The sequence below is a fragment of the Neovison vison genome, chromosome 3, assembly GCF_020171115.1.
Source record: "Neovison vison isolate M4711 chromosome 3, ASM_NN_V1, whole genome shotgun sequence".
NCBI lineage: Eukaryota > Metazoa > Chordata > Mammalia > Carnivora > Mustelidae > Neogale > Neogale vison.
In genome coordinates this window covers 144,024,191-144,147,520 of record NC_058093.1, presented here as the reverse complement: position 1 = coordinate 144,147,520, position 123,330 = coordinate 144,024,191, and the positions used below count along the sequence as shown (strand labels likewise).

The 123,330-nt window shown below is 39.3% G+C and overlaps 3 protein-coding genes across 9 annotated transcripts; 2 read left to right on the top strand and 1 right to left on the bottom strand.

Moving 5' to 3' along the window:
- Positions 1 to 3,669: 3,669 nt before the first annotated feature.
- Positions 3,670 to 34,096, bottom strand: STARD6 (StAR related lipid transfer domain containing 6). Of its 2 annotated transcripts, none has more exons than XM_044242942.1 (9): positions 33,285 to 34,096; positions 32,588 to 32,671; positions 30,653 to 30,746; positions 30,407 to 30,456; positions 24,093 to 24,219; positions 20,856 to 20,973; positions 17,611 to 17,704; positions 13,233 to 13,479; positions 3,670 to 3,772 (listed from the first exon to the last, which is right to left on the bottom strand). In XM_044242942.1, the coding sequence occupies exons 3-8, from the start codon at positions 30,740 to 30,742 to the stop codon at positions 13,278 to 13,280; spliced, it is 681 nt and encodes a 226-aa protein (XP_044098877.1). In that variant the 5' UTR covers positions 30,743 to 30,746; positions 32,588 to 32,671; positions 33,285 to 34,096; the 3' UTR covers positions 3,670 to 3,772; positions 13,233 to 13,277. The 2 variants fall into 2 exon arrangements, with proteins under 2 accessions (XP_044098877.1, XP_044098879.1); XM_044242944.1 differs by lacking the exon at positions 3,670 to 3,772 and having other exon boundaries at positions 13,024 to 13,479; positions 33,285 to 33,344; positions 33,441 to 34,096.
- A 73-nt stretch (positions 34,097 to 34,169) lies between these two features.
- Positions 34,170 to 76,272, top strand: C3H18orf54 (chromosome 3 C18orf54 homolog). 6 transcript variants are annotated; one of them, XM_044242938.1, is made up of 9 exons: positions 34,170 to 34,358; positions 35,025 to 35,091; positions 36,920 to 37,245; positions 38,319 to 39,110; positions 39,433 to 39,583; positions 42,891 to 42,993; positions 48,799 to 48,930; positions 54,446 to 54,516; positions 60,862 to 62,845. In XM_044242938.1, exons 3-9 carry the CDS (start codon positions 36,963 to 36,965, stop codon positions 60,932 to 60,934), a joined length of 1,605 nt encoding a protein of 534 aa, XP_044098873.1. In that variant the 5' UTR covers positions 34,170 to 34,358; positions 35,025 to 35,091; positions 36,920 to 36,962; the 3' UTR covers positions 60,935 to 62,845. The 6 variants fall into 6 exon arrangements, with proteins under 6 accessions (XP_044098873.1, XP_044098872.1, XP_044098871.1 ...); XM_044242937.1 differs by having other exon boundaries at positions 34,995 to 35,091; XM_044242936.1 differs by having other exon boundaries at positions 34,931 to 35,091.
- Positions 76,273 to 86,243: 9,971 nt separating this feature from the next.
- Positions 86,244 to 99,327, top strand: LOC122901918. Its single transcript, XM_044240985.1, has 9 exons — positions 86,244 to 86,461; positions 87,658 to 87,885; positions 88,379 to 88,585; positions 92,655 to 92,885; positions 93,777 to 93,930; positions 95,405 to 95,514; positions 96,753 to 96,866; positions 98,109 to 98,255; positions 99,128 to 99,327. The coding sequence occupies exons 1-9, from the start codon at positions 86,378 to 86,380 to the stop codon at positions 99,260 to 99,262; spliced, it is 1,410 nt and encodes a 469-aa protein (XP_044096920.1). The 5' UTR covers positions 86,244 to 86,377; the 3' UTR covers positions 99,263 to 99,327.
- The last annotated feature ends 24,003 nt before the right edge of the window (positions 99,328 to 123,330 follow it).

The window sequence follows — 123,330 nt, the reverse complement described above, 5'->3', positions numbered from 1 at the left end:
AGGCGGCTCAGTTGGTTAAGCAGCTGCCTGCGGCTCAGGTCATGGTCCCAGAGTCCTGGGCTCAAACCCTGCATCGGGCTCTTTGCTCAGCAGAGAGCCTGCTTCTCCCTGCTGCTCTGCCTACTTGTGCTCTGTCTCTATCTCTGTCAAATAAATAAATATATATATTTTAAAAAGATGCTGGATAATGGGAAAAGTCCATTTCCTTCTGGCTAGTCTGTATAGGGTTTTAAAGTAATGATTAGATGTTTTTGTATCTTCTTATTTTGGGAGATCAGATTAAGGATATCATATCCACAACAAATATACAAAATTACTACATCAATAGGTGTTCTCTTTTTCCCATTGTTAATTGCCTTCCCCTTTTGCCTGCAAGGTTAAAAATTGGGTATAAGATTGTGGACATCTTACAATTTTTTTTTTTTTTAAGATTTTTATTTATTTATTTGATAGACAGAGAGAGATCACAAGTAGGCAGAGAGGCAGGCAGAGAGAGAGGGGGAAGCAGGCTCCCTGCCAAGCAGAGAGCCCGATGTGGGGCTCGATCCCAGGACCCTGAGATCATGACCTGAGCTGAAGGCAGAGGCTTAAACCACTGAGCCACCCAGGCGCCCCCATCTTACAATTTTTAAGATGTAAATTTCTAGAACACATCAAAGTATACCACAGTACTGATTCAGAAGAGTCCTGTTCTCGAGTTTATAACCTTTGCAGATACAGTAATCTAAAGAAAAGATAATAAAAATAAAGTATACAAATGTGAATAAAGAGTAATGGAAAGGGGCTACTGGGTGGCTGTGTGGGTTAAATTAAAGCCTCTGCCTTCTGCTCAGGTTATGATCCTGGGGTCCTGGGATTGAGCCCTGCATCAGGCTCCCTGGAGCCTGCTCCTGGCCCCCCTCTCTGCTTGCCTCTCTTCCTACTTGTGATCTCTGTCAAATAAATAAATAAAATCTTCAAAAAAAAAAAAAGTAATGAAAAGATACTTTCTTTTAGGTAAGAAGTTTTAACTTAGTTTTAGATTTCTTGAAATTTTCAATTTCATAACTGAGGATTTTAACAGGGATTTTGGGGTTATCAAAAACAACTTAGAGCAAGAACATCAAAACTGATTCATATGCAAATATTTAGTACCCTGGATCAAGGAGTATGGAATTTTCTACAGGTAGTATACTGGTAAGGTTGTTAAACTGGTAAAAAGGATATATTATTTTTTTAGATAATACATTTTTAAAAATTTTCTAATAATCCTTGTATTATTTCAGCCAGAAATTATTAAACAGCTAGAAAGGTTTAAAAAAAAGGTTAAGAGTAAGGCACTGCAGTAGGCTCTGGTGTACTCAACAGTTTTGGCCAGTTTAAAAAGGGAATAAAATAGTAGTTAAAAGTACATTTTTTGAAGTGAGCATGCGGTGGGTATTATCACAGCCTTGTTACTTATTCTGTGGCTTTAACTTAGCCTTTCAACATCTTCGTGCCTCTGCACTCTGACTTTTTAGTCTATATTTCCATATCCTTTTAATCCTTGTTTTTTTTTCTATGGTGTTCTACAGATTTACTATAATGTTTGCAGATGTATATTTCTTTTTTATCCTCAGTATTTGCTGGCTCTTGTTTCTTTCAATTCACGTTAATTCTGTAAAACATTTGGCCACTAGGATTGCACAAATGATGGACTTCTTATTCTATCCTTCATGAGCCTTATTCTCCCAGTTTTTGTCATCTTGTTTATCTGCTGCATTTTGGTTAATCTCATCAGCTCTCTCATTCATTAGCTTGTTTTTCAGCATTATCTGGTCTACTGTTTAAAATACGAATGATGGTTTTAATTTTAATATATTTTTCATCTGATTCTTTTTCTAATCTTCCCATTTATTCATTATAGCCTTTTATAAGTCTTTCTAATTTTTAAAAACTCATAACTATTTTATATTCTATTTTTGATAATTTCAATATTTTAAATCTTTTTTAAGTCTTAAGTTTTTGGATATTGTTGTGTACCTGTTGATTAGCCTGTTTCCTTGAGTCTGTGGCCGAGCTTAGTCTGTGGGAAGATGAAGGACCAAAACTGTGCGTGCTTCCCTCCAGATAGGATTTGCATTTGCTTCCAGTGAGTCAGCACAACCCATTTGGTATCACTGTAGCCCCTGAAGGTCCTTGCTGAATGCAGTTGTTTTAGTTTGTCTTATTCTCAGCTCCCTGACCTTGCTACTGTCCTAAAGTTTTGTCTCCAAATGTTTATTGCGGGCATTTGCTGTCAGGGAGAACCCCATCTTTCAAGTTTGCTTTTTGCCTGATGCTTCCTGTTCCTTTCCTGCTTTTGTTTCAGCTCAATTTTTTTCCTCCGTGACTGTAGGGGATTGGGGCCTGGAGATTTCCCTTATATAGTTCAACCAACAATGAATTAAAAAGTCTTTTCTCTGGAATCTAGTATTTTGTATTGAAGGAACTCTTAAGAGTATTTGTCCCACTGTAGTGCAGAAGTGCAATATGGATTTGTTTTTTCCATATTATTTGTGCTTCCTGTTTTTCTCTTTTTTTATGCTATGATTCTTTCCCACTCTTTTTCTCATCTTGTTTTTAGATTACTTGAATTTTTTCAATATATTTTCCCTTGACTGATTTGAGATGTAGACATTCTTTTTTTTTTTTTTTAAGATTTTTTATTTATTTATTTGACAGAGAGAAATCACAAGTAGGCAGAGAGGCAGGCAGAGAGAGAGAGGAGGAAGCAGGCTCCCTGCTGAGCAGAGAGCCCGATGCGGGACTCGATCCCAGAACCCGATGCGGGACTCGATCCCAGAACCCTGAGATCATGACCTGAGCCGAAGGCAGCGTCTTAACCCACTGAGCCACCCAGGCGCCTGAGATGTAGACATTCTAAGTACTCTTGATTACCCTTAAAAATTGAACATGCCTAACATCCAAAAATGGTAAATAGATGTACCTTCTCCCAAACAAGATAAAGATGTTAAAATATGTTAATTTTAATTCCTCTAGTTCTTTATTAACCTCCAATTGGATTTATTAGTATTTTATAGAGTTAATGTTTAGGTTTCTGAACATGATTATCTTTTTTTTTCCTGCTCACCTTTTTTACTTGCATCTCCTATATTCATTCCTTCCAAGTAGAATTCACTTTCTGAAACTATATCTTTAAAACTGCGATTTTTGAGCTGACGTCTTTGGACTGTTTTAAGATATTCACTGTTATCTTTGTTGAGCTGCAGTTTTTATTACAGGTCTAGCTATGTATTTGTTCTTATGATGGTTGGGATTTAGGTGCTTCCTGAATCTGCAGGTGTATGCCTTCATCAAATCTGGGTTAATTTCAATATTTAAAAATATTTTATTGTGAAATTTTTATGCAGAAAAGTGCATAAGTAAGTTAATGGGTAATCATAAGCAAAAATTATGTAACTAGGTCAAGAAATAAAACATTCCAAGTGATCAGGAATTCCAGAGGTTTTTGTTTGTTTTTGGTTATGTAACTGAACTTAAGGGGTTCACTGTTGGGGGTTGAACATCACTTTGAACACAACCTGAGGAAATGATAAAAGCAAAGAACTTTTTATTGCTTGTTACATGTAAGAAGACAGGGAAGTAGCTCACGAAGAACCGTCTCACCATGCTGTTAGTGCAGGAAGCGTTTATTCAGTGTAAGGGCGGGAGCAGGGAGCTTGCGCAGGCACTTTTGGTTCAATTGCTCATGCTTAGCACGTCCAGGGGCTAGTGCATACATCATATGTTCCAAAAATGGCAGAAACTCCACCTATAGAAGGAGAGCTTAGTATTATAATGAACTAAAGGTAACTTTAGGACAACTCAGGGAGGCTTCTGCCCTGGTCTTCAGCTCCAGTCCAGCTCAAACTAGCTCAGATACGGAGCTCACAAGTGAGACACACCTAACAAGGGGCTGTCTGGTGAAACACCTACTCCAACTTAAACCTGGCTGGAACTGTTGGTTCTGCAAAACAAAACATACTCCTTCCCGGCTTTTGTCCCTTCCCCCTCCTCCCTTCTGCGGAGAGCTTTGAGCTCTCTGAGTAGCTTTCCAATGCATCCTAACTGTTGTTTTCTTATTAAATTTAGATCTAATTGGCATGTTGTTTCAGGGGTGCAATATAATTATTTGGTATTTGTATATATTGCAGAATGATCACCACAGTAAGTCTAGCATCTATCACATTCATAGTTACAAAATTTTTTCCTTGTAATGAGAACTTTCAAGATCTAAGGAAGTCCAGAGTTTTTCTTAGCGTTTTATCATGTTAGGAGGGTTTAGTAAATCATTGACCTTGTGGTTAAACTCAGTCTCCAATTCATCCGGACTCATACCCTCCCAGGATGTCAGGATGGCTCAAGGTCTCAACATTCTAATGATGTGGTGGTCTTTCTGGTGTGGGCTATACAATCCTAAACCTTACTGTTGGCATAAACTATCTAGCCTCCCCCCCCCCAGTTAGTCACCTCATTAGCGTATACCATGATGAATAAAAAAGATACATTGTTTGGGAAATTCTAAGGGCTTTAGGAGCTCCATGCCAGGAACCTTGGACAAGACCAGATAAATTCTACTGCAGAATATTTGGAAATAAGTCTTGAGATGTTTTATGACCCCAAATGTGCCCTACCTTAGTAAGTGTTCTGTGTACGCTTGAATGTGTGCTTTGCTGTTGGATGGAATATTGTATAAATGTCAATTAGTTTTATTTAGTTAGTGTTCAAGTCCTCTGTATCCTTACAGATATTTTTGTGCATTAATTATTGAGAAAAGAGTATTTAAATCTCCAACTATAATTATAAATGTATCTTTTTCTCCTTGCATTTTTTAATCAATTTTGCTTCTTGTTATTTGAAGACACGTTCAGGGCTATTATGTTTTGAGGAAATGCCCCTTTATCATTCTGAAATGACCTTTAAACCTGATAAATTCTTTGCTCTAAAAACCAGTTTCTTTGTAAGAGCCACTATAGCTTTTTGAAAAAGTAATGTTAGGGGCGCCTGGGTGGCTCAGTGGGTTAAGCCTCTGCCTTCAGCTCAGGTCATGATCCCAGGGTCCTGGGATCGAGCCCCGCATCCGGCTCTCTGCTCAGCCGGGAGCCTGCTTCCTTCTCTCTCTCTCTGCCTGCCTCTCTGCCTGCTTGTGATCTCTGTCTGTCAAATAAATAAATAAATAAATCTTTAAAAAAAAAAAAAAAAAAAGTAATGTTAGACTGGTGTCTTTTCCTAGGCTTTTAAGGTTATTTGTATGTTTATGTAAAAAATGAAGTTTTACATAAGAGACTCTTAATCTCACAAAACAAACAGGGTTGGGGGGGATAGGGTGCCTGGGTTATGGACATGGGGGAGGGTATGTGCTATGGTGACTGCTGTGAAATGTGAAGCCTGATGATTCACACACCTGTACCCCTGGGGCAAATAATACATTATATGTTAATAAAAAATAAAGTGTTTTAAAAAATTATATTTTAAGGGATTATACAACAGACAGTTGGGTCTTGCTTTGTCATTCAGTCTGATATCTTTGCCTTTTAATTGAAGTGTTTGACCATTTAACATGGTGACCAATATAATTTTGTTTAAATCTACCAGTCTGCTATTTATTTTCTATTTTTCTCCATGTGTTCTTTGTTCTCCTTTTTTTTTTTTTTTCTTCTTCTCTAGGGTTTTACTGGGATTTTTTTTTTTTTTTTAAATCATTCTTTTATCTCCTTAATTGGCTTGCTACCTTTGCCATCTTACTGGTTGCTTTAGGGTGGATATTATAGATCTCTAACTACTACCTTATGTTTAGGGGACTTACACCAATATACTTCCATTTCTCCCCAACTGGCCTTTATGCTATTGTTACCATACATTTTACTCCTCCACACATTGTAACCCCATAATATATATTTTTATTATTTTTATTTTTGCCTTATACTATCAAATTTTAAAGATTATATTTCTTTGTCTTAGAGAGAGAGCATGTGTGTGGGTGGAGAGAGGGAAGAGGGACAGAGAGGGAGAGAGTAGGGAAGGGAGAGAATCTTAAGCAGAATTGACACTGACCATGGTACCCACAATGGAGCTCAGTCTCACAGTCTTAAGTTCATGACCTGAGCTGAAACCAAGAGTCAGACACTTGCAGTAACCAACTGAGGCACCCCTATACAATCAAATTTTTAAAAGATTTAAAAATAGGGGGGAAATGCTGTTAAATATACCCACATTTCTGGTGCTCCTCATTTCTTTGTGTAGATCCATACTTTCATCTGCTATCTTTTTTTCCTCCCTTATTAGACTTAAACATTTTTCTAATGCAAGTTTGCTAGACATGAATTCTTTCAGCATTCCTATGACTTATGTTTTTCTTATGTCTTTATTTTACCTTTTTTATTTTTTTAAAGATTTTATTTATTTGACACAGAGAGAGATCACAAGTAGGCAGAGAGGCAGGCAGAGAGATGGGGGGGAAGCAGGCTCCCTGCTGAGCAGAGAGCCTGATGTGGGGCTCAATCCCAGGACCCTGAGATCATGACCTGAGCCAAAAGCAGAGGCTTAACCCACTGAGCCACCCAGGCGCCCCTACCTTTATTTTTTTTTGAAGATAATTTTGCTGGGTGTAGAATTCTAAATTGTATGTGTTTTTTTAATGGGAGAAGGAAGGGGTCTGGTGGCCTTTAAGATTTTCTCTTTATTACTGGTTTTAAGATATTTGATTGTGATATTCTTTGGTATAGTTTTGTTTATGTTTGTTGTGCTAAGTATTTGTCAAGTTTCTGGAATCTGTTAGTTTATAGTTTTCATCAAATTTGGATTTGTGAGGAGGTTTTTTGCTCTGACTTGTCATAACATAAAATATCTCTGATCCTGTGTTGGTTCAGGAGATAGCTTCCTCTGCTTTTTTCAGGTGGTTCCTTCCCCAGCATTGGGTAGTTTCTTCATATGCATATACTAATCAGTATAATCGAAGACTCAAGAGGTATTCTGTGCAGCTCTTGCCAGTACTCTGCTTTATTAACTCTAGTCACCTTGGTGCCTCTAGACTCCTAACTTTGTCTTCCCAGCTCACAGGAGACTGCTAGGATCTCTCTGACATCCCCCTTCCAGGACTCCACCTTGGAAACTACTTCAGAAAAGTAAGCTAAGGCAGTTGTCAGGCCTCATTTGCAGACTTTTCATTTCTGCTGTTTATATATATTTTTGAGAGTAATTTCTCATTCTCTAAATGTTCCTTTCTATAGTCTCCTGTTCTTGTTTCTTGGATACAGTATCTTCTTATCTCTCTAAAGTTGTTACTGATAGAGCTTTCCAAGATTTTGTCTTACTACCTAATCTCTCTTGAAGTGGATTTTGTTGATTAAGTGTACAGGACTAAAAGCCTAAGGGAAGCTCTGCTAGTTTTGATAGGACTTCATCGACTTTGAGTTCCATGCAGGATGATCTGTTTGGGTCATTTTCGGGGGGAACTCTTGATGTCAGTATCACTAGATCTTTCCTTTGGGGCTGGGTTATGTTTCTCAAAGATGATACTTAAGGTATCCTGCTTAGTTTAAGGCTGCCTGGCTGCCTGTGTTATAGGAACAAAGTTGGGGAGGATGAACTGAAAACTTCAGCATTCAGTCTACATAGGATTATTTAAATCCTGTTCTTTGTATACTTCCTAGGTTCTCAACTAGGCATTGTCCAGTTCAAGAGAACATCTGTTTTACAGAATAAACCTCCAGTTCTCTGTTGGAATTAAGACAATACCAGGATATAATTTTCAGTTACTTTTTACCTACTCCTCTTTACCCAATGATGTTAGCATCATATTGTTAATACAGCATGACTCCTTTGGGGAAAAATTGATTTTATCAGTTAGATGTAATCTCACAATTTTTGAAAGGTGAAAACTGCGACAAAATTTACACATGGTGAGGGTGAAATGGAGTCCTATTTTGAATATTTTCTGCTGACAAGGCTTTGCAAACATGAGTCATTTTTATAATGATACTGCTCAGTCTGTTCTCTAGTTTTCTGGAGATGGAATTTTTATGGAGATGGTGCCTGGAATCTTTGTTCCAGTGCCCAGTTACCAGTTCATAGATACCAGGAAGCATTTGTGGAAGTAAAAGTAATGATTTCTTGATGTTTGAATTACAGCTGTAATATATGTTCTTGCACATGATACTTCCAATGTAGATGTAGAGGTAGTAGCTCTTCTGGCAGGATGCCTCCTTAGTATTCTAGGAGACATCCCTTGGCCGAGAACCTGCCCATCCAACAATGTTCTCGGTACCAATTTAGCTGTTTTAAATCCATCCTTTTCTACTTAAAATACCTAGATTGTTTCTTTTCTGTACTGTTCCTAGAATGATACAAAATTCTATTTCATTTTCTTAAAAACTACTTGAACCTTTTCTTATGCTCTGTATTAAATCAGTTTATTAGTCCTGTCTTTATTTTACTTATTTTAAACATAGCCGTGTTAATTCTCTATTAGGTAGTACAAATGTTTGAATTCTTTGGTGGAAGACTATTCTTTGTCTTATTTATTATTTCTTCTGGCAACCTATTCATGCTTGTCTTTTTTCTCAGGTATTCTATGATTTTGGATTGTGGGCTCACACTTGTTGGGCTTTATTTGTGGAACTCCTATAAGGCCAGTGTATCCCTCCAAAAAATATTTGTACTTGCTTCTGCCAGCCCTTTGAGAAACCATAACCTTGGACTTTTTTTTTTTTTTTTTTTTACCTTGGACCATTTTAATTTCTCATCTGTACAGTTAAACCATAGATCTGGACAGACTGTGGGCATGGTTTTGCAGGGGATATTTTTACCTTTTCCCCTAAACCCATTCATTTGTCTTTTATTTTATGTTTGGAATATTTTTTTTCTAATTCATGGTTTTACTGAGCAGATAGTCCTGTTATGTTCCTGGCCCATCTGATCCCAGTTAACTGCCTTGGATGGGCCCAAGGTTTTGTCCTTTGTCTATAAACTTAGATTGATTTATTTTGTTTTCTTGTTTACCACAGGTCTCTCTTTTGCATACTGTTTCCACTTATAAATAAATGAATGAGTTTGTGAAATTCACTCTCATTTGTTATCTCACTGTATTACCTGTACTGTCTTTTTTTTTAAACAAAGAGATATAATTCCCATATATAATGAGATATAATCCCCCTTGTTCTCCTATAAAGTTGATTGACATTAACAAAAATGTCTTACAAAGAGCTCTGCTTTTGATATGTAAAGGTGAGCCTCTCATAATCTGGTGATATTTGGGTATCCTTTCTTTCTTAAATTGTATATTATATATTAAATTTAAGATACTGAAAAAAATATTTTTAAAATATGCTAAAATATTTTGAGGAAACTGTAAACTTCTTTCAGATGTGATTTTGGTCAGGAAGATGAAACTTCTGTAGATATTTTAGGCAAGAAGATTCAATGTAGTATATTAGATGCTTACAAAATCATTGCATTGCTGAAGGAGTGGGTTCTGGGGTTGGCCTCTAGAAACTCATTTGAGAACCAGACAGAACCAGTCCACCAGGTAAGATGTCTTATTTGAAGCCACTGGTGAAACTATGAATTCAGGGAGCTGAAATTAATAGGCTGTCACCACTGCCACTGCTTGACATCTGGAAGGCTGGAGAATGGTTACCTACAATTGTGTCCCAGTAATCGGGAACAAGAAATCAAGAAGATGCTGCTGCCTCTGTCATTGACACACCCACCTTTTGGCACAGAAGAATCTGGCAGGTGGACACTGGAACACAGAAGAAAAGCCTCACTTGTCCTTGTCCTTTTCCTTGCTGGCCAGCAGAAACAAAAAAAATAGGAAAAATGGCCTCTGCCTCACTCAGCTCTCACAAGACTTCATCCAATGCATGTAACCTAATTTGCTACTAAAGACTAGGTGCAGTCAGCTCCTGGGATGCATGCTTTTTTTAGCTTTCCATCCTCTTTGATTAGAAGGGAGGTAGAATAAAGATGAGCAAGCCAGTACACAGGATCTGTCAGTTATGTGTGTGTGTGTGTCTGTGTGTTAATGTGCATATATATATATAGTAATTTATATATAAAATTATATAATATGGAATATATAATTGTATTATATAATAAATTATATAAATTATATATACATATATGTATATTATATATATAATAATTATACACACTATTAAATTTTATTGAATTTTGAAGTGGTTACTACAATATGTTTGTGTCATAGTGGCAATTAAAAAAAAATTTTATTTATTTACTTGATAGAGATCACAAGTAGGCAGAGAGTCAGGCAGAGAGAGAGGGGGAAGCAGGCTCTCTGCTCAGCAGGGATGCTGAGGCAGATGCAGGGCTCGATCCCAGGACCCTGAGATCATGACCTGAGCTGAACGCAGCGGCTTAATCCACTGAGCCACCCAGGTGCCCCTGGCAATTTTTTTTATATCATACTACAAAACCGTACTGTGATAAAATTCAGCCTGCAGTTGACTTATCTAAACCAAACTTGTGTGGCTACAGATATATTGAAGTAGAAAAACCTGAGAAGTTGATAGAATATTTAATCTTTACACTTAGCCAGATTATATATGGTATTCTAGTTAACTGTCATCAACTTTTTTGATATAATACCCTAGCAGTAAAAAGAATGGGGAGCCAGATACTCCCAGTATCTTGTATTATTTAACTAGGGATACAAGAATTTAGCTTTAGGCTTGGTATTCGGCCAAATTCAGTTATTTGGTTTTTGGGCAGTTGAATAATCAACTGCTTTAGCATCATTTGTTGCTCTACTGCAATTGTGTATGAAGTTAACATAAGATTATATAGGTTGTCATCGTATTTAATCATTGCAAATGATTCTAGTCATAAAAATAAGGTCATCATGTTTAGATTTATTATTAGCATCTGAGTATTCAATTTCAAATATAAGTAAGCTTTCCAGATACAAGCAAATAAAATCTCATGAGTTTCCTCTTGTAATTCCATCAGAGTATAAATTTGTAATTGTTATTGCAAAGTAAAATGTTGCAGTAAATGATGTGTATGAAAACCATTTTATGTAGAAAACAATTTTCAGGTGTGCCTGGGTGGCTCAGTGGGTTAAGTCTCTGCCTTGGGCTTAGATCCTCATCTCAGGGTCCTGGGATTGAGTGCCATATTGGGCTCTCTGCTCAGTGGGGAGACTGCTTCCCCCTCTCTCTGCCTGGCTGCCTGCTTGTGATCTCTTTCTCTCTGTCAAATAAATAAAATCTTAAAAAAAAATTTTTTTTCAACTTATTGACTAGGGAAAGAGGTTAAAAATTAGAAGACGTATGTGTGTTTGTGTGTGTGTAGGTATACAGTATGCATACTGGATTATTACTCAGCCATAAAAAAGCACTAAATCTTGCCATTTGTGAAAACATGGACAGACCTAGACGGTATTATGCTCAGTGAAGTAAGTCAAGCAGAGAAAGACTAGTACCGTATGATTTCATTTATAGTGGAACCTAAAAAAGCAAAGCAAACGAAGAAAACAGACTGACAGAGAACAAACTGGTGGTTGCCAGAGGGGAGGGAGTTGGAGAATGAGTGAAATAGGTGAAGGGGGGTGTTAAGACGTACAAATTGCCAGTTATAAGTCACAGGGAGGAAATGTACAGCACAGGCAGTATAGTCAATAATATTTTAATAATGTATGGTGACAGATGGTGACTACACTTATTGTGAGCACTGAGTAATGTATAGAATTGTTGAATCACTCTATTGGATACCTGAAACATACAGCCTTGTTTGTCAACAGTACTTCAATAATAAACATTTTAAAAGATTGAGTTAATACGGATATTGAGAGAGTACATGTACTCAATAACTGTGATGAACATATATTCTTTTTGAGTCAACAAAGAAATATGTGGTTATTTGTGTTGTGGCATTATTTGGGTAATCGATTACAGCTACCCAAATTGGTACTGAAGTCGGGGAGCTGTACAACAAAAACCTGAAGTCTATGCTATTGGCTCTTGGATGGTGACAAGGTGAGAAAACTGTTTGCTGAGGCTGGAAAAATGATGAGGAAACTGCTTTCTTAAGAAGTTGTAATGATGGGGCGCCTGGGTGGCTCAGTGGGTTGAGGCCTCTGCTTTCGGCTCGGGTCATGATCCCGGGTCCTGGGATAGAGCCCTGCATCAGGTTCTCCGCTCAGAGGGGAGCCTGCTTCTCTGCCTACTTGTGATCTGTCTGTCAAATAAATAAATAAAATCTTGAAAAAAAGAAGAAGCTGTAACCATGCATATGGTAAGACAGCTGTTTGTACTATCTTAGAAAACAAAATAAACCAAATGAACTTTTTGGCTTTAGGCAAGGATGTCTCCAGGCAAGGTGAAGAAAGTGCCACCTGGTGGTATTTAGTTGCAAGGGCTAAAGTACTACTACAAGAAAGTTGAGCTAGGAAGGGAGGAAGGGAGGAAGCGGCCGGTTAGGTTGCAAGCAAAAGTACAAGTTAAAGGTTATATTACATAGAGAGCCAGAGCTACTAAACTGGAAAATGAAACTGTTGTCTTATCTCCAGCCAACTCAGCAAAGTCTCAAATTAAGAGACTTTGCTGTGTATGTTTTCTTACTGTTCTTTTTGCAGAGCATTTTCCAGGGGAAAAAAGCAATAGATAAAAGGACATTAAGAAAACTTGTTATGGGGGCGCCTGGGTGGCTCAGTGGGTTAGGCCGCTGCCTTCAGCTCAGGTCATGATCTCAGGGTCCTGGGATCGAGTCCCGCATCGGGCTCTCTGCTCAGCAGGGAGCCTGCTTCCCTTCCTCTCTCTCTCTGCCTGCCTCTCCATCTACTTGTGATTTATCTCTGTCAAATAAATAAATAAAATCTTTTAAAAAAAAAAAAAAAAAGAAAACTTGTTATGGGGGCGCCTAGGTGGCACAGTGGGTTAAGTCCCTACCTTCAGCTCAGGTCATGGTCTCAGAGTCCTGGGATAGAGCCCTGCATCAGACTCTCTGCTCAGGAGGGAGCTTGCATCCCCCTCTCCCTCTGCCTGCCTCTCTGCCTACTTGTGATCTCTCTCTCTGTGTCAAATAAATAAATAAAATCTTAAAAAAAAAAAAAAAGAACACTTGTTATGAACATCATTCTTATATGAGATTAAAAACTATATTTAATGCTGTTCTCTTGTACAACTATGAGTTCTTATTTCCACAAAGTACCTTCTGTAATTTGTACAGGGATACTGTTTAGAATAGTTTAACAGGATTTATGCATTACTGACTTGGAAGTAAACTGCAGTAACTGCCACACGTGCTTTTCTATGGCCTCACTTCTTCTTCAGGAATGATGAGTGACCGCTATGATGGTATCCACGTCCTACTGGAGATCTGAGTGCCTTTATTCCATCCTTTGCATTGAGGATGAAGCTTACTAAGTTGGAAGGCATGGTTGCTTCAATTATTGATGGGGACAATTTTCCTCTCATTTCTGTCTGGATAAACATCACTAGTTTGGAATGCGCTGGGTTCCTGTAAACAAAGGAAGAGTTAAAAATAGAGATTTTTAGATTTATCTACTGAATTTACAAGTTGATAGAAAGCAGTATTCTTGTCTCATTCACCCTGGATTCCCTCCAAAGTGCTTATGATAGGACAGTTACTGAAGGAAGGATACAAAAAAGGGCAGAGTGATTTGCACTCATAGACATTTTACATAAAACTACTTAGGTTATACGTTATAGTCTTAAGTCATCTTTTCCTTTTTGTCATTTTGTTAACTTCTTCAAATCACAAAATTAATGTATGCTTATAAAAATTTAAATACAGAACTTTCATAATTATTGCTCCCCAGAGCTAATCACTATTTATACTTTCAACTGTTTTTTAAAATTGTCTCTGTATAAACAAAGATAGCATACATATATATGTATACCTACCCCATATATTTTTGTTTTTACAAAAATGAGATAATATATTTCTGCAACTAGTTTTATTTTCCCTCTTAATAGGATATCATGCACTTCTTTCTGTTAATACATATGTATCTGTTTGTTTTTTATGAGTGCATATAGTATTTCATTCTTTATGTAATCAGTCCTTTATTGATTATCATTTGAGTTTTTTCTTCACTTTTTCCCACTATACATAAAGCTGAAATAAAACATCTTTGTAATGTATCTATTTTCACTTCTACAAATACATGGAATTTCTAGGTCAAAGGTTTCGTGCATTTAACATTTTAAAATATTCTTTCCAAATGTCATTAGGAAGACTGTAGTATTTTATATTCTAACCCAGTGATCTTTAAACTGGAGTATGTGAAGACTTTCCAAAGGGTACAAGAGGATGAATAACGTTTAAAGGAATAAATTTTCAAATCTCTAACTTCCATATGTACCTCTTCCCTAAACTGATCTGAGACCATCTCTGATGGAAATGTAGGCTTCTTCTTTCCCACTAGCCTGTTCATATCATCCTTCTGTTGCTTTACAGAACAAAGGTACTGTCATCTTCCCTGAGTAGTACCAAATGATACTACAAAAAATGAACGACAGAAAGTGAAGGACTAATGATTGGGTAACAAATCCTTACCAAGTCATGTCTTCTTTGTTTTCAATAAAATTTAAGGATCTAACTTGGTTGTCAGCTGACAGGTCATTAAAAATATTTTTTGATTATAGGCTACTATGTACTTTATGGTATATAACACAAAAGAATTCAAGGCATTTAATGAAAGTCCTGGAATTATACTCTTTTCATTTTAACCCACTTATTTTTTTTTTAACCCACTTATTTATGCAAACAAATTTTGTCACTGCTTACTCTCATAAAAATGTGACATAGGAATAGACAATAGTAAGTGCTAGCTCATATTTTGGTTTGTTTTGTTTTTATGTTTTCAATGTTCCAAGATTCGTTATTTTTGTACCACACCCAAGCTATCTTATTTTATTAGTATTACTAATACACAATTAAATGAATTGTAATTGTTAGAAGCATGGACTTTGGAACCAGTTTGCATTGGTCTGAAGCTGAGCTTTACTATTACCTACATTTAACCTCGAGAAAATTACTTAATCTCTCTGGACTTCCATTTTTTTTCCTGCAAAATGGAGATAGTAGTACTACCTACTTTATGAGGTTATTGGGAGGACCAAATGAATCAATATATGTAAATTGTTTATAAAGTTCCTGGCACAACATAAATGCTATCTAAGTTTTGCTAATAATAAAAAGTGTGTTTTCCATAACTTTGCCTTTATACTTAATAGTCACATCACATTTGGTAATATATTTTTTATTTTGATCATGTAATAATAATTTAATCTAGTACACACATATATTTTGTAACATTAAGATACTTAATGTCACAGGAAATAAAATGGATTTTTATTTTTTTATTTTTTTATTTTTTTAAAGATTTTATTTATCTATTTGACAGAGAGAGATCACAAGTAGGCAGAGAGGCAGGCAGAGAGAGAGAGGAGGAAGCAGGCTCCCTGCCAAGCAGAGAGCCCGATGTGGGACTCGATCCCAGGACCCGGAGATCATGACCCGAGCCGAAGGCAGCGGCTTAACCCACTGAGCCACCCAGGCGCCCCTAAAATGGATTTTTAAAATTAAACATTTTTTTCGGGCGCCTGGGTGGCTCAGTGGGTTAAGCCGCTGCCTTTGGCTCAGGTCATGATCTCAGGGTCCTGGGATCGAGTCCCGCATCGGGCTCTCTGCTCGGCAGGGAGCCTGCTTCCCTCTCTCTCTCTGCCTGCCTCTCTGTCTACTTGTGATCTCTGTCTGTCAAATAAACAAATAAAATCTTTTAAAAAAAATAAATAAATAAAATTAAATTAAACATTTTTTTCAAAGAAAAATGACAGGGTGATTAATAAAAGAATATGAGAACTCAAATAATAATATATATTCTATTTGGATTAAATTATATGAGGAAAAAAGAAAAAATGTGGGAATAAGGAGAAATCAATGATGTAAATTTCTGACTGAGGTTGTATGTATTTTGAAATTGATAGTTATTGTAGGTTTCTAGTTATTATGGTATTTAGAGTTTATTGGGTATGTTTACAAGAATGACAGAACACTTTTTTTTAGAGTGTCAATATTTAGAGTGCTGAAAATTGCACCCTCATAATTTAATCTTATGAAAAATTTTAATATCAACTTAAAAATGTGCAAGGCACAGTACAGTTTTACAAAATTCTTTTGCAGGGATATGAAGATCACTCCTCCAGCAAACCATGTGTCCATTTTCCTATACTCTTGTCTATGGAGAATGTAGACTATTTTTACAGCACCTCAAGTGGCTAGATTGAGAATATTCACTAGCTGTTGAAAAGGTCTTAAATCTCTATTTGAGTTTGCTAGGGCTTTACATGCTTCAAAAACCTTTCCAGTATTTACTAAACAGTACCTTTACTACTGATAATAAGTTCTGTAAGTTTACTACATAACTTGTTCACAAATGTTGGCTGCCCAAAATATTGTGCTGTAGGGAAAGAGAAGGTACAAGAGAATCATTTTTGTCAGTACCTTTCTCTGAGACCACAGATGAGACGGTGCCTTTTCCTCTAACGGCATGCTAGGCAGAGCTCCCACCCTTGATGGGATATCCACATCAGAGCTTTTGCCCCATGTTTTTAGCAGTGGAAAGGGAAAGTTGACCAGACGCAAGAAGGGGACTTAGCCTGTGAAACACACATCAGAATGTGTAGCTTTCCACCTACAGTCCCTGCCAACCACTAATTTATCCAACTGACCTGAAGCAGTAATCCTTCCCTTGTTTTGTTTTCTCCTGCTGTGAAGAATAAAGTCTTGACCACAGATTCAAAATTGACAGGTGGGTAAAAAGACCACCAATGTCACCATCTGCATCAATGATCCTATCCATTAATGTACGTAATTGTGAATTTCTTTCAGTTCTCTTATTCGTAGAGAAAACATTAAGGAATACAGTCTAAAATGTAGTTTGATTTTGACTTTCTTTACATTTTTTTTTCTCTTCCAAATGAGAGGTTCATATCTGGCCAATATAAAATTTTATATGATTTTATGTGCCAATAGCTATTATTTGCATAAAATCATTTAGCAAAAACTAAAACTTAAGGAATATATGAATTAATGTACATACATTTACAAAATATATGTACTTTATGTTACCATTTATCCCTAGGCTGGTCACCTATGGGCAGTGACTCCTCTGATTTCTCTAGCTCTTTCCAGATTTACCTGTTGTAGGTATTTGTAGGCAGACCACTGGAAAAAATTCATTTAAGGTAAAGCATTCATTGCTGATAAATGTGAGTGTATTATGATTCTAGGGATATGTATTTTTAATTTACAAAAAGTCCTTAATAATTCACAGAAGTAACTCAAACGGAGAAATAAAAGTCATCAGGTTAAGGTTCACTGGGGGTGAGGGGATAGAGAGAATGTGTATGTGTGACTAGTCCCAGAGACCTCAAATCATACTTTATAGGGAATTATCCATTCTGGTGATGAAAATACTTATAAAAATTATTTTTTAAATTGCATTTGGGGCAATTTTTTTTCCTAACAGAATATGCTGGCACACTTTTCTACCACTGAGTTAGAAATAACAAATCGAGCTAAAAAACTTGTTAAAATAAAATAAATGCAAGTAACACTTACTCTTGCAGAGGAGAACATATATAGCCGCAAGCATGGTTATAACCACGGACATAACTTGAAGATGGAGGATATGCTGGAAAATCCACACTGTTAGCTACGTGATTAAAAAAAATTAAAATGAAGCCTATTTCACAAAAATTCTATTTCAAGTAGCATATTTTAAAAGATAGATGATATAGCATTTAATTTAATTTAGTTATTATCAGTACCGATATTAGTTTTATACATATATACCTACATGTTTGTAATATGCTTGTATACAGACCAAAATTGAGAAAGGCACAGTACAGTTTTACAAAACAGCACTACTGTCCTCTCAAATTTCCTCATGCTATTATCTCTAAAGATACTGTTACCTTTTACATACAACAAAAAGTATTAAAAGTATCATGTAGTTACTGAGATTTGAAGCAAACGAAGAAATCACAAAGGAAAAGACTATTTCATTAGGATAGTGGGTTTAGAGATACTTTTTTTGGTTAATCATTATTTATTATTATTTTTTAAAGACTAGATTCTTTTTTTTTTTTTTTTAAAGATTTTATTTATTTATTTGAGAGAGAGACAGTGAGAGAGAGCATGAGCGAGGAGAAGGTCAGAGGGAGAAGCAGACTCCCCGTGGAACTGGGAGCCTGATGCAGGACTCGATCCCAGGACTCTGGGATCATGACCTGAGCCGAAGGCAGTCGTCCAACCAACTGAGCCACCCAGGCGTCCCTAAAGACTAGATTCTTTTTAATCTACTTATTTATATTTTAAGTTTTTATTTGAATTGCAGTTGGTTAACATACAGTGGAATATTAGTTTCAGGTATACAATATACGTGATTCAAGATTTATGTACAACATGTTAATCATCTTCTAAATAAAATATTTGACGGGGTTATTTTGTTTATCAATAAAGATAGTTTAAATGCTCTTTTCTGCTGGAGCACCTGATGGTTAAGCATCCAGCTCAGGTCATGATCTCAGGGTCTTGGGACCGAGCTCTGGGACAGGCTCCAAATCCAGCATGAAGTCTGCTTGGGATTTTCTCTCCCCTCCCCCTGAACTCTCTCTGTAAAATAAATAAATATATCTTAAAAACAAAAACAAAAACTTCTTTCCTGCCAATTCCCTGTAGCTAATTCAAAGTATAATTAAAAATCAGTACATCTTGTTTTAGGAATTATGCAGCATAACTATATTGTATGTGAATGTAAAAGGGAGGTGATTTGATTATGATTGTTTATGATAATTACATACACTCTAAAACTATTTTTTAAAAATATATTTGTTTTTTGGATGCCTGGGTGGCTCAGTGGGTTAATTAAGCCTCTGCCCTTTGGCTCAGGTCATGATCCCAGAGTCCTGGGATCGAGTCCCACATCAGGCTCACTGCTCAGCTGAGGGCCTGCTTCCCTCTCTCTCCGCTTGCTTCTCCGCCTATTTGTGATCTCTCTCTGTCAAATAAATAAATAAAATCTTTTAAAATATATATAAATATTTGTTTTTCCTGTGCAACTGAATCCTGCTTTTGTTGGAGATTTTTTTGTTGTTGATTTTAACATAAGAAATCAATTCTCTGGGAAATGCAATGTTAAACACTAGCTTAGGAATAGCTTAAGAGATGAATGTGGCTGAATGCATTTTCCACATTCATGACATATTTATCATCTTAACAGAGCCTACTGTGTTGGCATAGGGGTGCTGCGAGAGGTGATTTTAACATATTTTTTTCTTTGTTTAAAATATGGAGATTGTCCTTGTTTTTAAAACTTGTTGTTGTTGTTGTTACATTCCACAAACAAGTATAGGTCTTTTGTGAGGCATGTGGTATAATAGCACAGATTTTGGAAAGTCAGAAGACTTGAGATTTAATTCTGGTTCACGTGCTTATTAGCTATGTAACTTAATTTCCATGAACTTTAGTTTCATGATTGGTGAAATAATGCACACAAAATATTTAGCTCAAAGCAAGCTGCAAAGTAAGTTAAACAACAACAAATAGAAGAACATTAAGAAGAAAACTCAGTATTCATCAAAATTTCATTTAAAGAAAATTGCTCAAAGCAGATTTGGTACTGATCACTGAGTCATTGAGTACTACCACCATTTATTTATTTTAATTTCCATAATTCTTTCTTACCTTCCCTTTGACACTAAAAATGAGATTGAAATGGTCTGCTTCAAAATACGGGAAATAACAGATCTACAATTCAGACATAGTATTTTGTGCTGTAGACGGTGAATAAAATTTATGTGCTCTCAGGTAAGAAGGATACAGCTCAATGACAACTGTGAAACTACAAGACACACCTAGAGAGAAGCGCGGAATCTCGGGCCTTACTGGCGAGCTGCCACAGAACTGAGTTTGAGTGAGGGCATTAGCAGAACAATGACGCAGTCTGGACTCTGAAACTTAGAGTCTCAGAGACAGAGCAAAGCAACTGAAACCTTGCTGGAAAATAATAATTAACAGCACTTAACTGTCCTATCACCAAGAAGTTTACACTAGAGAAAGCTATGCAGATAGGAATGGTGACATTTAACTGAAATCTGAAGAAATTAGCTCTAGGCTAATTTAACTCTAGGCTAAATCTGAAGAAATTAGCTCTAAGCTAAGAAAGTAGCTCTAAGCTACTGTCCTACCAAGTCCCTTCACCAGGAGTTACTGCATTTCTCTGAGTCCAAAGAACATTGTGGTATGAACTGGTACGTTTTAAGTGAATAAAGCAAGTTAGGAAATGATTATACATTTGTATTTTACCTAGTGATACATTTTTGGGAGGGCAAAGGATATATCAAAACCTCTAATTTCTAAAAGAAACATAAGCACATTTATGTAAAGACATGGCTAATGAAAATTTCTTCAGGAATGTTATCACTTACTGGATACGCCCATTCTATACAATTCAAATATAACATAATATAGCCAAAGATTAACTTTGTGTCTTAGTAGATTTTAAACATATGCTGTGAGATTTTTGCCTGCAAGTATCTGTCTATACCCAGTGTAGCAGGATGCAAGCTACAAAAATACCAAGCAAGAGATGCCATCATTACGGACTGATGTAAACGGCACCTCCAGCATTGGGTAAAATGTCAGGATTCTTTGTCTGTATTATACATATGTTTATTGGTCTCACTAAATAAATAAAAAAGTAAAAACTGAAAACACAGTATTTTCCAAACTGTGGGTTAAAGGAAAACACATTATTAATGTCTCATACTAATTCCAAATGTGGGCAAAATGTTTCAACTTACAACTGATAATATCCATATTCCCTTCGTAGCGCTTGAAGTACACTAAGTCGATAAAGTCTCGGGGGGAAATTGAGCCCATGGCAAAACTCTGTGTAATGGTATGACATATGATTGTGTCCTGGAACAAATTAAACCATAAAGATTCCAACAGTTATTTGATATCTATTCTTTGTATCGCTTCCCAAAGAATTTCACCGCATACGGTTAGCTACTATTCAGAAAAAGCAGGCCTTTGAAGCTATAAGAACTTATCATCAAATCAGCTTGCATTTTCTGTGTTAGAGGAACATTAGATCTATAATTATAAGTGCAAGGTAAAAATGCAGAAATAAACAAGTGGGACTACATCAAACTAAAAAGCTCTGCATAGCAAAGGAAACCATAAATAAAATGAAAAGGCAATGTACAGAATGGGAGAAATATGATTTGCAAATCATATATCTAGTCAGGAATTAAGTACAGAAAATTTAGAATGGAATCTTGTCATCTACTCTAAACTTTTAGGTGAAGAAATCGAAGACTAAGAGATTAAATCATGCAAAACTAGAGGTAAGTACAGAACTAGACCTCTGTTCCTGATTCCCAGGACAGTACTATTTCTATCAGTCCACACTAGCTACATAATATATTCTGAAAAATACATTGGTTTAGCACCGTGGTGCCTCAGATCCTACCTCTCTGCCTGCACCCTGTCTTGACCTCCCCACGTGGCTCCTAGAGGTGTGCCATGGACTTGTGAGTAATAAACTTCTCATTTCGATTTCTCTTGTGGTCTTTTGTTGAAATGTGGCTCACCATCTGGGACCCTCTGCTCCATTTAACAAATGCCAATTTAAGAAAGTGGGAACAGTCCTCCTCTCCCAGGCTGTGACTAAGGATTAATGCACAGCTGTTGATCGGATTTGTCTAGCGCTGGATGACATGTGTTTGATCACCCCCATAGCCCTAGAGCAGGAATCCTTCCCTCACCAATGGGGGTGAATGAATCAGTTAAAACACATGCCTGGACACTCATACTATTACGTTCAGGAAGGTAAAGTATTTCTTACAGTGTAGTACTACTTAGAGATATGTAGTATATCGGAAACGGCACAGAATTTGGAATCTGGAGATCAAGTGTTAAGCCATGATTCTACTACGTACTGGCTGTGATGACCTTGGGCAAATCACATAATTTCTCTGAATCTGTTGCCAGGTTTTTCTGATGCCAAATCTAGTATTCTTTCCATTATTAAAGCTGACTTGCAGCAATAGCAGAAATATATGAAGTATGAATTGAACTGTACAATCAGTCATGAAAGAAACAGTCCATTTGAATTTTAATTTCTGATGGACTATGTTTCTCAAACTGAATGTTTAAATCCCAAGAGGGTAGTGGAAAGGTGTTTTTTTGTGGATAAGAACTTCAGGATCCTCCTACAAAATGAAACATTTACTTTCCTCGGCTTTTCTATAACCTCTCCCCACTCCCAAGCTTTAAAATAAATTTAATTTTTATTAAATTTATTAAAAGGTAAAGGAGGCAAAGGTAACGTACAGAATTTTTTCTTTCTTTTTTTTTTATTTGTCAGAGAGAGAGAGGGAGAGAGAGCGAGCGAGCACAGGCAGACAGAGTGGCAAGCAGAGGCAGAAGGAGAAGAAGGCTCCCCACCGAGCAAGGAGCCCAATGTGGGACTCGATCCAGGACACTGGGATCATGATCCGAGCCGAAGGCAGCCGCCCAACCAACTGAGCCACCCAGCCGTCCCCAGAATTTTTTTTAAAAAGATTTTATTTATTCATTTGAGACAGAGAGATACAGAGGAAGATAGAGTAGGAGCAGTGGGGAGAAGCAGACTTCCTGCTGAGGAGGGAACCTGACATAGGGCTCCATCCCAGGACCCGAAGATCATGACCTGAGCCGAAGACAGATGCTTAACCATCTGAGCCACCCAGACGCCCTCACCTACAGAATCCAAGTAAATGATAAGGTGATGGCAGATATGTGAGACATTTGTTTTGATGTGTGGAACATGGCTTGGAGACACAAAGGACCAAAGACCTGGAATTTTACAAATGCAATTGTTTGTGAAAATCCTAAAAGTTTGATTTATGACTCAATTTTTCAAAACAGCTTATTGTGGGGCACCTATGTGGCTCAGTTGGTTAAGCATCTGCCTTTGGCTCAGGTGATGATCTCAGGTTCCTGGGATTAAGCCCCACACCGGGCTCCTTGCTTGGTGGGGAGTCTGCTTCTCCCTCTCCCTTTACCATTTCCCACTGCTTGTGCTCCCTCCCTCTGTCTCAAATAAATAAATACAATCTTTCTAAAAAATCAGCTTATTGAGGTATAATGTAGATACCACAAAGTACAGCAGTCTTAATAAATAAGAGGTCTATAGTGTGCTGCCCTAATTCTCTTAAATTCAGTCTCTTCTCTCACCTCTATGACTTAAACTTTCTACTCTAATTACCTGTGTTTTTCTTTTCTTTGTTTTTATTCTTCCTCTTCAACTATTTAATTGAGATAAAGTATTTGAGATAAAGCATTGCTTGAAACTACAATCATATTACTTTATACCATACTGTATCCTTACTCTTTTTTTTTTTTTAAAGATTTTATTTATTTATTTGACAGAGAGAAATCAGAAGTAGATGGAGAGGCAGGCAGAGAGAGAGAGAGGGAAGCAGGCTCCCTGCTGAGCAGAGAGCCCGATGCAGGACTCGATCCCAGGACCCTGAGATCATGACCTGAGCCGAAGGCAGCGGCTTAACCCACTGAGCCACCCAGGCGCCCTGTATCCTTACTCTTGAGAAAAGGTATGTGCTGTTTGCTCTTAAGTCCCTACAGTATATATCTGCATTATTCCTGTTATCTAATATGTTATAATTAAGATAAATCTACTGACTTCCCATCAACAAGGATGGAAAATCAACAATGTTTTTCCACCTAATGGAGGAGATGAATACATACAGTTCAAACCCCTCAAGACCAAAGACACACATCTGCAAAAGCCAGCTAGATTCAGGACGTGCTAAGCCTTTACAACAGAATCAAGCTAATTAGAATTAAACTTAAAGAGGGAAGTTTTAAGACTTTTATAAAGCTTTCAATGCGAGCCTATAAAATATGAAGGGTCTACATCACACTGATATAGACATCAGTGTCTACATCATATAGGTTTGATATGCTCAAATCACCAATAAAACTAAACATATACTGATATAGTAAAAATCCAATATCGGACAACAAATTACCGAATCAATCCTGTGTACCATATTGTACACCTTCAATGATTTATCCCATGTAACTCTGTTTTCAGGTTTGTAGAGGAAATCAGACAGTTTAGCTGTTGATTCTGGAATTATTCCTTCGACACGGTATCTGCAGTTAACAAAATAGAGAAAATCAAAATTAAACAAGCTTTGCCTAAGCTCAAAATATAATGTTATCACAGTATAAAGAAGGCTAATTTCTCTGCTTTCAGCAGGGAGCCTGCTTCCTCCTCTCTCTCTGTCTGCCTCTCTGTCTGCTTGTGATCTCTGTCTGTCAAATAAATAAAATCTTCAAAAAAATAAAATAAAATTATGGGTACCTGGGTGGCTCAGTGGGTTAACCCGCTGCCTTCAGCTCAGGTCATGTTCTCAGGGTCCTGGGATCGAGCCCCGCATTGGGCTCTCTGCTCAGCAGAGAGCCTGCTTCCTCCCACCCCTTGCCTGCCTCTCTGCCTACTTGTGATCTCTTTCTGCCAAATAAATAAAATCTTTAAAAAAAAAAAAAAAGGTTAATGTAGCAAACAGGAAAGGACACTTGAAAGTAATTTCAGCAATTCAAAACACTAATATTCAATTGGAAGTAGCCAGGTTTATTTAAATAATCACTGTAATAATATAAATTATTTCAAAATGTATTTTTCTACAAATCTTGTTTATACTGTTTATAGTTGTCTTTTTAGAGGGGGCTACTTTCTTTTAGGATTTTTCTAAAATCTTCTTCATAAATATTTGCCTGCTGTATTTTATCATAAGCCAAAGTAACTGAGGAGAAGTTTGTGTGGTTACATATTATCTTTTTACCCCCAATTCTTAATTTAAGATGTAATGTATCTAAAGCAGTAGTCAGTAAATTTTTCAGGCCAGATGGTAAATAATTCAGACTTTGCAGGCCACACGATCTGTGTTGCAACTATTCAGCTTTTTTAAGGTGGCAGTGAACCAGCCAGAGACAATATAGAGTGAATGGGCATGTCTGTGTTACAAGTGAACTTTGTTCATAGACAGTGACTTTTGAATTTCATTCATTTTTAAGATGTCAGGACTTGGACAAGTCCATCACTGAAATTAGATATGGTTATCCATCAATGGAATTAAGACAATGTGAGAAAGCTGGATTAAAAGCAGAAGATTGTTGAATAAAAATGAAGTCTGAATGCTACTGGCTGTCCTTTTCTCCCTGTTAATGATTCTTTTCAAACTGAGAGGATAGGTTTAAGTAAAATCAAAATTTTTAAACCTCTAAAATGTTAAAAGTCCTGAGGGAAATGAGACAAAAACCAAATACTAGTATTAGTCTAAATAACTGTCATATTTGTAAATGAAAACTGAAACTCTGTTTTTATGATTTGGCGAACAAATAAGGAATTCATTGGACTATTTCTTGGTATGTTAATTTCTCTTTAAATCTCAGTTAGCCCTTAATTTTCTTTATGAGATAGCCTCAAGTTTCCTTTTTTTTTTTAAAAGATTTTATTTATTTATTTGACAGAGAGAGAGAAAGTCGAGCACAATAAGCAGGGGAACAGCAGGCAGAGAAAGAAGCAAGCTCCCTGCTGAGCATGGAGCCTGATGTGGGACTCGATCCCAGGACTGTGGAATCATGACCTGAGCTGAAGTCAGCTGCTTAACCACTGAGCTACCCAGGCGCCCCTCAAATTTCCTTACTTTGTAATGTTTCCTTTCTTCAGATCTTTAACGTTTTTAGTAGTTTATTATTAAACTCTGAGTAAGATGTGAGAAAACAACCTGAAAAATTATTAGGTCCTGTGAAAAAGAAGTCAAATATAATACAGATAAAATTTAAGTACAAAACTATGAAGGGATTTGTATATATTACCATGGATTTTTTTATTAATCTGTTCTCTCTTTAATTATACTATAAACTTTGAAGATAAAAAGTTCTGAACCTTTTTTTTTTTTACCTTTTTATATTTCTAACTAATATATACAGATCTTCCTTGATTTACAATGAGGTTACACTGAGATAAACCATTTTAAGTTGAAAGTTTCTTAAGTCAAACACACATTTACTACACCTAACCAACATCATAGCTTAGCCTCACTTGTGGTAATCTAACACAAAGCCTGTATTATAAGAAAGTGTTGACTATCTCATGTGATTTAGGGAAGGGTCCCTAACATATACGTAAGTTTATCAGCATTCGAGGATTTGAGATTTTTCATATCTACTGTTTAGGACAAGGTTTGGCAACCTATGGCCTATGGGTCAAGTCTGGACTACTTCCTGTTTTTGTAATTAGTTTTACTGAAACACGGCTATACTTACTCATTAATGTATTGTTTGTCTACTAATGTTAGTGCCTTTGTGCTATAAGGCACAAAAATGTATTATCCATTTATGCATTGTGCTGCTATGCTATAATGGCAGAGCTGAGTAGTTGCAACAGAGACCAGAGCAGAGGCAAAGCCTAAAATATTTACTTACTTTCTACCCCTGGTTTATGCAGTCTACTCAAGGGCTGATTTGTTTATTTTCCAGTCATTCATAAAGGTTAAAAAAGTATAAGTTACAGGTATTACATGACTACAAGGCAGAAATTATTTTGCTTTTTGGAAGATTATAAAACATAGTTAAAGTTGTGTCTTGGGCAGAGGATAGGCTTCTACTCAAAAATTACCTTTTCTTAATTCACTAATGGAGGTATATTAGAGTTTGTGGCTTTTAAAAATATGTAAATATCAAGCCTCTTTGAAAACACAAAACATTTATGTGTATTGAGTACCTGAGTCTAATCGCTTCTTGGCCTTTTGGCTAAGATCAAGTGGAATACTTGAGTCTATCAATGAACAATTCAGTATCTACTGGGCTCAAGGCTCTTCAGAAATATCAATTTTGTCATACTTGAATCTAAGAACTATATTCTTATATATATTGATCATTAAGATGAACAGCTCATTAGATATTTTATTATGATCTATAATAAAGCTCTGTTCTCATTATACCGTGAAGTGACTTCAGGTCAAATTAAAAATATTTTAACTATTTTCTCTTGTCTTTTACAGTTTCCAAAATACTTTAGCTAGTATATGGAATAACTGATAGATTGGTATACATACATTGGTATACTTTTTACAGACCATACATTTCATGAAGCTTTCAGGCTGCAGCGGAAACCTTCAAATGTGTGGATTTGTATCAACATATTAATTTTAATGTCTCCAAGGCACTTTATAGTCTTTTATGATTTTTGTGAATGAATGACAAGAAAGTAAGTAGGAGGATGAGGGAGGAGGAAAAATAATGTAAAGTGTCTATTTTGGCACACTAGAATTGTAAACTTGGGGAAGCGCCTGAAAGATGATAAAATAGTCACGGGTTTTTAGTGATCATATTTTTGTCATATCCTATGTGATTATTAGGGTTGGAGATGGGAGTTCCAGAGTAGCTGTGTAAAGATTTTAGTAAACCCTCCTCCCTAGTGAAAGAACTGATGAAAATTAAAGAAACAACTATTTAAATTCTCTAGAAAATGACCTAAGGGCATGCAGGAAATGGAGAAACAATTATTCAAGAAAATCTACTAAATCTAGGTAGGTAAAGACTGTAGCATTTGAGCCACAATCGGCTTCTAGCCAACACCTCCTCACGCCTGGAGGCCAAGGAGGATCTCCCTCCCCTACTAACTCCCAGTCTAGGGCTATGGTTTCATCCTAGGAGAGGCAGGATACGGACATCTCTCATTCTCGCACCCCTCATCTCACGCTATTATACTCTATGCCCAGAAGGCACTGAGAAGACTGGAGCTTCCTTATCCCCACCCAGAGTTTACTGATAGGGTGAGGGCTCGGTCCAAGGCAGTCAATACTGGGGCCTATTTTCCCTTCACCCCACAAGACGGGCAAGCTGAAGCCATGGTACCACTTCTCCCCAAAGCCACCCTCACATCCCCTTTCTGCTCATGGATGGAGGGGTCACTCAGCTCCAGCTGTAGTGCTTAGGTTCTGCTCAGGGTCAAAGGCAAGACAAAATGAGCCGGCAGCATCTCAGCTGTGCCTGAGAAAATGGATTTCATTTGGAATAAAATGTGGAGAAATTTTTGAAAAAAAAAAAAAAAAATTTTTTTTTTTTGTTAGTGAACAGTCTGAAGAATTACGTGGAACTAATTCAAAAGCACATGAAGACCAGAAGTAGGGAGAGATACAATTAGATGAACAACATAAGATCACACTCATCTCTGGCAGGGGGCTTGGGGTATGCAGCAGACTGCTCTCACTCAGAGCAAGAGGAGTGGATATCTTCTGCTGCACCTATTCAAGATATCAGAATGGAGGTATGAGGATGCTTTCACTCAGAGCCATCAGAGCAGACACATTAGGCTGCCCCTACTAGAGTCATTAGAATGGATGTACTAGGATGCCCTACTCAGACCAATCACAGAGCATGTACCAGGCTGTGTCTACCTAAAGAAGAGGGATTTACTTAGCAGCCCCTACTCACAGCCATCAGAATGGAGGTACTAGGATGCCCCCATTAGGAGTTATCAGATTGTATGTCCCAAGCTGTCCCATACAGAGCAATCAGGATGTACCTAATTAAAAGAATTGGAAGGGTGTTGTACTAGGTTGCCCCTCTCTGAGCAATCAGACTGGATGTACTAGGCTGCTTCTCTGCAGAATAATCAGAGTGTATACACTAGAATGTCCTTACTCAGAGCATTCTTATTGGATGTACCAGGTTGCCACAACTATGGAGTAATCAGAGTGAATGTAAAAGACTGCCCACTCAGAATAATTATACTGGATGTACCAGACTGCTCCTATTTAGGAATAATCCTACCAGATGTTCTAGGCTGCCCCTACTCAGAACAATCATACTGGATGTACTAGGCTGCCCCTGCTCAGAAACAATCAGAGTGAATGTACTAGGCTGTCTATTTTAGAAGCATTCCGTACAAGATATGGGTTGGTGACTTACAAGCATTTTCCAAGCTGAATACAGATTAATCAACAAAGAGCTGAAGTCTTACTGGCTTAAGAGACTGAAATATAATCTTTGACACATAAAAATTCTGACCACTTTAAAATAAAATCATACTCTTTGCTGCTGTTCTGGAAGACTATCTATATGCCCACGACTGTTCCTTCTGAGGAGTGACTAGCTACAGAACTTCAAGCTAGCTGTCCCTGGCTAAGTGCAGGACAAAATCATAAAACTGAATTGTGAAAGCAGGCTGTAAGCCACACACAGATCCACCTGTAAAGGGTAAAATTTTTTATCAGTTTGGGGGTCTGAAGCACAACTTGTGATCAGTAAACAGCTTATGCTGACCCTCCTATAGGGTAAAAGATAAAAACAAGGGAAAAAGTGATTCCGATAACGTATGATCTATTTGCATTAATGTGATATCATGAGCAGTGAATGAACAACTTTTTTTTTTTTTTTTAAAGATTTTATTTATTTGACAGAGAGAAATCACAAGTAGGCAGAGAGGCGGGCAGAGAGAGAGGAGAAAGCAGGTTCCCTGCGGAGCAGAGAGCCCGACGCGGGGCTCGATCCCAGGACCCTGGGATCATGACCTGAGCTGAAGGCAGAGGCTTTAACCCACTGAGCCACCCAGGCGCCCCTGAATGAACAACTCTTAAGAATAAGATTAAAGGGCACCTGGGTGGCTCAGTGGGTTAAGCCTCTGCCTTCAGTTCAGGTCATTATCTCAGGGTCTTGGGATGAGCCCCGCATCAGGCTCTCTGCTCAGCCTGCTTCCCCCTCTCTCTCTGCCTGCCTCTCTGCCCACTTGTGATCTCTCTGTCTCTGTCAAATAAATTTAAAAAATCTTTAAAAAAAAAAAAAGAGTAAGATTAAGAAAGTCAGCACAATTTCTCTTGGTGTAATTATATTTGAAATAACATTATCCTCAAAAATATCCTTAAAAGCAGCTTTCAGAAAACAATACATAGATCAGCCAGAGAAGTAAACTGGGATAAACTTTATTTTTTAGTTCATTAAATGGAAAGGTGAAATGTTAGAAGGGCCACAAAATACTCCTATGATCAAGAAAATACCAATCTGCTTTTATAGTGATTATTTCTTGAGTTAGAAATTTCCTACCTTAATGAATTATTCACTTGACTTTTTTTTCCTGATTGTCTTCAAGTTTGAAAATGATTAGTTGGTATATAATTGCTCTAATGTATTAATATCAACCCAGTGACTTCATAATTAATTTCTATTTCCTGATCACTATCAAGCAACGTTATATCTAATGGAGTAGCACTGAGTTCTAGCTATATCAATGCCACCAAATTCAAAATGGCTATAAAAGGGAAATTGTACTTACAGATTTCCATGGAATTTTTTAGAAGCCTTGCTGGAAACAGTTATCTTTTTCTCAAAGGGGAATAAAAATCCAGAAATAAATTAGCTGTCAGATATGGAAAAAAAATTAAAAAAGAAAAATAAAAACAAACAAAAAGTAAAAAAAAATTTTTTTTTGATTCATAAAAGAAAGTATTTTTAGAAGTCTTTATGAATCGCTTCTCATTAAAAAATAAACTCTTGAAATATATTTAACTTGTTTTCTTACTGAAGTCTTAACCACTTTCCAGCCTGATGTGTCTTGACTGTAGTCTAAAACTTCTTGAGCAGTTTCTTGGGCAAGTGCCTTATAGTCCATCTATCTGCAAAGTTGTAAAAACAGACAACTGGTAAGAATATAGCCATACAAAACAATTTTAAAATGTTGTATTACTTTTGGTACTATTTTTAAAATATCAGTTACATTGTAATGAACAATACTTATTTTTATTAAGTTTTTACTTAATAATTGCTAAGTGTATGAATGAATTGCTTCTTCCCTAATCATAATCTTTCAAATGAGAAAATGTGGTGTAGTACAAAGAGTAGGTTTTGGACTCAAGAAGATCAAGCTCAAGTCCTGTCTCTGTCACTAATTATAAGCCGCATTACTTAATATTTCCATTTTTCCATTTTCTGGGACAATAACTAACTGTAAAATTAATGTGAGGATTAAATGAGATAATGCATTTAAATGTCCTATCCCAATACCTAGCACATAATAGTTATTCAAGAAATCATTAATATTTCCAACAGCTTCATCATGCTTCTTTTCTCTTACAAAGCATCATAATCTGTTAATCATGTGTTCTTCGGAATCAATCTTTTAAAAGTGAGGGCAATGGCACTACATGATCTGACGTTTGGCTTCCACTCCAAAGGCAATTCTGTCTTCTCTTCCACCTCAGCTCCAATCGTATTGACCTGGCTGTTCCTCAGACACAACCAAGCATCTTCCTACCTCAGGATCTTTGTACTTGCTATACCCTCTGCCTGTGACATTCTTCCCAAATATGAATGACAGATTCCTCTTCATTGGTATCTTTCTTTAAATGTCTCCTCTTCAGACAAGATCAAGTTCAAATCAATTCAGTATGAACATATTTACAAAACTCTTTACTAATGATTAGGTAGGTGTGGCAAAACAGTTGAGTAAGATACTATTTCTGTTCTGAATGAGTTCAGAAAACTGGAGTCTCATGGTCCTTTGGTTCATTATCTAGTTTTCAGTTAGGGGAAGCTGGCTTGGACGATGGAAGGAATGTGACAACACACAGCTGGATTCAAATCCTAACTTCGCCACTCACCACCAACTATATTATTTTGAATAAACTGTTTACCCTTTGAACTTCAATTTTTTTAAATTTTTTTATTTTTTAAAGATTTTATTTATTTATCAGAGAGAGAGAGGGAGAGAGAGCGAGCACAGGCAAACAGAATGGCAGGCAGAGGCAGAAGGAGAAGCAGGCTCCCTGCTGAGCAAGAAGCCCGATGTGGGACTCGATCCCAGGATGCTGGGATCATGACCTGAGCCGAAGGAAGCTGCTCAACCAACTGAGCCACCCAGGCGTCCCTGAACTTCAATTTTTACATGTACAGATTGGGGATAGTAATACTAACTCATGGGGTCATAAGGATTAAGTGAGTTAATATATGCAAAAGTGATTGAAACAGTGTGGGACTCCTTGATGACCAGAAACATTGGTTTCTTTTCTCGAAATGACACATTTAAATCCAACTTTTAAAAAACTCTGCAGGGGCACCTGGGTGGCTCAGTGGGTTAAGCCTCTGCCTTCAGCTCAGGTCATGATCTCAGGGTCCTGAGATAGAGCCCCGCATAGGGCTCTCTGCTCAGCAGGGAGCCTGGGTCCCCCCCCCCACCTCTCTGCCCACTTGTGATCTCTGTCAAACAAATAAATAAAATCTTAAAAAAATAAATAAAATAAAAATAAAAAACTCTCCAAAGAGCTGCCTCAATAAACCTTCAAGTCTAGTTACCAAAACAGTGTCTTAATGAACTCTCTCTTAAAGCTCTAGGTTGGATCATAAATCTACTTTCTCTTGTTCTCCAGCAAGGCGTAACATCTACTTGACATCAATATTTGAAAAGCTTTAGTAAACCATTACAACTCCTTTTTCCTAGTAAGACTTTAGGTTTCTTTACCTTTCCTAATAGATCTAGTCCAGAATTTTAATAATTATTGGGACTCTTCTCCAAATCCTTGTGGAGATCTCCATATCTCTTAACCTGTGAAGGAGAAGGAACAAAGTAGAATTATTTTGATCCATGAATTAGGTCAATATATTTGATCACTTCCTTTACATTTTCTCCGTGTCCTTTATTTTTACTTTATGTCCTCATTAGGAAACATTTGCTGTATATGACCATGATGAAAGAAAAAGATAGTAAGAGAAATGTTAATAATAGTGTTTATGAAAAGAACCTTTAAGAAATTATCTTAAAGAAGGACAGGTTAAAAAGACATTCGGGGGAATGTAAATAAAGATGTCTAACTTTTTAAGCTCATGCCAGTAACAGTTGGGGCTAGTCCCTGACTTGCGCTTTTTCCCAGCACATATAACACAGTTCTTTATTTCCAATCTTGATATTGAGTGATCTAGAAAAGGCACCAATTATTGGCACACAGCACTAGACTATAAGCTCCTGCAGGGGCGTCTACTCATTTTCAAATCACTAGCACTTACTTGCACAATAAATGTGTTTAATTGAACCCCTTAACTGAATATTATAGCTTGTGGACTTTTTCAATGGTTAAGGAAAAAAAAAAAAAAGAAAGGTTAAGTTTAGTGGGCTAGAGAGGGTGAGATGAGAACAAAGAGCAAGACTACAGTTGCATTACCTGGTGATGTAACGTCGGATGAACTGGAACATATTCAGGTGGAGTAATGGTCAAGGGTATCTTCACCCACAGGGTCAGTGGAAAATAAACATAAACCAATATTGAGACGGCATCTTTTTTTGTTACACCACTTGGTTGAAACTGGATTCTTCGCACCTCATATCCTGTCCCAGCCTCGTAGACAGATTCACACATGTTGTTACTGGGTCTTTACATCTGTTTGTATAATCTCCCTTTTTCTGGGCTGCCTGACTGGGTCCCCCAATCCGTGCTGGGTCACTGCCATTCTTCCCTGGGAATCAAGGTCCCCAAGGAATTTGTTAAATCCCATCCCTGGCCAAACTCCCTCCTGCAATCCCTCATGGGCTGAGTGTGAGGGATTGGCTGCAAGCCCAGGAGCGCCGGGCTCAGGAATGGGATGTGAGAGGCAACTGAGGAAGGGGGTAAGGAAGTGGTAGGGGGAGGGGGAGCTACCCCTCCCACCCCAGCTGGAGATGGTGTCTGATCCTGGGAGGGGGTGCTCCGAAACCCGGAAGGAAGGCTGAGGTCAAAATGGCAGCCGCCAGAGCCCCTCAGTCTCCTTTCCCATCTCATCCCCTTACTCCCGGGGAGCGCGCGGAGGGAAGCTCAGCCTGTCGTCAGCACTGAGTGGCCCTGAAGAGGGGTGACGGAGGTGGGGAGAGCGTGCGGGAGAGCGACAGGGATGCAGTCCGGACATCCCCATCCCCAACCCCATCCAGAAAGACGAGGAGGGAGAAACTACACTTCCCAGCATGGAGTGCTACCAAACGCCCCGCAGCTCCCACTTTTCCTGGCGGCCTCCTCCCCTGACCCAGCTGCCCCAGGCGCCGAGCGCCACGCATGCGCACCGCAAGCCAGCGCCATGTTGGATCAGTTTGAAAGTGAGCGCGGGCGTTGTGCTCCGCTGTGACGGCGGAGGAGGCTTCCAGCTAGCGGAGCCTGAGGCGGGGCGGTGTCCGGGTTGGGGATGCTTTGTCGCGTCTTCCGTACGGTAACAGGCGCGGACTTTTGGTGGAGAGTTGTGGACGTGTGCGTTTTCCTCTCTTTTGGTCGGTGAGTGTGGCCCCCAAAGAGGGTGTATTTTCAAGAGGCGCCCCATCCCACAGCCCGTGGGAAAGGCTAGAATCAGGGTGGCGCGGAGGGGAGAGGAAGACGTCTCCTGAGGGAGAGCGCGATGGACGTTCCGGGTGGGAAGAAAACTCCTTTCTCGGGAAGCTCCCGAGCGGGGCGAGGTCCCGGAACGAGACGGAGGGGACTTGACGTGGGCCTCTTGAGGAGACATCAGGCGTCTATTGACGAGGGCGGGGCGGGAGGGGAATTGGGCTTTACGCGGGGTCACCTCGGAAAAACTCCGAGAAAAACTCGGTTGCTGCCTAATAAATGGTTCTGAGTGGAAGTGCCTAACGGAAGCCTGTGTCTGTGACTGCCGGGGGTGCTGGAATCCCGGAGGGGGTTGTCGGGAAGGGCGGAAGGGTTGAACCCCAACGCGTCGGGTGGGGAGAGATGCTCTCGTGCGGGGTCGCCGGCGATTCTCGCTTTCCGGGCTCAAGAAGGCTTGTCGTTTTGCTGTAGAATCTACAAATGTTCGGTTTCAAAACAGAAATCACGGAGCTGTTGTTTTCTAGGAAGGTGTGCGTTTCCGGCGAGCTGTAACCATTTAACACTGAACATTCTGTTTTTGAATCAAAGGTAGTTGACATTTTTTTGCCATACGTTTAGCATTTTATTCTTCGGAATGATGGATTTCCTTTTGGAGATGAGAACGGAAGTGTTTGCGGAAGTAATGGTAAGATGCACGGATTTGCTTCCAAATAAATCATCCTGTGGCGGAAGTGGGGAGAAGTGGCTGGATAAAGTTGGGGTGTGTTAGTAACTGTTTGAAGAAGAGTGATGGGTGCATGAGGTTTTACTAAACTCTTCGTTGTACTTCTGTATACTTCTGGAAGCTTTCCACAATAAAAATTGACTGTGGATTTTCTTTTTTTTTTTTTAAGATTTTATTTATGTATTTGACAGACAGATCACAAGCAGGCAGAGAGGCAGGCAGAGAGAGAGGAGGAAGCAGGCTCCCCGCGGAGCAGAGAGCCCGATGAGGGACTCGATCCCAGGACCCTGAGATCGTGACCTGAGCCGAAGGCAGAGGCTTAACCCACTGAGCCACCCAGGCGCCCCGACTGTGGATTTTCTTTCTGCCTCCTGTGCATTAAAATAAATGTGATTACCCACGTACTGAGAAGTGTAATCCAGCAGCTTAAAACAAATTTGCTTTTGTTTTCAAAATTAAATTGGTGACCTGTACTGTGTTGGAATAAGGGAGAAAATGTTTGGTAAAGCGATGTTTTTTCCTGAGAAAATTTAGACATCATTAGTGAAAGGGGTAAAGAAAGAACAAAGCTGATTTAGTCTAGCTATTCTTTAGAGACACACCAACATCTCAGCATTCCAGGAAATCAAAGAGGCTAAATAACTGCTGCTGCTGCCGCCCCTGACTGCTGTCAGCTCTCTTGCAGAGGCAGATGCACGCTCTAAAGCTGAGGCAGGATGATGTTTTACTCTGTTTTTGAATGGAAGACTATCAGTATTTTAAAGTCAAATTTGATAGTTATTAAGACTCCATTAGTAGTTTTTATAACTTAAACGTTTATTCCTAAAATTATAGCCGAAAGTTAAACATTGTAACTTTAGAGCTTTATAGGGTGTATTAAGTCCTAGACAATAATTTTTCGTTTTTAATACAGAAAATCCATTCCCACTGGTCTAATTTTTTAAAAGAATGCCACACCATGTACTGAAGCCTTGTTATCTTTTACTTTTTCAAATGTAGGTACTATTACTAAGGTAGGCAGGAATTCTCTCAATGTTAGTAATGGAAAAACAGTGAGAGGAATATGTTGTCAATTTCCAAATTATCTAAGTCTCTTTTGAAAGAAAGGGTGAATGTGTTTAACATAAGTGGAAATAGTAAGAGTATTACCATAAATGGTGAGACAATGATAATGTCTTAGGAAAAGAGCATTTCGCTAGCTCAATAAACTTGGTAGTTTATTTCTTTATACTAAATATTATAAATTATTTTGTTCTTGAGTTTTGCTGGGGGAAAGATTTGGCTAAAGTTACATATTGACATTTACAACATTGAAAGTGAATATTCTTTTCTTGTTTCTAATACCTCATCTGATGCCTTTAAAAATTTATTGAGTACCTACTATCTGTAATGCGTGATAGTAGGCTTATGAAATGAAAAATATTCTATATAAGGGAATGTTAGGTATTGTGATGTCATAGAATCTATCCCCATAAGAAAATACTGTACCTCAGAAGTTTTTAGGGCTTAAAAATTGTGAGTACTCTTCCCTTGGTACTATTCTCTGATAATTATGTATACAAAATTCCAGGAACATAGTAGGTACTCAATAAATGTTTCTAAATCAATGATGAGGGAACTCACAATAATGACAATAATAGAAAATCTATAATGTTCATTGCCCTAAAAGGGTGATAGAATGGATTTTATTCTTTAAAGATTATAAAAAGTTTACATATTTAGTAATTTTCTCTCTGTATGGCTGTTACTCCTTTTAATGGAACCTTAACCTATTGTTTTTGTATTACAGATATTGAGAGAAATGAATAGAAATAACCCATTTTGAGAAAGCCATGGCAAAGTCCATTACAAAACGCAGAGTTTGTTCTCAGCAATCTTCAGTATCTTCTCTGTTAGCAAGCTGCAGCCTGAGTGGTAGTAATTCCTCTAAATCTGATGACTCTTTTCAGTATAAGGATAAACTGTACAGTTCTGCCTCTCAGGCTCTACAGGCCTATATTGATGATTTTGATTTAAGCCAAATGTATCCTGGTGCAAGCACTGGAAAGATTAACATTGATAGATGTTCTGCTAATATGCCCGAATTCTCCAACTATATTTATAAACCAAACAATGGTATGCTTTTATTTTTTATTTTATTTTATTTTATTTTAGTCCACTGATTTGAAGTATTTGAGAGATGCATTGTAGTCTTGAAAAACTAGACACTTTTTTTCTTCCTTTGGGGTAAAAATGATTTTTATAATATTGAGGTCTGGATATTTTTCTTAAATGGTTCTGTAATTCTCTTGAGTCTCACGAATTTTCAGCTGAAATCTTGTGACCTTGGAGGGAAGGTGATGAATATAACTAATAACAGCAGGTGGTTGATCCTAAACCCTTAAGCTATTTTATTACAGCATAATGGAAATAGCATTGACATGGTGGTTCTAGGTTTTATTAACTAGTTTAACTAATTTAAACAAACCAGTTAAATTAACTAATTTAAACAAACCTGTCTTTCTGAATTCATTCTTGATTAATCCCAATTAATAAAACTCTATTAGTCTTCCTGATCTGTATTCTGTGGGATAATATATAAGATGTTAAGAGTTTTACCTTGATAAGTCTTCCACAAAGACAAGTTTGGAAAATATATCTGTTGATAACCCAGGTAACACTTAAATAAGTACTTATGGACTGGCCCTTGTATGGAAAAAATTTGCGTTCAACTCTTAGAAGTATGTGGGCACTATATTCCAAAAGAGTATTAGAACAGCTGTTCTCTTTGTGTTAATGCTGTTGCAGGTTTTGTAGGCAGAAAGCAAACTATATTTCCACCTAGTTTAGTTCATATTTTTCTTCAAGGTTGCAGCCAATTTTAAGTGACCAATATTAATGTGAGTGTATTAGTACATCAGGTATGATGAGAAAAGTTGAAGAAACAGTAAGTTAAAGAACGAGGGAAAATTTAGGAGTTGGAAAGAAAAGTGTAGAACTTAGTTAAAGTAAATTAGAGAGATATAAAGAAAAAGCACATTGTATTTCATCAACCTATATCTTTTATACTTTGAATCAAAGCTTTAGTGAAGATAAAGGGAAGCAGCAAAAATGACTCTTAAATTCTTAATTCTATTTACTCTTGAGTATTATGAAGTATTGTTATATGTAATGTAGGAAAATAAACAGAACTGCACTTTGTTTTTCAGCTTTTGAAAATCTTGATCCCAAAAAAAGCTTCTCGTCCTTATCGTGTAGAAGAATGACTGTTAATGACATAGACTGCATTAGCCTAACAACTGATGATCTATTAAAACTTCCAGCAGATGGGTCATTTTCTTTAACTTGCATTGGATCAAGTCACCGAAATAGCAAGAAAAACAAGAAATGCATTCGAAGACTGAGCTCATTGGATACTGAAAAGAATCAAAATTTTCAAGAACCTTCCACCCCCATGTGCAAAGATAACTTAGTTACTCCTGTTGTATACATAAATAAAAATGGAAAGCAACGTGGTAGGCTAAAAAACCCAAAACTTGTGAATAAGACTAATAAGTACGTTTCTGATCCATCTTTATCATTTTCCAAGAAGTTGTCTTTCAAAGACAGTTCAGAACACAAACTTGAAAAGAATTACCCAAGATGGCTCACTAGCCAGAAATCTGACCTTAATGTTTCAGGAATAACTAGTCTACCTGATTTCACATACCCAGTCTGGCTCCACCATCAAGACTTGCTACCCGACACAAATAGTCAAAAAAGGATTTCTAAAATATTTAAAGAAGATCAGTGTTCCCCTAGACATAGTTACCAGGCACAAAGAACTTCTCGACTTATGAATAAATTAGATAGTTTTGAATATTCTTTTGAACCCTCAAACATTTCAGACTCCTTGAGTGCTGATAAAGGATTAATTAATGAATATAAATGTGATTCTGAACATAGCCAGTGTCAGTGTGAGAATCCACTTCTCTCAGGACAAACCAAAAAGCCATTCAGTGGTAATTGTTTTGTTTTGTTTTGCTTTGTTTTTAAGAATCAAAGGAAGTGCTGTAAATTTGACCTAAGGTCTAGGAGCTTTTATGCTATATTCTTGATGTAATGATGAGATGATAAATCTTTTGAACACTTATGGTCTTCTTTCGTGTAGCATTTTGTGCCTAGGAAATGTCTTTTTTCCCCTTTTCTTCTTCGAAATGTCATATTAAAAAAGTTTGTTACAGTTACGTGTATATTCCAAATTAATCTGAATTCTTATTTGTTGCCTTTGAGATTTTGCTGTGCTATTTTTTTCTCTTAAATTAATTTAATCTTTTAAATTAGGTGACAAAATTGAATTGCTTATCCTGAAGGCCAAGAGAAATCTAGAGCATTGTACTAAAGAGTTACCAAAGTCTACAAAAAAGGATGATAGTCCTTGTTCATTAGATAAACTTGAAGCAGAAAGATCATGGGAAAATATTCCTGTTACTTTGTACGTAAGTTACAATGAAAAAACTTCTTAGTTTTCCAAATGAAAAATGTCATGTGAACAGCTTATTTATTTTATAAATAAATGAATGATAATTAATAATAATGAATGTTAATTTTATAGAACATTGCTTTGTGTTTTCTTTAAATTGCATTTTTCAGTTGTTACCACAAGATGGTGTAATGTTTCATAACCTTAGGCACATCATATAACTTGTCTCTGTTACATGTTTCTTGTGTTGCACTATAAAATAGTGATTTATGTTTAATATGAAGAATCATAGCCAGTAAGTTCTTTCTCCTTCTCTATTCTCTCCATATGTGAAGTTATGCAGCTATCTACTTCTTTTCATTTACCTTTTACTTTTGCTTAGTTATTTTCCTTAAACAGTAGTGCAATTTTTGTATGGTCTGTGGTATAAATTTTTATAGTTTCCAAGATTATTTTCATTTGTATGCTTAACCTTCCTGCATAGCTTCTCAGAGTAATTTAAGCAGTGTTTACCTAGATACCTATGAGTGTGAGTGTGGAGTAAGAATTGAGCTTAGGTAGGAGAGTTTTTTCCCTAGTAATATTTTTACATCTGAACTCATCAGAAATGCATTCTTGGTAACCCTCTATCCTGCCTTAGGCTCTGAAAATTTATCATCTTCTGTTGTCTAAACTTTAATTCTTTTATAGTCTGTTATAGACAGAGTCTGTTAATTCCTGTATCCATTTTTTATCACTTCTCAGGAACGTCTTATTTTTTTTTAATGTGGACACAGTATAAATCTGGTTTGGAATCCCAGCTCTGTGACTTCTTTGCTAACACCTTGTATAAGTTATACTTCTGCTTTTAACAAATTACTACTGCTTTGTACAAGTTACTTCTACCTTGTATAAGACCTTATATAAATTATTTTTCTATTTGGGGTTGCTATGAGAATTCGTTTGATTAGAAAATATATATAAGGTACTTAAGACAATTTTTTTTTTAAAGATTTTATTTATTTGACAAGAGACATAGCGAGGGAGGGAACATAAGCTGGGGGAGTGGGAGAAGGAGAAACAGGCTTCCTGCTGAGCAGGGAGCCTAATACGGGGTTCGAACCCAGGACCCTGGGATCATGACCTGAGCAGAAGGCAGATGCCTAACAACTAAGCCACCCAGGCACCCCTGCTTAAGACAATTTCTGACTTAAGATAAGCTTTCTTGTAGTTAATAGTGCTGATGATTATCCAGAATATTTTTTTCCATATTTCACTTCATTTCTCAATTGTTGGTTCAATAGTATCTTTATTTTTTAAAACTTGGGTTATTAACTAGCTCACTTAATTCTTAAACTTATTTTCTAATTTCTTACTTTCTCGTGAGATCGCCTTTGTAAAGTACTATAACTGTAATACTTAACTTTCACTTGCACTCAAAATAGGTGGGCAAACAGTATCATAGGTATTTAAGAGTAAAATTTTGGAATGTGTGTAGTGTATTATGTAATTAGATAATATAATTTATGCTTGTATGATTATTATTACAATCATTGGTTTGGTCCAGTACTTTATGTGTAGATGTTGGCTTTTGGAAGATTGAATTCGTATTGTGATGGATATGTTTGTACATAAAATGAATGATGGATTGTGAGGAGAAGGAATAGACCTGACCTCAGTCAAGTGTCATGTTGACAACTTATTGTCAATCTATCATCAAAACAAAAATTTCTAGGAAGTATTCAAGGTATTATACCAGAAGGTAGAACATAACCACAATCAGATAATTACTTTTTCTTTATTTAATATTTTTAAAATGAAAAATTTCAAAAAAATACAAAAGTAGAAGAATAGTATAGTGAATCCTTATGTACCCCACATTCATCTTCAGTAATCTGGTAAATGCTTTTTGATGGTAGTGGATGGATGTGCATCCTATAGGATGGGCAAAAAGATTACTTAGGAGCAAGAAAAGCTCATAGTAAGTTACAAATCAAATGAGCCAATAATGAAGTACTGTTAATCATTAAGAAAAAAATGGAATCGTGACATTTAAATGTTAGAGAAGGATTCTTAGGTATCTGAGCACTTGAGTTAGAAACACTTTTTTTTTTTTTTTTAAGATTATTTATTTATTTATTTGTCAGAGAGTGCAAAACAATCCCACACACATGAGCAGGGGGAGCAGGGGAGCAGTGAACAGAGAGAAGCAGGCTACCTGCTGCGCAAGGAGCCCAATGTGGGACTCCATTCCAGGACCTTGGGATCATGACCTAAGCCAAAGGCAGACATTTAACCGACTGAGCCACCCAGGCATTCCTAGAAACATAGTTTATATTGATATATGAATAAGGGAGAGAATGAGCTTATTTATTCTCTGTGACTAATAGAATTTATTTTGGGAAATTTCTGACTTTTGCTGAGGTTACCCTTTGTTCTACTGTCCCTTGAAACATAAAGAAATAAACATTTATTGAGCATTTATTACATGTTACAGGTACATAGAGTTAATTTATGCAATACTTCTGTAAGATAAGTGGGACTATAAATATAAGACTGAAATTTAGATAAATAAATTATATGTAATCACATAGTGGGATTGGGATTTGAACTCTGGAATTTTAATTTCAAAATTAATATTTTTCCCAAAGTAATTTGTCCTCTTTGTAAATGCTAGTTCTGGAGGGTAAGTCCTATTTCTTTGACATGGAAGAGGATGTACCTGCCATTCCAGTAGAAACTCATATATTTGTGGGGGGTTTTTACTATCATTGGTTAACTAACGTTTATTTAGGAAAGTGTACTGCTTATTTTGAACAAAACAGCTTTTAGAGTATAGCCTATAGTTGAAGGCTTATTTATTTAAAGACTAATGTTTTTTACTTTCTTTATAGTTTTAACTTAAAGTTTTTTTTTTTTTTAAAGATTTTTATTTTATTTATTTGACAGACAGAGATCACAAGTAGGCAGAGAGGCAGGCAGAGAGAGAGAGGAAGGGAAGCAGGCTCCCTGCTGAGCAGAGAGCCCGATACAGGGCTCAATCCCAGGACCCTGAGACCATGACCTGAGCTGAAGGCAGAGGCTTAACCCACTGAGCCACCCAGGCGCCCCTAACTTAAAGCTTTAAAGGAGAAACAAGGAGATAGGAAGGGTTAGATTCTCGTATGAGTTCAGAGAGAAGATGAGGGAATTACCAAGCAAAATCAATATGAATCATATCTGTAATGGTTGTTTCTTGGTGACTATTTCTGTTTAAATGATAACCATTCAGTTATATGTGAATTTTTATAAATTGGGTACTTAATTAAATTACTATCTTATATCCTTAAATCCTTTTTAGCAAATCTCCTGTTCCTGTTAACTCTGATGATAGTCCTCAACAAACTTCAAGGGCAAAGTGTGCTAAAGGGTTCCTTGATGATTTTTTAAATAATGATAATCAGGTGGGTTGAAGTTAAATTTTTTTAACTTATTAAAAGTTTTTTTAACTTATTAAGAGAGGATTTATGACTAATATACAAATTTTAATTTCTAAGGTGTTAAAGAACAAAAAAATGATTCAAATTTCCTTTTTCTTTTTTTTCTTTTTTTTAAGATTTATATATTTATTTGAGAGAGAGAGACAGAGAGGGTATAAGCTGGGGGAGAGGCAGAGGGAGAGGGAGAAGCAGACTCCCTGCTGAGCTGTGAGCCTGATGTAAGACTCCATCCCAGGACTTGGAGATCATGACCTGAGCCAAAGGCAGACGCTTAATCATCTGAGCCACCCAGGCACCCAAATTCCCTCTTTTTTAACACAAATGCATAAAACCATTGCTCCTAGAATTATTGATAATTTTGTTTTAATATTCTAAAGTAGAGGGACCTGGGACTGAACTCTACAGAGAACTTAAATTATCATGTTTTTGGGGGGGGCAATATATAAAGCGTATCGTTATAGAGTAAGTTATATTTTCCCATACCACTGTTAATTATTGAGAGTTCTGTTTCTAAGAAAATATGATAAATCTATCATGATAAAATTTAAAATAGGAAAATTATTTTCCAATTTTGTAAAATCAGCATATGTGCATCTTGTAAGTAACCCTAAAATAACGTATAAATGTGTATATGTGCACATAAGAAATTATATATCATTTGACATAGAAATATAGCCATGGCTGTTAAATATTGAAATCATACTTTTGAGTCTTAAAATATGGAAAATTTGAGAGGTTAAGTCCTCAAAAGTTAGCCGAAAAATGTAATAAAATGAACTCCTTCTGTGGAATTACTAGAGTAAGTAGAGGCTGTCATAATATGTTTGACCCTAGAACTTGTGTAAGATATTATAGCAGATAATGAGTAAGTTAAGCTTAATTATCAAGTATTTATTTGGCAGATATTTGAGTACTAAGCACATTTTTAGGAGCTGTATCCCTAGTAGTGAATAAGAGGAAATCCTTGTCTCTTGGATTTTTTATTCCAATTAGAAAAACTAAACAAAAATATAATATGTGATATATAAGGGAGTACTGTTAAGTGTTGTGAAGAAAAATTAGTTCGGACAGGAAAATGAGGGTATAATTTTAGCTAGGTTTGTCAGGGATGACCTCTAATGAGGTGATACTTGAGCAAAAATCTAAAATGAGTGAATAAGCCAAATACACATGGGGGAAATATCTTTACATGTAGAGGTAATAGTAAGTGCAGAAACCCCAAGGCAGAATTGCATTTGGCATGTTCAAGGAATATTAGAGTCCAATAGGGTAGCTCAATCAGCATGAACAAGGGAAGGGATGGTAAGAGGTAAGGTGGAGAGGTGATCAGGAACCAGATTATGTAGGGTCTTATAAGTGATAAAATAAAGATTTTATGTTTTATTTAGGTGAGATGAGAAGTCACTGGAGGGTTTTGAGTGGAGGAATGAAATGATCAGATCTACATTTTAAAATATAAAATGGCATCTGTATGGAGTACAGAGAAGGAGCTGGTAAAGGAGCAGGGAACCCAGTTAGGAAACTTGTAGTCTTTCTGGATAGGATTGGCTTAGGATGGGTGCATTGAAGGTAGTCAGAAATGGGCAGACTTGGAAGTATTTTGAAGGTAGACCTAGTAGGATGGGGATAGAATTCAAAGAATGAATCCAAGGTGTTTAGTCAAGCAGCTAAAATATTGGGTGGTGGCATTTACTTAAGTAAAGAGCACTGGTAGAGGAACAAATTTGCAATTCTTTTTTAAGTTTGAGATGAATGAGTATTAAATACTAACCAACTAGTCCCTTTTCCCCTGCCACTACACACATAATCTCACTGCCAGGTTGTTTTTATTTCATTTTTAGTAATTTTAGATGTACAGAAAATTCTTGTCACCCTTCTTTCAGCTTCCCTAATGTTATGTCACATGCCACACTATAATGATCACAAACAAGGAATTAAGATAGGTACAATTCTATTAACTAAACTACAGACCTTACTCTGATTTCACTAGTTTTTCTACCAATGTCCTGTTGCAAGGTCTAACATTGTGTTTAGTTGTCATGTCTCTTCAGTCTACTTCAGTCTGTGACAATTCCTCAGTCTGTCCTTGTCTGTCATGACCTTGACAGTTTTGTTTTGTTTTTTAAAGATTTTATTTATTTATTTGACAGAAAGATTACAAGTAGGCAGAGAGGCAGGCAGAGAGAGAGAGGAGGAAGCAGGCTCCCTGCCAAGCAGAGAGAGCCGATCCGGGACTCGATCCCAGGACCCGGAGATCATGACCCGAGCCGAAGGCAGCGGCTTAACCCACTGAGCCACCCAGGAGCCCCCTTGACAGTTTTTAAGAGTACTAACTGGTTGGTTATTTTGTACATAGTTTCTCAATTTGGATTTGTCTGAAGTTTTTTCGTGATTAGAATGAGGTTATTGTTTTGGCAAGAATGCAACAGAAATTATGCTATGCCCTTCTCAGTACATCATACTAGAGGGTTCACGGTACATTGATATCATTGATTTACTGATAATGTGTTTTAGTCAGGCTACTGTAATAAATATGCCATAGACCTGGTGGCTTAAACATTTATTTCTCACAGTTCTGGAGACTGAGAAGTCCAGCATCAAGGTGTCTGGTGAGGTCCTGCTTCCTAGTTTGCAGATGGCCATCTTCTCCATATGCTCTCCCACAAGCAGAGAACAGGGAGGAAGCAAGCTCTCTTGTGTTTCTTCTTATGAGGGCGCTAATCCCATTCATGAGGACTCCATCCTTGTGACCTAATTACCTCACAAAATTCCTTTTTCCAGATACCATCACATTGAGATTAGGCTTCAACATAAGAATTTTAAGGGGACACACATTCAGTCCACAGCAATGTGTTAATGTAATAATATATGAAATTATGTTAATACTAGTGATTTTAACCTTGAACACTTGGTGTTTACTGGCCCTCGTAAAATTATAGTTTCTCCTTATAATTAATAAATATGGGGAGATACTTTGACACTGTGCAAAGAGTCTCAAAACTTCACTCACTAATTTTAGCAACCATTGGTGGATCTTTTTTTTTTTTAAAGATTATATTTATTTATTTGACAGAGAGAGATCACAAGTGGGCAGAGAGGCAGGCAGAGAGAGAGGAGGAAGCAGGCTCCCCGCTGAGCAGAGAGCCCGATGCGGGACTCGATCCCAGGACCCTGAGATCATGACCCGAGCCGAAGGCAGCGGCCTAACCCACTGAGCCACCCAGGCGCCCTGGATCTTCTTTTCTTTTAATTGAAATTCTTGTAGAATGAAGACCTGTTCCTTTTTTCCCCCATATATTATAATTATTCTAAGTTTTTAATACAATATTGTTATTTTGTTGCTCAAATTGTTCCAGTTTTGTCCATAAGGAGTTTCCGAGTTTCTTAAGGTTGGCTCCTGTGTCCTTTGACATGTTCTTATCCCTTTTTTTTGAGCACATCTCTGTGGGGCCATGGTGGTTTTTTTGTTTTTTTGTTTTTTTTTAAATTGGAAAATGGTAATTAGAAACTAAGATCTGGGCACTAGTTGTGCTTATTGCTACTGGGATGTTATTCATTCTAGACTTTCTCAGCAGGCAGATCTGAAACATGTATGTTTACTAATCCAGACATGCATATCTGTATTTCTATATCTGTATATTTTATATGTATGTATAAAATCATGCGTTCGTACTGATACCTCTGACTCCAGTCCAGTTCTACAGGGGTTTTAGCCTTTCCTGTTCCTTATTTGTAATTCTTTCCACTGGTGAGAATCCCATCTATTATCCATAATCCCTTAACTCGTGGGTATAGCTCAGTGGTAGAGCATTTGACTGCATAATCCCTTAACTATTCATGTATTCTTAGCATACACCTACTTTGACAATTGTTAATCCATATACTTGTAAGAAACAATTTACTAACTAGATCACATTATTTATGTATAGTTCTTTTTATCTTAGCCTTACTATATCCAGTCAAAGTATTGCTTTCCAAAGTTACCTTGGTTAATTATTTTCTTCCCAACCCATTTCATTGTGGTCATGTTGTTCAATTGTAGTACTGTTAGGTGGTTCACTTTTATTGGATATATTGAATTTAAACCGCATTGTATTTGGTTTAAATTATTTGGTTATTAGAATATGTGAAACATTACTCTAGTTCTGAGAGAGCTATACAAAAAGCTATCTAAGACATTCACTACCAGGTTTTAATGATGATTCTCAGGACAAATTCTTTTTTTTTTTTTTTTTTAATTTATTTATTTGACAGACAGAGATCACAAGTAGGCAGAGAGGCAGGCAGAGAGCCCGATACGGGCCTCGATCCCAGGACCCTGGGATCATGACCTGAGCCGAAGGCAGAGGCTTTAACCCACTGAGCCACCCAGGTGCCCCTCAGGACAAATTCTATCAGACATAACAACGTTTATTAAATATTCATTGGGCGCCTGGGTGGCTCAGTGGGTTAGGCCGCTGCCTTCGGCTCAGGTCATGATCTCAGGGTCCTGGGATCGAGTCCCGCGTCGGGTTCTCTGCTCAGCGGGGAGCCTGCTTCCTCCTCTCTCTCTCTGCCTGCCTCTCTGCCCACTTGTGGTCTCTCTCTGTCAAATAAATAAATAAAAATCTTTAAAAAAAAATATTCATTAGTGAATAGTACAGTTCTACAATCTGTTTCATTGTATTCTTTTTTGGACTCTGATCACTAGTTTGCATGAAAAACTCACTCCAGAGGCAAGCTTTTGTAACCCTTACGGTTGGCATCAGGCAGCTAGAAATTCTTCTAAGTCAGTGCTAGATGGAGGTAATTTAGAGATGATGCTTCAGGTGGTGTCCACAAGAATCAGAATCAGGACTATAAGACTAATTGGATCCTTTTTTGTTGTTGTTTTTTAAAGATTTATTTTTATTTGAGTAGGAAGGAGATAGAGGTAGGGAAGGTTAGAGGGAGAAGGAAGGATGAGAATCCCAAGCAACATCCCATGACCCAGAGATCATGACCTGAGCCAAAACCAAGAGTGTGATGCTCAACCAACTGAGTGACCAAGGTGCCCCAAGGCTTGTTGGATCTTTAAGCCCCATTTATTTTCCTTTATTTAAAAAATTTTGGTGAAATATGTGTAGCATAATATCGAAGATATATGTAATATGTACTCTGGAAAATATTTGTTTGTTAAGAAGTCTTTAAAAAAGAAGTTTAAAAATATCCCTTATAGATTCTCTTAAAAGAATCCTGACCTGTAGTGCTGTTGCCCTCCTTGGACACAGATAAAATCAGTGATAATTGAGATATGAGTGTTTTTAGGTAGCAAGGAATGTGTGGTCAATGAATAGGTAATAAACTAGCATTCTTTGTGTGAAAACAAAATTGTTTATAGAATGCTGTATTTGAAATTCTAGTCCTCATTCCGCTGATAACCAGCTTCATTTACATACCCCAAAAGCATGTTGACCTTCCTGAGCTCTGAAGAACTTTCATTTCTAAAAATCTATGATTTTAAATGTATGAATGAATGTATTGCAAATGTGAAGGTGTACTGTTTCTTTGAAAAGAGCAGAAACTAGAAAGAATACTGCCAAACTTTAATAATGGTTGTCTGTAAGTAACTCATCTGGGGACGGGGTAAGGGGAGGTGTTGAGTTATAATTTTGATTTTTTCAAAATGCGTTATTGACTTTTATTGTTTGACTTTTTTGGCACTAATTTTATATTGGGGGAAAATAATACAAAAAAAGACTTTTTCCTCCCTGAATTACTTGGTTCATCATTCATCTGTTTTAATCTCAGAGCTGTACCCTTTCTGGAGGGAAACATCATGGTCCTGTTGAAGCCCTGAAACAAATGTTATTTAATCTTCAAGCAGTACAAGAAAGTTTTAATCAGAATAAAACAGCAGAACTGGAAGAGGACATTAAGCAAGTAAGTACAAACTTGATTTATGAATTGAGACCTGTGAATGTAATTGAGATCTATGAAGATACGATTTTGTTCTAGATCTTTTTCAGCTTGACCACTATAGTTTTTTTTTTTTAATTTTTTTTTTTTTAAAGATTTTATTTATTTATTTTACAGAGAGAAATCACAAGTAGATGGAGAGGCAGGGAGAGAGAGAGAGAGGGAAGCAGGCTCCCTGCTGAGCAGAGAGCCTGATGCGGGGCTCGATCCCAGGACCCTGAGATCATGACCTGAGCCGAAGGCAGCGGCTTAACCCACTGAGCCACCCAGGCGCCCCGACCACTATAGTTTTATGTTAATAAACATGCCACAAAACACATGTTGTAGAGTTGTGCTATTATTTTTTTCAGAAATTAACTCACTCAAATTAATACTAATAGATTTCTGTAGTTGTGTGTAACCCTAAAAGGATTGTTCTGTTTAGTTCATGATTGGTTATAAATACAGCATCTTATTTAGATCTAACAATGTTAACAACTGTAGTATGGGAGAATTATAGAAGTTGTTTTTTAACGTTCTACAAAATTATTTGTATAATCCAACTCTTTGTATTTATATTTGGGGAGGCCTAGAAAACCTTTTCAACTTCTACATATCCACATAACTTTTGTTTTCTGAAATTTTGTTTTGTTACCATGAGTTTGGCTCTTCCTATAGTTGATGTAAAATTTTATCATTTAAAACCATTTTTATGTATGGTTTTTGTGTATTTTCTAGGAACTTAGAAATTTTTGTGCTTTGGACTGCTCTTCTGTAGGGATTGAATCTTCTTCACAGTAGTACAGTGTTTACAGAGGGTTTATATTCTCCCAAATCTGATTGTGAATTCTAATTCTACCACTTAACTAGCAAGTGCAGTATTTGTACAAATCACTTAACCTTTTTAGTTTCTGCTTCCTCTTCTGTAAAATGAGGTTGAAAAGATAAATTGAGATAAACTATGTGAAGTACTTATTATATAGTACTTGGCACCTGATTAAAAAATAGCTTGTATATACTTAATAAATATTTTTATTGTCACTGTTTTGTTACTCTTATTCATTAGGGCTTTATGAAATTCAGTTTTAATTACAAATTAATGGATCAGCTCTTGGAAACTGTCACACCCTGAATTGTATGAACTTAATTTTTGTCTATACATTTTAATGATCAATAAATAGAGTGTATTCCATCCTTTTTTAGACATCATTAAGATGTAACCTTGTTCTTACAGTTTTTTTTTTTTTCCAATTTATTTATTTTCAGAAAAACAGTATTCATTATCTTTTCACCACACCCAGTGCTCCATGCAAGCCGTGCCCTCTATAATACCCACCACCTGGTACCCCAACCTCCCACCCCCCCGCCACTTCAAACCCCTCAGATTGTTTTTCAGAGTCCATAGTCTCTCATGGTTCATCTCCCCTTCCAATTTACCCAAAAGCACATACCCTCCCCAATGTCCATAACCCTATCCCCCTTCTCCCAACCCCCCTCCCCCCAGCAACCCACAGTTTGTTTCGTGAGATTAAGAGTCACTTATGGTTTGTCTCCCTCCCTATCCCATCTTGTTTCATGGATTCTTCTCCTACCCACTTAAGCCCCCATGTTGCATCACCACTTCCTCATATCAGGGAGATCATATGATAGTTGTCTTTCTCCGCTTGACTTATTTCACTAAGCATGATATGCTCTAGTTCCATCCATGTTGTCGCAAATGGCAAGATTTCGTTTCTTTTGATGGCTGCATAGTATTCCATTGTGTATATATACCACATCTTCTTAATCCATTCATCTGTTGATGGACATCTAGGTTCTTTCCATAGTTTGGCTATTGTGGACATTGCTGCTATAAACATTCGGGTGCACGTGCCCCTTTGGATCACTACGTTTGTATCTTTAGGGTAAATTCCCAGTAGTGCAATTGCTGGGTCATAGGGCAGTTCTATTTTCAACATTTTGAGGAACCTCCATGCTGTTTTCCAGAGTGGTTGCACCAGCTTGCATTCCCACTAACAGTGTAGGAGGGTTCCCCTTTCTCCGCATCCTCGCCAGCATCTGTCATTTCCTGACTTGTTGATTTTAGCCATTCTGACTGGTGTGAGGTGATAGCTCATTGTGGTTTTGATTTGTATTTCCCTGATGCCGAGTGATATGGAGCACTTTTGCATGTGTCTGTTGGCCATCTGGATGTCTTCTTGGCAGAAACGTCTGTTCATGTCCTCTGCCCATTTCTTGATTGGATTATTTGTTCTTTGGGTGTTGAGTTTGTTAAGTTCTTTATAGATTTTGGACACTAGTCCTTTATCTGATATGTCGTTTGCAAATATCTTCTCCCATTCTGTCAGTTGTCTTTTGGTTTTGTTAACTGTTTCCTTTGCTGTGCAAAAGCTTTTGATTTTGATGAAATCCCAAAAGTTCATTTTTGCCTTTGCTTCCCTTGCCTTTGGCGCTGTTCCTAGGAAGATGTTGCTGCGGCTGAGGTCGAAGAGGTTGCTGCCTGTGTTCTCCTCAAGGATTTTGATGGATTCCTTTCTCACATTGAGGTCCTTAATCCATTTTGAATCTATTTTTGTGTGTGGTGTAAGGAAATGGTCCAATTTCATTTTTCTGCACGTGGCTGTCCAATTTTCCCAACACCATTTATTGAAGAGGCTGTCTTTTTTCCATTGGACATTCTTTCCTGCTTTGTCGAAGATTAGTTGACCATAGAGTTGAGGGTCTATTTCTGGGCTCTCTATTCTGTTCCATTGGTCTATGTGTCTGTTTTTGTGCCAGTACCATGCTGTCTTGATGATGACAGCTTTGTAATAAAGCTTGAAGTCCGGAATTGTGATGCCACCAACTTTGGCTTTGTTTTTCAATATCCCTTTGGCTATTCGAGGTCTTTTCTGGTTCCATATAAATTTTAAAATTATTTGTTCCATTTCTTTGAAAAAGATGGATGGTACTTTGATAGGAATTGCATTAAATGTGTAGATTGCTTTAGGTAGCATAGACATTTTCACAATATTTATTCTTCCAATCCAGGAGCATGGAACATTTTTCCATTTCTTTGTGTCTTCCACAATTTCTTTCATGAGTACTTTATAGTTTTCTGAGTATAGATTCTTTGCCTCTTTGGTTAGGTTTATTCCTAGGTTTGGGGTACAATTGTAAATGGGATTGACTCCTTAATTTCTCTTTCTTCTGTCTTGTTGTTGGTGTAGAGAAATGCAACTGATTTCTGTGCATTGATCTTATATCCTGACACTTTACTGAATTCCTGTATAAGTTCTAGCAGTTTTGGAGTGGAGTCTTTTGGGTTTTCCACATAGAGTATCATATCATCTGCGAAGAGTGATAATTTGACTTCTTCTTTGCTGATTTGGATGCCTTTAATTTCCTTTTGTTGTCTGATTGCTGAGGCTAGGACTTCTAGTACTATGTTGAATAGCAGTGGTGATAATGGACATCCCTGCCGTGTTCCTGACCTTAGTGGAAAAGCTTTCAGTTTTTCTCCATTGAGAATGATATTTGCAGTGGGTTTTTCATAGATGGCTTTGATGATATTGAGGTATGTGCCCTCTATCCCTACACTCTGAAGGGTTTTGATCAGGAAGGGATGCTGTACTTTGTCAAATGCTTTTTCAGCATCTATTGAGAGTATCATATGGTTCTTGTTCTTTCTTTTATTGATGTGTTGTATCACATTGACTGACTTGCGGATGTTGAACCAACCTTGCAGCCCTGGGATAAATCCCACTTGGTCGTGGTGAATAATCCTTTTAATGTACTGTTGAATCCTATTGGCTAGTATTTTGGTGAGAATTTTTGCATCTGTGTTCATCAAGGATATTGGTCTATAGCTCTCTTTTTTGATGGGATCCTTGTCTGGTTTTGGGATCAAGGTGATGCTGGCCTCATAAAATGAGTTTGGGAGTTTTCCTTCCATTTCTATTTTTTGGAATAGTTTCAGGAGAATAGGAATTAGTTCTTCTTTAAATGTTTGGTAGAATTCCCCCGGGAAGCCATCTGGCCCTGGGCTTTTGTTTGTTTGGAGATTTTTAATGACTGTTTCAATCTCCTTACTGGTTATGGGTCTGTTCAGGCTTTCTATTTCTTCCTGGTTCAATTTTGGTAGTTTATATGTTTCTAGGAATGCATCCATTTCTTCCAGATTGTCAAATTTGTTGGCGTAGAGTTGCTCATAGTATGTTCTTATAATAGTTTGTATTTCTTTGGTGTTAGTTGTGATCTCTCCTCTTTCATTCATGATTTTATTTATTTGGGTCCTTTCTCTTTTCTTTTTGATAAGTCTGGCCAAGGGTTTATCAATTTTATTAATTCTTTCAAAGAACCAGCTCCTAGTTTGGTTGATTTGTTCTATTGTTTTTTTGGTTTCTATTTCATTGATTTCTGCTCTGATCTTTATGATTTCTCTTCTCCTGCTGGGCTTAGGGTTTCTTTCTTGTTCTTTCTCCAGCTCCTTTAGGTGTAGGGTTAGGTTGTGTACCTGAGACCTTTCTTGTTTCTTGAGAAAAGCTTGTACCGCTATATATTTTCCTCTCAGGACTGCCTTTGTTGTGTCCCACAGATTTTGAACCGTTGTATTTTCATTGTCATTTGTTTCCATGATTTTTTTATATTACAGTTATAATTTCAAGTCAAGGTTTTATTTTTATTGGACATATATTTAGAAGCATACTTGAAAGATGAATCTTAAATAGTAGTTACTTTTTAGACTCAAGAGCAAATATTTATTTAATTTTATTTAGGGGGGCGCCTGGGTAGCTCAGTCGTTAGGCATCTGCCTTTGGCTCTGGTCATGAGCCCAGGACCCTGGGATGGAGCCCCACATTGGGCTCCCTGCTCGGCAGAAGCCTGCTTTCCCTCTTCCACTCCCCCTGCTTCTGTTCCTCTCTATGTGTCTCTCTGTCAAATAAATAAATAAAATCTTTGAAAAATTTTTTTATTTAGGGGCACCTGGGTGGCTCAATCATTAAGCATCTGCCTTCAGCTCAGGTCATGATCCCAGGGTCCTGGGATTGAGCCCCACATTGGGCTCCCTGCTCAGCGGGAAGCCTGCCTCTCCCTCTCTCACTCCCCTTGCTTGTGTTCCCTCTCTCACTGTCCCTCTCTCTGTAAAATAATTAAAATCTTTAAAAATAAATAAAAGGTTTTATTTATTTATTAGAAAGACCACAAGCAGGGAAGGGGGAGAGTGGGGAGAGGGAGAAGCAAGCTCCCCACTGAGCAGGGAACCCAATGTGGGACTTGATCTCAGGACCCTGGCATCATGACCTGAGCCAGAGGTGAATGCTTAACCAACTGAGCCACCCAGGCACCCCTAGAAAAAAGAGGAAATAGGTAATGCTTCATTGAAAATTACTTGCTAGAATTATTTCCTTGAAATACAGACAATATTTTTTATTGTTCTTTTTATTCACATATTAAATGGTATTTAAGTTTATAGTTACATACTATTTTCAATATCTTGTTATATTTGGTGTTTTTATAGGTTTCGGAAGATAATTTCTCTAAATTACAGTTGAAAGAAAGTATGCTTCCTATTACTAGGTCACTTCAAAAGTAAGTATTCTCTACTACTTTCTGAATATATTATGGATACGTATCGGTTTTATCCATTTCTTTGCAATCAGAAGATAATAGGAGGAATTAAATACCCATAGTCCTTGGGTATAGTGTTCCTATCTAGTAAGAATCAGTGAATAATGATACTAACATTTATTGAACACTTACCAAGTGTCAGTGTCAATGCTTTTGAATGTAATTCATGTGATCTTTACAATGCTATGAGGTTAAGTACTATCATTATTTTCATAATTCAGATCAGGCAATAAAGATCAAGTAATAAAGTAACTGTCCAAGGTCACATAGCTAGTAAGAGGTAGCAGTGGGATTCAGACCAAATAGTCTGAGTCTATAGCATGTGTTCCTAACACTCCTTTTATTAATGATAGTGGTACATTATCCATTTAGGCTAGTGCAGGGTCTCAACTAATTATTTAGGATAAAGACCTCATTGTGCTTTAAAATTTAAACTTAGTGGATGACTTCAGGCTTTCCATGTCTCTTCAAAGCATTTATTTATTTATTTAAACACTTTTTAAAAGGATTTTATTTATTTATTTGAGAGAGAGCGTAGAGAAAACATAAGAGAGCACAAGCAGGGGGCAGGGACAGAGGGAGAGGGAGAGGGAGAAGCAGACTCCCCACTGAGCAGGGAGCCTCCATCCCAATTTCCTGGGGTCATAACCTGAGTCAAAGGCAGCCGCTTAACCTTAACTGCTTTACTGACTGAGCCACCCAGGCGCCCTCTTAAAAGCATTTATATTGAATTTGTGTCACAGACTTAAATGTGTTTTCTGAGTTGAAGTACATAGCCTAGAAGATGTTTTTCTTGGTGAAGATGAACACTGGGCCATAAGTAATTAAATGACCACAAAAATTGGTATTAATTGTAGATACTTTCACTATTAGCTAAAATAAATTTTTTTTTTTAAAGATTTTATTTATTTGTTTGACAGAGGGAGACACAGAGAGAGAACACAAGCAGGGGGAGTGAGAGAGGGAGAAGCAGGTTTCCCACTGAGCAGGGAGCCCGATGTGAGGCTCCACCCCAGGACCCTGGGATCTTGATCTGAGCTGAAGACAGAGGCTTAATGACTGAGCCACACAGGTACCCCAGAATTATTTTTTAAGATTTTATTTATTTATTTGACAGAAAGAGACAGATCACAAGTAGGCAGAGAAAGAGGGGGAAGCAGGCTCCCCACTGGGCAGAGCGCCCAATGTGGAGATTGATCTCAGGACCCTGAGATCAGGACCTGAGCTGAAGGCAGAGGCTTAACCCTCTGAGCCACTCAGGCAACACCCCACCCCCCAGAATTTTTTTTAATAGTAGTAACTTTTGGGGTGCCTGGGTGGCTCAGTGGGTTAAAGTCTCTGCCTTCAGCTCAGGTCATGATCGCAGGATCCTGGGATCCAGCCCCGCGTCGGGCTCTCTGCTCAGCAGGGAACCTGCTTCCACCTCTCTCTCTCTATGCCTGCCTCCCTGCCTACTTGTGATCTTTGTCTGTCAAATAAATAAATAAAATCATTAAAAAAAATAGTAACCTTTTTCTATCTTACACAACCAATAATCTTACCTATATAGAGAATGCCATTTTCAGAGCGTAAGATTCATATTTTGTTTAGCTATTAATTCTGGTGGGTAAGCTGGGGCAATCTTAATTTGGTTTTTACTTACATTTCAAAGGTATTATCTGTAAGACATTTGTACTGTTATGAAGTCAGTTTAAACTTTTAAAAGTTATATTAGTACAAAAAAAAGTTATATTAGTACATGTTTTCATTATTTTTAATCTGTAGATAATTTGAGGACAATTTGAAATTCAAATATTTCTGGTTAGGTTTATAGTCATCTTTCCGTAATTCAAAATAAACAGACTCAGCTTCTTCAGAAGTTGCAGATTGTACCTTGGGTGCTTTAATGACCTCTCCCAAGAAGGAAAGTCTAAATAGGTCTTTCCCCACCCCTCAAATAATAGTTTTTGTTTTTAACAGTTTGGTTGCTAACCAGTTTTAAAATATCTTTCATTAGCTTTAGGAAACTTCAAGCTCTAGTATGGGTTCTGTTTGCTCTGTTGGACACTCAGTTTTCTTATGTTCTTCCATTAGAAATAACTGCTCTCTAGGAAGACTGATTGGACTTGAAGTATAAATGATTGAGTAGCTTAAAATGGTTTGTTTTTTTCCCAGAGGGATTTTGCTTTTAGTAAGAATATAAACTGTAATTGTTTTGTATCCCTATAATTCTTAGCTTTGTCCTATGCAATTACATATTAGGAACTCATATTATTAACTAAAACCTTATTAACTATTATTTATTAAATAAAACTTATTAACTAAAACCTCAATAAGAGAAGCTTGTCATCTTAGCAAATGAAAAACTTGTGGTTTTTGAGTAGGGGCCTTCTCTAGAATCTTATATGTCATGTAAGCCACCAGCTGCTCTACCCAGGTTGGCTGTGAAGAATGAGCAATAGCATATTGCTCGTATGCTATAAAGGATTGTAAAATCATCAATCATCCAAAAATAATTTGTATTGGCTTTGGAATATATTGTTTTATATATAATTTAGAAAAGAATGTGTAACGTTTTATAGTTCTCAGTACTAAAGGCCATGCTCTGAAGACTTAATGATAGCTAGAAAGTTGTCCTGTTTCTCAGTTCTCTTCTCTTGCTCAATTTTCTAATCTTCATTATATGCTAGAAATAGACAGAATTATCTCTCAGATTTGCAAAACATTATCCTAGAGTAAAAATTTCTCTCTTATTCTAATGTACTCTACTAAAACCTAGGGACTGGTCAGCAGTTTGTTCAGTTGTTGCTGGACACTAGGCTGAATATAGGCCAGTAAACAGTACTTAAGAGCAGCCAATATAGCAGTACTAACAGGAAACCACATGTAAGATTTCAGTGAGTAAGTTGAAATATAGTTAAATTACCTTCATACAATCAGTCCATTACTGGATTTCTGTGGGTTGATTTCTGTTTTATTCTAATGCTCATTGATAGATACTTTCTCACTATAAGACATGAGTTTTTTAATTTCAACTTTTAAGATGAATGACTATTCAGTGTTGTATGTAACATGACTCTTAAATTGGTATTTTCCCCCATTAACTTGCTTTTTCACTTTTTTAGAGAAGAAACTCAAGAATAACTTCCTTCTATAATTTTATTCTGCACTTGTCCCTACACATAATAGCAAATCACTTCTGATAGCCTGTTGTCTAAGTAGATTGATTGCCTTATTCTTAGCAAGGCAGATAGAGGTTAAACCAAAGGAACTGCTGACTGATTGTGTAGGGGGACTGAAGGTTTCACATTTCTACGTAGCTTTTTTTTTTTTTTTTCATTCCCATCATACTACACTCTTCCCTTTCCTTCCCATTGTTCTTCTTTCTCCCTAACATTGTTTTTTAAAGACATAAATAATGCATTTAAATAAGATATTTAAAATATAGGTATGTTAAATTTCATTTTGTGAAAACCTATTAGTTTGAGGGCCTTTTACATCACTTGAATAAAAGTATTAAACCATGCTGTGGTTTTTTATTTACCTTTCACATGTTGATCAGCAAACAGAGTAAGGGAATATTGGAAAGCATCAATCTCAGGGTCACTAGGAAGACTTTACTCTTCAATGGATGAACAACAAGGCTTAGAGTTGTCTAATAGTTGGCCAGTTATGTCATAAAAACTTTCGGACTGTAGGGAGAAAGACTTAGAATATATATGCTTTAGCAATGGGGTTAATAATCAATTTTATAACTATTATATATGACTATTGTAATTTTTAAGTAGTGGTAAATATAAAAGGTATTTTGAGATACCTGCAGTGACTATATGTGATAAAAAATACCTCTGATTTCTGTGATGGATGAGGTCACAGATTTTGGTCTATTGCTTACATTCATAATGGAAGGAAATGCTAATTTACAGATAGCATTTAGTGAAAATAAAGATGAGGATTCCCCCCCATCCAATTTCATAAACCCTCTAAATCCAAGGGGTCTGTGGCCCTCAGAGTTGTAAACAGTAAGATAAGACTCTAGCTGCTTACCTCTCCCTCGCTCTTACTTTTCTTTCCTTCCTTTTTTTTATGATTTTATTTTTAAGCAATCTCTACACCCAGTGTGGGGATTGAACTCATGGCCCTGAGATCAAGAGTCTCACACTCCACTGACTGAGCCAACTTGGTGCCCCTTCTTCTTCTTTTTTTTTAAGATTTTATTTATTTATTTGACAGAGATCACAAATAGGCAGAGAGGCAGGCGGGGGGTGGGGAAGCAGGCTCCATGCTGAGCAGAGAGCCCAATGCAGGGCTCCATCCCAGGACCCTGAGATGACCCAAGCTGAAGGCAGAGGCTGTAACCCACTGAGCCACCCAGGCGCTCTGCCTCCTCTTCTTTTGAATCATAGGTTGCTAAATGATATGCCTGAAAAGAAAAAGATAAATCTAAGTCCAAAGCATATTCATGCATTATCTTCTTTCTGATAAATGTATGTCTCTAGGAAGAAAATAATTTTTGATAAAGAGATATTACTATAGGCTGTAGAAATGATAGAGTCTAATTAATTTTACCTCTGACTGCATAGTAACTTTGGGTAATTTGTTGTCATTTAGTTAATGAAGATGAGAATCTCAAAACTTAACTGAAGTTAAGGGTGGTAAAATCCAGATTTTTTAAAAAGATTTTATTTATTTATTTGACAGATAGAGATCACAGGCAGAGAGGCAAGCAGAAAAAGAGGGGGAAGCAGGCTCCCCGCTGAGCAGAGAGCCCGATGCGGAGCTCAATCCCAGGACCCTGAGATCAGGACCTGAACCAAAGGCAGAGGCTTAACCCACTCAGCCACACAGGCGCCCCCAAATCCAGATTCTTGTTACATTTGAGTAAAATTGTCCAAGAAGTAGAGTGCAGGGAAATATATATAATGCAATAATTAGCAGTACTAGTTTCTTCCATCTCCATATCCTGGGTCAAGTGGAAGATGTATTTTATTTAATATACATTTACCAAACCTGTGTTAGAGACCATAAAAATAGGGTTTTGTAATCATCACCTTTTAACTCAATTTAGAAATTACTAACAGTTGTTACATTACGTGTTTTTGTTGGTCTCTTATTTGTCAGAGACCTGAAAAATGGTTAACTGACATTTTCTGGATGGTCTTTAGGGATCTGAATGAATAATAGGGGAGAGGAAAAAAGGAAGAATATTTTTTGAGCAAGACTGGAAAGTTAAGGGCCCCTCTTTTCTTGGTTTTATTTGATAGATTATTAAGTTTTCTCCACTGAGACTTGACCTATAATCTTAGCTTTATTTTATTTTTATTTTTACTTTTTAAGATTTTATTTATTTGACAGAAAGATACAATGAGAGAGGGAACACAAGTAGGGGGAGCTGGAAGGGAGAAGCAGACTACCCACTGAGCAGGGAACCTGATGTGGGGCTCGATCCCAGGACCCTGGGATCATGACATGAGCAGAAGGCAGACGCTTAACAACTGAGCCACACATGCACCACCTTAGCTTTATTTTAGAGGGAAAAAAAACAGGTTGTTGGTATTATACCATGAAATTTTCATTTGTTTCCCCTTATGCTCATTAAAAATGAGTTTTCCTCAACTGTAATTGATCATTCAGTGCTATTTTTTAAATTTTATTTTATTTTTTTATTTTATTTATTTTTTTTTAAGATTTTATTTATTTATTTGACAGACAGATATCACAGGGAGGCAGAGAGAGAGGCAGAGAGAGAGGAGGAAGCAGGTTCCCTGCTGAGCAGAGAGCCTGACGTGGGGCTCGATCCCAGGACCCTGGGATCATGACTTGAGCCAAAGGCAGAGGCTTTAACCCACTGAGCCACCCAGGCGCCCCTATTTTTTAAATTTTAGCTCTCCTGAATATACGTCTTAATGAATGTACTTTCTTTCTTAAATGATATAAACAGTATTCTAAAAGAAAAGGTATAATTTCACAAAGCTGTTGTAAAAATGACATGAACAAAATGTTAAGTGTGATGCAAACCAAACCTATTATTATTAAACTTCTTGGCAAACTTTCAAGAAAAAAAAAAAAACAAAACCTTGAATGTCAAAAACATTATTTTTTAAAGTAAATGTTTATAAAATTTAAATGAATTATTTTAGCCCTCAGTTATTCAGATCTCAAGGTTTTATAAAGAAAAGTTCTCAATGTTTGATACTTATTCTATAAATTCATTTTTCATACTAATTTTGAAGTTAATAAACAATGTAATCACCATTAGTTGCTTTCTGCATTGTCTCTTCAGTCCTTAATATTGGTTTATAATGTGTTTTATACTTTTTAATGAAGGGCTTTGCACCATTTATCTCGTCTGAGAGACCTGGTTGATGATACCAGTGGGAAACAGTCACCGAAAATGTGAAGAGGAAAATAAAACGGTCCAACAAATAAATAGTCATCACAGAGCAAAGATGTATTTTTTTTCCTGTTGCTTAAACTGACAAAGAAATTATAAGCCATGCATTATTCCGTGATTCGTTCAAGTATTATATATTCTTTAAAAAACAAACTTGAAAATGTGCGTAGGTTTTGTGACCTATCCTCACTTTATGCCAAAATACCAGAATGTGAACCGAGAGGACCCACACTGTGTTCTACAGTCTGACTTTGGTCTTCAGGCTAGCAAATGTCCGATATTCAAAGGTGGATGTTGTCTGTTATTGAAACTTATGTGGACTTAATCTTGAGCATCTGCATCATTTTATCTTCTGGCTCTGGGTTATTAGGAAACTCTTCCTGGTTTCTATCCAAAATCTCTTTAAGTAGACTTTTTGATACAAGTAGCATCTACTTTTAAGTTGGCTAAAGGAATATCAAAATTGTTATGGTGTAACTTTTCCATATATGTTACCTTTAATTTTTATAAATATTTTAAGGTATGTGGTATATGCAAATAACAGTTTAATAATGGGATGATACAGTGCTAAAAGGAATGTTTTATGTTGTGAAATCCAAAAGAAAAACTCATTTAACTAATGCTTTGATTTTGATTCTGTGTAAGATAATCTTTTTTCTTTTTTTTTTTGTATGTGTGTAAGATAATCTTAATATCACGTAAGAGTTTACAAAATATTTTTTGGGAGTACATTTGAAAATTTAATATTTTTATATTCTCAGATTTTAGTTTTGGGGTTAGCTCAAACTAGTAAAAATTCTAAGATCAGGGACCAATTGCTTTATGCAGTTTGTTAAGTAAACTTAAAATGAATGTGGAAAATCCAGAAGCAGCTTTGTATTATAAAGCTATTTTGTAAGAGCTAAACATGGTTTAAAGCAATCTATAAAATTTGTGTTTAGCTGGAACTCAACAGAGCTCTATAGTTTCGCATTTTCTTTTTTTTTTTTTTAGTTTCGCATTTTCTAACCAACTAAACTAATAAGCAAGAAAACACCTTTACTAACAAAACTAGGAATTAAATCATAAAGCATATTTTAAAAGCCTGATGAAATGAAAGAATAGAAGTGTCTGTATACAAACAGTACAAATTAACACTGCCCAAATTGTAGCATCTTTGCTAGATACCTTTACTGTCAAGTAGGAATTTCAAAGAGTACATTGTGTTGAATATTTTTTCCCCTGAAGTTTAAAGCACTATATAATACCTTTGCTGTAGAATTTACATGTCAAAAACTATAGAATAAACCTTGTTTTTTTGTTTTTTGTTTTTTTTTTTGACCAGTGAGTCAGAGTTACCACCATGCAATTGTTTTTGCCCAGTTTGAGACTCACGGCCATTAAGTTTGTTTTGTTTACTCTGGAGGTATTTCTGCTACCAACATTCTATTTTCTGATTATTGTCTTCTGCTTCAAAACATACAGTTTGCATGTAATCAAATAAGATGTTACTTTGACAATGAAAGTATGGTGGCTGTTAAAAATGCAGATTTTAAGTAGGTGAACACTAGGTGGGTCTGGGTTGATCATGTTCCAGACTTGGACAAATCCACTGTGACACCAATTCTATAGAAAGCAGAGAAGATGAATACATCATAATAAACTTCTAATTGCATATATGTTGATTAGTATGCTTAAAAAGCATTTGCAAAGGGATTATGCTATAATACTGAACAGCACTGATTTGGTTAGTACTGTCATTTGCGAGAAAATATCTCCAGTGGTAAATAAGATAAGCCTTCTAAATTTTTATATTACACCTAATATTTTAAGAAACTTGATTATAGTTACTAAAGGAGTATTTTTCCTTTTGTGTTAAATATGGAAGCTTAGTCATTTACCTAAAAGGGGGATTTAAAATGATTGATTCCAATTTTTTAAAAAAAGAAATGTATAGGAGAGTCAACTGAAAAAAATCTTAATGATAAATGTTCATGAAATTCTCCAAAGAATTGATTTAATTACATATGAAATATTTTAGTATTCTTTATTTTGAGTTTCCCAGGAGTAAAAGGGTGACAACAGGATTTAGACTGCTGAGCTGAAAATTAAAAGCAGACTATGGAACAATTAAAGGGTTTTAAAATTGCCGTGAGAATATAAATTTTTTATCAACCCCTTTTAGGTATATTTCAAAGTGTTAGGTAGAAAAGGAATTTTTAGTTGAGTATGAAAAAAATTTGACAAACCTAACTCCAAAATTCCTTTGAGATCAAAGGATAAAGGTGTGATGAGTATATAAAGACTCAAAACTCAGTTGTGTATTCTTTATTATCAGTAGGAACTTTACTTTCAGTATTTCTGTGTTAGCATATTTCAGCTTCATAGAGAGTTCTTACAAAATCGAGGAGCACTGTTTTGAGTTTCTTTGGGTTATATGTCTGCCTAGTTTTGTTATTTCTTTATTTTTTTGTTTTAAGATTTTATTTATTCATTTGACAGAGAGAGAAATCACAAGTAGGCAGAGAGAAGGGGGGAAGCAGGCTCCCCAACTGAGCAGAGAGCCCGACATGGGACTCATCCCAGGACCCTCAGATCATGACCTGAGCTGAAGGCAGAGGCTTAACCCACTGAGCCACCCAGGCACCCCTAGTTTTGTTATTTCTTGTTGAAATTTATAAATGTGGGGTGGTTTTTTTGGTGTTATATTTAATGTTTAGGATAACATCTTATTAAATTATATACAGTTCTACCAAAATATTTTTTAAAGATAAATAAATCATGACATGATTCCCCCCCCCATGTTTTGAATGCATGGAATCACTCATGGATTTGAATTTCTGTTTCATCTTTCCTTTTCCAATGTTAACTGTCTCAAAACCCATTTGGTGGATGTATTATGGAGCTGTGTGGAGTTGTACTATGGACAAGTGAACTTGCTTTATTTTGTAGTCTTATTTTTGCATCAATTAAATTATTTTTTGCTTTTCTGTGTCTTCTCCATATTGCTTTTAATTTTGCCACTCAAGACCATCTCAATGGATATTTTAGTCTTCCACATGTTGAAATCAACAAGAGTGGTGCTCTTTCCATGTTTCAGGCTGTTTCTAATTTCTAAAGTATTCTTTTTGGACAAAGTTTTGTTTCTTCATTGTTCACTTTTTGGATGTACTCTAGCTTTCAATATTTTTTTTTTAAGATTTTATTTTTATTTATTTAACAGACAGAGATCACAAGTACTCAGAGAGGCAGGCAGGCTCCCCGCTGAGCAGAGAGCCTGATGTGGGGCTCGATCCCAGGACCCCGAGATCATCACCCGAGCCGAAGGCAGAGGCTTAACCCACTGAGCCACCCAGGCACCCCTCAATATATATATATTTTTTAAAGATTTTATTTATTTATTTGATAGAAAGAGATCACAAGCAGGCAGAGAGAGAGGAGGAAGCAGGCTCCCTGCTGAGCAGAGAGCCTGATGTGGGGCTCGATCCCAGGACCCTGAGATCATGACCTGAGCCGAAGGCAGCGGCTTAACCCACTGAGCCACCCAGGCACCCCTCAATATATATATATTTTTTAAAGATTTTATTTATTTATTTGATAGAAAGAGATCACAAGCAGGCAGAGAGAGAGGAGGAAGCAGGCTCCCTGCTGAGCAGAGAGCCCGATGTGGGGTTCGATCCCAGGACCCTGAGATCATGACCTGAGCTGAAGGCAGCGGCTTAACCCACTGAGCCACCCAGGCGCCCCAATATTTTTGTATTTTAAAGCCTATATTTTGCAGATGATCCAGAGCCCTTCTTAATAGCAAAACTAGATTATATGCTTTATTTTTTTTATTTTTAAAAAATTGAGTTATAACAATTTCATGTGTACAACATAATGATTTGATATATGTGTATTTCACAATGTCTAGTTAATACCCATCCACTTTTTTTTCCTTTTTTTTGGAATTTTAAGTCCAGTATAGTTAACATACAGTGTTATATTAGTTTCTGGTGTACAATATAGTGATCCAACAATTCCATCACTCGGTGCTCATCAGGACAAGTGCACCCCTTAATCCCCATCACCTACTTCACCCATCCCCCCACCCACCTCCCCTCTGGTAACAATTGAGTTTTTTCTCTACAGTTAAGAGTCTGTTTCTTGGTTTCTGTCCCTTTTTTTTTTTCACTTTATTTTTTCTTCTTGCCTCCACTGGCTAATTTTTTAAAAAACTTTGTTGATGTATAATTGACAACATTAAGATACTTGAAATGTGCATTTTGATGATTTTATATACATACACATGAAGAGTTCACCATCTCATATTTATCTTTTTTTTCCCTTTTGGGTGAAATTTTTTAATTGTGGCACCAATATGCAAGATGCAAAAAGTAGAATGGGCACTCTACATTTGATTCTTTAATAGTTTATTACTCCAGCGAGCATTTATTTGGCTCCTGGCACTGTACGAGATGTGTGTGGAGGTGGATGGAGGAGGGTAGGAATGCGACGGGAGAGGTGATGAATAAGAAGGCATAAGTCTATCAGGAGCTCAATGGTAGGAAGATATAAATGGACACAATTATACTATAACCACTAAGTATTGTTTCAGAGAAATGAAGATGGAGAAACTACTGTAAAGGCACAGAAGATGCAGCAGCTAAGTGGCCTGGAAAAGATCAGGAATGATTTCACTCAGGAGGGAAATTGTGTTGATCTAGAAAAATGAACAAGTTTGTCATCAAAGAAATTGGGTGGAAGGGTATTCTAGGCAGAGGGTAACGTGTAAATGTACCTGAGCGGTAAAATAGTCTGATTCAGAATTCACGGACTTGGAAGCATATGTTGTGGAAGAACAGTCGAAGGAACCTGCACGGTATTATCAAGTTTATGATTCCACCATTTATTAGCTCTTCATTGTGAACAAGCAACTTGACTTTGCCCGAGTCTTTTTTGTTTTCTCTTCCATTTGTAACAGCTACTTTGTAGTTTTAAGGATTAAATGGTATGGTTTTAAGGATTAAAATGGTATGGTTTTAAGGATTAAATAGTTATGCCTAGCACATATGACACAGTAAATAGTAGCTGCTTATGTGATGATACCTCTAGCTGGGGAGAGGCACTAGGAATAAGATGTAAGACTGCTACCCTCGTGCCTCCCTATTCTATTCTGCATACCGTTGCAAGGCTTAGTCTTTAAAAACATGTCAGAGATGGACCGCTTCTCAAAATTTCCGGTGGCTTCTCAGTAAGTGTGAAGTTTTCTACGATAACCTAAGAAGTCCTATGTCGTGTACCAGTGCCTCTCCCTTCACTCCCAAAACCAGAACATTTCCTGCCACGGGATTTGCTCTCTGATTAAGGCACACTGGTCTTGCTGTTCTCAAATAACGACAAATATCCTTTTGTCCTCAGGCTGTTGCACCATAGTCTTCATTTGGTTGTCTTTCCTGAAATACCCTCTGATTCCCTCAGATGTCTGATCAAATGTCGTTTTATCAAAAAGGTCTACCCTGACCCCCACCACTCCCTTACGCCATTTTTTTGCCCCTCTACTTCTGCTTCATTTTCCTTAAATTTGAGGACAGAGACTTTTTTTTTTTTTTAAAGATTTTATTTATTTATTTGACAGAGATCACAAGTAGGCAGAGAGGCAGGCAGAGAGAGGGAGAGGGAAGCAGGCTCCCTGCTGAGCAGAGAGCCTGATGTGGGACTTGATTCCAGGACCCTGAGATCATGAGACTTTGTTTTTTTATTCACTGTTTTCCTCCCAACAACTAGAATTATGTTCAGCATCAATTTAAAATGATATATTTAGGGACGCCTGGGTGGCTCAGTTGGTTGGACCACTGCCTTCGGCTCAGGGCGTGATCCTGGAGTCCCGGGATCGAGTCCCGCATCAGGCTCCCAGCTCCATGGGGAGTCTGCTTCGCTCTCTGACCTTTTCCTTGCTCGTGCTCTCTCTCACTGTCTCTCTCTCTCAAATAAATAAAATCTTAAAAAAAAAAATTTCTAAAATGATATATTTATATTTGCTTTTCTGAATAAATGAGGCCAAGAAAGTGGCCTGGGGACCCTTCTAAGACCTTGGAATGCTCTGCTAAGAATTTTGGATTTTATCCTGCAGGCAGAAGGAAGGGAACCAATATTCTTGATGCAGCCTAAAATGAATGCTAATATTTTGTGTTACTCCCTACATTAATTTATGGTTGCAGTCAAATTGAACTTTTTTTCTAAATACTAAAACCAACTATTTTCCTTTTTTCCAATAATTAGTCCTTCAAATCTGATACCATGGCATAAGTGCATTATGTTAGCAATTCTTTAGGTAGTAAAATTGAATGTGGGCTTTATTTAGCTTTTGTTCAGAGGTATAGAGTGACTTACCATGGCTCCTATGATGCTTTAGTGTAAAGTTGTCGGGATATGGGTTTCATTTTTCATAATGTTTGGAGGTCTATTGATTTGTCTTAGGCTGCGGTAGTAGGTGCCATTTAATTTACTGAATAATTTAGTTGGGTTTTTGGACGAGATAAGACAAGAGAAATAAGCATAAATAAGTCGTTTGGAATGGGATCCAGAAGTCTGATGACAGCAGAATATTGTGCATAACTTGTCTCACCCAAGACTAGAAGGAACATGATGATGTCCCTGACATTAGCACCCCTTCAAATCATTGAAATCTTCAATACTTTACAAGACACTTGGGGGGAAAATGAAAAATTTTATTCATATACAGGCTTGCTTACCCCATTTTTGCAAGTTAAATACAATATGCTATTAAAAATGAGCAAGTTGTATCGAATATTTTCCAAATTTCTGCTGTAGTTCTTGACTTTTCTTTGTGAGCATGTAGTTTTCTTAAGACAGTTTAAAATTTAAAATTTTGAAAAAAAAAAAAAAGTAATTTGTCCCTCGCCCTCCACCCCCTTGCCCTTAGTGGCTGGGTGTCTTGGGCAAGTTTTAAGTTCAGTTTAGAAAGCAGAGTTAGGGTCACCTGGGTGGCTCAGTGGGTTAAAGCCTCTGCTTTCAGCTCAGGTCATGATCCCAGGGTCCTGGGATCAAGCCCCACATCAGGCTCTCTGCTCAGCAGGGAGCCTACTTTCCCCCTCTCTGTCTGCCTGCCTCTCTGATCTCTCTGTGTCAAATAAATAAATAAAATTAAAAAAAAAAAAAGAAAGCAGAGTTAATGGTACCTACCTCACACCACATTTAATGAGGTAATACCTTGTAAAATGTTTGCTTAGCACAGTGTCTCACACGTAGTAAGTGTCTCGTGTCAGATAGTATTGGTAAATACAATTATTTCAGAATTTCCGCGAATCACAATTATTGCCATGTAGCTGCCTGCGTGGATATTTTGTAGAAATCAGTGAGGCTCAGTGTTAGTAATAAGGGCTGCTTAATTTTTTCCCCCACTAGGAGGCACTGTGTCCTTTGAAGACAAGATTAAGAAACTGCCTGACTGGTTTACTGCCCCTACTCTGGCTTTGAGCTCAACCCCTGGCATTCATTCTCCAGTTAAAACTCTTAAAGACTGTGGGAGTACATTAAGAAATGATCTTTCTTATCTTCCCCTTCCTTCCCACTTCAAGATATAATTTTTGTCTTCCTTTTTTTTTTTTTTTTTTTCTTTAAGGAGGGAGAAACATCTTTCTCCCTTCTGTAAACTGGATATATTCTTTAGATGTAAGAAATTATGATGCTGACCCGGAATCTCTTCTTTTCAGTATAGGTTAGTCCCAGGATTCCTGTCAGACCACTAATGAACATGTATCGTACCAGGTCTCTTCCTTGTCACCCTCCCCAGAATTGCATAATGGAGGAGTGTTTGAGCCTTGGCACATACTTTTGCCATTGTAAAGGGGTGGCCCTGGAAAGAAAATTGGCTTTGGGTCTTCAGCAAGACATAGGCTTGACATCATGAACTGGGAGTGGAGGTCCACGGAGTACCAAGGGAGGTACTCTTGTTACTTATCATCCTTGAAGCCTCTTCCCTCTGCAAATGGTTATAGAACATTCAGTTAGTTGACTAAACCGGTGACCAACTTTCCCAACACCTCTTCATTTCAAGTCAGGGAGAGAAGAGGAGAGGTGAAGTGTGGAAAGAGCAAGAAGGTGGGAAGGGGCAACAAAAAGTGAAATACAAAGTTTGGTAACACCATTATTTTGAACTAACAGATCCTGCTTGGGTTAATCTTTTCATGGATTAGATTGCTCCCTGGTGCCTGTGTCTACAAAGTAACTTTGCAAAGGATGATACAACATCTGCATCCTAGCCTGTGTGTGACTTATTGTTTCCTCCCTATTTCCTTCTGTCCGTCTGTATACAGTGGGATGTCAGTGTGAGGGGCCTCCACTTAGCGGTGGCGGCAAGAGGGAGCCCCTAAACATGAAAGGGTGAGTCAGGTGTAGAGATGAGGGAGAAGGAGGAGACTGGAGGATCTGCCAGGATGACGGGACGGCTAGGGATTTCTCTAGTGGGAATGGTGAGGGAGGGGGTTCCCCTTGGAGTCATCTTTGTATGGTCCTGAAATGTAAAATCCTATTAGGAGCTGGAGTCCCTCTAGCCCAGTTTTAGACATTCTAGAAATGTCTAGAAATGTCTAAATGTCACCCACAGTGTCAGAGTCAAATGAAAAAAATCCGAATTTAGCATTAACATAGCAGGGGCTTCTCTGGCTGTTGGAAGGCCTCACTTGTCGAGAATGACCCAAACCACGGCTTTGGTTCAGCAATTGAAACAATATCGCATCCCAGGACCATACATTCTGACCTCAACCGAAAAGGGCAAGGTAGGAATGCTTTTAATATTGACAATTGAATAAGGGATAAAATTAGAAACGACTAAGGAGTTTCTTGAAAGCTACTGACTCAAAAGGGAACAACCACTGCTTCTGCAGGAACTAGAGTATAAACAATCTAGTAGAAATAATCATCCTTTTAATGAAACGGGATCTATCGCTCCTGAAGGAGAAAGCAAGAAGTGATGATTTTTTAAAGAGAGGGAGAGTTTTTTTTTTTTTTTTTTTTTAGAGGGGGAGAGAGTGAGTGATTGAGTGTTGGGGGAGGGGCAGAGAGAGGGGGAGCGAGAAGATTAAGCGGGCTCCAGGCCAGCACAGAGCCTGGTGTAGAGCTCAAGCTCTGAGATCATGATCAAGAATTGGACACTTAACTGACTGAGCCACCGACTTCCCCAATAAATGGTGACTAACTGATTCTTGTCATAGACCTTTCTAGATGATGGAGAGAAAGAAGTGTGTTCTAGAGCAGGGGTGAGCAAACTATGACTCACAGGTCAAATTTTAGCCTGCTGCTGACCTTTGTACAGTCCACAAGCTAAGAATGTTTTTCACATTTTTAAATGATTGTGTAAAACTGAAAAGAGTATGACAAGTAAAAGAATGCAATCTACGTCAACATTATTGACTAAGTACTCATTGTAATATCTCTAATTCACTGAAAAGCAACTGTCAAATTAGAAAAAAAATTGTAATAACTACAGCAAATTTCTTCATAAAAATCAAAAATAAAATGAGGTTGAAGCCATTTTTTTTTAAAGATTTTATTTACTTGACAGAGATCACAAGTAGGCAGAGATAGAGAGGAAGGGAAGCAGGTTCCCCACTGAGCAGAGAGCCTGATGAGGGGCTTGATCCCAAACCCTGAGGTCATGACCGGAGCTGAAGGCAGAGGCTTTAACCCGCTGAACCACCCAGGCACCCCAAAGCCATGGTGTTTTAAGTGGCTTATTTGCTAGCCAAATAAGGGAAACTTATTTATTGATAGTGGGTTTGTTAAATTGTGATTGATTCCAGCAACTGAAGGGATGTGTCTAGAGAAAATAAACTTGTGTAAGACTGTTGCCTTTGGGGGGAATAGTTGATCAAAGAGTTGACGACTTTAAGAGCAATATCAATAATAAATTAAAAATCAGGGCAAATGATGGGCACTTGGGTGGCTCAGTCCGTTAAGCATCCAACTCTTGAATTCTGCTCAGGTCATGATTTCAGAATCGTGAGATGGAGCCCCATGTCAGCTCTGGGGTGGGTTAAGATTCTCCCTCACCCTTGCCCTTCCCCCACTTCTCTCTCTCTTTGCCCCCCTGCTACCTCTCAGGAAAAAAATAAATAAATAAATAAGGGCAAATGATTTTTAATGGGTTTTTCTTGGTTCTTGAGGAGTCCAAAAGATGAAATTGATACTAAGGTTTTTATTCCAGAAGTCAGTGCTGACTTTGAACTGACAAAAGAATTAGTCTCCGTGAAGAGTCTTCATGTGTTGTAAATAAAGGAGGAATATTTCAAAGAAACAATAATCATGATAGTTAAACATGAAGTGGAATCTGCTAAGATGAATTACAACTTAAAAAGATGCTTGAAGTGGGAAGAAAAAGCTTAATAGTACAAATCTACAAATCTTGTGAAAGTGTAAGATGTCTAAATCTTATTTTTGGTTATTATGCATAAGCAGGTGCTCTGCAGGAAGTGTGCAGGTCTACCATGTGTTACCGAACCAGCCATGTTATGGTGCATTTATTTATTCTTGTGGGCTTACCCAACAGTTCTGTGAATTTTTGTCAGAAATTGAAGCTAAATCTTCTCTCTTGCTTTGCCACACATGAGTTTGATGGCTCTGCAGTGGTAAAGGTTTCTCATGACTTTTTTGATCTTGGGACCAAAATTGATATATTTCTTAATGAGAAGAACCAGCCTCAAATGTAATGGAACACCAAATGGCTTAGGAAGTTAGTGGCTTTTTTTTTTTTAAACAATTTAAAGATTTTATTTATTTGACAGACAGAGATCACAAGTAGGCAGAGAGGCAGGCAGAGAGAGGAGGAAGCAGGCTCCCTGCTGAGCAGAGAGCCCAACATGGGGCTCGATTCCAGGACCCTGGGATCATGACCTGAGCCGAAGGCAGAGGCTTTAACCCACTGAGCCACCCAGGCGCCCCTGGAAGTTAGTTTTGAGGCAGACTTCAGAATGTTTTTTAATGAATTCAACCTAAAACTGCAGGACGAAACATCAATTATATGCAAATCATATACCATGGTCAAATCATTTTGGTAACAATTCATGTTCGAATCTTAAGTAATGTCAAACACTCTGTACTTCCAAATGTTAAAATAAGCAGCAAGATTTCCACTCCCACACACATTTTCAGGGAATGTATTTGTGACACTCAAACTAGTTTTGGCAACATATTTTGGACCTCCCAGCAAATATAAAGAAGATTTACATATTAAAAAATCCATTCATGTGCAGTTGAAGAACTTTCACCTTACTTTCAATTGGAGGTGATTAATGACAAGCTAAAAAGGGCAAATATCCAGTGAAGAATCTAATAGAATTCTGTAAATGTGTCCCAAGTGGTAAATATGCTCAACTAAAATAATATGCTTGTGGGCTGATATCAGTGTCTGTCAGTCACTTTCTGTGTGAAAAGAGGTTTTCAAGGATGAGATATGTAAAATCTCATATGGGTCAGCATTAATAAATGAACACGTAGGATTAGTTTTGATGATAAGGGGCATTAACTTTGAATCCCAATTAAGCAAAATGTTATCTCCCTACAAAGAATTCAGTTTTCTTCATTAATTGCCGGGGTCCAGCCTCGGCAGGTCCAGGTGTCCCTAAAGGATGGACGGTGTCGGTGAGGGGAACGAGAGAGCCACACAGTGAGTTCTGGTCAGTAGTCAGGCATCTCTACTCTATTCTGATTTTAGAGCTTCTTATATAGGCAATTTACTTGGGGTTAGGGAGTTACATTCATGCAAAGGACATCAAAGGACTCAAGCAGTCATCAGATAATTTCTCTTTGTTCAGCACAAGTTATTCTAGTTAAGCTATAATGGGTACAGACTGGTGCCAGGGATGGGGGACAGGGTCTTGCTTCTTGAGTAATCATGTCCCTCAGAAAGCCATGGGAGATAGCACAAATATGTGCTTTTTGCTAACTTATTCTGGGGTCTCCAGGAAAACAGGATATAGGTTAATGGAAAACGAGAAGCTATATGGAGGAACTAAGTATATAGGAGAGAAGTAGGAACCGGAAAGCATTACCTTTGCAGGAGGCAGGGTGTGTATCCATGGCTCGGCTGTGAAAGCATTGGACAAACATCAGCCTAGGGAGGAATCCAGCTATCGAGGTGCACATCTAAAGTTCTCCAGGGTCCTAGATACAGAATAATTTACCTCCTTGAAGTTGCTCGGGCCCACAAGCCTGAGAGATGTTTGCAGCAGATTAGCAAGGGGTTCTTTATTTGAGAGAGTTACAGGGATCAGAGAAAAAGGCAAGAGACTATCAGACCATGCTTACCTGTGGGGTTATCCGGCCCTCGGCAGGATTAGGCCTGCATCAGTTCAAACCTTAACCTAGTGGGGCAATGCCCATGACCAGGCCTCATGGCTCCCAACAATTAATAGACTTAATTATTTAAAAAATTATACTCTTTATTATATTTTGAGTTTTAACAAAAAAAATGTTTGGGCGCCTGGGTGGCTCAGTGGGTTAAGCCGCTGCCTTCGGCTCAGGTCATGATCTCAGGGTCCTGGGATCGAGGCCCGCATCGGGCTCTCTGCTCGGCAGGGAGCCTGCTTCCTCCTCTCTCTCTGCCTGCCTCTCTGCCTGCTTGTGATCTCTGTCAAATAAATAAATAAAATCTTTAAAAAAAAAAAATGTTTGAAATTTATTTTCTTTCTTGGTAGATGAATACTTACATAATATCTTTGACTTTGCTTCTTGGACCACGAAGACTAAAATGTTTACTATCTATCCCATTACAGAAAGAGTTAGGAGTGTTTCTGGAATATAGCATTGAGGAGTAACCCAAAGAGTGTGTATTGAATCAGGACTCAGTTGCAGCCTAAGGCCTAGAATGCCTGAGCCATTGTCCTATTATACTTTATTGACCTGCTGTGTTGGCGTTTTTCAAAATGTACGTGTTCCCTGGTGTCTAAAAGGTGGTGTCTGTCTGATCAGATGGGGGCCCCCAAATGTGCTGTGAGGATTTGAGTGGAGGCCGGTGGTGTGGGCAGTGGAAGGATTCACCTGAGGCAGAACAAAGGAGAGGAAAGTTTATTGAATATGCTGCAAGGGAACAGCAGGCAGGACAGCAGAGGAGAGGCTGCTTGCAAGGCAGTGGGTGGGGGCTGTTGTTAAAGGAGGAAGATGAGAAGGTATGGAGACATACGGAATTCTGCCTTTTCTGGTAACCGTTCCTGGTTGTAAGCAGCCCACTGATCAGTTAAGGCATATGGATATTCTGAGATGGGTCTCCTGATGACTCTGTCTGTATACAGTCAGGTGGTCCCTGTGGGGCCTTTTCTGCATTCCGTTGCTCAAGCCTGTGTGCCTAAAAGCAGCCTCTACGCATTCTTTAAAGAGATTTATTATAATTAGTAGGATCATCTAGAAGTTCTTTTCTCCTGGGAGATGACAATTGGCTGTAAAATTATGTCTTCTGCTTAGAAATTTAGGTAATTTAACCTTTTTGAACACAAATGTGAACCCTTCTGTTGCTTCATAATTATATGTAAGCATAGGTGCTGATTAAGTGTTGGGCCCCTCTTCTAGTTTCACATGTGTGCTCTCAGTCCTTCCTGGTTGGGGTATAGCATCTGCTTTTCCTAGGATTACTAAGTTCGCTCACTGTTCCCTTCCCCTGGTGTCTACATAGAAATATGCATATATCTATAATTTATAAACAGGTATTATTAGAAGAAAAGGATCCCTATATATTAGTACTTTTTCTACTTATTAAAATACAGAATATATTCTAATTATCCTTTTATATTACAACTATTCTATCCACCCTTTATATTGCCTTTTATCTTTGAGTATCAGAGTATCACTGAACATTTTACAGGTACAATATGTTCCCCTTAACCACAATGGAAATTAATTGAAGCTCAAATGATCACAGTCTGGCTTTTGGAAGCCTCCTTTGTGTTGACATTATTGAAAACATCATTGCTTTCTGGAAACAAAGGATGTTCCAGATCGTTCTTCACCCCCCCCACTCCCGCCATGAGACATAGTCATAACCTCCTTTCAAGGAATCAAGGGTTCTTGTTCCTACTCGCAGAGACTGTTACTAGAGACCAAGGTCTGAATGGATGCAGGGCAAAAGTACAACTACAGATGTTGTTGGACTGTTTTTAGTAGTGACAGTGCTCGGAATGTAACACGAATTTACACAGATGTTTCTTATTTAGCTAATTGTATTGCTATACCATACCTGTTTTGTTTTTAAAAACAGTTCTGTATATGATTTCATTGATCACTTAGATGTTCTCCTATTTTTTTTTAAAGATTTTATTTATTTATTTGACAGAGATTACAGGGAGGCAGAGAGGCAGTGAGAGAGAGAGGAGGAAGCAGGCTCCCTGCTGAGCAGAGAGCCTTACGTGGGGCTGGATCCCAGAGCCCTGGGATCATGACCTGAGCAGAAGGCAGAGGCTTTAACCCACTGAGCCACCCAGGCGCCCCTCCTATTTTTTTTTTTTTTTAAGATTTTATTTATTTATTTGAGAGACAGAAATCACAAGTAGGCAGAGAGTCAGGCAGAGGCCCAACCCACTGAGCCACCCAGGTGCCCCTGAATTTTGCTTTTTAACACACATTTACCCTAACAGTAGGAAAGACACAATTTGGGGCGCCTGGATGGCTCAGTGGGTTAAAACCTCTGCCTTTGGCTCAGGTCATGATCCCAGGGTCTTGGGATCACCCGCATCTGGCTCTCTGCTCAGTAGGGAGCCTGCTTCCCTCTCACTCTCTGCTTGTGAGATGCCTAAATTATAACCATTACCGCTATTTCTGCTTCTGTACCTTCGCTTGCTAACCCATGAGGAGATGGAAAAATACCAGCAGACTTTTTTTTTTTTTTATTCTTTTTTCCAGCAGACTTTCTTTTTTTTTATTTTTTTTATTTTTTTTTTATTTTTTTTTTTTTAAACTAAACATTTTTCCAATTTATTTATTTTCAGAAAAACAGTATTCATTATTTTTTCACCACACCCAGTGCTCCATGCAAGCTGTGCCCTCTATAATACCCACCACCTGGTACCCCCAACCTCCCACCCCCCCACCACTTCAAACCCCTCAGATTGTTTTTCAGAGTCCATAGTCTCTCATGGTTCATCTCCCCTTCCAATTTACCCAAAAGCACATACCCTCCCCAATGTCCATAACCTTCCCCCCTTCTCCCAACCCCCCTCCCCCCAGCAACCCACAGTTTGTTTTGTGAGATTAAGAGTCACTTATGGTTTGTCTCCCTCCCTATCCCATCTTGTTTCATGGATTCTTCTCCTACCCACTTAAGCCCCCATGTTTCCAGCAGACTTTCTATAGGCACTCTGTAACCACACAACCCCCGCCCAGAACTGAACCTGGCGGAGTGGCCGCTCCCGGACCCCGACCCGGCTCTGGGCCGAGAGAGAACAGTCATCTGGCGCCAGAGAAACCCCCACCCAGAATTGGACGTGACAAAATGACTGCTCCCGGACCCCCCACCCGGCTCTGGGTGCAAGAGATAATAACCATCCGGCGCCCCGCAGCTTGATAGGGAGACCCCGGCCAATCCTGAGGTGACACATACCTTAGCGGAGCCAACAAGCAGTTTGAAGAATGACAGCCCTTTGACCTAACCAATAATCTGTTCCCAGCCTTTTCCCGCTCTGTAGCGCACCAGTTATATTAGAGAGTTCCTTTTTGATTTTCCCGCGGTATGTGGCGATTTGTTACAAGATACTATGATGTATGCTAAGTCCCTGCCTCCCCAAAAATAGTGTATAAAAAGTGCTGTGATCCTGAGCTTGGGACCTCTTAGCATCACCGGCAACGAGTGCGCGGAGGTCCGGGTTCGAACTTGTAATAAACGACCCTTGCTGTTTGGCTTTGACTCTGGACTCTGGTGGTCGTCTTTGGGGGGTCTCGGAATTTGGGCACAACACTTGTCTCTCTGCCTACTTGTGATCTTTGTCTGTCAAATAAATAAATAAATAAATAAACTCTTTTTTTTTTTTTAAAAAAAAAGACACAATTTATATTCCTTTCCTATAAGCACATAGCTTGGCACCAATAAAGCTGAGCCTCCTTTTTAAGGAAATTTTGATTACCTTCTTAAAATTGCTTCTTTCCATAGCACACACTTTGCTGCTTCTCTGCTTATTTTTTTCTCGTAACACTTAACATTTTCTAATGTAGAATGTCAATTACTACTTTTTTTTTTAAGATCTGTTCTGATTCTTCTACTAAAATGTAACCTGCACATGGGCGGGGGACTTTTGTCTTTTTCATTTACTGATATATCCCAAGCAACTAGAAGGACTGCTGGCACATATGGGGCATTTGGTTAATATTTGTTGAATGAATGTATTTGAGCTGTGTTGGAGAGAAAAAAATCTTTCTCTGCCCTTCAAGATCATTCTGGCTGGGCTAAGAATTAACATGAGGCAGTAATAGGAGAAAATCAAACAAAAGTTTATAATAACACTTATACCTCCAGCATACATTGGAGAAACCCAGAAAAACTGAGTAACTCCCCATAATGACGGAAACCATCAACTTAAATACCATCTTTAGCTAAAGACAAAAGAAGATGTTGGGGATGGCAAGTCAGTTATGCGAGGTAACTAGGAAAAACAAAGTAAAGAAGAGTAAGATTGTTATGCAAATTTAATTCCAAGCCTTCTCCTTGATAAGAGTTTCTAAAGATTGAGTCATCCCCTTTCTTCCTGGCATAGCAAGGGAGAAACACCCTTCCAAATGAGATTTCCCTTACAAATGTAAATACCTTTTCGGAAGGGTAACTTCTACTTGGTTTTCAGTTTCTCTCACTTCCACTGTTTTTTAAAAAATAACCAGCTTAAAAAAACCAATATGCCAAAGAGGCATATCTTGGGGTGGCAAAATTTGCTCCCCTTCAGCTATAACAAGTTTTCTGGAGTTGAACTCAGTTGATTTTGTTGGTCATATAATCACTTGATGGCTTTCCTGGAGTTGTCTTTCTCTGTTAATATTCTGTTAGATTTGTTGTACCCGAGTTTTCGGTCCGAGAGACCACCAAGGAGCCAACACCCATGCAATCACAGGAGGGTTTATTTAACAAGCTTAAACTTGGGCCCAAGTATACCTAACACAGCAGAATAGGGACTTGGACCCTGAGCTTAGTTAAGGCAGGGGTATTTATGGGTTCCTGTTACTAAAGCAGGGTGGGGGTCTCTGGAACCAAAGCAGGGTGGGGGTTCTTTTTTTTTTTTTTTTTAAAGATTTTATTTATTTATTTGAGAGAGAGAGACAGTGAGAGAGCATGAGCGAGGAGAAGGTCAGAGAGCGAAGCAGACTCCCCATGGAGCTGGGAGCCTGATGTGGGACTCGATCCCGGGACTCCAGGATCACGCCCTGAGCCGAAGGCAGTTGTCCAACCAACTGAGCCACCCAGGCGTCCCAGGGTGGGGGTTCTTAGAACTAAAGTAAAGTAGGGGAAAGTTCAGCCCTTGGGCACAGAGTCTGAGATGGCTGCCGGAGCTAAGATGGCTGTGCTTATGCTACGGCTAAACCTGAGGGGGGATGGCCCTAATTTTTCTCAGCCTCCACAGATTGGCACTATAAATTACATACGCAGCAACTTATTTTGCAGAAAACTTGGAATGTTGAATATCTTGAATCATTATGGTAATGGAATCTTGAAAAAATGAGAGTGTTTGGAAGCTAGCAGTTTAATGCTGTTGTTCAAAATAATTATATCCTCAATTCAAGTGGGTGGAGCCAGATTGTCATAAAACCATTTAATCTGGCTTTAATTTTGTACACATGGGGAAACTGATTTAGCAAGGTTAGTCCAAGATCAGATTGTCATGTAGAGTTGAGTGAGTAGAATATTTTCATTTTCTTCACTTCCTAAGTTCAGAGCTCATTTCCAGTGTTCTCTAACACTGTAGAAGCTCATACCCACATAACACCTGTAATGCTAGAGTTCTTCCTGAGAACATTCTGGAATGGATAATGGTGGGATGTGGGAGCAGGGGAGTATGTATTGAAGCCTTTCCCCACTAAGATCTGGAATTTAAGTGGATGGCATTAATTTTGAGGATACAAAGCATTTTAAGGTAATTGTATAAGTTTTATCTGAGGGGTGAGTAAGGTGATTTCCTTGTCTTATCAGGGAGCCATAAAACATTACATTTTCCCTGTTCAATCTTCCTTCTGCATCTGTTGGCTGGAATGAATCATTACATTGTAGTCTTTGAGGCAAGGGTCTATGTCATGTATGACTTTGGTAATCTCTGCAGTGTCTGGGATATAGCATGTCCTCATATACCTCTGATATCCAGATATCTCATTTGCATAATGAGAATAAGGATCAGTCTTGTTACTGGTAGAGATTTCAAAGAAAGTAATCAGAAAGAATTGCCCAACACTGTCTTATCAGTCTTTTCTACTACAATGATTATAGAAGACAGATAACTTAGGGGAGAATTTGGGGAAATGTTCTTAACGGAACTTAGAAGCCCTGTCTTTTCTTCCTACCAGAGCAGCATGCAAAATCTAGTTGGCCCAGTTTATCGAAGGAAAACAATATTCTTTTCTGATTGGATGTGTTCCAGGAAAATAAACTCAAGTTTAATGAAAAGTTGTATCTTCTTTTTTTTTTTTAATTAATTTATTTTTTTTGAGAGAGAAAGAGCACAGAGGGAGAGTGAGAGGGAGTAGAGAGCCCAATGCGGGGCTTGATTCCAGGACCCTGAGATCATGACCTGAGTCAAAGGCAGATGCTTAACCAAGTGAGCCACCTGATCTTAATGTATATTCAGTTTGTCCCTTTATAAATTTTTTTTTTTTTTTTTGAGAATGAGAAGTGGGGGCAGAGGGAGGAGGGGATCCCAGTCAGACTCCATGCCCAGTGCAGAGCCTGACACAGGGCAAGATCTCATAACCTAGAAACCATGACGTGAGCTGAGATCAAGAGTGGGACGCCCAACTGAATGAGCCACCCAAGGACTCCTCTTTGATGGTGCAGTCAGCAGACTTAGCACTTGCCAGATTGATTGTTCGTGTGCTCCCAGCCCTTGGGATGGAGATAAACATCAAGCAAAAGTAAACCTGGCAGCAAACCTCAGTGAAAATAAGGCCTTGGAAGAGTATAAATATGTTTGTCTTAGGTTTTGGTAAAAGATAGACTGCCCTAGATGTATCCTGGTGCAATGGAAAAGAAACCTTTATTATTTATTTTTATGCAAGAGTTTGAGATGGGAGTTCTTGTTTGGTAGGTGGTTTTATCTACACAGTGAACTGGGGACTTAGACTCCTTCCCTCTAGTGGCTCTGCCATCCCAAAGGGCATCTGTGCATCCAGTGGTGAAAGGCAGAAAAGGCACGATGGGGGGTTGGGGGGCTCAAACTTTTTTTTTTTTTTTTTTTTTTTTAAGTCTTAGCTTAGAAATGGCAAACAGCATTTCCACTCAAATCTCACTGACTAGAACTCAGTTGCATGACCACATCTGTTAAGGATGTTGGGAAATATAAACTAGCCATGCGCCCCATAAAGAGGTAATTGTTATTTTTCAGGATTTTCCTTCTTTCTCTCCCCCTTCCTTCCCTCCCTCCCTCTTCTCTTCTCTCTTCTGCCCCCCTTCTGTCCTTCCTTCCTTCTTTTTTTCTCTTCTTTTTTACTTTTTATTTTAAGATAATCATAGACTCTAGGCTTTGGAGTTGCAGATATCCCCTGAGCAGCTTTCTTCTGGCTTCTCCTTCTACCAGCATCTACACAACAATAGAACAGTTTTCAAAATCTGACGTGATACCGTTCAATAAACTACAGACCTTATTTAGATTTCACTAGTTTTTAACCCATCATGTCATTTTTCTATTCCAGGATCCAATCCATCTGGTTGTAATGGTTCCTTAGTCTCTTGCCATTTATGACAGTTCTTGCCTTTCCTTGCCTTTTATGACCTTGGCACTTTTGAAGAGTCAGTAATTATACTCCGTAATTTTGTAAAATGTCCCTCAGTCTGGGTTTGTTTGATGTTTTGTCATGATTCGACTGAGGGTTATGCATTATTGGGAAGGCTACCATAGACCAGAATTAATCTATTCTTGGTACATCATATCAGAGGTACATGACGTCAGTAAGTATCACAGATCATGCTAACCTTATTCATTTGGCGAGGATGGTGCTTTCCAGGATTCTCCACTTGGAACTCACTATTTGTCCTTTTGTGTAATTATCAGTCATTTGGGAGCGATACTTTAAGAGTATACAAATATTCTGTTTTCAATTTAAACTTTCGACCAGTAATGTTAGCACCCACCGAAGGGATCTTGCCTGCAGCAATGATTACTGTGGTCTTCCAACGATGATTTCTATTTCCTACATTAAAAAATAGATTTTTGGGGGCGCCTGGGTGGCTCAATGGGTTAAAGCCTCTGCCTTCAGCTCAGGTCATGATCCCAGGGTCCTGGGATCGAGCCCCGCATCGGGCTCTCTGCTCAGCGGGGAGCCTGCTTCCTCCTCTCTCTCTCTCTCTGCCTGCCTCTCTGCCTATTTGTGATCTCTGTCTGTCAAATAAATAAATAAATAAAATCTTTAAAAAAAAAAATAGATTTTTGTTAGATATCTGATGGTTACTGGTAGAAATTAAGAACTCCCACCCTCTTCCCAGCACTGCCCATTTTGGAGATTAAAGTGACTATGGTTTAAATAATATTAAATGTGGGTGGTAGATTGGAAGAAGATAAAGGGGTTAAAAGAGAAGGATTATACTGCTTCAGCTTTGTAGTGTTTAGATATGGTCCAGATAGGAAACTCGTTGGAATGGAAGTAAGAAAACCTGGGTCTTAGCTAAAATTCTATTAGCTTATTATAAGCAGGTCTTTTTACTCTAATTTTCCAATTTTTAAAATAAGGACAACCTATAAATGATTCAAAGTAACAAGTGAGGATGTGGTACTTTGAATTATTATGAAGGGTCATCGAGGGTTTATGAGCTCAAGTGTCCTTATGCTATATTAAAATATAGGTATTAAAAAATAAAATAAAATATAGGTATTATAGCAAGTCTACTTGTACTTACTAAAAAAGAATCAGGCAGGGGCGCCTGGGTGGCTCAGTGGGTTAAGCTGCTGCCTTCGGCTCAGGTCATGATCTCAGTGTCCTGGGATCGAGCCCCGCATCGGGCTCTCTGCTCAGCAGGGAGCCTGCTTCCCCCTCTGTCTCTGCCTGCCTCTCTGCCTACTTGTGATCTCTCTCTCTGTCAAATAAAATAAATAAAATCTTTAAAAAAAAAAAAAGAATCAGGCGAACATTAATTAAGCTTTATATATATTAACTAGTTTATCCTCTCACACTTTTATAAAGGCAACTTTATTAGTTCCATGGATAACTGAAGAACTTGAGGCTAGACAGCTTGCCCCAGGTCACACAGCTAGTGAGTGCAGAGTTAGGATTCAAACCTTGGTGGTCTGTCTCCAGAATGTGTACTCTTAACCATTCTACTATAAATTCGTGCCCTGGTTGTAGCTATTGGCAGGACTGAGGTTCAGCTAGTACACATTTATCTGGTGGCCACACCAGTTAACTGCTTCTCTTCAAACTGCTCAGTGCCTGTGCCCTACAGGTGGTCAAATATTTGGGGGATAATCCTGCCCACTGGTGAATAACAAATGTTTGTATCTCCTAATTATGTTTCAATTGAGCAATTATTATATTTGACAGTATAAGCGAACCTTAGGAAATATTTTTAGGTACTTATGTTTGGAAGTACAATAGCTTAAACATTTTGAAGTCACAGCAAAAGTATTGGGCATGCATTTGTTAACTGTTCCTCCCAATTGTGTGGCATTGACCCATGTTTGTCTTTGACCACAACATGTAAGTAGTATGGCTCTTTTTTTTTTTAAGATCTTATTTATTTGGGGTGCCTGGGTGGCTCAGTGGGTTAAAGCCTCTGCCTTCAGTTCAGGTCATGATCCTGGGGTCCTGGGATCGAGCCCCTCATCGGGCTCTCTGCTCAGCGGGGAGCCTGCTTCCTCCTCTCTCTCTGCCTGCCTCTCTGCCTACTTGTGATTTCTGTCTGTCAAATAAATAAATAAAATCTTAAAAAAAAAAAAGATTTTATTTATTTATTTGTCAGAGAGAGAGAGAGAGATCACAAGTAGACAGAGAGGCAGGCAGAGGGGGAGGGGGAAGCAGGCCCCTGCTGAGCAGAGAACCCAATGCAGGTCTTGATCCCACGACCCTGAGATCATGACTTAAGCTGAAGGCAGAGGCTTAACCCCCTGAGCCACCCAGGCACCCCAAGTAGTATGGCTCTTATTTAAAAAATGATTATTAGGGGTGCCTGGGTGGCTCAGACATTAAGCGTTTGCCTTTGGCTCAGGTCATGATCCCAGTGTCCTGGGATCCAGCCCCACATGGGACTCTCCCCCTGGTGGGAAGCCTGCTTCTTTCACCCTCTCCCACTCCTCCTGCTTCTGTTCTCTCTCTCAATATGTCTCTCTTCAAATAAATAAATTAAATCTTAAAAAAAAAAAAGAAAATGACTATTAGATGTGTGATTAGGTATGTTACCAAAATGGGGTGTTTGAAAAATGGGGTCACCAGTCTTTTCCTTTTAATGACTGTCTGGCACCGGCTTGGTGATTTGGCTACTAGTTGTAGACGCCACTTCAGTGAGCAGTTCTGCCTACTTACTTCCCAGTCTGCCAAGAATTTCTGGTTTAGTAGAAACTACCCCACTTCTGAGGCTAGCATACCCACTACCGAGTGTTGCACCACAGAGTTACATTCATAGATATTAAAATGATTTTTTTTAAAGATTTTATTTATTTATTTGACAGGCAGAGATTACAAGTAGGCAGAGAAGCAGGCAGAGAGAGAGGAGGAAGCAGGCTCCCCGCTGAGCAGAGAGCCCGATGCGGGGCTTGATCCCAGGACCCTGAGATCATGACCTGAGCCGAAGGCAGAGGCTTAACCCACTGAGCCACCCAGGCACCCCTAAAATGATTTTGATAATATTCCACCTTTTAGCTGTTTTGGTTCAATTAGCTATTTACATGTATATTAAAGGCACGAAGTTCCCCTACAGCAAAAAGAAATAGGAAAATCTTTGGCTGAAATTGAGAGAGATGGACATTTGTTCTGGGTCTGCCAGTGACTTACTGTGTTACTTTGGGAAAAATACTTAGTCTCTCTGATCCCTGTTTCCTCCTTCCCTCCCTCCCTCCCTTCCTCCCTCTTTCTTTCTTTCTCTCTTTCTCCTTTCACTCTCTCTCTTTCTTCCAATTAATTTATCTATTTTAGAGAGCAAGAGAACATGAGCAGGAAGAGCAAAGGGAGAGGAAGAGAGAATCTCAAGCAGAGTCCATTTGGAGACTAACATGGGTTCAATCCGAGGATCCTGAGATCATGACCTGGGCCAAACCAAGAGTCTGATGCTTAAGCAACTGCACCACCCAGGTCCTAGCCCTCTGTTTTCTTATCTGCAAAGACGAAAAGGACCTCATCCAGCTGCAGCATTCTTTGATTTAGTGCTAAAGTGAGTTTTCATATAGTTCGGTTGATGATTTGCTTGTCTTGCCATTTACATAAATGCTAAATGTAGCTCCTAGATAATGTTGGTGACAGAGGACTGTGTTTTCATACTCCTGAGAAAGAAAAATGGTAAAGTAAAAAAATTGTGTAAAACTTGCTTTGAAGATCCATATAGTACCATTTGCTGATAAGACGAAGAAAAACTGGCATACTTTCCTTTAGTCTTAGAGACCATCCTTTGTAAAACACATCCCATTTTCAGAGATGTTAGGGTGTGGAATGTATTCCAGTTAACAAATGCACAGGGAACACTGAACAGGAAAAACACTGTATTTTATGGTACATAAAATATATAACAAGATATGTAACAACCCAATAACACGATGACATCACCTTACTGGCTCCACAGAAAAATAATTATTTGAAATACTTTATGACCTCAAAATCAGTACCATTCATTTCAGTTCCAGGTCTTGGTGGGGAAAGGCTAGCTGGTATGGTGCACTGGGGGTCTTAGATTTGAGGAGATGTGATAGGAAGGCCCCAGTGTCAGCTGTCCATCGCCTCAAAGAGTGACCACCTGCAGCCTTGTCAGAGCCTGAGCTGGCTAACCCAGAGAGCGTCTACATCGTTATCCCATGTTCCGGAGCTTCTTAGAGACAAGCCACAAATATGGACTAGAATGTAATGGACTAACTGGGCCTACCTAGTGAAGCCGTGTTAGGACTCAAAGGCTCAGCTCAAAATTCTGACTTTGGAGAAGCCTCATCTCAGACACGATCACTGTCTTCTCTCTCCTCACAGAGCCTTGTGCATACTTCTGTCAGAACACAGCAGTCTTTGGTAGTGTTCTCCTTTCCATTTCTCCTACTAGAAGCTATTCAGAGGCCTCGTGTTGTTTCGCAGGAGTGGCAAACAGCCTGGAACACAGTAGGCATTCAGCCACATTCAATGGAGGAAGACAGATAAGATAGAAAGGAAAGAAGGATGGGGCGCCTGGGTGGCTCAGTGGGTTAAGCCACTGCCTTCGGCTCAGGTCATGATCCCAGGGTCCTGGGATCGAGTCCCACATCGGGCTCTCGCTGAGTGGAGAGCCTGCTTTCCTCTCTCTCTCTGCCTGCCTCTCTGCCTACTTGTGATCTCTGTCAAATAAATAAATAAATAAATCTTTAAAAAAAAAAAAAAAAAGAAAGGAAAGAAGGATGGTTTACATTTTGTGGATTATAAGAATGGTTTTTAGGTGACTCAGGCCACCCCTCGTCACCATGCAAATATGATGCAAATGAATTGTGAATGAAGATTCAGTTTTCAGGGAACAAAATTATTCAAGAAAGCACATGGGATATCAGTCCATTGTTTTAGAGGCAGGGCCGATTTGGGTGAAAAAAGGTTGTGCTAGACAACGCACCCACCCTGAAACTGAAGAGAACCAGTGTCATGAAAAATCTTCCGAGAGATGATGCTTTGCTCTGATGCTGATATCAGCAGGGCAGTGACTGCATTTCCTTGTCTCAGTTTCCTTGTCCACAAAATAGGAAGCCTGGGAGTACCTGAGAGTCGCTCTAAGAGTTCAGTCACGTAACGGAGGTGATTAGTACAGCGCCTGGCGCACCGTGAGAGAAGGAAATGTCAGTTATCATTATCTGTGTTTGCGTCATCAGTAAGCAAAGACATGAGGACCAACGAAAGTATTTTATTGGTCTCTAATTTGGCAATTCTTTCTGGGGTTTTTCTGTGTGTGTGTGGGGGGGGTTTTTTTTTTTTTTTTTTTTTTTTTCCCTTAAACGGAGATTATAACTTCCTTATTTTGTTTCCTTAACTTTCAGCTATATATTAGTAGTCCCTTACGGGAGAGTTGTCATTCCTCACCTCTCAGGGATCTCCCCATCGACTAAAGCTACATCTTCCCCTTTTCCTTTCTCAGTGAGTTGGCTGCTTCTGTTACAAATGGACAACTCAGCCTTTGAGATGCATGAAGATGCAGCACAGAATACTTTTTCTACGAGGAAGATGGACACCATCTCCAGAATGGTAAGGTTCAGACTGACACCTTGAGATTAGCTCCCTCCAAACCTTTATGCAGGGTCAGGAGAGAATCCCTTTTTAGACCAGCTTTCCTCAAGTGACCCTCTTTTGAAATGTAGCGTCTCCTGCTCTGGACATTTCTTGATTTGCTTTTTGTCTTATCAACTCCTAGCTCACATCTCCATTAGCTTTGTAATGGTTCAACTTTTCATGAATTTGTTGTTCATGGTATTAGTGAATTGGTTATTGTTCAGTATAATATCCTCATACAATGTAAAATTGCAAATGTTAATCAATGATTATACTATACAAAATACACCATTTAAGAATGTTGACATGCTAACATCTATGTTAGAGTTATTAGTAATCAAAGCTATGCCTGCTTAGAGAGGAGCTCAGAGGGCAGTGGACAGGAAACCATGACATTAGCACTTATAAATGCCATTTTGTGGTGAGAGGAATGAGAGAAAATTGGTTCAAAAGTTAAGGTGTGTATTCTTTTGGTAGCTTTCAGTAATGTGGATTGTAACTCACAGAAATAATACTGTTGTTTGTAGCATGTATTTGTAATGTGATAACGAGGAAATAGTAACACAGCAGTACATGGAAATATTGGACTTGGACTTGGTAGATGAGTTAGTAGCTCAGATAGGTAATCCACGGAAGGGGGTGTTTAATGAAGCTATTTAAGTGAAGGAGGGAGAGTGAGGCTAAGATCTATCAGGCCAGTTGTTTACTGGTATGTTACTTTCCCCATGCCTATAACCTGTTCATGTGATTACATATGTATATTGTGGAACTAAAAGATTCTTGAAATCTAGTCTTTATAATCTCTTTAATTTTTAGGTGAAGGGGTAAACAGGGGCTAATTGGCTGCACTTGAACGCATTTTACGTACAAACTTAACTGGCTACTTTAATTTTCTAATAATTTATTCTGTGCCTCAGCTTTTCCTATGTTTATTGTTTTTCTTATTTATTTGGGTGTCAGGCAAGGTAAATGGGATATGTGTGTGTGTGTGTGTGTGTGTGTGTACATTTGTATTTATTTACACTCATATTTACACATGTATTATTTTACCGAGTATATTTATCCCGGAAGTGCATTTTTTAAGTAAAAGAAAATATAAGCCAAAGTGAGAAAGGATGCAATATTTTTAATGCATCGAGAGTGGAGAATAATGGCTTCAAAATTTCTCTTAGGAGAAGAAGAGGCAGTGGTCACTGATGAGCGTTTTCCTGGTGTGTCTCTTGGCCTGTACTGTCACCACGGCAGTAGGAGTACTGATACTTTCCTTGGTTTATGTTCACAACTCTCAGCCACATTCACAAGTCCACCTGGAAGTCGGGCCTCTGCAAACAACGGTTCCCATAGTGCAAAAGGCTGTTGATCCAAAATACCAGTTTCTTAATCATTTGCCTAAATCCAAGGTATGAATCACACATTTAGCAAAAAGAATCATCTATTCTAACAGTGATTTCAAAACAAACCTCCCATTGCCTGTTTACTAAGCTTTGCTCTCTCTTCACTGGAAGGAACTGACTGTGGGCCATCTAGATAAAGGGAGGTGAGCCATAGAGGAGAGAAGTGTTGGCTTGATACTGGCCCCAGGAAGAGCTTTTCTTTCATTGATAGCTCTGTGGCAGCCCAGAGGGGAGGACTGCAGACAGACAAATGCAAATCTCTCTATTCTCTTGTCAAGATAGGTGTTTCTTTCCTGTCTAACAGGGTCTCAACCCACCATTCTGTAGGCACTACTGTCATTCCTAGAGTCTTGCAGACCTATTCTTCCTTCTGGGTCTCCAGTCTTCATCCGCTCACCACTGTCTTTTCTGTTTTTCCTACCTCTTACTCTGCAGGCCACAGTGGCCTCTTGTTCCTCAGATGACCTCCGTGTTGATGGTTGCTTGTCTGACATTTCAGGTCTTTGAATTCCCTGGCGGTGCAATCCAGTGGGCCCGGTATAGGAACAATGTCAAAGACTACCTCAGCATTGAAGAAGAGACCTTTGGCAGCAGCTTGAACAGTCAGAGATCACAGATGACTCTGGGGACCCTGAGAATAAAAAGCAACGGTCTCCGGGCCCCTCACTGGCACTTCAATGCTAATGAACATGGCTACCTTGTACAGGTATAACCAGTTTGCCTGTGTTCTGCACCTCAGTGTTTATGCTCTGTGTCCTCAAGCTATTATTTTAGTTGTTGTAAAACCTACTTAGCTAAGTGACAGACAACACCCAGGCTTGGGCTGTGTATTCAATTAGATTTGTTAGCAGTGGCCTGAAGCATTAACCTGTTTGTTGTAATTATTCTTGGCATCACTGTGAACTTCTTTCTTTGGCATGAAATCATTTTTCATTTGCTATTGTTAAAATAAGATCACTGTTCCATCTTTTGAGCCAAAGCTAAAACTTGTAGCTCTGATCCAGTGATCAAAGAGATGGCTGCTTTCTTCTAAGGAAAAAAGCAGTTTGCTAATGTTTGGCCTGGAGTCCCCAGATCAGGCCAATTAGATGCACTTTTGTGGTTCAGACTTGATAGAACTGTCTAGGAGTCAAATGATAGAGAGCTAGAGGTGAAATGAGCGTTCTCACTTGAATTTCAAATAATTCGTTAATTCTAGAAAGTATTGATTGTTGCATTCTGTAGTCCAGATACTGGGAGAGGGATAGTGACCAAGTGCTTGCTCACGGTACTTTCAGACTTTGGTCTTACCCTGGTGATCCTATTAATAGATCAGCCAGTGTTAAGTGACATATTTCTGTTGGTGTTAGTAATACCCCTTGTTTATGGAATTCATTCAGTTTTAGAATTTACAACAGAAAGAGAGATTAGAGTTTCATCTGTCTGAGACCAAACTTCTTATTTCTTATGAGAGAACAGAGGCTCAGAAGGATTGAGTTTTCTAAGAATAAACTGTAGTTGTTGGCCTGGGACAAGTCCATGTTTTCTACCATTTTGTCTTTTTCCACATATACAGAATATGTAAAAGAGGACTGTCTTGGGGTACCTGGGTGGTGCAGTCAGTTAAATGTCCAACCCTTGGTTTTGGCTCAGGGTATGATCTCAGGGGATGAGATGGAACCCTCTGTTAGGCTCTGTGCTCAGTGCGGAGTCTGCTTGGCCCTCTCTCCCTCTCCTTGGCCTGTCCCCCATAAATAAATAAATCTTAAAAAAAAAAAAAAAAGAGGACAATCTCTAAAAGATTAGTTTCCATGACTCTGGCTGAGTAGTGGCAGAGTAGGAGGAGGAAGGAAAGGCATGTAAGTGGAAGGGGACCCTTAAAAACAAACCTCAAGGGCTCCTGGGTGGCTCAGTGGGTTAAGCCGCTGCCTTCGGCTCAGGTCATGATCTCAGGGTCCTGGGATCGAGTCCCGCATCGGGCTCTCTGCTCAGCAGGGAGCCTGCTTCCCTTCCCCTCTCTCTGCCTGCCTCTCTGCCTACTTGTGATCTCTCTCTGTCAAATAAACAAATAAAAAAAAATCTTAAAAAAAAAAAAAAAAAAACCTCAAGTAGGGAAATTAGTCCGGAGCATGTTCTAGTAGATAACAGGCCTGGAATCCAGCTCAGTCTGGAGAACAGTTCTGGAAAGTTCAGGGAGAGTTTCTAATGTGATCTCCTAAATGTGAGCTAGAAGGTGGTCAAGAGGTATAAACTTCCAGTTATAAAATAAATAAATCATGGGATGTAATATACAGCATGGTGACTATATTTCTTAATATTGAATTGTAAATTTGAAAGTGGGCAAGAGAGTAGATCTTAAAAGTTCCCATCAGAAGAAAAAATTCTAGCGAGGGTGATGGATGTTAAAACTAGACTGTCGTGATTGTTTCACAGTGTAATATGAGCGTCAAACCTTTGTGTCCTACACCTGAAACTAACAGGATGTTGTGAGTCAATTACATCTTACTTACAAAAATATAAAAAAGTTCAACTATAAAGGAAATAAATGTGGCTAGAATATTGTTTAGATCCCAGGAAAATTGTAGGATCCCTCACACACACACGGTAAGGAGCCAGTCAGTAGGATGTGAAGGAAGTCTCTCTACTGCATACTCACCCACGGATGTTGCTTTCTTTCGGAGTGTCTTCATGAAAGCCATGAAAGGAGTGGCCCCGAGGGAGGCAGGGCCACCGGGTTCAGAGCCGCTGGGGTGACCAGTGTGCATGGCCCTGTTGTGCATGGCCCATTGACGACGGGGCTGCCTCTGCTGTGGGTTTGGAGTAGTTGGTACCCTGGTATGCATAGAGACACACTGCTGCTGTGGACTTCGAGAAAGCACCTTAGAGGTTCACCTTTCTCCTGTCTCTTTAATGCTCATCTGGAACTGAGTTGTACACATCTGTGTAGATACAACAAAGGCTCCTTTTTTTTTTTTTCCCTTCTCAGAGATAGTGTATTTATTTATTTATTAACATAGAATGTATTATTTGTTTCAGGGGTATGGGTCTGTGATTCATCAGTCTTACCCAGTTCACAGCACTCACCATAGCACATACCCTCCCTAGTGTCCATTTCCCCCCACCTCATCCCTCCCCCCGCCACTCCAGCAACCCTCAGTTTGTTTCCTGAGACTAAGAGTCTCTTAAGATTTGTCACCCTCTCTAGTTTTGTCTTGTTTCATTTTTTCCTCCCCTCCCCTATGATCCTCTGTCTTGTTTCTCAGATTCCTCAAATCAGTGAGATCATATGATAATAGTCCCTCTCTGATTGACTTATTTCATTTAGCATAATACCCTCTAGTTCCATCCACATTGTTGCAAATGGCAGGATTGGGGGCTTTTTTGATGGCAGCATAGTATTCCTGTGTGTGTGTGTGTGTGTGTGTGTGTGTGTATGTGTGTACACCATATCTTCTTTATCCATTCATCTGTTGATGGACACCTAGGCTCTTTCCATAGTTTGGCTATTGTGGACATTGCTGCTATAAACATTCGGGTGCACGTGCCCCACAAAAGACTTCTTGTAGATGCTTCTCTAATAACCAACTCTGGAAGAAATCATATTACCTTTTCTACTTACTTTACAGAATAATACTGTAGAGATGATTAGAGAATGAGAAAAAGGATTTTGTGTAAGTGGAATCAAAGTATGGTATAGTATGCATGACAAGTATAGACTTCCCTCCAGCCTCTGACAAGCACCATTCTATCTCTATTTCTAGATATTTTGACTAGAGAATTAAGTTTTCGGGATCTTCTGTACAGCAATTTGTTTGTCATTAGCAATACTGTATTGAACACTTAAAAATTTAAGAGGATTGGTCTCATGTTAAATGTTCTTAACACAATTTAAAAAAGTGTAGACTTTTAGCTAGACTGCTTTGCCAGTCTAATTCCCAACTTTGCCATTGACTAGCAGAGTAATCTTGGGAAAATTGGTCATTCTTTACAGATTCAGTTTCTCTCTATAAAATGAGGATAATAATAGTACTTGTTTCATAGGGTTAATACAAAAGATGATTGAGTTAAGACAGGTAAAGTGCTTTAGAAGAAAATCTGGACACAGAGTAAAAGCACTGTGTTATTACTATTAGTATTATTATTAAAATTGTGTGCAGACTTTTTATCTAGGAAATAATGTGCATCCGTATGCATACACATGGAAACGTGCATGTCAGCATGACCACCTGTGAACACGCACACATGTGCTTGTAGTCTTTTCAAACTCTGAAGCATGAACTTAGAATTCTAAATTCTCAATAGAGGTGATATTGCCCCCTGGGGAGGGGGGCAAAAACTTTAGAAGGTAAAACGCCTCACTTTTTTTGTGTGTAAAGGTCAGACACGCATGTAGTGCACGAGGACGATGGATGTAAGGTGTACCCAGATTAATAACCCATCCGTAGTGTCAAAATTTCATAGGATGGTGATTAGTAAAAAAAGACTAAAATGGTACCTTATAAGAGATGTAATGAGGGCCCCTGGGTGGCTTGGTTGGTTGAGCAACTGCCTTCAGCTCAGGTCCTGATCCTGGAGTCTGGGGATGGAATCCCGCATCAAGCTCCCAACTCCACGGGGAGTCTGCTTCTCCTTCTGACCTTCTCCCATCTCATGTTCTCTCTCACCCTCTCTCTCAAATAAATAAAGGAAATCTTTAAAAAATATATTTTAAAAAATTGAGAAAAAAAGGTGTAATGAAAAAGATTTGAGAAACATTGCTCGAAAGTGACGTTGTCATGTTTTCTGTTATGTTTCAGGGGACGGCATGGATTGGGGTGGTTGATGATGGTGGTGTAGTTACGACATACAATGTTACAGCTGGCCAAGTGATCTTCTTCCCTAAAAATACTCTACACTGGATCAAGAATGTGGGGAACGAAGACTGCTTTTTCTTACTCTTCTTTTCCACACATGATGAACTTCAGACACTGGATGTTGATGATGTATTTTTTTCTGTACCTGAAGATATTGCTTCCAGGTCACTTAAGGTCTGTACCACTACTGAACACAAATCCTTCTTTGAGGGTTTGCATTACATAGGCACAGAGAAAGCATGAGTATTTGTGTTTCTAGGGTAGCAGTTAGTAGGGTAAGATTTGGGTAATGAACTCAAGAACATAACTTGTATTCCTATTAAAGATAAATGACTTGTTGAAACTGACTTAGTTTTTACTTTCCTTTATGAAGGACTTCTACAAAGAACTATAATGAATTGGTAGAAAAGTTTTGATAGCATTAATAAAAATGACTGTAGTTTGATCTCTGAAAAGATATATGCTCATTCAGGGAGAAGTTTGCTGCAGATGATGTAATTGTGTTTTCCTAATTCAATGCAGAGAAGCCCATTGTTTTCCTGAAGGAAAGCTGCTTTGGTCTTTCTAAATACTTCAATTATCATGGAGGGGCTGCTTATGGGGCTGGGTGTAGAGGGAGAGGGCCAGATGCAGATGCTAACGATACAAATGGGTGATCAGAAGAATTGGTAATGGCCATAAGTAGCAACTGGAAGAAATTCTGTGACAGATTTAGAAATCTATCTAGGGAAGTTTTGAAATTGACCTCACAGCAGATCCTGATTGAATGTTATAGGGAGAAGTGGAAAAAATGAGTCATTAAGAGAATATTTGTAAATATGAAAACCAGTATATATTTTTATAGGATTATAATGATTATAAAACATCAACACATTAAAAGCCAACATGCATTGAAAACTTGGAGGATTTTCATGAATATCACAGTCTCAGGTTGACTGAGGTCAGTTTCTTTGACTGGGCCACTGAAAACCACAATGGTGCCCTATCCTCAGCTACCTACCCTTCTATTACTAAAATTTGTGGAATGTTTCGCAAATACCATGTACGATTTCTTATGTGTTTCAGCCTGAAGGTGGAATTAATTTCATTAGAACGTTCCAGAAGCAGAAAGAGGACCAGGGTGTCAACCTTCCCCCCAACTTGGCAGAACTGGTTATAAATCCTAGTTATGTTCAGTCTCCAGAGAGTCTTGTGTGGAGATATTTTTATGACCTTAAAGGTATAGTATGTTATTTTGCAAAATGTTTCTAGTTAAATGTTGGTATATGTGATTGCATAGGTGTTGGATTGAGATGTAATGTGGTTTTTTTTTTTTTTTATAGTAGATAAAGTAAAGAGGAGTTTGAAAAAACACGTTTCTTTAAAGAATAGGAAATGAGAGAAAAAGAACGGAAGCAAAAGAGAATGTAGTAGAAGATTTCAAAGTGTGAGGGGTGTGTGTTGGGACTGGAGGTGCCTCAGGAGAAGAGGCTGATGAGAGAAGAGGGTTTAAGAATGCAGGTTTCAGGGTGCCTGGGTGGCTCAGTGGGTTAAGCCGTTGCCTTCGGCTCAGGTCATGATCTCAGGGTCCTGGGATCGAGTCCTGCATCGGGCTCTCTGCTCAGCAGGGAGCCTGCTTCCCTCTCTCTCTCTCTGCCTGCCTCTCCATCTGCTTGTGATTTCTCTCTGTCAAATAAATAAATAAAATCTTTAAAAAAAAGAGAATGCAGGTTTCAGAAGCCATGCTGATGAGTTTATACTTCATTTTGATGGGAAAGAGGAGAAATTAAGGGATTTCAAATAGGAGATTTTATTTTATTTTTATTTTTTAAAGATTTTGTTTGTTTATTTGACACACAGAGATCACAAGTAGGCAGAGAGGCAGGCAGAGAAAGAGAGGGGGAAGCAGGGTCCCTGCTGAGCAGAGAGCCCCATGTGGGGCTCCATCCCAGGACACTGAGCTAAAGGCAGAGGCTTTAACCCACTGAGCCACCTAGGCCCCCCTCAAATAGGAGATTTTAAATTAAGTTTTAAATTTTTAAATTAGGTTTTGTATTTATTTTTTTAAATTATTTTATTTTATTTTAAAGATTTTATTTATTTATTTGAGAGAGACACAGTGAGAGAGAACATGAGCAAGGAGAAGGTCAGACAGAAGCAGACTCCCTGTGGAGCTGGGAGCCCGATGCGGGACTCGATCCCGGGACTCCGGGATCATGACCTGAGCCGAAGGCAGTCGTCCAACCAACTGAGCCACCCAGGCGTCCCTAAATTATTTTATTGAAGTTACTATACATAGAATCTTTTTTTCTTGTAATGAGAATTTTTTTAAACAATTTTATTTATTTATTTGACAGAGAAAGACATAGCAAGAGAGGGAACACAAGCAGGGGGAGTGGGAGAGGGAGAAGCAGACTTCCCGCCGAGCAGGGAACCTAACGTGGGGCTCAATCCCAGGACTGAGATCATTGGGATCATGACCTGAGCCAAAGACTTAATGATTGAATCACCAGGTGCCCCTGTAATGAGAAATTTTAAGATCTTAGCAACTTTCAAATATGCAGTACAGTATTATTATTTATAGTTGGAATATTGTACATTACATCCCTGTGACTTACTTGTTTTATAACTAGAAGTTTGTACTTTTTGATTCCTTTCATCCACTTTGTGGATACCTTACTTTTGTCTTGTTTTTTAAACTTCCTCTGACTCAGGTTCAAAAGAATATCAGTTTCCAGGAGGAGTAATACAACTGGCACAATACTGGAAAAATGGAAGCGAACTAAGCAACCAAGAAAAAATTTTTGGAGAATTCCTGAATCAGGTAATTGAGAATTTTTTTTTTTTTTTAACAGATTCTACTTATTTGTCCGAGAAAGAGAGAGCAAGAGAGCTTGGTAGGGGCTGACGGGGGGAGAGATGGGGAGGGGCAAAGGGAGAGGGAGAAACAGACTCCCTGCTGAACAAGGAGACCAACTTGGGGCTCAGTCCCAGGACCCCAGGATCGTAACCTGAGCTGAACACAGATGCTTATCCAACAGAGCCACTGAGGTGCCCCAAGAAAAAAAAATTGATGATCACTAAGATGGATGGAAATATGAGATTTAGATTAGATTCAGCCTTCTTTTGGAAGAAAGGCAAAGGAAAAATCTAGTCAAACATTACTAGATTTGATTAATGGAAACTATTCATTGAGACCATAGTGTGAATTAGGGAGCCTAACTTCCTGGTCTGGATAGTTACATTAATGAAAAGACTGGATGCTTGTGAGATTTCTCTTTCATTTGTTTTTAAATGCTCAACTCGGGTGCCTGGGTGGCTCAGTGGGTTGAAGCCTCTGCCTTTGGCTCAGGTCACGATCCCAGGGTTCTGGAATCGAGCCCCGCATTGGGCTCTCTGCTCTATGGGGAGCCTGCTTCCTCCTCCTCCTCCTCTCTCTCTCTCTCTCTCTCTCTCTGCCTGCCTCTCTGCCTACTTGTGATCTCTGTCTGTCAAATAAATAAATAAATAAATAAATAAAATCTTAAAAAAAAAAAACCTCAACTGGCTGCATTGCATAATGATGACGAGTTCAACGGGGCCATCAAATCCCCTGATTGAAATCCCAGGTCCACCACTGTCCAACCCTAAGTAAATGACTTAGCCAATCTATATTTCAAATTCCTCACCTGCAAAAAAGGAGGGACGAACACTACCAACCTTACAAGTTGTTTTAAGGAACAAGAGATGTAATAAATATAAGGGATTTTAAAAAATTGTATGTTCTCAGTGAGGGCTGCAGAAAGAGAGGCTGTAATTAGGATGATCTGAATGGTTAAGTTGCTGAGTGGGATGTTTGCTAAATAACCGGATTTGTGGGGCGCCTGGGTGGCTCAGTGGGTTAAGCCGCTGCCTTCGGCTCAGGTCATGGTCTTGGTGTCCTGGGATTGAGTCCCGCATCGGGCTCTCTGCTCAGCAGGGAGCCTGCTTCCTCCTCTCTCTCTGCCTACTTGTGATCTCTGTCAAATAAATAAATAAAATCTTTAAAAAAAAAAAATAACCGGATTCTTTTCCTTTTTCAAGCATCAGAATGCTCTCACTTTGTGTACACTCAGAATTTATAACAACGGATTACGACAGCCGCATTTTCATTTTAATGCAAATGAAATGGGATATGTAATAAGTGGATGTGCAAAGGTAATTTCTCCACGAACAACTTCTTGAACTTTCCTTTTTAATGCAGAAAGAAGCAAACAGGGGGTTTTTCTTTGTTTTAGTTCAGTTGTTGGTAACATTGAAAGACTTGGTGCTAATGGCTTTCTAGACCGTTTCCATAGAAAATACCATGCAGGTCATGCTGGATAGCTTCTAACTTTGCTATTAGCATGAGAAGAGGCTCAGCCCGTGTCAGAAATGAGAAGGAAGTTACTACGGAGGGTGAAGGGTTTGAAACATTTCACATTTTCAGAGTTTCGCATTTTTAGGGAATACAAGGTTTAGTGTGCTGCTCTTTGGGGACTGGGACATCACTGGCGTCCTCTCAGTGTGACGTACTTTGACATACTCAGGGTGGCCACGGACTTTGTTGATGCAGGATCCTCCTGATGTACACTTGTCTGGGTGAAACTGGGACTCGTCAGAGAGTCTTGGTTTGGATGGTCAGTTATATGGTTATCATGAGAAAAGCCAAACTGAATAGCACATTATGGTAGTGACTTGACCGTAGTTCTTCTGGACCATCACAGGGCTCCCTGCGGAAGTCAGCGATGGCCTACCCAGGTCTAAGTGGACTTCTAGCTTGTTCCTGTCTCTATCCTGATGGAAAGAACCAAACCAGACTGAATTGCACTTGCTAGATCTTCCTTAGCAAAAGTTTTTTGTTTTTATAGGTGAAGGCTTGGATACATTGGAAAAGGACATTGTAGTCGCTCCCAAATTCTGTTTCAAGGATCAGATTTTATTTTGGTGTGCTGTGTGCTCACGGGTGTGCATATGTGTGCACATTTCGTTTCTGATCCTTTTAAGGGGAGCTATTAGGGTGCTGCTGTGCTGGAAGGCTGAATTTTCCTGAGCAAGTCAGGAGGAGGGCATGAGGGCAGAAAAACAGTGAGATGTGAGCCTTCTGCTTGATTAGGGAATTTATAATTCTTCACTAGAACATAGTGATCGATGCTCTTATTGCACGATGTTCCACAGTGTTGAATTCACTAATGCGTTTTGAGGAACATCTACTTAAATAGACTTCTGGGGGGGACTACATCTCAGAAACAGGAGATTTTATGTAAAAGATGGCCTCTATTTTGTCCTATTTACCCTCCCTAAGAAGTCCTTTTATAAATAAATGTTTTTATTCATTTATTCTTCATTATTAATACTTCTCTTTAATGATTATTTGATTCTATTTGCTTAACTTCAACACAGTTTTCCCCCCCTCTTTAGGTGGGCATTATTAATACTCAGGGTATCGTGGAGTTTGATGTTCACATTGGAGATGTGGTATTTTTCCCCATGGGAACCCAACATTACATTAAGAGCACATGTGATGAGGATTTGCTTTTCCTTCTTGCCTTCAGCACCGGAGACCAGGTGAGTATAAGACAGTTCTAGAGAGATTGCTGAGTGTCTCTGATGGCAAAATATCCTGCTAAGCAAGGTATCTGGACCACAGAAGGCCCTCAGTAAACGTGAGCTGAATGAATAAATGAATGATAGGCAGAACATATGTGAAGAGGAGGAGAACCAAATAATCTCATCTGGTGATAAAGGGATTACGTATATCACATTTTCTCCTAATTCCCCAAGTTCCAAACCACCTGAGAAACACACACACACAGACACACAGAGAGAGAGACAGAAACACACAGCGAGATAGTTCGTTCCAGAAGGCCAAATTGAGAGAGACTGACTGAGAGAGTTAGCATCAGAGAGGAAAGAGCTTGATAGAGGAAACAAGGACAGATGGTCAGGCCCAACCCACTGGACAGCCAGGCCAGATAGGCAGACATTATCAACCCAGAGGAGGTGGGCTGTGTCTGGCTGTGGAGTAGGAGGACCCATTATTTGGCAGCAGGGTTTGCCTCTGTTGTGTGCTGCTGGGCATGGAACCCTGAGAAGCCCTTTTGTTTCTAGTCCCTGCTCATGGGAAGACAGAGAGGGTCTTCCCTTATCAAAGGAACTCCCTTTCAGTAGGAGAGACATCCCATCCAGAGAAGGTTTCCAATGCCTCAACACCTCTAGCCATCAACTGGACTTTCCTTATTCTCGGAATTGAAAAGTTGAGCTCTGTGGGGCAAAGGAAGACAGGTTTACAAGGTGACCATTCCCAGGAGTTCATGGTGGCCATAAAGTTATACAGCCAAGTACCCCGCTGGCTTGCAAGTGCCATGATGGCTGTAAGATCTTTGTAGGAATCTGAGTACTTTGGTGCTGATGTATCCTGTTTTGGTTTCCACTACCAGTTGCAAACTCTTGACATGGACGATTATCTCCAGGCCACAGCAGACCACATCCTGGCCCAACTTTTCTTCAAGAAGCAAAGTGAATTTAAGAAGATCCCCAAATTCAAGGAGGACCAGGCAATCAACCTGCCGTAGATTTGCCAATGAGTTCATACTTATTCTTCCTTCCTCATTTGTTCTTATTGTTTTTAAAGAAGGACCACTTTGCTAATAAACATGAAGCTCTTTACAGAGCAGAAGTGGGAAAGCAGGTGCAAAACAGCCCTGTGAGCTCATTTAGCTGACAGTGATGCTAGGCAGTGGATGCTAAGGGAGCATTTCAGTATCCTCTGTGTAGATCTATGGAAGAGACCCAATATATTAAATTCATATATTTTTGTATGGGTTTTGGTGTATGTGCATGTATTTATTTGTTTTCCTTTTGTTACTTCAAATTTTATTACTCTAAGTGAAAAGTCATTTTTTTATCCCTATCAGCAGATCTTACTACCATGCATGTATTTTTGTCATTCATCACCATGAAAGGAATTCAGCCTATGTACGAGGTGCTGGAATCTGATACCTCAAACCTTGTCTGGAGAGTTCCTAACCCTTTTGTTGTATGAAGTAACTTTTTATGATGGCAAAATTTTCAAGGACTCGCACATTTGACTGGTTGTATATTTTCTGTATATTAGCTGAGAAAATAAAATATCCAGTGATGAACTAATTATAAATTCAATACTTTCTTTGAATATATTGAATTTCATCAATCACATCAGCAACTATTTACATTTGAGGAGCAGTCAGCCCTATATTTGAGAAGCATATGGTTTATTTAGTCCATTGGCAATGCTGGCTATGTATGTGGATTCAAGAATCTCTTGCCCTCATTGGAAGCTGGTAGGGGCTGGTGGTCTCCAAGTTGAGGGTCATTGTGTTAAGTAGAAAATAACTTGTTCAGATTTAATCTGTGCTGGGTTTTGTTTACAATTTATTTTAACAGGTATTTGTTTTTGTTTTTTAAAAATATTTTATTTATTTATTTGATAGACAGATTACAAGTAGTCAGAGAGGCAGGCAGGGAGAGAGGAGGAAGCAGGCTCCCTGCTGAGCCCAGAGCCCCATGCAGGGCTTGATCCCAGGACCCTGAGACCATGACCTGAACTGAAGGCAGAGGCTTTAACCCACTGAGCCACCCAGGCACCCCTTAACAGGCATTTGGTACCTCTGCATATACTTGGGTACCGCTGTTAGTTCTGGAGTATACAAAACTAACGCCAGTTAAGACTAACTGTATAAACTGTAGACTAACTGGCGTTAGTCCTATATAAAATTCTCAAGTCAGTGTAGCTAAGTTTTAATGCTTTTGACCACCCTGCCCCCCTTCAGATACTCTCCTGATACCTAATGGAACTTTTAGATGTCTTAGGATGTTTGTTCCCAGGCTGAAAAGATCTATATGTTCCCTTCTTTCTCCGTCTTTGTTTTTATTTCTGTATCTTCCTCTCTGGGGTGCTAGTTCTGTTGCCTACAAGTACTGAATTCAGTGAAAATCAGGAATAGCTCACTTCTAGCATGAGGAAGTAGCCATCTACTGAAAGATCCCCCCGGGGCTCCAAGCACCCCGGAATGGACCCCTTCTCAGGAGGAGACCCCCGGACCCAAAAACCAAGCCGAGTCCACTGATCAGATGCAAACAGCACGAGGTTTATTGAGTTGACACAGGTACCTGCGGGCGATCAAGTCTTAGAAGACTCGCGCGCCAGCCCTTTGTTCAGGGCCTTTTTATGGGGTTTGGGGAAGCGAAAGCATACGTACAGAAGCAGAAACATAGTTACAAGGTTCTTATTGGCTGGTTTGAATGTAAGGCATACTCGGTGTTTGTAGATTGGCTTTGAAGGACCCCGGCGAGCGAAGAGAAAGGTGGGGAGGGGGAGTGAGGAGGGGGAGTTGGACCTTATTACTCAGCAGAGAAACATCCTGCCTACGTGACTAGGCCCACGTACCTAGGCGACCCCCCTTGCCTACATGACTATGCACATAAGGTATCCTGTTTAAACAGGAGACCAGTATCACCCCCTAAAAGCCAAGCGGTTACAGAAGGGCAAGAGAGCGGTTAAACAATTAACTGGGGGAAGGGTCTAACAGGGGAAGGGCGAAGCCAAACGATTACAGAAAAGCCAAGAAGCAGTTAGTTAATCAATGGCTGGGGGGGGTGTCTATATGCGGAGTCTTTCATTCCCCCCCTTTTTTTTTATCATGGATAGAATCTTATATCCATTCGCTCTGGTCCTGTACCAGGTCAGTTTGGGATCTGGTCTGTCGAATTAGCTGATATTGCTGTGTCACCAGTGGTTTCGCAGCCCCAATAGCGACAATAAAAGTGGGATGTCCCACTACAGTAGGTCCACTCTCTGGGTCTGTGAAACCTGGGGCATAAGTGTTCTTAACATACTTTGTTGACTTCAGTCCCCATAGCTTCCCCAAGGATTTAACCCGAGTTGCCCCCGGGGGGGATGATTGTGAAGGCGGTCAAAGTAATTTTCTAAGTCCTAATTGGCTGGAGTTCCCATTGCTAGCTTGCAGATGTTAGGGTGTACTAGCTGCAGGGCTTGCAGATGGGCTTGAGGAACTGAGTTATGTGTCTTTGGAAATTGGGCTATTGATAAGGTAACTTCTTTGTTGTAAATCTTAAGGACATTTGCAAACAAAGGGAGACTCCTGCCTTACAAGACTGTGATCTCTGCAATATAAACATTTGTTCTTTTTTCAGGGCAGTCAGGGGTGCCTGTGAAATGTCATACATATTATCAAGGGGAGGGGTGGAGAGGGGGTGCAAGGCGCCAGCCCCTGCTCCCTCTTCAGCCAGCCTCCTGAACAATTTTGACCCTTAAATCTTTAAGGTGGTTGAAGGTGGAAGGTCTTATCTTCTGTAACTTCTTCCTGCTGAATAGGGGCGTAGAGCTGTCCCTACCTACTCAGGTCAACATTGATCAGTGGAGGAATGTATAGGGGAGTTACGAAAGGCGGAGGCAGCTGAATCCAGTGCTGACAGTGAAAAAGTATCTTTGCGCATGGTAAGGATCATCTGTCGTGGTGAAGTCATTGCAGCGATGGAGTCTCGGCATCAAGTAGAGAAATAGCGAACAAAGCAACATGTTAAGGTTAATAAGGCGATAAGAATGAGAAGCCCGAAAAGGAGAGTTGGCCATAGCCCTCCTCCAAGCCAGGAACTTAACCAATCACTAAAAGAGAGAGAGGGATCTTGTAGAGCCTTAATCTGGGCATTTATATTCTTTATTAATCCTGTGACATTTTTGTGATAGTCTGGGATGTACACACAACATTCTGTCTTGATAATTGCACATATGCCACATGACATCCTCTAGTCCCAAAGATGGAACAAAAATGGATGCTAAGTGATTATACCATTTAAAAAATAGATCGCATCCATCTTTGTTTTAAGTTGGGGAGATTAGCTGGAGTTGTAATGGTTTTAGTAATGCGCCCATGAATCCAGGCAAATCCTAAGGTACAGTGACCTATCCACCCTGGAGGAAGCCAGGGCCACAGGTTTGTTTCACATATCCACTGGGTTCCATTTGGAGCTGGCCATCTAATGCCAGGTCGCCTTGCCCAGTTAGTAGCAAACCAGTCAGTAGCCTGGAGTACTGTTACTTGGGAACACATTTCTAGTGATAGCCATCCTAGATATCGTGCGTTCTTTGCCCAAGTATCACTCGTATGATTTCTTTGTTCCCAGCATAAAACTGCCTTCTGACTGAGCCGTCCAATCGTGGGTGTAAGCCACAGATATGCATCACAGATCTGATATATGCCATCTTCAGTATAGCGATAAGGAGGGTTTGTAACTTAGGCCTATATTTGATTGGGGAGTTATGGCTTGATAGCAATCTCCTTTCCTTCCAAATAGCTCCATGGGCATGTAGTACCAGGAAAGCATATTTGGAGTCAGTATAAATATTAATTCTTAGGCTTTGGCAATTGGAAAGTGCTAGTGAGCACTACAGTATACCTAGCTTTTCTTATTCTTTTTATGAAAACTACTGTTATCAGAAAACCAAGTGTCATTCCTATTTTTAACAGGGGCATCTTAAATCTGGCCAAATAGAGTAAGCAAGATGAATAACCTCTGAACAGTTTTGCTCTATAGAGAAAGAAGAACAGTGGTCAGGTTCAGGCATACAGGTAACTAGGTTTAAACTTTGACAAGTTTTAAGTATTATTTCTGGCATATCTGTAAGTATAGCCCAGTATTTAATAAGTCAGCCTCCATCATCTATTAGTGGCCTTTGGCTTCTAAGACAAATCTGGGCCTGATGTAAAGTCATCACTGTCAGGGACTGTCCCATCGTGAGCCTTGAGGCTCTTTTATGAGGGCTGTTCTAGGTTTCACTAAAGCATCTATTTGCAATTGCACCTCAACAGAGGTGGCCTCTAGGATAAATATGACTAAGGGATGAAACCAATAAGAAGACCTTTGAGTGGTCCAGCCTTAACAATATCCTGATTACGGAGGATCACTGGCAAGTGAGAAAACTTGTCAAGAGATAAGGGGAGGCCCCCATGCATCATCCGATCTAATTATAAAGAAAGTGGGGTCATCCATTATCTCTGTAAGTCCATAGTTAATCCTATGGAGTGCAATAGGCTGGCCTTTAGGCAATTTTATTATCCCAGCCACAAACAAGGTGTTAGTTAAGTTATATAATTATAGGGGAATGGATCCCATTTTCCAGTTGTTTAATCATGTGCCGTGGGGTCTTGTTAATATACCCACAAGATAATAAGATCGATTAAAGAAGCTATTGTGTAACTTCTCTGAAGTTTACCTCAAATTGTTTAGCTTAGGTAAACAAACATTTAAAGACCATCAAATCTAGAATTTAACATCCATAAAGGTGTGTTACTAAAACATAATTTTTCTCTCTAAAATAAAAACCTCATTTCCAGAGATAGCCAAATCAGGACTAAATCACTTGTGAAACAAGTCCAGTTTTAACAAACTTGGCCCATTATTTACATAAGCTCAGCAAGAACAGTTGAGTGTGATCATATAGATCTTTTAGAATCTGCTTTGCTGGAACTTCTTATAAGGAATCTCTAGGTTGAACTTCTAGTAGCCTCTCCAGGCCAGAAGCCAAGCCATGTACTTGCCATCAGGCATGCCTGCAATACCTGTCGATTTGGGCATATGCCTCTTCATGAGATTCTGCACCTACCAAGGAGTGACATTCTTTACTCACCTGGTGAGGCTGCTGGGAACTCTGTAAACAAGGTATCAGGCCAATAGTCCCAAGGGGCTTTATGGCTCCAGGTTTCATAAAGTCAACCTTAGTTCCTTAAAGCTGTCTGGTCATATCTGAGTCTATGCATGTCTTTTTCAATTATGACATTCCAGTCAAAGCCTTGGTAAAATAACCAGTTTCCAATGCTGTCCTGTTACAAAGAGAACAGATTCTTATTGAACTTATGCAAATGACTGATTGCCATGGAAGAAAGAATACTTACTGAGACCTTTTGGTTTCAGAGGGTTTAGATTAGAGAGAAAAGTTGAATGCCTTGAGCACTTTTACATCTCTGTGAGTTACAGATAACTTAAGAAAAAGTATCCCTAGTCTGGAAGAGCAAACATTAGAGAACCAGCAATGTCTAAAACAAGACAAAACATTAAGAGACATAACACTATAATCTTGTAGTTCATTTAATCCCATGTTACTAAATCTGGTGAATGCACCTTTAGTTAGTTCTGGAAATTCTTACCCATTTCAGTTTTAGGATTTTCAAGTATATCAAATATCTGTATTTGTCCTGGAAGTCCTTTATATAAATCTCCTTGAAGATAAAACTCATTTTACAAAAGAATTAAAACAATTACAAATGACAAAACTCGGAATGGATATGGTTAGAGCTGATGAGACAAGAGTTTACAATTTAGCTGGCAAGGAAATCAGGTTACTTCTGTGACATATAACATTTCTGTAATTATAATATCAAGCGATGATCTTTTAAAACATTTAAAACTTTAGGAAATGTATAGAATCTCTAGAATAATTATAGCATTTTCCCAAATGTAACCCAAGGTTTATCATTGGTTTAAATCTTGTCAACAATTGCTAAAATCTTAGAAAGTTTTAAAGCACATGCCTAAATATAATTAGGGATGTTAAACACGTGATAAAACAAAACATAGAGACTGGGTTTTCTGGGCTGGCAAAGAGAAAACCATTTACATTCTCTTATCTGATCAATTAATCTAAGAAAACTTTGTCCTTTTAAACAAAGAAAATCAGCTTTTTTTTTTTATACCAGTGTTTTTCCCTTCTTAATTTTATTTTTAAGTGTGCAGTCTTAAGATAGGAGTTTTCTGGGTTTTTCTCCCATCATGAATGATGTCGCAGACAAGGGAGGGGGATCTTTCCCCTGCTGTCCTGCTCGCATTCCCCACAGGAACTTAGGAGCGTTTTAGCTAAGGCCTGTCCGAATAAACCCTAGACCAGGCTACTCCGTGGAGTAGATGACCGTTCTGCCATATGACGCCCTGCGAGACTCAGGGTGCAGCCCACTCAGACTCCGTAGCCGAAGCAGTGAAGCCGTACAGACAGATTTACACAGTCAGGCACTCTTCAGATTCAAACAGGTTGGATACCCTCCCTTTTGGGTATCTCTGGCTAATGGGAGGTGATCAATCTCCCTTTTTACTCTTTACAGATTAGAGTGAATTTCTATGGTTACAGGCAATGGAGGATGGCAACCGGGTGTTTTTGCAGTCTCTCAAGGTTGGGCTGCTTTCTTAATCTCTCAAGGCCAAATGGCCCTTATACTTGGAAGTATAATCTATGTGGAGGCAGGTCAGGAGAGTATTAAATCACCTTGGAGGCTGTTTTTCTTTTTTTAGTCTGTCCTGACCATATCTAAAATTCCTTTTCTGAAGATTTCCCTTCACAAACCTTTTACAACTTTCCTTTGCATTCAGGTTTTGTCCCAAGCTATTTCCTTCCAAACAACCATCTCATTTAGGACAAAATTATCTTCCCTTACCTTCAACAAAATGTATTCCCATTCCTTAAATCTTTCTTACATATCTCCTACTTTCCTACATAGTTTCCCTTTATTTCCATCAGTCTTAGTTACACTAAGCAGAATTTTGTATTGTTAGAAACACCTTTAGTTATTAGCCATTTGTGAACTGTTACAACAGAATTCTTCAGGTGGCAAATTTATGAATCAGTTAAGTGGAAAACAAGTTTACCAGCAGATTTAAATACTCTTAGTTTCTTTGCAGTTAAGAAGTCAAAAGCACAAATCTACATCCAGTAATTAATGACTTAGCATTTTATCCTGTTTGGTTAAGATATAGATGTCCACAATTCAATTCCGTTTGTCATCCAAGTAAAACTTTAAAACTTTCAGGTTACCAAAGACTTTGAAAGCTACTTCAGCAATTACCCATTAAAACTTTGAGACAGACAATTAACCATCAGTTTAGTCATTTCTTTGCTAACATATTTTAACAAGTAACACAAGCTTATTTGACCTTCAGTAAACTTCCAAGTTTCACATTTACTACTGTTAACTTAAAAGACAGGTCTTATCTTAATTAAACCAACAAACTTAACTTAGTTCCAATAGTGATTTACATTCCACCTGGGCCCACTCCACTTTGAATGTTTACCTGAGACATGCATGGGAAGATCTGGAGTGGGGGTTTTAGGTCCAGGGGGTGCTCTTTTTGCTCCTTGACAGTGGAGAGAGGAGCCATGGTGCATGATCTAGAGGCTAGTCATGCAGGCTGCACGCATGTTGGTGCAGAAACACGATAAGGGGGAAACAGAGGAAAACAAAGTGCTGCCAGGAGGCAGAGAAAGGATTCCCGGTTTTGGAGCTCATAAGCCCCAACAGAGGAGCAAATGCCATGCTTTCCCACCAGCAAGGGGGGAGGGGTTAAGCAGTCCAAGTCGGGCCAGAGAACACAGGGAAACTTCCCCGAAACAAAGAGAGTTTCGGCAGCTGCTTGGGAATATTCCTTATGGTCTCTGTCTCGAGTTAGACCAACCCCAGTTGGTTCCAGTTATAGCCATTAACATGGGAAGTGAGTGAGGGAGAAACCCTCACATCTATTAGGAGAAACTCAGAATCTCTCCAGTGACCTAAAGTGAGACTTAAGGGGGTGGTAAGTGTTTGCCCCATTTTAGAGTCAAAGAAAACACCAAGGACAATAAGTAAGACACACAAAACAGTTAACAAGAAGGACGCTGCGCGATTTCGGTACAAAAACGAAAGCAAAAACTCAAGCGGAGATCCCGGGGGTCCGGATTCCCCCTCTCCAACCAAGGCCACGTATCTCTCTGATACAGGCTGAGCTCCAAATGCCCCGCTGCCCCGGGGCCCAAATGTCCCGAAGGACCCAAATGTCCCGCCTGGCGGGACTACAAACGCCTCTGGAACGTCTTCCAGGGCTGCGAGGGAGAAGTCCGAGCCCGTCAGCTCCTTCTGGCCCTCACCAAATACAAATGGATCCGATCGAACCCCAAACCAAACGCATGCGCAAATTCACAAGTAACAGGTTCAGACGCAGCCACAGACGCAACGAACAGACACAACGAATAAAGTGCTGGCCAGCTTACCTCCTGACAGTGGGTCGGTGGTCCTTGGGTGGGGGGTCTCGTATTCCGGACGAGCCCCCAAATGAAAGATCCCCCCGGGGCTCCAAGCACCCCGGAATGGACCCCTTCTCAGGAGGAGACCCCCGGACCCAAAAACCAAGCCGAGTCCACTGATCAGATGCAAACAGCACGAGGTTTATTGAGTTGACACAGGTACCTGCGGGCGATCAAGTCTTAGAAGACTCGCGCGCCAGCCCTTTGTTCAGGGCCTTTTTATGGGGTTTGGGGAAGCGAAAGCATACGTACAGAAGCAGAAACATAGTTACAAGGTTCTTATTGGCTGGTTTGAATGTAAGGCATACTCGGTGTTTGTAGATTGGCTTTGAAGGACCCCGGCGAGCGAAGAGAAAGGTGGGGAGGGGGAGTGAGGAGGGGGAGTTGGACCTTATTACTCAGCAGAGAAACATCCTGCCTACGTGACTAGGCCCACGTACCTAGGCGACCCCCCTTGCCTACATGACTATGCACATAAGGTATCCTGTTTAAACAGGAGACCAGTATCACCCCCTAAAAGCCAAGCGGTTACAGAAGGGCAAGAGAGCGGTTAAACAATTAACTGGGGGAAGGGTCTAACAGGGGAAGGGCGAAGCCAAACGATTACAGAAAAGCCAAGAAGCAGTTAGTTAATCAATGGCTGGGGGGGGTGTCTATATGCGGAGTCTTTCACTACATAATGTACCTAATCAGACAACAGAAGGCCCGTTACCACTTGGAGCTATTGTGTATTTCCCTATTGTCTTTTTCTGGGAGAGGCAGGCAAGATCAGAACTTGGTAGCGATGGGAGTTTTGTGGTGGCAGTATTGTTTTGAATAGACTTTATAGGGAATGAGTTCATGTCCAGGAATAGGAACATAGTTGAGAAGATGCAAGGAACAGCACAAGGAAATAGATTATGGAAAGAGGCTGTCCAGGTAGAGGGGAAATAGTCATAAAAGGAAAATAGCAATGTGTGTAGACAGACTTTATCTATAAGTTTTGTTTTACTTTAGGAACTGTTTTGTATACTATAAACTAGTTCATAATCCATCCTCTTATACCAGGAAATACTGTATTTGGTTTTATTTTATAAAGATTTTACACATCTTTGTATATTATTTTGCCATTGAAATTTTGAAGGAAATCTGTTCTTGAGGTCTTATGTATTTGAAGCATTATTGGTTTCCCTGTATGGATCTTTGAAATATGACTTAGGAATCCAATCCACTATGTATTTAAAAAAGAAAAATCTTAAAAATAAAAACAATCTAATGAAGCCAGTTCAATTGGAATATTGTCAGTATGTTATTTTATGGGGGGATGTATTTTTAACTTCTATTTTTTTGGTCTAATTTCAATCCTTTATCCCTCCTTGGGATGCTGATTTCTAGTTTTCATACCATTTTATTCTCTAAGGTGACTTAGTCCACTTACACTCAAGTGCTTTTAAGCTTTTTGTTACATCAACTTTATTAATTACCAAATCAATAGATTAAAGAGTGAACTGCTCAATTAGACTGATCATTTGGCATCATTCAAGCAAAACCCAGACATCTGAAAACTTCTTTAACCTGAACCCACCTTAACCATTTTATATACATAGTCTATAATACAGACATAGTTAATTCATTTGAAGTGGTGTCAGTTGTTCTTACCTGTTTTAAGAAATCTTTAAAAAGAGCTTTCCTTTTTAACAGCACTTTGAATAACTGAATGGAATGAATTAATTTGAATAGAGGACCTACAGGTTAGGTAAACAGCCCTGAATGTTCCTTATTGCTTCTAAATCGTGGAGGTGGTTATAAAAAGTGTCTTTGTTCATACTCTCATCCTTCCCTATTGAAAAGCAATCAAGCTGCTTTTTATCACCCGGCTGATTAAGGAAAAAGAAAATAGTTAAATGTTACTATACAACTTGATTCCCAATGACTGTATTTTCTTAACGTTCGAAAATGATTCAGCAGTATATTATTGCTTTAAAAAACTAAAAAAGATCTTTATGGGGCACCTGGGTGGCTCAGTCGTTAGCGTCTGCCTTGGGCTCAGATCATGATCCCAGGGTCCTGGGACTGGGCCCAGCGTAGAGCTCCCCGCTCTGCAGGAAGCCTGCTTCTCCCTCTACTCCTCTCCCTGCTTGTGTTCCCTCTCTCGCTGTGTGTGTGTCCCTCTTTCTGTCAAATAAATAAATACATCTTTTAAAAAATTAAAAAAAAATCTTTATATATTTTGGATACTAACCCTTTATCGAATATGCCATTTACAAATATCCCCTCCCATTCAGTGGGTTGCCTTTTGGTTTTGTTGATTGTTTCCTTTGCTGTGCAGTCGCTTTTTATTTTGATGTAGTCCCGATAGTTTATTGTTGCTTTTATTTCCCTTGCCTCAGGAGACCTGTCTAGAAATACTATATGTTGCTACATCTGATATTGGAGACGTTACTACCTGTGCTCTCTTCTACAATTTTTACGGTTTCAGGTCTCATATTTAGGTCTTTAATCCATTTCGAATGTGTTTTTATGTATGGTGTAAGAATTAAATAGGTGATGGGGATTAAAAGTGCACTTGTCGTGATGAGCCCATGGGTTTATGGAAGTGTTGAATCACTGTACTGTACACCTGAAGCTAATCTAACACTGTATGTTAACTATACTGCAGTTGAAAAACTAAAAAAGAAAGAAAGCCTCCAAAAAAAGCCACAGTGATTTTGTGCTAGTGATTTTGTGATTAGAAGTCACAAGTGGTATCTCCTCCACAGTCAGCACTCACATTGGCTTTATGAACCTGGCGTGTTTTCATTATGGATCACTGTTCCTTTGAAAAGAAGACCCTTGGGCGCCTGGGTGGCTCAGAGGGTTGAGCCTCTGCCTTCGGCTCAGGTCATGATCCCAGGGTCCTGGGATCGAGTCCCGCATCAGGCTCTCTGCTCGGCGGGGAGCCTGCTTCCTCCTCTCTCTCTGCCCGCCTCTCTGCCTACTTGTGAGCTCTGTCTGTCAAATAAATAAATAAAATCTTAAAAAAAATAAAAAAAGAAAAGAAAAGAAGACCCTTGAAAGTTCATAGCAGAACAGTGACGACTAATGAGATGGGAACCTGTTTTCTTCATTGTGTTGGGTCCGTAATCAAAGGAGCGAGACTGATACAAAGTGAAGGTCAAGCCAAGCTTTATTTCGCACCAAGCATCGAGAATCCGACCGGCCGGGACCGCGCCTTACAAAGAGGCGACCTCTCTCTGCCTTACAGGCTAGCTTTTAAGGGCAAAGGCCATGTGGTTGGACCTGTCCATGCACAGGTGGCCAATGAGATTGTAACACACAGAGAAAGCTGCACAATCACGCTAGGTCACACATAAGTGACCAATTGAATCAACTGAATTACAACTTACCCTATAGTAGATATTTAAACTGGCCTATCACCTTGGTCAGAATTGGCCTCCAAAAGGCGCCCAAAGGGCGGGGCCCATACTCGTTGGTAGCTAGGGAGACAGTATGCGCCCCCACTGATTGGATGTCTCCACCTGTCCTGACCTACCCTTGTATTTGGGCTTTGTTACCCGGGACTGGTTTCCTGGACTTGCTTTTAACTAAATTCCCTGAGGGGGGGCAGGGTCAGATTAAGTTTTACTGCATAAACAACAAAATCACTGTTTAACCGGATGGCATCGCTCTGGTTAAATAGGCCCTTACAATTGCACTTAGGCTGGAAATGTCTGAGAAAGAGAAGCTAAAGTATAACTTAGAACCATGAAATCACAGAGCTGGTAGAGGCCGTGTGTCATTTGGTCTCATTGCTTTAGTTTGTGGAAATGGAAACTGAGTCCTGAGAAGGGTTCTTTAGCCAGGTTGCAACAAAGTCCAGAACTTTTGAGTCTCACCCACACCCCCTGTCCTGTGTAGTGTTTTATTGGTTACTATCTTCAGATGTATGAAAGATTCTTCCGCGTGAAGCAGAACTAGATACTAGAAAACACACCATCTTCAAATGGGAGAGATGGCTTCTGTCACCTATAGATAGGCAGCCCCTGATGCCAGCATTTCTCCTTTGTGGGGCTTCCACATACCAGATGCCCAGTTTCTAGCTACTTCCATAAAGAGGTCAGAGCCTCCTGAGGTCACAGGTCACTATCCTTATGTAGCCAAATACTCAATGCTTATGTTTTATTTTAAACTTTTTGTGCATTAAAAAATTTTTTTTAAAGATTTTATTTATTTATTTGACAGAGAGAGATCACAAGTAGACAGAGAGACAGGCAGAGAGAGAGGAGGAAGCAGGCTTCCCGCTGAGCAGAGTCCGATGCGGGACTCTATCCCAGGACCCTGAGATCATGACCTGAGCCGAAGGCAGCGGCTTAACCCACTGAGCCACCCAGGTGTCCCTGTGCATTTTAAATTTTTACTAAAAATTTAAAAAGTTGTGCTAGAATATACAAAATATAAAATTTACCATTGAACCATGTTTAAGTGTACAATTCAGTGACATTAAGGACATTCAAATGGTGGTGCAGCCATTATTATCATCCATCTCCAGCACTTGTTCATCATCCCAAACTGAAACTGTCTCACGTAAACACTAACTCCCCATTCATCTCTTCTTCCAACTCCTGGTAATTTGTCTCCATAAATTTGTCTGTTCTCAGGTACCTCCTATAGATGGAATCCTAAAATATTACTCAAGGCTCATTTTTATGAGATTCTTGCTTATTTAAAAAAAAACTGTGCCTCTACCATATGGTTAGCATTGTGGTAAGATGCAAGAGACCCAAGATGTGGAGAATTTGAGTCTATCTTAGCTGTCATATTTCCAGAGAAGGCAACATACAGCCCCTTTGGTGATTCCCATTCCATGGTCTTTAATCCTTTGGTGCTCAAATTTGTCACAACTCTCGTAAAATTTCTTTTCCCCTCCTTTTTTTTGTCTGTGGGGAGAGGGTTCATGGCTTCATTCTAGTCTCCAAAGTTTAAACATCCAGATAAAACTGTTTTGATCTATTTTTAAAAAAATATTAATAAGAAACCCTAAGCAGCCACAACAGATGTCTTGGTTCAGTAATGCCAAGTTTCATCCTGTTGGCAATATATCTATTACTCTTATTTTAGCCTGTTGCTTTCAGACTTTTCCTCAGTTCAGTGTAGTTCCCCCTGAGAGCAAGCAAGATGCAACCTGCAGGCTAATGGGGATATTGTACCATCTAGCAGTAGTGAGGGGGTCCTGAACTCACTCAGTGTCAGGCAAGGCACTAGCACACATCTAAAAGCCCACTGTGGATATCAGGACAATGAAAAGATTCAAAATTTTAAATTATCACCCGAAAAAATTTGGAAAGTAATTAGTAACCATCATTGTTTTTGGCTCTCTTTTTAGGAAATTGAGCAGCCAAAAGCCTGGGTTTTTATTTTTATTTTTATTTATTTATTTAAAAAGATTTTATTTATTTATTTGACAGACAGAGACCTGACAGAGTAGGCAGAGAGACAGGCAGAGAGAGAGGAGGAAGCAGGCTCGCCACTGAGCAGAGAGCCCGATGCGGGGCTTGATCCCAGGACTCTGGGATCATGACCCGAGCCAAAGGCAGAGGCTTAACCCACTGAGCCACCCAGGCGACCCTTATTTATTTATTTTTAAAAATTTTACTTATTTATTAGCGGGAACAAGAGAAGCTGACTCCCCCCTCATTAGGAAACCAGAATGGAGCAAAATCCTAGGACCCCGAGATCATTACCTGAGCCGGAGGCAGATGCTCAGTGGACTCAGCCACCCAAGCAGCCCAGGAGGCAGGGTTTTAAATTTGTTTTTGTTTTGGGGCACCTGGGTGGCTCAGTGGGTTAAGCCTCTGCCTTTGGCCCGGGTCATGATCCCAGGGTCTTGGGATCGAGCCCCCAATCGGGCTCTCTGCTCAGCGGGGAGCCTACTTCCCTTCCTCTCTCTCTACCTGCCTCTCTGCCTACTTGTGATTTCTGTCTGTCAAATAAATAAATAAAATCTTAAAAAAAAATAAATTTGTTTTTGTTTTGATATTAAGGATGCAGTGTACTGTAGGTGTTAGTACCATAAGGAATAAATTAAGTGAAAAATAGAACAATTATTTATATTACTGAGTATTAGCACTGTTCAGACGATATTGTCCCTGGAGATGATTTGTCTCTGTTCATAGATAGTTATGGATGGTGAAAGTTGGGAAGAAAAACTCCTGTTAGTCAGGAATTATCCTTTCAAATATACCTTCTATTTTGTAAAGTTAGCCTTTGGAGATGGGTTTACAGGTTTATAGTACAATAGTCCCCACTTGGACAGAGAGAAGCAGGAATACACAAAATGGAAAGGTATGAGTTTAGTGGTTTTGTTTTGTTTTTTAAAGTTTTTTTTTTTTTTTTTTTTTTAATTTATCAGAGAGAGAGAGAGAGGGAGAGAGAGCAAGCACAGGCAGACAGAATGACAGGCAGAGGCAGAGGGAGAAGCAGGCTCCCTGCCGAGCAAGGAGCCCGATGTGGGACTCGATCCCCGGCTGGGATCATGACCTGAGCTGAAGGCAGCCGCTCAACCAACTGAGCCACCCAGGCATCCCTTGTTTTGTTTTTTTAAAATGTTCTGACTTGACCAAGGGCTGGAGCATAAGTCTTAAGCTTTATTCCAATGAGTTATCTTGAATGTTCCCCATAAAGTATTTGCTTTTGGATGGAATACTGTTCTAAGCAGCCACATTCTACTTTGGCCCTTAGGTTTTTAACTTTGAACTTCTTTGAATATAGCATACATGGAGAAAACTGTACATATCCTAAATTTATAGCTTGATGGATTTCTGCCTACCAAGCATGCCCATCCAAACAGCTCAAGCAAGTACTCTGGTGATATCAGGTTCTGTCATTGCCCCCAGTATGGCAAAATTATTTGTGCCTGTTTTTGGACTTTATGTAAATAGAATCATACTGTGTGTGCTTTTTGGTACCTGACTTCTTTTGCTCAACCGTATGTTCTGTGAAACTCATTCATGTTGTGGCTTCTCTCCTTAATTTTTATGCTTCTTAATTTTTTCTTTCCTTTCTCTTCAGATAAACCCTTGGCTTTGATGTCTCACCTCCTCAATTCAGGATTGGCAGTACATGACATGTACACAGAGTGACTCTAAGATCTTCCTGGTGATTTTTTTTTTTTTAAAGATTTTATTTATTTGTCAGAGAGAGAGAGGGAGAGAGAGCGAGCACAGGCAGACAGAATGGCAGACAGAGGCAGAGGGAGAAGCAGGCTCCCTGCCGAGCAAGGAGCCCAATGTGGGACTCGATCCCAGGATGCTGGGATCATGACCTGAGCCGAAGGCAGCTGCTTAACCAACTGAGCCACCCAGGCGTCCCTTCCTGGTGATTTTTGATGGCTGATGCTGTCCCCGCTCTTTCAGCTTTACATGGTTATCTGGAATGTAACTGTGTTCCAAGCAGCCCAAAGGCTGTATATCTAACCCATTAATCTGTGCTCGCTGGCTTATAGTTTGACTAATTGTAGCCTCCTTGAGATTTCAACGGAACACTGACCCTGGGGAAACAAGGAACTTGGTGTTCCCAGAAGATCAAACCTGACCATGCTAGAAAATTGCCAACGCTGACACCAGCAAGTGTGCTTGAGATCATGCACAGAATGCTTCTTCTCCTGCACGTTGACCCTCATCACCTCCCTGGCCTACCCTGAAAAAACTGTTTGGTCTGGGACTTTGGCAATGATCTTTGGACATTGTCTGCTGTCTCCCCAGGTTGCTGGCTTCCTGAATTTAGCAACCTTTTCTTTCCAACCGACATTTTCCTCTCTGAGTATTGCCTTTGAAGCCAAGAGCAGACGAACTTGGGTTTCAGAAACAGGAAGAACCCAGAAAGGGAAGAGGAAGAGAGGAGGTCAAGCTGAACTCTGCCCTGTAGCATCTTTTTCTTTAACATTCTTCTCCTCTCTCCAACCCATCCCAGCCCAGTTCCTTAGGTAGCAGAAGTGTGGTAGATGCCCATTACACCAACTGGGTTAGATTCCATGGCAATACTTTTCCAAACAGGACGCACTTTCCTATCTAATTAGGGAGGGATCTGTGGAGGGATGTGGTCTAGGAACCCATTATCAGCAGTCATAAAGGAATGGTTTGTTTGGCTGGTAATTTGTTCATGATTTTTTTTTCCTTCTTCTGGTGAGCTTGTGCACGAGAAATGAAATAACGCTTTTTAAAATATATGAATAACTTTGACATTTTTTGTGAGAGAGATTTAAACTGCATAAGCACAACTTAGATGAAACAACTCAAGGGCTTTGATCCATTCAAGTCTGGGCAATTGATTTTATTTTTTATTTTTTTAAAGATTTTATTTATTTATTTGACGGATAGAAATCACAGGTAGGCAGAGAGGCAGGCAGAGATAGAAGAAGGGAAGCAGGCCCCCTGCTGAGCAGAGAGCTGGATGTGGGGCCCTGGAATCACGACCTGAGCCCAAGGCAGAGGCTTTAACCCACTGAGCCACCCAAGCGCCCCTGGGCAATTGATTTAAAAAAAATTTTTTTTTCAGGTCCCTTTGCAGTATAAAATTTATAATAGTAGCTCTGTAATTTTGTAGGTCATCTTTTTACTAAGCACTAGTCAAATTCATTCATCTTCCCGTACTATGCAGAGATAAAGCCAATAGCTGTCTGAGTTAGTCAACTTCAAATGCTAATGCAGTATCAGGAAAATCAGTAAGTGTCTCCCCACTCTTGTAACTTATCCTGCTGGCCTCAAAGGTGGACAATATTCCCTGGAATGAAGTCAACTCAAATTTTTAAGTTACAGCAAAAGTGGTTATAAAACAAGGTATTTACAAGATAATTTTACATTTCTTCTGATACTTCTTTATATAACATAGTATTTGCTGAACAGGGAGAAATTTAGGAGGAAGCAGAGTCATTAAAGGTGGCTGTGATTTTATTTTATTTTATTTATTTATTTTTATTTGACAGAGAGAGATCACAAGTAGGCAGAGAGGCAGGCAGAGAGAGAGAGAGGAGGAAGCAGGCTCCCTGCCAAGCAGAGAGCCCGATGCGGGACTCGATCCCAGGACCCTGAGATCATGACCTGAGCCGAAGGCAGCAGCCCAACCCACGAAGCCACCCAGGCGCCTGGTGGCTGTGATTTTAAATGCTAAGGGAGATACAGACCCTCCTGTAACTCAGTCACTGCAGGAGGGGGAGTCAGAGTGGTGTAATATGATACAAGGAGTGGTGAATCCTTTTGGCGGTTCTGCTCTTAACATTCAGTGACACTAGCTGACTGTTTGGAAAAACCACTCCAGAGGCTTAGCTCATTCAGAGAAGTCTCTTCCATTCTCCTCTTCTTGGAGCATGAGAGCCATTTTGACTTGCAGCATGAAATGTTGAAAATTCTGTATATGCAGGCACTAAAAATTCCCCAAATACCACACATTAACGTCAAATGATAAGAAAATCCATTGTTTGAAGTCTGAAGAGCAGAATATTGGTGAGAAATTTTAATTATTTTGGGACAGATGCTGGTAAGGGCAGCTTAATCTGAATGATGGGTTAGATGAAAGGCTGGGGCTCTAACCATCAGTGATGCAGCCACAATAGGAAATGCATATGAACTTGAATTAATCTCCAAAGCCTTTCCCCAAATGCCTTTGTTTAAAGGAGAGAAAAACCTCACTCACTTAATGTCACAGTCCAGGTTACTCTGTCACTTGCTATGGCATCTCCATCACCACTTGGAATGCCATAGGACTTATTACTGTGTTTTAGAGAATTCCTGCTTGTGGTGATTCCACTTCCTTCACCAAAGGCCCCTTATGTCTCCTGGACTCCTTGCCTTCCAGATCCTCACCAATGCTGGGCTTCACCTTACCCTGTTATTCAGGAAGGCTATAAGAGAAAAAAGACACCATCAGAGCTGGGAAGGGACCACCTAGATGAGCTAGTCCAGGCCGTGCAAGCTGTGCTCCTACAGTACTACAAGCAGCCTCCATAAAGTTGGGACTCTGAGAGGGGCAAGCCAAACTGGGGGTGCTCAGTGCCCTACAAGCTTTCCTACTGCCCTGCTTCAAACAAACCAGAAAAGAGTTTCAAACTCAATGACCTAGTCTAATCCCTGTCCTTTCCAGATAAGGAAATTGAGGTCTGAAGAGCTGACTTTCTAGATCCATAGTGCATGAGAGTGGTGGGCATAAAATTGCTCTAGAAACAGGTGAATTCTGGGAACCAGAAGCCCAGCTCTCACTTGTGGAGCAGGACGTTAAAGGGCAAGCTAACTTGGTAAAGCTTTGGTTTCATTGAGAGATTTCGATCTTCCCAATGATGTGTTTGATACCTTCTTTTGATTCTCTACATTTTTGGAACACAGCTTTGGAGTGTTGGAGTAGGTTGTTTCTGGAAGAAATTCAATGGCAACTTTCAGCTAGTACTTCTCATGGCAATGTGAGGCCAAGCACAGGATACTAGGGTGAAGACTATTTCTTGACTTTAGGTTTGTCTTTAAAGTTGTGTGTGCATGTTTGAAGATTTTATTTATTTATTTGACAGAGAGCACAAGCAGAACAGCAGAGGGAAAGAGAAGAAGGCCCCCCACTAAGCAGGGAGGGCGGGGACAGGGATGACAAAGCAGAAAGCGGATGCTCAACTGACTGAGCCAACCAGGTGCCCCTAGTCTTATCTTCAGTCCATAGCTCCCTTCCCACCTCAAAGAGAAGACCATGATGAAATGATAAACGTGCCTCACATCCATGCCTGGTGGTTTCCTTACTTGCGACAGTGCTGGAGATCCTTGCTCTCACTCCTCCACCTGCCTAACCTCATTTCTCCGTTAGACCCTCCCTCCCCAACTCAGACTCTAATATGCAACTGTCTGCTTGACTCCACTTGCTTGTCTAATAAACGTCGCAGACTCAACATGACCAAAAGTGAATTTCTGATCGTCACTCCCAAATCGAATCCACCTGAGCACTTTTCATCACGGTTAATGGCAATCTTAACCTTCCGATTACTCGAGCCCAGACCTTCAGAGTCAGCCTTGCCTCTTCTCTGTCTCACACCCTCATCTACTCTGCCAGAAAATCCCGGATCTGACCAGTTCTCACCAGCTCCACTGTCACCACCTTGGTCTGAGCCACTATAACTTCTCTCCTATCTTGCTTCAGGATCTTCCTAAGTTGGCTTTCTTTCTGCCTTTTCCACTTCATTTCAGTCTATTCTTAACGAAGTAGTCAGAGTGGATCTGCTCCTCCAGTGCCAGACCCCAGACCCAGCCCTTTAGGCCGCACCCTCCCAGCCACACCCCGCTGGCCCTTCCTGCCTCCTCTTTCCTGGTCTCCCCCTCCACGCCTCACCCCCTCCCTTCTCTGGCCTTATCTCTAATACTTCTCACTGCAACCACGCCAGCCTCTGGACTGAGCCTCAAACTCCCTCGGCTTTGCTTCTGAGTTAGGGCATTTGACAGGGGATTCCCTCTGCGGGGATAACTCCGATCAGATTTCTAACCCCCCTCACACCTTCAGGATTTTGCCCAGATATCCCTTTCTTAATAATCATTCTAGCTACCATGGGAAGACACCTGCCACCCCACACACGACTCTCCCCACCCGTTCTTGCATACGGGTATGCCGGGAATATTTCCAAGTGGGCAGACTCTCGAGGCGCTCTCAGAACTCTCGCGAGACCTGTCGCCCGAATTGCATGCCGGGAAAGGCCGTGGCCGCCTTCGCTCTGGCTGCATGCGGGCTGGCTTGTGGGCCATACCGTCCCTGCAGTCAGTGTGGGGACGTGAACCAGCGGCAGGAGTCCTCAGAGCGCTGGCCGCCTTCCTCAAAGAGTCGGGGAAGCTGAAAGCCCCCGAGTGGGCGGGAGGCGGGGTGCCTAAGGCACGGGCTTCGCGTCGTGAGGACGGCTTCGGCATGCGAGCTGCGTGCCCAGCGCGGCACCTGTCCCTCCCCGGTGGCGCTGGCGGGAGCTCGGGGCCCGGGGCCTGCGGGGGAACGACCGCGACACTGCGTCATGCCCAGCCACTTCAGCCCACGCTCCAAGCCCCGCAGGGGCTGGAAATGGTGCGAAAGGACGAAGATGGGGGCTGCAAAATGACCGCCAAGGGAGAGCCAGGCAGGCTCCCCGGACAGGTAATCGCGCATTACGACAGGCCGCGCGGGTTAGTGGATGGCCTCGTGGGCAAGGGCGCGGAGGATCGCTGGGTTCAGAGGATGCCTACTTAAATGTTTCCCAGCTGTTGCCAAACCTGCCATCCAGAAGGATTCTGCTAATTTCCATTCTCACCCGCAGGGTGTTCTTTACTCCAAACTCTTTGACAACACTGCATTATCATGGAAAACATTCTCTGCCGACCCCATAGGCAAACAATTAGGTATTATTGTTTTAGTATATATGTCTTTAGTTACTATTGAGTATGAACATCTTTTTACATCTTTATGGATAATTTGTGATTTTCATTTCTGTGAATTGTCCTCTGCCTATATTTTTATTTTTATTTTTATTTTTTTTTAAGATTTTATTTATTTGACAGAGAGAAATCACAAGTAGATGGAGAGGCAGGCAGACAGAGAGAGGGAAGCAGGCTCCTGCCGAGCAGAGAGCCCGATGCGGGACTCGATCCCAGGACCCCGAGATCATGACCCGAGCCGAAGGCAGCGGCTTAACCCACTGAGCCACCCAGGCGCCCTCTGCCTATATTTTTAAATTGTCATAGAGCTTATAAAAACTTTTTGAATTAACCGTTTCTTAGTATTAAACTTTGCACCCGATTTACTGTTTGTCTTTTTTAAAAAGATTTACTTGAGAGAGATTGAGAGGATGAGAGAGAGAGAGCACGAGCAAGCACGAGCTGGGAGAAGGCCAGAGGGACAAAAAGACTCCCTCTGAAGGAAGAGCCTTTTTCTGGCTGGATCTCAGGACCCTGAGATTATGACCTGAGCCAGAGTCAGATGCTTAACAGACTGAGCCACCCCAGGCCCCCCAACTTTTTAATCTTATTTTATGGTGTTTTGCTGGTCTTGAGAGTTTTAAATGTTTAGATAGTCAACTGTGTCAACCTTTTATGAGATAGAGTTTGTGGTCTTGCTTCGGAAAGTATCTCTCACCCCTTCTCATGTGAATATTTATCCATATTTTCTTCTGAGTTTTCTATGATTTTTATAATTACATTGAAATGTTTCTGTAGTCTGCAGTTCTGTAGTTCTGTAGTCTGGGGTTCATTCAGATTTAATATGTGTGGTAGCTTGCAAAAATGGCTACAGTTCTCCCCCCTTCCCAGCAGACACCCCTTTCTGTAAGTTATTGCAGTTCTACCCAAGAGGAGGGAGAATCTGTTTCCCAACCTCTTCAGTCTGGGCTGGCCTTGTGACTCACTTTGACCAGTCAAATGGAGTGGGAGTGAGGATGTGCTGGTTCCAAGACTCGACCTAGCATGGGTGGTTCAGTGGTAGAATTCTCGCCTGCCAAGACTCGACCTTAAGAGACCTTCCATGCTTCTGCCTGCTCTGTCAGCCACCCTGTGAGGAAGCCTGCAGGCCGAGGGGATGCATGTGGTCCTTCGCTTTCCATCAAGCAAGCTCACGGCAAGCTGACTTCAGAGAAGTGAGTCGGGTTATCTGAGACCATCAGTGGAGTGGTAGCTGACAGCCGCAGACACAGAGGTGTGGCCAAGACCAGATGAGCTGCTTTTCTGAGTCCAGCCCCAGCTGCCAACCCAGAGAAAAGTGGACTAGATACACTGTTGTTGTTTTTAAAGCTCCCCAGGTTTGGAGCTTGCCTTGTTAGCTAGCAAAAGGTAACTGATGCATGAAATAGGGAATCCCATCGGTTAGCATGTGGTCTAACACCATCACTGAATAGTTAGTTCTTCTTTTCTTCATTGATTTGAAATGTCACTTTTATTCTAAGTACACTGTCTTGGTTCTGCCTCCAGGTTCTCCATTATCTTCGGTTGATTAGGTTGTCCTTTGTGTAATAGCCTTGCTCCATGTGTTTCAGTATCTTGAAGGATAGGTCTCACTTGGTTACTCTTTCTTCCTACAATTTTTAGCTGCTGTTGTATTTTTATTCTTCGAGATGAATTTGGTATTTTTTCTTATTCAAAAAAATATGTTGGGCTTTCAATTGGAGTGGTATTAAACATATTATTTGAAAGGTTTTGACATTCAGAAAGCACTAAGCTGCCTTCTGTAGAAACACAATATTTTGAACCATTTAAGTCATATTTTATATATTTCAGAAGAATTTTATAGTTTTCCTCATGTAGTGTTCTCACACTTCTCATTAAGCCGGTCTTTTGTATTTTTAATTTTATTTAAATATAGTTATTTTTTCATTATTATTTTTGATATTTAGGTAACTGTTGACCTTGATGTATTAATTTTGTAACTGACCACCATCCTCAACTTTGATTATTTGAAGAAAAAAATGTTTAAAGTTGGGTTTTTCAGCTAAACACATCATTTGGCAAATAATATTTTTTCTGCTTTTCAATATTTCCCCCTCTATTTTGTTTTTGAATATTTGGTTAGCTATCACAGAATAATGTTAAAGAATAGTGGTGACAGGGTCATGCTTTCCTGAATCTTAACTTGTATTATTTTGTTTAAATAAGGCAGTACCTCTTTGAGAGCAGGGTCCATGTTTGGTCTTTTATTCTTTCCCCCTTGATTCTTAGCACAAGGCCTTGCTAATATGTGATGATAAATACGTATTTAGCAATTCAAGGATCACACACTTACTGCTGACCTTCTCTATGTCAGACATTGCACTAGGTAAGGGGGTGTGTGAAGATTAAGAGGAGGTTCCCAAGGTTCAGGGCTCTTTTAGTCCATATATATTGTATGGGTTTTGGAATTAGATAGAGCCAGGGCCAAATCCTGGCTTTGTGTCTTATCGGTGGTGGGACTTCAGAAAATGTATGTCTCCTTTCTAAATTTCAGTTTTATCTCCCTGAAAATCTGAAAGTTAATAGTAATGCTCCTGTGAGTCTGTTGGGAAGATTGAAATAATTGTTTAGAAAAGCATATTGAAGTTCTGAGTAAATGAACAGAAATAGGAAATACAGGAAAAGCAGTCAAGGTGTGGGGTGTGGCAGGGAGGGTGGTATGGGCTCAGATTTAGACATGCTAAGTTTTAAGCACCTATGGAACTCTCAGTAAAGTTCTTTGTTGGGCAGTTGAATATATGGATCTGGAATTTGGAGAGATTTGAATTTATGACTGTGTTACTTACGTCCCTAATGTTTCAAGGCCAAGAAAATTACTCTTGCCATTACAAAATGGGTGTTTTGGAGGGGGGACACGTTAGGGAGGACATGCCTGTGAAGCTAAACTGAAGGCAGAAAGCCACTATAGCGGAGGCATCTCAAAATGAGGGAATTATCAGGAGAAGCAAGTGTCATAGAGTGGTCCCGGTTGCTGTGGACGACAAAGTGTGCTGATGTCAGCATTCAGAAGGCACCGCTGCCCTCTCAGGAGCAGCTGCACTGGAGGGGTGTGAGCGGGAGCCTGTGTGAGCGCAGGTGGGAGGTGAGAAAGGAGAGAAGAGCTCTCCTGAGAGGACAGAAAGAGGTG

What these genes read in the sequence shown, in the direction of transcription:
- STARD6 (XM_044242942.1), bottom strand. Translation starts at nt 30,742, where the DNA reads ATGGACTATAAGGCACTTGCCCAAGAAACTGCTCAAGAAGTTTTAGAC. An exon ending in GGAAAGTGGTTAAGACTTCA is followed by an intron (nt 30,457 to 30,652) that starts GTAAGAAAACAA and finishes TTCCCCTTTGAG; the next exon opens with AAAAAGATAACTGTTTCCAG. An exon ending in ATATGTTCTCCTCTGCAAGA is followed by an intron (nt 13,480 to 17,610) that starts GTAAGTGTTACT and finishes CTTTGTTTACAG; the next exon opens with GAACCCAGCGCATTCCAAAC.
- C3H18orf54 (XM_044242938.1), top strand. Translation starts at nt 36,963, where the DNA reads ATGGCAAAGTCCATTACAAAACGCAGAGTTTGTTCTCAGCAATCTTCA. An exon ending in TTTTAAATAATGATAATCAG is followed by an intron (nt 42,994 to 48,798) that starts GTGGGTTGAAGT and finishes TTTTAATCTCAG; the next exon opens with AGCTGTACCCTTTCTGGAGG. An exon ending in ATTACTAGGTCACTTCAAAA is followed by an intron (nt 54,517 to 60,861) that starts GTAAGTATTCTC and finishes TTTTTAATGAAG; the next exon opens with GGCTTTGCACCATTTATCTC.
- LOC122901918 (XM_044240985.1), top strand. Translation starts at nt 86,378, where the DNA reads ATGGACAACTCAGCCTTTGAGATGCATGAAGATGCAGCACAGAATACT. An exon ending in AACATGGCTACCTTGTACAG is followed by an intron (nt 88,586 to 92,654) that starts GTATAACCAGTT and finishes GTTATGTTTCAG; the next exon opens with GGGACGGCATGGATTGGGGT. An exon ending in TTGCTTCCAGGTCACTTAAG is followed by an intron (nt 92,886 to 93,776) that starts GTCTGTACCACT and finishes TATGTGTTTCAG; the next exon opens with CCTGAAGGTGGAATTAATTT.